Raw genomic sequence first — 144,179 nt, forward strand, 5'->3', positions numbered from 1 at the left:
AGAAGTGCTGACATATTCCGCTTCTCTTTCGGTGTCCCTGCAAACATAAATTGCTAGAGGTTTGCAGCCAGGAAGGAAGCCCAGCTTTCTGCCTTCTGCCTGAGGCGACCTTGAGTTCTGGCAGCCTCTGTCCAGGTAGTCTTTGCTGTGGCCATTGAGGGGATAGGGGTGGGCAGGAGCTCTGGGCTGTGGGGCCTGTGGAGGGAGGACAGTGCCACAAAGAGGCTGGCTGACAAGACACATCCTGCATCCTTGGTATCTCTCTACATCCTCTGTTGATGTCCTTTGTCCCTGGGTCTCCTCTATGTCAGGCAGTACTGTTCCTGGTGATGCTCTGGGGTGTGAAGCAATGGAGCGGCGGCCACCTTGCCCTCAGTGCTGAACAGAGCTTTAGTTTACAGTGCATTTATATATCCATTATCGTCTTTGACTGTTGTAACACCCCAGTGAGGGAAACTGAGTCAGTGGCATGGCTGGGACCCACATCTGAGACCAACTCTCCTCTGTTCCCACCACATGTGGATGCCTCCTGTGGACTCTGGATCGCTCCTGCTGGGTCAGGGCCGGGCCTGCAGCAACTGTCAACAATGGCCTACACTTAAGGTTTCCCACTCCTGGGGCGCCTGGGTGGCTCAGTCAGTTGAGTGTCAGACTTCTGATTTTGGCTCAGGTCATGATGTCATGGTTTGTGGGAACAAGCCCCGCATCAGGCTCTGCACTGACAGCGCGGAGCCTGCTTGGGATCCTCTCTCTTCCTCTCTCTGCCCCTTCCCCAAGCACATGAGCTCTCTGTCTCTCTCAAAATGAATAAATAAACTTAAAAAAAAAAGAAAAAGATTTCCAGTTCCTTTCTCTCATTCCTCCCCTCTCCTCCACCTCTCTCCCCATGCCTTTTTCTTCTGTATCTGTATTCCTCTCTTCATTTTCTCTTTCTTTCTCCTTCTCACCAGCCAAGAGTGCCACAAATGATGTTCAGTTCTCAGGGGCCCCTGCTAGGTTGGAGGGACTAGAACCCCTGAATCAGGATGCCTACAACCACGAACTTGAGTGTGCTCCCGGTGCCTGTGTCCCCAAGTCAATAGGTCCCCGTTGAGTAGCTGAGCCCATCCCTACCAGAAGCAGCAGTAGGGTCAGGATCTTGGAAAGCTCTAGGCCTGAAGCCAGGAGAGGGGTTCACATGACAGATCTGCCAGTCATAACCTCAGATATGTTACTGCCCCACCCTGGACCTCAGTTTCCTCATCAGTAAAGTAGGATAATAATACCTACCTCCCAAGGCAGTTGTGAGGGCTTGAAAAATTGATTTCATGGTGCCGGGAATGTATTCGATATTTAATAAACGTTGGTAGAATGCGTCAGTAGCTGGAGTACAGAAGTCTCCTGAGGGACTTGGAAATATCAATATCTGTGTTGGGGTAATAAGAGCCAGGAAGGACCAACAGAGGTAGAAAGTGATGGAGGGAAGGGTGTCACGAAGCAGAGGCTGTTCATTGCTTTTCCCCCAAGGCATCTCAGGCTCCCGGTACTCTGGATCCAGCCACTGAATGCAATTAATGCTTGTCTCTTTATGATGTTGATGAAATCATCTTGTAACATTCCAGATGCCTAATGAGGGTGTGTGCAGCTACTGGGCAGTGAGTCCTGGAATCTCCCTGCCTTCGGCACGCCCTAGCAGTAATGGTGATTTTTAAAGGCTGGGAAGCCCAGAGTGACTTCTCCCCAAACAGACTTGGTCAGTCCCAATGTCAGTAGAGATTCAGAGCCCAACCTGCAATGGTTCCAGGAAGAGAAGCCAATGATAACAGTGGGGGGTGAGGATGGGAGGGATTATGGGACCCCAAAGTATAGGAGGAACCCAGGACCCAGGACAAGCAAGACCCAGTTTTGCCCAGGGGCAAAGAAGCTCCAGGGCTAGAAATTTATAAACTAGAAATGGATGGGCTTTCAGTTAAATGTGTGAATTTGTCATGCCCAGTTGTCTCCTCTCCCTCCTCTCCCTACTTAGATGGGAGTAAAGGAGTTGAAATGGTATAAACCCACAACATCAGAGAGAATGGGAGAGGAGTATCAGTGGACTGGAGAACTCAGCAAGTTTATTGAACCGAACAGTTGTAGGTGAGGAGGAGGAAGCCACGGCCATCGTGAGCCATTTTCTTTAACAGAGCCCCATGGAGGCCTAAAGACTGACCACACCAGGTACAGTGCAGGACAGGTGAGATGAACTGTGGAAGTAAAAACCAGGAAGTTATTTGAAAGCTAGTATGTGGAACAGTTGCCTCTACTCCCATCCCTATGAAAACAAACAAAAAAGTTATTTAAAGAATAAGGTCCTGGAGAAAACAACCCTCCACAAACATCCCTGCTTGTAGAGATTCCCAGCATAGTACTCAGCTTGCTACCCCAGGGCCCTAAAGTGAAGCTTGCCAGTCAACAACACTTGCCCGCATGTACAAAAGTCTCAAAGTTGGCTACCCCTATTGCCTCACTTTTAAAATATGAACCAACAAACAAGGATTTAAGGGAAGCAAACAACAAACAAGTGCAACAACAAATCCCAGAGAAAACATACAGTTCAGAAAATAAAAGGGAACTTTAAAAACTATAAAATGTAAACTCTAGTATCCTAAGAAAAATCCAAAAGAGACTGCATTCATAAAACAAGAATATGAGTCTATGAAAAGGAACAATTAAAGAATAAGAATCATGGAAATTAAGAATACAATTGCAGAACTTAAAATTTTAATTAAAGTGTTAGAAGATAGAGTTGAGAAGTTTCCAGAAAGTACAAGAGAGATTAAAAAAGGAAGAAATAAGAGAAGAAAAATTAAAAGAGAGGACAAAAAATTATAGATAATATAATTAGTAGATAGAAATATTAGAAAAGAATTTCACAAAACTTAAGGACACCAGTCTCCCGAGAACCTGGATGTTTCCAGCAGTGTGAACGAAATAAAGAGCAACACATGGCACATGATACTGAAACCAGAACATAAAGGACATAGAGAAGATACTAAAGTCTTCTAAAAAGAAACAATGAGTCAACTATAAATAATAACAAATGCTCACCAGCAACCTTGGGGGAAGAAGATAATTTGAATTCAGAATTCTATTTCCAGCTAAACTAGCAATCAAGCATGAATGGAGAATAAAGTTTTACACAAGGACTCAGAAAAGAGGATACTCTCTGTATGCCCTTTCTTAAGAAGTTACAAAATAAGGGAGTAAACTTGAAAGAGGAAGATATGGAATTTAGGAAACAGTGGAAGCAACTGAGGAAAGCCATGAAGAGGAGCTCCAGGAAACAGCTGGGTAGCAGGCCTAAAGCGATTTCTCGAAATTCGAGAAAAACGAAGGAATTGCTAGAAAGGAAGTGTAATTACGATGTACTACCTGACATCGTAGCAAACAATCTTTACAAAGAAGCAATAACATCAATTCTTTTTTATTCATGTTCAAGTTTTTTAACAGTCAGCAAAAATTTAATTACAATAAGAGAATATAAAAGTCATCACTTTTTAAAAAAAATGTTTATTTATTTATTTTGAATTGGGGGTGGAGGGACAGAGAGAGAGGGAGACAGAGAATCCCAAGAAGCCTCCTTGGGGTCAGCTCAGAGCCCCCGCAGAACTTGAAATCATAAACTGTGAGATCATGACTTAAGCCAAAATCAAGAGTTGGACACTTAACCAACTGAGCCACCCAGGCATCCCTAAAAGTCACCACTCTTAACAGCAATTGGCAGGCAGAAGGGAAAAGTTGGCATGGGACAACTTGGAGCACTGATGGCGACTTATGGAAAGAGGTATCAAGAGAGACTGTAGCTGATGGACCAAGACGGGAAAGTTGCAATGTAAGTACAAAAGTAACCTTTGGAACAACTGTACATGGTGCTGGAACTATACAGCTGAATCACACAAAGCTGTGTGTGTGTGGTTTTTTGTTTTTAGGCTAAAATGGTTGAATATCAGAAATTTCATTTGGTTCACACTAATGTATATGAGCATAAATGCATAATGCATCAGAAGATTAAGTTCAATTACAAAAAAAAAAGCATAATACATCAGAAGGTTAAGTTCAATTACACACACACAAAAAAAGCCTTCAGGGTGCCTGGGTGGCTTAGTTGGTTAAGCGTCTGACTTCAGCTCATGATCTTGCGGTTTGTGAGTTCGAGCCCCACATCAGGCTCTGTGCTGACAGCTCGGAACCTGGAGCCTGCTTCAGATTCTGTGTCTTCCTCTCTCTCTGTCCCTCCCCCGCTCGCACTCTGCCTCTCTCTCACTCTCTCAAAAATAAATAAACATTAAAAAAAAATTTTTTAAGCTTTAATCAAGTTTGTAAAGGTCAAACCCAAAGTTAAATTGTGTGTTCACTGGGGAGCAAAGACAGTAAAATCCACGCCATGTTTAGAAAGAGAAAAGAAAGACTGAATACTTTAAAATTTGTTGGAAAATTTTATAATTTATATAATTTAATTTTATAATTTATTATGCATATTAAAATAACCACTAAAAAAAACAGACAGCAAACAAACAAAAGAAAACCCCTAATGTATATGAGAGAGAGAGAGGGAGTAATATAAATTTATCAATCCACCAGAGGGTGTGAAGAGAGGGGGACAATAAAGCAAAGAGAGAAAATGGGAAATAGAAAACACAGAATAACTCCTTAGTAACAATACATCAGTGAGCAGCTAAAATAAATGTAAACAGATGAACTTCAGTTATGGACAGAAAGATACTATCTAAATAAAATTTAGAAAAATCCAACTATATGCTGCCTACAAAATGTACACCTAAAGTAAAAACAAAGAGAAAAGGTAAAAATAAAGAATGAAAAAACATGTGTCATAGAGATGGTAACCAAAATAAACTGCTATGGCTAAAAAACCAAACAAATCCCACATAAAATAGTCTTTAAAAGGAAAATGCTATAGGGATAAAAACTAAACACTACATAATAAAACATTTTTTTTTCAACGTTTATTTATTTTTCAGACAGAGAGAGACAGAGCATGAACGGGGGAGGGGCAGAGAGAGAGGGAGACACAGAATCGGAAACAGGCTCCAGGCTCTGAGCCATCAGCCCAGAGCCCGACGCGGGGCTTGAACTCCTGGACCGCGAGATCGTGACCTGGCTGAAGTCGGACGCTTAACCGACTGCGCCACCCAGGCGCTCCAACATTTTTTAAAACCTAATAACCTTAGAACCTTAAAAAGACAAAACAACATAAATAACCTTACAAAATATTAAGTTAACCAGGAATTTAAAATTTCCATGTGGCTATCTACTGTTAGATGATAGATAGATGATAGACAGATACATGATAGAATTGTAATAGGAACTTAAGAAATTCACAAACCTTTTTCTGTAGGTAAGCAAACTAAAACTTAGTAAGATTATAGAAGTGTCAAACAACACAATTAATAAGCTTTATTTAATGGATGTTTAATAACCTGATCCCTATTTATTTATTTATTTATTTTTTAAGTAATCTCTACACCCAACATGGGGCTTGAAACCAGGACCCCAAGATCAACAGTCACATACTCCACCGACTAAGCCAGCCAGGCACTCCATGAACCTGATTTAAAAGAGAATTTTTTTTTTCTCAAGCACATAGAAACATTTACAAAAACTGCCTATGTACTAGGCCAGAAAATGAGTCTCAAAAACGTTCAAAGAATTGAGATCATAGGGGCGCTGGCTGGCTCAGTAGAGGGAGCGTGTGACCCTTGATCTCAGGTCACGAGTTTGAGTCCCACATTAGACATAGAGATTACTTAACAATAAAACCTCCAAGGACGCCTGGGTGGCTCAGTCGATTAAGCAATTGACTCTTGATTTAGGCTCAGGTGATGATCTGAGGGTAGTAAGATAGAGCCCCACATCGAGCCCTCCTCAGCCTCCATGCTGAGTATAGAGCCTGCTTAAGATTCTCTTTCTCCCTGTCTCTCTGCCCCTTCCCTGCTCATGCATGCATGTGCACGCACTCTCTCTCTCAAATAAATAAATAAATAAGAAAAAATATCTTTAAAAAACAACAACTCGACACAAAGAATTGGCATCATACAGACCACAAGTGAGTTAGAAATCAATACAGGAAAGTTATTTAAATATTGGAATAAAAAGCACACTTCTAAATAACTCCGTTCGAAGAGCAACTCATAATGGAAATGAGAAAATGCAGAAGTGGATGAAAATGGAGGCCAAGTGTTAATAATACCCCAGCCTAAAACAGGAGCTGCTGCTAAAGCAGTACTTGGGGGGGGGGGGGCGGGGGGAGAGCCGAGGAAGAAAGGATGAAAACGAATGGGCTGAGAATCCGACCTACGGAGTCATGAAGAAGAAAAAACTAAACAGACCCAAAGAAAACAGAAGAAGGAGATAATAAAGATGAACAGCGTCAATGAATGTGATAGGAAACAATCAGACCATAGAGCGCTGTCCCGAAGCCCAGTTTGTTCTTAGGAAAAGCTAATAAAATAGAAAAAATATTGCAATTTGGATCAAGAAAGAGGAAGGTGGATATGAACAATAGTAGGCATGAGAAAAAGAAGACAATCGCAGATGCAACAGTTGTTTTTTTTTTTTTAATTTTTTTTTTCAAATTTTATTTATTTTTGGGACAGAGAGAGACAGAGCATGAACGGGGGAGGGGCAGAGAGAGAGGGAGACACAGAATCGGAAACAGGCTCCAGGCTCCGAGCCATCAGCCCAGAGCCCGACGCGGGGCTCGAACTCACGGACCGCGAGATCGTGACCTGGCTGAAGTCGGACGCTTAACCGACTGCGCCACCCAGGCGCCCCAACAGTTTTTTTTTTTTTTAAGTATATTTTTGAGAGAGTGAGCGCACAAATGGGGAGGGGCAGAGAGAGAGAGGGAGAGAGAGGGAGACACAGAATCCGAAGCAGGCTCCAGGCTCTGAGCTGTCAGCACAGAGCTCGACGCAGGGCTTGAACTCACAAACGGCGAGATCATGACTTTAGCCTAAGTTGTGCACTTAACCCACTGAGCCACCTAGGTGCCCTGAAATGTAATCTTATTTTCTACAAACTGTTCCCAGGGAGATTGTCCCCACCCACTTTATGAGGCTGTATAATTTGGATTATACAGTCAAAATCAGTCCAAGATATTATTTTTTAAAATTTTACAAGGGAATCTCATTAATGAACAGATAATAAAAGTCATTAGCAAACTGAATCCAACGTGTATTTTTTAAATGCATGACTTGGCTTGGGTTTACTTTATAGGATTGTAAGGATGAATTTATTTTTCAAAATCTATAAATTTTATTCACCACTTTAACACATTGGTGGAGAAAAACTACATGAGATCTTAATCGATGAAAAAATTAAAATTCAACACGTACGCACAATTAAAAAAAAAACTTCTTAGTAAACTAAAGCTATAAAAGTCACATTTATTGATGAAACATTCAAAGTATTCCAATTGCAGGTGCCTGGGTGGCTCAGTCCGTTAAGCATCCGATTTCAACTCAGGTCATGATCTCACAGCTCGTGAGTTCAAGCCCCGCATTGGGCTCTGTGCTGACAGCTCAGAGCCTGGAACCTGCTTCAGATTCTGTGTCTCCCTCTCTCTCTGCCCCTCCCCCGTTCATGCTCTGTCTCTCTCTGTCTCAAAAATAAATAAACATTAAAAAAAATTTTTAAACAAAACAAGGGGAGAAGAATTAGGAATAAATCTAACAAAATCTGTGCAAGTTTTTTTTTTTTTTTTGAGAGAGAGAGAGAGCAGGGTGGCAGGATAGAGGGAGAGAGACAATCCTAAGCAGACTCCATGCCTGATGTGGGGCTCAATCTCACAACCATGAGATCATGACCTGAGCTGAAATCAACAGTCAGATGCTTAACAGACTGAGCCACGCAGGTGCCCTGTGCAGGATTCTTATGCAAAACATTCTGAAACCTCATTGAAAGATTAGAAAAGACCCAAATAAATAGAAAGACAAACCATGTTTACAGACAGTTGCACTAGACCATGTACAGAATGCAAATTCTGCCCCAGACTGGTTTACAAATTCACTGCTATCCCTATCAGAATTCCAGCAGGTGTCTCAGTGGAGCTTGGCATGCTAATCTTAAAATGTGTTTAGAATTGCAAAGGGTCCAGCATGGATGAGACTTTTTCTAAGGAAGAACAGGGTGGAGTGGTGACCCCGTACCAAGAATTATGAAAGCTATGATGATAAATACAGTGAGTATAAGATGAGATCCATAGGCCAGTGGTTGACCCATGCAAAAGCCAGGGACCAACCCATGCACATCAGGAAACTTGACAAATGACAGAGGTAGCTTTGCAAACCGGCGCGGAAAGGATGGATTATGTGACAAATGGGCTGGGGCAATGGCGTGCACGTTTGGAAAAAATACAGTTCGTTCCCTATGTCACACCATATAAAAAAACACAAATTCCCGGGTGCCTGGCTGGCTTAGTTGCTTAAGCATCAGACTCTTGATACAGGCTCAGGTCATGATCTTACGGTTGTGAGACTGAGCCTCATGGCACGCCCCGCATGGGGATCCTCGCTGAGCAAGGAACTGAGAACCTGCTTGGGATTCTCTCTCTCCCTGTCTCTCTGTCCCTCTCCTGTGCTCTCTCTCTCTCTCTCTCTCTCTCTGTCTCTCAAAATAAATAAGTAAACATTAAAAAAAAATCCATGTGGACTAAAGACCTGAATGTGAAAAGCAAACCTTTACAACTTTTAGAAGAAAATATAGGAGGCTACTTTTATGACTTGAGAGTAGGAAGAATTTCTTAAACAATTTCTTTTAAAAGCACAAACCATAAAGTTATACTGCTAAGTTTGACTAGATTAGAATTAAAACTTCTCTTCCACAAAAGACAACATAACTACTGTGAAATAAGACAAAAACCGCAAAAGGAGAGTTCCAAAGCATACAATTTACAGAGGATTAGTGCCCAGAAAATGTAAAGAATCCTACAAATCAATTAAAAAAAAGAGACAAATTGGTCAATGTATATGCACAGATAATTTTCAGAAGAAGGAATCTAAATATTTAAGTTTAAACATTTAAAAATAAGTTCAACTTCTCGGGCACCAGGGTGGCTCAGTCAGTTAAGCATCTGGCTTCGGCTCAGGTCATGATCTCACAGTTCTTGGGTTCAAGCCCTGTGTCAGGCCCTGCGCTGAGAGCTCAGAGCCTAGAGCCTGCTTCAGATTCTGTGTCTCCCCCTCTCTCTGCCCCTCCCCTGCTTGTGCTCTCTCTCTCTCAAAAATAAATAAATAAACATTAAAAAAAAGTAAGTTAACTTCACCAGTTATCAGGGAAATGTAAGATAAATCAACAATGAGATACCATTCCATGCCTAACAGATTTACAAAAATTCAAAATTATGGTATTATCATGAGGAGGATGTGGAATAATGGGGAATAAAAGAAAAAAGAAAGCACAATGGGAATACATGTCCATCAAAGATAGAAGAAGTAAGTTGTGGAAAATTGATTCAACAGAATATTATGCATTTATTAAGATGAATGAACGAAAGCCAAATGTTTCTTACGGATAAATCTCAGAAATACGTGAGGGGCGCCTGGTTGGCTCAGTCAGAAAAGCATGCGACTGTTGATCTCAGGGTCATGAGTTTGAGCCCCCGGTTGGGTGTAGAGATTAAATAAACAAACTTGCTTAAAAAACTGTGAGCCCAGAGAAAAAAGTTTGAAGAATGCTACATGCCGAGTCGCATCATTTATAGAAAACTTTTTAAAAAGGCAAAGCATTACTTTCCGCTGTTCAAGGTTGTAGACAGGTGTAAAGAGTATAAAAACACCACTGACGGGGAGCCTGGGTGGCGCAGTCGGTTAAGCGTCCGACTTCAGCCAGGTCACGATCTCACGGTCTGTGAGTTCGAGCCCCGCGTCGGGCTCTGGGCTGATGGCTCAGAGCCTGGAGCCTGCTTCCAGTTCTATGTCTCCCTCTCTCTCTGTCCCTCCCCCGTTCATGCTCTGTCTCTCTCTGTCCCAAAAATAAATAAAAACATTGAAAAAAAACCAAAACACCACTGAGAATGTAAAACACCAAATGTATTAAGTAGCTTACCTCTAAGGAGGGTAGAAGAACAAGCACAGAAAAGAGATACAGGCAGGCACTTGCAACTTTGTCATATTTTATTGTGTTAAAAAAAAATATCTGAAGCAAATATAGCAGCTTTTTATAAAGCTGGTTGAGGTATCCAAGGTTGCTCTCCATACTCTTCTGAATGTTTGAAGATAATGGCCAGGAGTTCCAGGGAGATGTTTTCGTTGGAGGGGACACTGAAATGTAAAGCGTGTACTTTGCTCTACGCTCTGCTCTCTCCCTGCACTTAGAAGAGTGCCTGGTGGGGCGCCTGGGTGGCTCAGTCGGTTAAACGTCCGACTTCGGCCCAGGTCACGATCTCGCGGTCCGTGAGTTCGAGCCCCGCGTCGGGCTCTGGGCTGATGGCTCAGAGCCTGGAGCCTGCTTCTGATTCTGTCTCCCTCTCTCTCTGCCCCTCCCCCATTCATGCTCTGCCTCTCTCTGTCTCAAAAATAAATAAACGTTAAAACAAAATTTTTTTTAAAAAAAAGAAGAGTGCCTGGTACAGAGGAGGTACTCCACAAATAGCTGCTGAATGAATGAACATATGCAAAGGCCCTGAGGCATGTTAGAACACTGTGTGTTCTGAAAGAGCTAATCATAAGGATAGCCAACTTTTGTTGAGCTCCATACGCACCAGTCACCGGCTTTACTATTTGGTTAGGTCATTTCATCCTTGCCACAATGGTATGGGCCATTATTATCCTCACTCCCCAGGTGAAGAAACAGAGGCTTTGAGAGCTAGGTAGCTTGCCCAAGAACACAGTGGTTAGGACTAGAGTTCACATTCCATCAAAAAGTCTGGGTTTCATGATTTGGATAAGTTTCAGTTTTTGGAGCAGTCGAAATAAATAAGACAAGGTCGGGCCAAGAAGCCTACAGTGCAGGGGTCACATTAACACACACATGCCCTAGAGGGAAGGGTGAGCCGGGCCGGACAGGGGTGCTAAGGGTGCTTAGTGCATGGTAGTCTGGGAGGAGAGTACACGACACAACAGGGAACACTTGAGTCTGCCTGGGCAGTCATGGAAGGCTTTACCAGTTGAACTTGGTCTTGAAGGAGAAGTCTGCCTACCAACGCCAGGAACGCAGCCCTTCCAGCTCCACAACGGTTGGTGTTCAGAGGACCTACTGCTCGGGACTGTGAGCACAGAGCCCGACTACCCAGGGCCAAGACCAACCAAGGGGAAGACAAAGTGATTGAATGTAATCTCCCATCTGAGAAAGTTTGCTCTCACCTTTAAATGCACAGAGAAGAAACCAGCTCATAGCTTTTCTTCAGCGATCATGACAGCAGTAATAATTGCTTGCTCTTTAATAATAAGAGCTAACATTTATTGAGCATTGACTGTATGCAGGGCACTGGGCGAAGTCAGCACACGCTTTATTGCCCTTAACTCTCACAACAACTCTGTGAGGCAGGCACTATTTATCCCTTGCCAGGCAGGAGGACACCGGAGGCTTAGGGAGTTTAGGTGTCTTGCCCAAAGCCCTGTGCAGTTGGTGGGGGTGGGATTTGACACCACGATTGTCCAGTGTCCGGCCCATGTTTAAACCACTGCTTCTCAAGAGCACAGACATCCAATTAAAGCAATAAGAGCTTTATGGCCCTCAGTTGGAAGACTAATTGAGAACGTGATGCCACCATAATAAACTAGAAACCAAGCTTATCATTAAAATTCATGAACAGCTGTCACATGTTAGGTGTTCCATAAATGCTTGTGAAATGAGGTAGCATTTAGTGCCAGGAAATGGAAACCAACCCAGTGTCACAATGACACGCTTCACCCATGCAGGAAGCAAGGAGAAACAGAGAAGGCAAACAGGCGGGCAGAGCAGTGGTCGCCGGGCAGGCACGGACAGGGACTCCGAGGATCCAGGGCCCCTACTCCCTGGGCACTTAGACCTCTGGGGACCTGCTCCTCCTCGAGCAAGCAGAGGGTTGCAGAGGGTCCCTCTGCTCCAGTCCCCTCCAGTTTCTCCTGCTGCCCCTCACTTAGCCCGCACCACTGACCCTCGTGGCTTCTCTCCCTGGGGGCCGAGCTCCTGGTGGGAAGGCTTTGTGTTGTCTCCCGCCTATCACAGAGGAGGCCTCCAAAAATAAACGCTGAACGAAGGAAACCCAGCGCTCCCCCAAATAGTGCACGGGTCTGAGACACACAACGTGAGAAAAAGACAGGACAAAGGAAAGAACTGCAAGAGTTCTGCTTTTCAAAAGTAGCTTAAGAGAACAATCCATCCTGTAAGGCAGACAAGGATGCCTGCTGAGGGGAGGGACGGAGGAGGGAGACGGGGAGGTGGGATTGAGGAGAAAGGGAGGGAAGAAGGAAGGGAGGAGGGGAGGAGGGGAGGAGGGGAGGAGGTGTGAAGGGAGGGAGAGGGGAGAGGAAGACAGCAGCAGCCCGTCCGGATTCTCCCCCGAGCCACCTCTGACAGTACTCTGGCCACGTTTTAATTAGCGGCGAGGTTGTCCCATTGACTCAAACAAAAGCTCGCTCGCTCGCTCGCTCGCTCGCTCTCTGATTAATTTTCGAAAGAGCCCGCCGAGTTTAATCATAGCAAACACGATGACCCCCGTTATTACGGCCTGAGCAGCCAAAAGCAGGAAGTAAAGACCCCAGAACAGGCTGTGGTCTTGGCGACTGCCGTCGGCCACGAGCTGCGCCGGGGCCCGGGGTTCCGAGCTGTCGGGCACCGAGGCCGTGTGGCCCGGGGCCGCGGGGGCTGCGGCGGAGCGGGGAGGCGGGCCGCGGGCGCCCCGGCACTCGGGGTGGTCGTCCGGCAGGGCCCAGAGCGGCAGGCCGGCGCGGGGTCCGGGGCCGCGGCACCGCGGGGGCTCGGCTCGGCCCACGAGGCCCGGGTGCCGCCGCAGCCACGCCAGGAACGGCCCCAGGTCGCAGTCGCAGCGCCAGGGATTGTGCCCCAGCAGGACCTCCGCCAGCCGGGGCAGATCCGCGAACACGTCTCCGGGCAGGGTCTCCAGCAGGTTGTGCTCGAGCCGGACTCCCTCCAGGCTGCCGAGGTTGCGGAAGAGCGCGCGGGGCAGGGCCCGCAGCCGGTTGTGGCTCAGCGACACGCGGCGCAGCCCGCCGAGGCCGCGCAGCAAGCCGCCGGGGAGCGCGGCCAGGCTGTTGGAGTGCAGGGCGAGTACCTGGAGCTCGCCCAGGCCCCGGAAGGCGTCCTCGGGGAGCGCGCTCAGACGCGGGCTCAGGGTCGCCCCGAACGCCCGCAGGCGGCTCAGGTTGCGGAAGGCGGCGGCCGGCAGGGTGCGCAGCCGCGTGCAGTTCAGCCACAGCTCCTGCAGGCCGGCCAGCTCCCCGAAGAGCACCTCCGGGAGCTCCTCCAGCGGGTTCTCGAACAGGGTCAGGAAAGTCAAATTGTGCGAATAAAGGAAGAGGGCCGGGGGCAGGAACTCCAGGTGGTTTCTGGAAAGCGTCAAGGAGCTCAGGCTCCGGAGCCGGTCGAAGGCCCCCGGTGCGATGGAGCGGATGCGGTTTCTGTCCAGCTGCAGCTCCACCAGGGCACGCAGGCTACTCAACAGCCCCGAATCCAGAGAGACGAGCTGGTTCGAGTGCAGCACGAGTTTCTCCAGCTTAGCCTGTGCGCCAAACAATCCCCGGGGCAGGTGGGTCAAATTATTTCTCGATAAATCCAACACTTTCAGGTTCCCCAGGTTTGTGAAGAGGCGAGAGGGAAGGAAAGCGAGTTGATTTTGGTTCAAAAAGAGCTCCTGCAGGTTAACCAGTTTCTGAAACATGTTTTGGTCAATGTCCTTTAGTTCGTTGCGGTCCAGAAACAACTGTTCCAGGAGCACCGTCTTATCCAACAGCGCACCTGGAAGATGAGTGATCTTGTTGCGCGACAGCCTCAGGGTTTTAAGTTTTATCAGGTCGTCGAAGGTGCCGGGGGCAATGGCGGAAATGTGGCTGTCCGACAGCATCAGGCGCTGCAGGACGGTCATGCCACTGAAGCTGTGATTCTGTAAGGTGCCGCGGCCCATTTGGAAGAGCAGGATGTGCGTGAGGTTGACGGGCAGGCCGAGCTCGGCGATGCGCGCTACGCTGCTCCCGGTGCACTGCGCGGCATCCCGGAACACACACTTGCAGGCGGGGGGGCAGGGGAGAGGCTGGGCGCGCAGGAGCCCCAGCGCCGCGCACAGCAGGGCGCTTCTCAGCATGTCTGCAAGGGCCGCAGCGGGAGGTCTGGAGGCGACACACAAAACGCTCACATTGGATCTTGCAACCCTGCGGAGGCAAGAGCCTTCCACCAGGATTATCACTGGCTTTAAGTGTTACCCAGATACAACTAAGTATCCCTCTTTTCTTAGAAATGCAGATTTTCCTGGGGCGGGGGGGGGGGGGGGGATGGGGGGGAGGGGGTGGTGAAAAGACTTTCATTCTACACTGCGAGGTCTCATCCTTTTGTTCTACCGATTTTCTACTCTCAGTTTAAAGCCTTAAAATTAAAGCGTTTTCAAAGCCAATACTTTAAAATCCTTACATGGAACTGATGAAAATAATTATTCTCACATTCAAGAATGTCTCACATGCATCACTGAGCAGTGCCCAAGGTGAAGAGAGCCCTGATCTTCTCGCCTTTACCCAGAGGTGGCTATAACCAGCAGTCATGAAGGGAACGGCAAAGTCTGTAAAAAACAACAGCAACCACCACCCGATTCCTTTTACCACACTCATGCTGTATGCACGGTACTTATTCTACTAAAACAATAACACCCTCGAATAGCGAACACCTCTATTTAGCCACAGTGAGAAAAACAGGTAATATCTATCACGTTATGCCATACATGGTTCTCAGCACTTGATTTGCATTAATTCATTCACTCCTTACGCTAACCCTATGAGGTAGCTATTATTAACCCCAGCTAAAGGATGATGAAACTAAGACACAGAAAGGGTACGTAACTTACCCAGGGTCATAGAGCTAGAATTGTTGACAGGGAGCTGTCATTCCTAAGATGCTTAACAAAAAATTAATACCAACTCGTGGCATTGAAGTACACGTGAAATATGCACAGTAGTACTAATCTGCCAAAACAATGTTTCCCAAGTGGAATTGTACACAAATCATTTCTTGTACTAAATTTCATATATCTTGTGCACATATAGACTAACCAAGCCCTCCAGTTGCCCATCCCTAATTTTTAAAGTATTTGGCCTTACCTGAAATGGTGCTGCACCCCAAAGCAACTGAAAGGCTTAGGGCTTTGCCTGTGATTCAACACTTTCCAAAGGAAGAGGGAAGTATCCTTGCATCCTGAGGATAAAGACTTTACCAGAATAAAAGTCATGGAAAGGACTTTATCTCAGAGGGCATATTCTGGTTTTTAATGACAGATATCTTCAAACGGAAGAGACCATTTGTAACCTGAGTCTTACTGTCAAAGGAATGATAAGAGCAGGAGAGAAGTTTCTCCATAAAATAGCACATTATGACTCTGTGATGCTAGGAAAGTTTAGTGACATGGTGGGCTTATTGTGGCAGCCATACCCCAAATGGACCACACTTCGAGTCTTCCTTTTCTTGCCATGTTGTCCCAATTCTTTTTTTTTTTTTTTTAATTTTATCATTACTTTTATTTTTGAGAGAGACAGAGTGAGAGCAGAGAGGGTCAGAGAGAGGGAGACACAGAATCTGAAGCAGGCTCCAGGCTCCGAGCTGTCAGCACAGAGCCCGACACGGGCCTTGAACTCACAAACTGTGAGATCATGACCTGAGCCGAAGTCGGACGCTTAACCGACTGAGCCACCCAGGTGCCCCCCAATTCTTTATTCCAGTTCTTCTCTTCCCCATTTAGGAATAATAAAGCAAAGAACATTCTCCAATGCTCCACTCATTTTCTTCTTCTTCTTAGAAATAATAAGACTAAAAACATTCTAGAATATGTTAAAAAATGGCATTACTGAGTTGAAGGGTGTTCACATGTTCAATTTAATTTAGGAATGTCCAACTGCATTTCAAAGTAGTTGTACCAATATATGATGCCTAGTGTGTGGCAGTTCCTGTGCTTCATACCTACCTCTGCCCATACCTGGAATTGATTTTTTAAATTTAATTTTTACCATTCATAGGAAGTAATTTTCTCCAGGTGTTTTTTTTCATTTCCCCCATTTAATGATAAACTTGGGCATCTTTTCATATTTTTTTAAAGTTTATTTACTTTTGAGAGAGAGAGACAGAGACAGAACGGGGGAGGGACAGACAGGGAGAGAGAGGGAATCCCAAGCAGGCTTCCCACTGTCAGCGCAGAGCCTGACACTGGGCTGGATCCCACAAACCATGGGATCATGACCTGAGCAGAGACCGAGAGTCATGCATGTAACCCACTGAGCCACCCAGGTGCCCCATCTTTTCATATTTTTAATGCTCACTTGTGCTTCATCTTCTAAAAAATTTGGGTGCTTTTCTTTTGTCCATTTTCCTATATGCAAATATGTATGTTTATGTCTTTCAGAAAACTGAACTGTAGGCATTCTTTATGTATTCTGGATACTAATCTTTTGTCAGTTATAGATGTCAATTATCTTCAATTAGTTGGTAGTTTGCTTTTTCATCTTCTTCATGATGTCCTTTTATGGATGTTGTCTTTTTTTTTTTTTAATTTGATGTTTATTTTTGAGAGAGAGAGAGCACGCAAGCGCATGAGTGGGGGGGGGAGGGGCAGAGAGGGAGGGAGTCACAGAATCCAAAGCAGGCTCCAGGCTCCGAGCTGTCAGCACAGAGCCTGATGTGGGGCTTGAACTCACAGACCATGAGATCATGACCTGAGCCAAAGTCAGATGCTTAACCAACTGAGCCACCCAGGTGCCCCGGATATTAAGTCTTAATATAGCCAAAGTTATCAATCTTTTATGATTTTTTTTGTATTGAAATAAATCCTCCACTCCTCCTCCCCCCCATCAAATCTCCTATAATGCCTTCGTTTTATAGTTTTGTCTTTTGTTTTTAGATCTTTAACCCATTTAGAATTCATTTTTGTGTATGATGTGTGAGTTGAATCCATTTTTTCCCCCCACTAAGATAATCTGCTGGCCTAGCCCCATTTATATATAATTAAATCAATTCCTTCTGCCATTAGAACAACAATGTTACCACAGTCATGAACCAACCATCTCATGAATGTGTGGGTCTGTTTCTGGGCTATTTAATAACCCCTGTACCAATACCATACTGAAATAACCTTTTTATGTTTAAAAACTGCAAATATCTAGCACTTTATGAAGTGTGAAGAAATACACATTCTCATACTACAGTGGTAGAACTATAAATTGGAGCAAACTTTTGGGGGAAAATTTAGCGGTATCAACCAATTACAAATATACATATACATCCTCTGTCCAGTTCTGCTAAAAATACACCGTGTCTATGCTCATTAAGATTTGTACACAAAATGGGGCACCTATGGGCTTAGTCAGTAGAGTATGCAACTCTTGATCTCAGGGTCATGAGTTCAAGCCCCACATTGGGTGTGGAGCCTACTTAAAAAAAAAAAAACTGTGCACAAAAACACTTCAGGGTTGTTTGTAACAGAAAAAGAAAATTAAATGACCATCAACAGGGAAGTAGTCATCTAAATTATGAAAATACCCATGCAATGGAATGCCATGTGGACTTTGAAAAAATCAGAGCTGCAAGTGTTGATGTCTAACAGAATGATGTATAACAAGGGCAACATAGTATATATACATGATTTGTATAGATTTTAAATCAGCATAAGACTTCGTGTCAAATTCTGGTAGGCTTCTGTGGCCTACTTCCCCAGGAAGCACTCCAATCAGAATGACCTCCAAGTGTTAATTCTTTGAAGAGAGCAGGACATTCGAATGCCCAAGAAGGGTATGGAATTTGCAGACGGTAGAGGAAAATTGTGAGTCCATTCGTTGAAAATCTGGATGGGATATTGAGAAGTATTTTTTTTAATATTTATTTTGGGAGAGCGCAGGCGGGGGAGGGGACAGAGGATCTGAAGCAGGCTCTGCGACGACAGGCTGACAACAGAGATCCCCCAAGGCGTGAGATCATGACCTGAGCTGAAGTCAGACGCTCGACTGAGCCACCCAGATGCCCCGAGAAGTTATTTTGAACAACGAATGAAGTTGGTGGCTCCAGTGTTTTGCGTCCTTCGTATTTTGGATTCACGGAACAGGTTAGAAATCTGCTGTCCTAAGAGGCAACTCCTGTATAAAAGTCACCCTGGCCTGTAAGATTTGGCCTGTCTGCCTGGATGAGATAGGCTTTTCTCCTCGGTGGATGGTGACTCAGAGACCAGGGCACTCTGAACGCTGACAGTCTCATCCAGACTCCTACAACTCCCTCCTTCCCTGCAATACATACTCAAAATATGGCAACTGGAAGCAACACACAGGGAAGACAGAGACATGCAGGACGGTGGTGCCCACACACAGGCTGTGGGGACATGGCATTTGCTACACAAACCATAGTGAATGGAAAGAATGTGGACTCAAACTAAACCTTCACACCATCCATTCAATCCATCACACCACAGCCAGCCACACAGGCCACAGCAGAGGACGCACATCTCCTGTAGGACCCATGACGTCCGGAGAGACCTCCTGGCCCAGCACAAACCCTGCCTTCTCTGGGGTTTCTAGCACCAAGTAATTAATTCCACAGTTACTCTTTCCCTGGAATGCTCTTTTTGCACCCACAGCTGCCATTTTGCTTCAAACTTACCATGTTTTACATGGCATTAGCTCTGGGTTTGATCTTCCCAACTGTTAATAGATTATAAGCCTCCAGTCTTGTATTTCACTATTTCCCTCAGACCTTCTTACGCTGTTAACATTTGATTCTACATTGTATCTGACAGATGGGTTTCCACAGGATGGTCACACACACGATGTGATAAATATGTGGGATGTGGTACTTATTCCCTTCAAAAATCCAAAGTTAAAAAAAAAAGGGGGGGAGGGAATGGAGAAGTATTAAGTAGGAAAGTAGATCCAGAGAGGGCAGTACTTGTATAGCTAAATGGCACACAAATGTAGAAGGACGCAGGAAAAAAAATGTCATTTCAATCATTTAAATTTTTATTTTGAATAGCTTTCAATCCAAAAAAGATTTCATAAGGTTATTTACAGTGCTGAATGTACAATTATGAATGTATGCCTTTTTGACATCAGGGTACCATTCTTGAGCAGCAATACAATTTAAAAAATATAAAGATGCAGTATCATTTCTGATATAAAGTTACTTAAAAAAATCCAAAGTCTTAGGGAATTCACAAATCATAACAGGAAGTAACTATCTTATTAATTTAATGTGCACATAATTACCAAATTTTATTACATTAAAAATATGTGTAAATGCCCACAGACTGTACAAAAATTAACACCCCACATTTTGTCAAAAGTTCCCAACCACCTCCCACCATAAATATACAAAAACCTATTTTCAGATATGTCAAAATTGCATGCGTGAGATCTTATAGAATGTTTTCTAAAGCTTGAATTTTGCTCTTCTCTGGATAGTGGATCTATAGCCAGTTGGGGAACAGAATACATAGACAATGATGTGTTATTTACCATGCCTCTGAAACTGTGCAGTATCTTCACAAACACGGGAGACAAAATAAATAAGAGTCAAGACTGCAACAGTTCTGTTTAAATCCAAGTGCAATTTGGAAAGCTCTCAAATGTAAGAATTATAAAACTAATATAAAAAGTATTTCTTTTGTTGTTGGCTTAGCCACTTTTCTTCAAGCATTATTTGCAGCATTGCTTTACAGCAGTTGGTGCTAGAAGATACAAAACATATAGTTACCACTATTTATATTTGAGGGAGGAAAAAAAAAAAACAAAAAACTTTAAACAACCCTGAGGGAGACACACATTAAAAATCTTGTTATTTATTTAAAAAGTTAAAAAGTTACATATCATTATTTAACAATTACTTTCCTGGACATTTCTGTCCTTTAAGTATGTGCATAAATAAAATTTAAATCGGCAATATTTATTAATCTTTAATACATCAAAATAATATATGTACAGATTTTTAAATTTAGGTCTGTATACACTCAAATAATTTAATGTGAAATTCAGAATCAAAATTACTATGTCATGGTGATCTACAGAGAGAGAACTCAGTCTATCGATGGCACTGAGTAGGACCCACACCTGGATTCACAGACATTCTTCAAATAACATTCTGGAAACCATCAATTACAACTTGAGCAACCCACCTTGTCTATGTTGAAATGTAACTTCCTACAAATGCTTTTCCACCTACCTAAAAACCTCATTCCTTTGAAAACAATATGGACAAATGAGATATAAAACCCTTATAAAATCTAAATGTTAAAAAAAAGGGTGTAAAAAATATAGCTTTTTATGATCATGCTCTTAAAGATGTTAAATACAATCCGATAACTGGATTTTTAAGCTGCTACTTAGCAATTACTTTAATTATATGCTTCAGTATTTAAATCAAATAATAAAATTTACAATTCTGGGAAATCACTTAAGAATAACACTGTTACATATCAGAAATGAATGTGGAAATTAAAAAATGATCGAGATAAGTAACTATAGAAAACAGTGCTAAATCACAGCTCAAGAGGTCTAAGATGCATAGCTTCATAGAATCATTCATGGAACAACTGTTCTTACCTAAGGTGTATTAATATCATACTTTTTGATGGAAAACTTCGATTGTATTTTTATAAGAATCATTCATCAGTGGCAATAAGCAATAACAGTGATCCTGAGTGTAACTTACATTTTCCTATAGTTACCAAACATCATTCAGGTCTCTGCAGCATAAGAAATGAGAACCGTGTGGTTCTATAGTTCCAGCTAACATTTGATAAATTGGTACGTATCTATCAGGAAAATAATGATTAGCTAGAAGTGGAAAGCACAAGCATGCTACCAGTTAAGGAAAAACATAGGATAACGTCCCACAGTTTTAGCAGTTTAGTGTCCATTTTATAGCAATATCAGTTTCCTTGTTTATCGTAACTGTGGGCTTTTGCCAAGCTGCTGGATCTTACCTAGAAAGGCATTTTTAAAGTTACTTTAATTTTGTTTAAAATTTAAACATTAACCAGATAAAACAGGCGAAAAATCTTTTTCACATTTCTTTTGGCTCAATTAATGTCTAGTCTTAACTTTATTCCAATTTCCACCCCCCCAGAAATTTTTACAACCAAAAAATGCTCCTTTGTAAACATCCAATCCAAAATAAGCTCTGACCTCTGGCGCCATCTAATGGCATAAAACAAATTCACCAAGTTCATCCTGCTTTGAAAAAGTAGCAGTCATTCAAAACCACTCATTTTTAAGCCTCATTATTGATAGGAGACTTATATCAACCCTTAAAATTTTTAGGAGGTAAAAGTCTAACTCAAAAAACTAAAAAAAACAAAAAACAAAAAACAAACCAACAACTCACTATTATCTTGTCTTTAAGTAATTAAAAACCTAGAAGAAAAGAAAAATCTTTAAAATGATAAAACCTGAGAGAAAAAAACAGCTATGAAGAGATATTAGAAATACAGATCTATATCTATTGCCAAAGGAAATAATCTTTTTTTCCTAGTGAAAATGGTTCTATGGTTCTACAACATTTAACTGAAGTAAATCGTACTATTGACAGCAGACAGATCACAAGATCCATTCAATAGCTTTGAGGGACATCTGAAGAAGGCAGTGAAGCACCTTGCTAATTAGAAAAATAAAACTCAGGCAGTTTGTACAGAAATTATAAAACCGTAAATGGAAATTACCTGAGTTGTTCTATAAGCAACATCATAAAACTCACCCCTAGGCTATCAAAGGGAACTGGTCCGTGTATATACGGAATTCTTTGGAAGAAATATTGGAATCAAATGAAAACAGGCTTTCTACCTATTTTCACTAGAGGCTAATTAACACCCATTTTATTTATCAATCACAAATTTAGGGGTGGTAAATAAATGAGGGCTTTTTCTGATAAGGGTTTGTGAAAATATATTTAAACGCATTAACCAAGTCTCAGAAGCTGATGTCTAAAAACCTATCAAATATCAACTTTCTTCTGTACCCTATTTAAAGAGCATCACTGAGGGTAACAAGAAAATTCTGGAAATATATGTAATATGTAGTTCCTGAATACAGACATAAGACTTTACAGACTGATTATGAATTTAACTGGCAGGCCCACTGTCTTATTTAAAAAAAAAAAAAAAAAAAAAAAAAAAAAAAAAAAAAACCTCTCAAATCAGCTATACTAGAAGAGACATAAATTGAAATGGTGCCATTCTGACGCACAGGATCGGAAAGTCCGGAAATTACATTCTCCTGCTACCAGCATACCACTGAGAGTGACGCAGTGCTACGTTATGGTGATGATTTGACATGATCCATTCTCCTTAACTAAAGCTTTAGCCTCTGTTGTTGTTTGAGGTTTGGGTGGCCATTCTGGATCAACCAAGAGCTCCTGAGCCAGATACATGTACTTTGCCTTTGGTATCTTCTTTCTACAGCCCAGGGCCCAGGACAAGCAGCATTTTCCCCACCGATCCACTGATGCCTAAGAAAATAAGGGGGGGGGGGGGAACACACTAGTAGATTAAGGGCTGCTTGTTTTTAACACGTTTTTTAAAGCACAGTACATCAACACAGAAAAGTAAGAGGAAATGACTTCTGCATATGACAAATGAAAAAAACTCAAGTAAAAAAGGTCAGCTTTCAATTATTTAGGAACATATTTTTTAAGATTTTTTAAATTATCAATGCAATTTCATTTTATTTAGTTTTATGTACCTATCCTCTTGTGTGCAGATACATTTTTTAAAAAATTTGCAGATCTGGGTTTTATAATTCTATAACACATAAAACATCAAGTGTACGAAGAATAACTTTAAACTATTCAGAAAGAAAACATTTTTCATATTTAATATAGAGACCCTCATATTCTATCTCAAATTATCTCTTAATACCATTCCTCCTGGCAACTTAGCCGCTGATCATTTTTTGGAAGAAAGCATTGTTAAATATTATTGTTACTGTTAGTGAATGTCACCTTTCAAAAAATGAAGCACGATGAAAATATTGTTAGGTCAAAATTAGAATTTATATCATGTTTATTGTCAATCACTTCTTTTAACACACTTTCATTAACATAAAAAAATTTTCATTTTTTAATTATAGTGTCCCCTGGTGTTCCACTATGGGAAAGAAGTACACAGAAAATTACTTCTGAAAAGGTAAACTGAGTACTGTTTCTTAGAATTATTTCGTAATAAAAAGCTCTGCTGGCACTGAAATCCTTCTGGATCAATCCTGATGTTTTTAATGAATGTGATCTTAGATAAACAGTCTCTGAAGAACAAGAAAGCAGTCCCTAGTAATTGTACAAAAATGTAAATTCAATATAGGCCCTCAGAACTGGTCTTAATTGAAATTTGAGATAAATAACTAAACCTGAAATCAGGTAACTAAAATGACTATTCAGAGACCTGTGGTCATATTCACCTCTGAAGATCAACAGTCAATTTCTAATTATTTTGGCTGTTGCTTCTCCAAAGCAAAATCTAAATCCCAGGTTGTTTTGTTTTGCCATCAAACTACGAGTAGGTTTAATCTCAACGGAGGCAATCTCACAAAGTGCAAGTGTAACATAACCGAGGTAGACAACATTCTAACACCCAAATGGCTTCATCATTGAGAGAGGCAAATTTGCTATAACACCGGTTTTGAACCATATGTTTCTAAATTGGCCAGTGGAGAGCAGCAAAAAGACTTTAAAATAAAAACTTTAATGGGGCGCCTGGGTGGCTCAGTCAGTTAAGCGTCCGACTTCGGCTCAGGTCATGATCTCACAGTTCGTGGGTTCGAGCCCCACGTCGGGCTCTGTTCTGACAGCTCAGAGCCTGGAGCCCGTTTCAGATTCTGCGTCTCCTCTCTCTCTCTGCCCCTCCCCTGTTCATGCTCTGTCTCTGTCTCAAAAATAAAAAATAAACAGTAAAAAAAAATTTTTTTAAAACTTTAAAAAAATTTTAAAGGTCTTCTAGTTTTGTCAACAAACATGGTAAGCTGCACTGGTACCAGGAATTCACAGGCACAAACTGTGGTCACAAGTAAGGTGCAGGGGGTTGGGGGGCAGGTAGATGCTGGAGATCATTTATCTAGTAGCGTCTTTACTGTCATAGCTAAAAAGAGTTTATCATCATCATCTTAAAACAAGTCTACAAGAAAATATTTGGCATTAGGATACAGAAGAGACTAGATATAGGATTCTCAAGGTGATCCAAATAACAAATACGGATGACCCTTGAACGACATGGGTTTGAACTGTGTAGGTCCGATTATGCACATTTTGATAAATACAGTACTTCCTTATGATTTCTGTAGTCACAAGTTTTATCTAACTTACTTTATTGTAAAAATACAGTATATGATACATACAACACACAATATATGTGTTAACTTTATTTTATCAGTAAGGCCAACAGTAGGCTATCTATCAGTAGTTAAGTTTTTGAGAAGTCAAAAGTTATACACAGATTCTGGACCGTGCAGTGAGGGGGGTGGTTAGCACCTCTCACACGTGTGTTGTTAAAGGGTCAACTGTAATTCCTTTCCACATACACATGTCATGCAAGCACATATACAATAACCCTTGACATTTAACCTGAGGTGAGGCTCACTACTTGGATCTATCTTTTCCCAAAGGTGTTTAATTCTTCAATGTAATTGTAGGAAAGATCATTGTTCCTAAATCAATCCAAAAGCTGTCACTTTTTATTTTACAGCCTACAGCACTGTTAAAGGACCACAAGACAAGACAAAAAAAAAAAAAAAAAAGAAAAAAAAAAAGGCAAGAAAAGATAGGCCTTGTCTGTCCAGATGAGCCATCCAGGTTAAAGGGCAATGTGGCAAGCATAGCACGCTGAGTTAAGGAAAATCATAGCCCAGGGTCTCCAAATTTAAGAGACACACACACATACACTACACACAAATAGACACATATATACCTATATCCACTGTTTCCTACCTGTAGAAAGTGTGGCAAGCAATAAAATTAAAACAAATTTCATTGCAAACAGAATCACAATTAAATAGAACTCCTTCCACATTAAGGTGAATATTTTTTTAAAAAATCCTATTTCCTTATAAAAACAAGTACACTTGTTATAATTTAGAAAAAATAAATTAAGTCACAAGAAACACTAGGGGATCCCCATTCTGCTTACATTGGAAACATTTTGTTCCTGTACCCTCCCCTCCCCCAAATATCATACACATGAAGTACACGACAGGCAAGCACAGGTTTGTTAGTTGAAACAAACATACCACATGCATCCTCAAATACAACAGAATTCACTGGTAGAGAAAATAACAGGTGCTACAGGCATGCTAGAATGAGAAATGAACCAAGGGAGAGATGATGGTAGCAAGAAGAGAAAGAAGCTCTGTGCACCAAGAAGGCAGATGTGGAGCAGCACAGGGCTCAGAATGAGCACTCGGGTCTCCCCAAACACCTAGGCATAAGTCCCTGAAGCAGGAGAACACAGTAGCCGTAGCAACTGGAAGGAGTGGTTAAACAACCAAGTGTATCCCTCAAAGATGGGAAAGAAGCTGCCACAGTCCAACAGAGAAACCACAAGGAACTTGCAAAAAGATCTACAGCTAAAATTCTCCTGCTTCTTAGACCATTCCAAGCTGTTGGTTCCAGAACCCCAATGCCAGTTTACTTTCAGCAGTGTCTTTTACAAAATGTTTTCATGAGTAGCATGTAAAGGAATAAAGCCATGCTTGTGGGAAAAATGCTGTAATGATACTGTGGTTTTCATAATAGTCTTCTTCCATACCAATCCCAAATATAAAAATAAAGACAACCAGAATTAGCATTCTATCTACGTAAGCTCAAACAATGTTTCAGTGGCATAAGGACTACAACTAATACTTGCTTTCCCCCGCAAAAGGAAAACAATCAGGCACAAATCCTCAGGCGGGATTCAAACTACATGATGATGTAATCCTAGTTCCACATCTACCACTAAGTGGCCTCAGTTTACCAGACATGGGATATGCACCAATGCTTCTTAGCAAGAGAATGTGCTGCACAGATCTTCCCAAACAGGGTAAAGCTCTATAGAAAACTCTTCTTAAAATCAGAAACCCTGGTTTCAACGCCCAACTCTGTCACTCAGTAGATGGCATAACCATGGCAAGTTGACTGAATGTTGCTTCTTTACGTATATAGTGAAGTGAGAAATACCTTAAGATTTTGGGAGGATCCTGGAGGTGTTGCACAGTACCTTACAGATTATCAGGTATTTTAGAAAAGGTTATCAGAGATTTCCAGATGAGGCTCTTGACTTCCCAATCCAACTGTCTAAGACCCGGAGCCTAGTCCAGGGCCTCTTGTTTTGAAACTTTCAACCTATATGGGTCTATATGGTTAGGAAGACAAAAAAGAAATAGGGCTTTTCATCCCCCAGAAATAATATAGACAGTTGGGACTTGCAGTCTGAGAAGATCTCCTGTGATTCTTGGTAGAAAAGAGCACAGAGCAGGCAGACACGAACAACAGTTTGTGGCACAGGAGAATTACGGCAGCCACAGAAGTTCCTGATGCAGCAGGCCACTCTCACCTCTAGTCTCTTTTCACCTTCAACCTTGACACCAGTGACATCTTGGACTAAAAATTCTCTGTTGGGAAGGGTTTGTCCTGCGTACTACCATAGGATGTTCATTTAGCAGCATCCTTGGCCTCTACCCACTACATGCCAGTAGCAACCCCTCTTCCCCTCCAATTGTGATAACCAAAAATGTCTCCAGACACCATCAAATGTCTGGGGACGGGGGGTGGCGAGCAACAGAGTGGTCTCTGATTGAGACCTTATGGTAATGTAACTAGCTGACTGGTTCTTGAAGGGTCACAAATATGAACAGGGAAGCCACATTACACATTCTGAAAGTGTCAGAAGATGAAAGTGTATCATTCTGTGCTAACATATTATAAGAACTCTTTTCTAAAGCCAGTAATTTTAAAAATGCTTTCTTAATCACAATCACAGAAACTGAAGACTAAAATCGTTGTCTGCTCAGTGATTCTCAGAACAAGGTGGCAAACACACAGGGGATGCTAGACCACTTTCTGCCTTCACTCTCTCCTCTGAACACTTCAGAGATAGGAAGCCACATGAGAGACACAGACTTTTAAAATAAGGAGGAGGGGCCCCTGGGTGGCTCAGTCAGTTAAGTATCCGACTTCGGCTCAGGTCATGATCTCACGGTTTGTGAGTTCAAGCCCCACATCGGGCTCTGTGCTGACAGTTCAGAGCCTGGAGCCTGCTTCGGATTCTGTGTCTCCCTCTCTCTCTCTCTGCCCCTCTCCTGCTCACTCTCTCTCTCTCTCTCAAAATAAATAAATATTTTAAAAATTCATTTAAAAAATAAATAAAATAAAATAAGGAGGACAGATACTAACAAATTTCTAGGAAACAGAGACTTAGCAAATAATAGAATTGTCTCTCATTTAATTTTGTTTGAAAAGTGAGGAGAAATGTCCAATTCAAATATTTTAAAGGAGGCTTATGACCCCCCACTTTTGACTAAATAGGGATATATAATGCCTCCTCAGAATCTGCATTTCTTATTTAAAAATTTTATTTATTTTTTTAAAGTAATCTCTACACCCAATGTGGGGCTTGAACTCATGACCCTGAGATCAAGAGTCGCACGCTCCACCAACCGAGCCAGCCAGGCACCCCTGCATTTTCTGGATCAACAGTGAGAGCTGAAAACTCAATGTAAATGTTTTCCTTGGCCTGGGCCTTGCCAATGCAAACATGTCATATGAGGACTGATGATAGGAGCCGAAATCCACCCCTTGAAGTAATGTAGTGAGGTAACCCAAAGGAAAAAAAAACTCAGACACAGAGGAGATTTCACTAATGGACGTGAGCCCTGATACAGTTCTAGCCATATCACTATACTGTTTTGAGAAAAAGGAACTAAAGGTGAAGCCAGACACATGCCATTAGTACCAAACTTTCACTCTTCATCATAAAACATTAAAAAAGGAAATGGCACTCCACAGGACCTCTTAAAAAGAAAGCAATCTGTGATATTACTCTGGGCATCGAGCCTACTAAACTACCAAAATAAAGTTCAGGAAGTTGCTACTTAGGTAAAAGAAGGCTAAAAATAAGTGAGTGACCCAACTCAGAAATGCCAGGGAATCCTCTTGAACTCTGACAGCTTTCCTCTTGGCTGAGGATGAGCAGAAGATTTAGGACTTGGCATATGTAAAAAGCCCATCACGCACCTACAAATAGCAATGGGTCAGATCATGAGGCAAGGAGACACTGTATTGTCAAGTTCTCTACAGCTAAACAAGTGGATCAGAGCTGATTCGATGTTTATCAGTTTAAAAAAAACTAAGACGGACCTTATATGTTTCGTTATGTGTTGTAGAAGTACATACATGTGTATTAGTCATATACTACATGACTAGAGGTTACAGTATATGACTACAGCATCCAAACACTAGGAAATGGGTTTTCTTCATCTCTTTCTCTTCTCTTTTTACCATGGAGCTTGTGTATCTTTCAAATAGTAAGCTGCTTAATGGATCTAAAAACTCCAAAGTCCTAAGCGATGGTTTATATAAAGATCTGCACAGTCTCTCTGAGATTTTTTCTGAATGAAGAGAGACATACGTCTGGAAAAGCCAAAGAGCTGCCCCAAATTAAGGCACAGTAACTGCTGACAAGCAATCAGAAATAATTCCTCAAAATTTTGTTCTCTGGACTCTGATTCATGAACAATTCCCATTTCATAACTTTGTTTACATGAATCTCATTTAGCTTCTAATGGGACTCATGAAAACTGTAAACATGTAAGCCAGAGAGAAATGGAAAAATGAACTCTCACTACTGAGAAAAAGATCTTCAGACACAGAGAAGATAAGGATTGGAATGGAAAAGAGACTTATGAAATTCCTGAAGTCCTGAAAAGCCTGTAACAAATGTTGCCAAGAATTTTCTAGGACTCCTTACAGGAAATGGAATGCCAGGTGCAGGGGAAAGGTGGAGGTAACACACAACAGAACACCACCCTACAGAAGGCACAGTACACAACTAAAGGAGCCTAGATACACGTGAAGAATGGAGAGCAAGTGCTGATTTCCAACCTGTGGCGGCTGTGTGGTGGTGAAGCGGTATTCTCCTTGTTTGTCTCGATTGAACACAACTTTCCAAAGGACCATGTCAAGGAAGAAGTTCTGAGAGATATTCCAGTGAGTTAAGAATTAAAAATGACTAAGTCATTCTTTATTAATGCGCACATTTTTAAAAGGCTCACACAATGCTGCATCATTAGTGAAAAACATGACTTGGTTTTCATACAATTTCAGTTAATATTGAAAAAGGATAAAGTATAATAGAACTTTTTTTGTTTTACACAACAGAACTTTTGTAACAAATATAAATCATCATAAAATTCTTGATAAAATGGGACCTCTAAACTTTCCACAAAATATGGCTTTTATTTGAATCCTCAGGCCTTTCCCATATTAAAATAATGGTTATAATCTGAGTTAACAATGAATTATTTTCACTGAGTTAAACATAATATGTATAAATGTGTATGACTTCATCAGAGTCCAACATAAATAATTCTTGATGGTGAGCAAGAATAATAAATTAAGAGAAATTATGAGAGGATTCCCTTAAAAATTTTTTTAAAATTTTATTTGAAATAACATTTATATGAACGGATGAACTTCTGTAGAAAAAGGAAAGCTTTTAAAATATAGTATCTTGGATGTACTTTCTCGTGTCCATAAAACAGAAAACCATTTTCACTGGGCAATTTAAAAAGATCAGTACCATAATATCCATGCTGCCCACTATGGCCCAAATTTAAATACCAAGTCATCTTTTAGATAACAAATTAAACATAATTTCCAAGTTGAGAACAATTATCACCAAGGCACACACAGTTCCCCACAAATTACCTAATTTTAGTTCAAAAGCCTGCCTCATAAACAAACCCTTAACTTAAAAATCACAACTGCATCTCCTTCTTCCATTTCACCTATTGCTACTAGAGGAGTGAATTAGAATAGTAGTTCTGAGAACAGACACAATCTTATTAAAAAGAGCAAATGAGAACTTACTCGCTCCCTTTATAGAAGCCAAATTAAAGGCAATCCTACTAGGAGAGTAACTATAAAATACACAATGGATCAAAGAGGACTTAAGACCTCTAGAGGAAACTTAGAAGTAACTACCAAGTACGAAGTTCCAGCAATCAGTGCTGGTAAGTTCACAGTGGTCGTTATTTTATACTTTCGATAAACTGTTATTAAAATTCACTACAATTCATGGAGAAAGCCCCTCCCTCCTTTCTTTCCTTCAATGGGAGATTTTACTGTATATCACAGGTCACTGGTGGTACATGCCCACTGTGATTTCATGATCACTGGTTTACTATGAGCACCAATCTTCTCTCCCTTCTAAAGATCACTGCTTTTTGCTATCTCACTGGTTACTTTCTCCTATCTGTATGAGTGCAGCTAAGTTATATCCCTTAACAGGACTATGGAAAAGGTCAAGAAGAAAAAGCTAAATGATTTTAACCAAAATGAAACTGAGATTCTTGGTAGATTTCCATGCTGCCACCTGTCCTCTTCCTCCAGGAGTATTAAATCACCAAGAATCCCAAAACAGCAACATAGTCATTTGATCATCTGAAGTGCTTACCTCCACCATGATAGATACAAGGGCATTGACAAGAACAATCATAAGCATAGTTATACGCCACTGATATGGTACACACACTATCTGTAAGACAAAAATTTTTAAGTTAAAATTGTAGTACGCAATTAACATTACTGCATTATATAATAATTTCTACATTTACCGAATTCCTATTATATACCAAGTACCTTCACATACATTATCTACTCTATCCTTAACAATGCCACAAGGTATATCCACTTTTCCGATGACAAAAGTGTAACTCAAGGTTAAAAGAATACAGTAAAGCGGCTGAGCTTAGAGTCAAATCCTAATCACTAAGACTCAAAAGCCCATACTTTCTACTGGTTCATGAACTTCTAACAAGTCCCTATTTTTAAAGTAAAGTCTTGTCTTTAAACAATGAGGCAGATACCAATCTAATAATGAAGTATCACTCAAAACTCTACATATTGATATAAAGACAAATTCATAAAAGGACTATCCAAATCAATTTAACAAACAGTCTACGTTTTCACTTTAAAATCTATGTTTAATTTCTAAGGTCTAAAAAAGAAAAAGAAAAAAATTCCATTCATGCATTCACCTTTTAGTCGACTAGCAAATATTTACTGAGCACCTAAGATACTATGCTAGGTGCTGTGGAGTTGATACGATCTAAGAGGTTTTAGAAAAACCCCTATGACTCCAGCAAGAAAGATTTCAGGGGTGGAGACTGCTATAGTGATCAAGGCAAGAGATGATGGAAGCTGAAACTAGTGATGGGGCCACAAAATAAGAAAAATATATGTGGTTTCTGTGTAACACAGAGCTTTTAAAACTCTTTTAATTTCCCAAGTGATGTTGGCAATAGAAGCATCTTACCCAGAGCTTCTAAATCTCCTGGAATATCCTGGGTATCATGTTTTTTATTCTAATGAGGCTACTCTTGGTGGGCTCTGGATAGCTTCAGGGTGGGGGTTGGTCATCAGAAAGACTAAGCCATGATTAGAAGCTCAGAACTTTCAGCCCCGCTCTCCCATCCTCCACAGAAGGGAGAGAGACCAGAGATTGAGTTAATAATGGACCATGACTACATAATGAAGCCTCCATTTTAAAAAAATGTTCCTCAACTTCAGGGTTTGGAGAGCTTCTGGTTCGGTCAACACATGCATGTGCTGGGAGGGTGGTGCAGCCCCAACTCCACAGGAACATAAGCTCTTATGCTCAAGACCTTTCTAGACCTCGGCCTATCTGCCTTTTAACCAGGTTGTACATTTGTACCTTTATTATAATCTTTATTATAAACCAATAAACATAAGTGTTTCCCTGAGTTTTACAGCAAATTCTCAAACCTGAGAAGTGGGTTCTGGGAACTCTGGTTCATAGCTAATTAGTCAGAAGTACAGGTGATGACTTGGGACTTGCAATTCGTTGGGGAGCACTCTTGTGGGACACAGCCCTTAACCTGTAGGGTCTGGCTAATTCCAGGTAGTGCCAGAACTGAACTGTAAGATACTGAGTTTGAGTCCAGAGTTGGAGATGAGTGTGGGAACAACCCCCACACAACTAGTGTCAGAAGTTTTGTGAATAGAGGAAACAACGGTTTCTTTTTAGGTGGCAAATGGGATGGATTAAAGCTAAAAGATTCAGAGTAAGAAAATGGAGAGAATCTAGGAAAAGACTGGCTTTGAAAAGAAAAGGAGAAGACAAGGACACATATACACACTTCTGACTTGGATAAATGGTGGTACTAAAAAAACCAAGACAAAGCAGGGTTGAGGAAGAATATGATGATAAGCTTAGTTATAAAAATGCTGAATCAGAGAACTGATGGGTGAACCACGCATATAATATTCGGTATGTCAGTGCATATTCAATCCTAAGGCTCAGTTGTGAGAGCTAGACCAACACAGATGGCACCATGGGTGAAGCTGGCACTATAGAGCAGCTCACCCAAATGTACAGAGTAACACAAGCGAGAAGAACAAGAATGTGTGGAACACTAACATTTAAGGAACAGGAAGAGTCTGAATCCATCACAGAGAATGAGAACTAGTCATAAGAGTAGGAAAAAATCAGAAGGGAGCACAGCATCACAAAATTGTAGAGGGAGTCTCAAGAATAATCACATGGCTAACTTTTCAAATACTGCTGAAGAGTCAAGTAAGGTTGGGAAAAAAATAATTAAAAGGACAAGTCCACTGAACTTAAGAAGACAGATGTGAAGCAGCAGAAAGACACATGTGGTGGGAGAAACATAAGTGGTTTTTGTTTTCTTCTTTTGCTTAAAGTGCTTATCTAAATCCCTCCATGAAGCATGTGGGGAAACAGACACTCATACACTGCTGGTAAGGACTATAAATCGTCAATCTCTTCCAAGTTGAGTAACACAGCTGCTTGTACCTGGGATAAACCACTCCATTCCCACTCTGTGGTATGTCAACACTCACTCCCATACACTGCGGAACCTGTACTGCACGTTCATACCGGCACTGTTAACACAGGAAAAGACTACAAACAACCTAATTATTTACCAATGGAGAATGGAGAAATGCATGAAAATATATCCCTACAATGGAATTCTATATAGTAGTGAAAATGAAATGCATGTATCAACATGGATGCCTCTTAAAAATAATGCTAATGGGAAAAAGCAAGTCACAGAAAAATACAAATAGTAAGATAACATTGTCATATAGGTCAAAAGCAAGCAAAACTTCTATGGCTTCATACAGTATGGTAATTGTATAATGAAAAGCAAGCCAATGAGATAAAAAATTAGAATAGTGGTTCCCTCAGAATGTTTGGAAAAAGGTACATGATAGTGCCTTACTGATGCTGGTAGTGTTATCTTTTTAGGTTGGATGATGAACTCATGGGTGTTCTTTTATTACTATTATGCTTAACAACTTAAATAGGTGTGCATTTTCTTCTATATAAAACAGGTATTTCAGCATTCATAAAGTTTTTAATGAAAAAAAGAACTCAGTGGACAGTGAAGAAGAGGCAGTAGGTATAGACTACTCAAGAAGTGGATCGATAAGAGACAGATCAAATAACAGGGTCAAAGTTTTTTTATTTTTAAAGACCAAGCAACGTTTGTTTGTAGACAGGGAAATGGAACCAGAAGCAAAGACTGAAGGAACAGGAAAGAAACATAAAATAACAGGTAGAGCAATAAAAGTTGATGTTCCAATTATGTTCTTTATTCTTTCTAGGGTATTTTTGGGTCACTTTAACTGCATTTTAGAAAATTCAGAAAGAAGAGGTCCTGGGGGGGAAAGACCTTCAGAGTTGAGTCTCTGTCCCCAGTAACCCGAGAACAAAGGAGGGGGTAGATCATAAGCCCTAGCAAACATCCAGAAGTCCTATTTGGCTGTGTAACTTTCATGAACTATTAGTGTGTCATCTTCTATCACTGCCTTACTAGATAGTATCACCCTCAGACAACCAGTAGTAATTGATGTGCTGAACCCTTACCTGAAGAACCTGGTCAATAGAGGCAACTGGATGCAACATGATGAGTAATATGAAAACATACAAAATAATCACAGACACAACAAAAAAATCTGAAAAAGAAAGTAAAACAATTAAATTAGAAGTTCCTTTAAATAAAAATGCATATAATAACAACTGGTATACTGGCAATCCTAAATTTGGTTTTGGATACATCTATTTAGGTTGATGAAGTACATAAAATGTATGTTTTATGTTATTTCCTAGAGTACGGCACATCATCCAGGTCCAAAGGATTCATTATGTGACATAGAAATAATCAGCATTTATAAAAATAGGAGACATTTTGTAGTTCTCCTAGATAGCTAATTTATAAGATAATCAAGTCAATATATAATTCACAGATAGGAGACTAGATTATGTAGAGCAAAATGAAATTATCATTTAAAACATGTATGTAATAATTATTGTTGAATATAAAAATACTGAATAACATTTATTCCCAGTATTAAGTATGTTATAATCCTAAATGGAGACATTCTAATTTGACTGTAAGTATATTTCTGTTAAGTGTATCCCACTTTCTTAATGACTTCCTCCATGAAATATTTCTACAGAAAATGTACGCTAAAACCCAGAAACTGAATATCTACTATTTTAAATGTGGGTTAATCCATTTGCTGCAGTAGCTAGGAGCGGTAAATTCAGTCTCAGAGTACTTTGCATTACTTTCCTAACTCCAAAATAAAACTCCCTGCTTGTGGTCATTTTGTTAACCGTGTACATACATGCATACACCTGCAAATATACAAACATACTCTCATATAATGAGCCTTAAGGCTCAGAACTTTCCCCATTATATTGCTACCCCCCCCCCCAACTTTTTCCCCTTGTTTCTTTGGTTTGGATATTTACTTACAAGTTCTTATTTGAGGTCATCTTGAAACTCAAATTTTACTAACACCATGTAAAACCAAAATTTTATCACGAAGCCTTCAGATTGGGTAAAGAAGTTAATATCCAATTTTTGGACTTTAAATGAGGAATCTCATACTATTTTTAAATGTGGGAGCCATTTACAAACACTGTTAATATGTCAGTTCAAAACTATAAGCCAATATTTATTGTTTTGTAGAAATAACATTATGTTCTATATATATGTATTTATTGTTTACATGTATTAATATCTAGATTTACTGTTCTAACAACTTGGGCTGGAAGTTTTATTAACATTCATGTCAAAGTGGGGACACTTTTTTTATTATAAGTCACTGACCAACAGGCTGAACGCTAGATTAAAAAAAAATATTTTTTCTAGATCTTTATTTTTAAAACATACTACTAAGCTATAAACAGGAACTATAACATTCTATTCAATAAACGTAGCAACTAAAGTAATATGTAAGTTACACAGTCACTCATACAGTTATTGTGGTCAGTTAAAGTGTTTGGACAGTGCTAATTTCAAGTACAGAAGCACACAAAAGACAAATTCAGAAAAAGGACAAGAAATGGTCAGAATACAAATGCCAGAGAGATATGGAGACAGAAAAGAAAGCTGGTTCAAAATAGTAATAGGCCATATTGAATGTTTTCCAAATTCGAATGCATTTTTACAGCCATAAGCAAAACAGATTTGCAATCTACTTCCTGACATGTTGCCAGAAAAAAACAATTTTTTTTTTTCCTTTACTCAGGCTCACAAATGTCTTACATCTACCTCAACAGTGTTTCTCAAATGTTCCTGTCTTTCTCCTAGAAAGACACACCTTTGATCACACCTCTAAAAATCTGCCAAGATTTTCCATGTGAAGCAGAAAATAAGCAGTTGAACCTCTCCTCTGTTTAGCCAGGGGAGAAAAAGAGGCACTATTCAAAGAAATCTGATGGGGAGGTGCATGGTTGGCAGATGTATATAACCACTGCAATGAAAAGATCAATAGGGAAACCAAGAATGAGAAAATCAGGTATTCGTTTTTGAGAGGTACAGAGTTTCTAGTAAACTGTGCTCTCTGCTCCTGGACTCTGCTGGCATTGCTACTGAAGTACAAGTAATGCTCTTCACCAGAAGACAGCAATCAAAACAAATTCTGTGTTGGTGGTAACTGGAGATCAGGGAACAATGTTCCGTAAGTTAAAAGATTTAGATTCTACCACAAAGCTGTGTGAACAGGGAACAAGTCCTTTGGAGTCAAGGTATTTTAACTAACATGATGAGGATACCATAGGGAAGAGCAGACTTAGTCCTTAAAAGGCAAAGCAATAAGTAAATTAAAGTTATTAAATATGTCCCAGCTTAGGGCATCACAGATTTGTTGTTGATGATACCAGACCATTTTGATGGAATGTGGCAACAAAATCAAGCACCAGAAGGATTTCCTTTATATTCCCCTTGGTATGTGACTCAAAAATAAACCCTTACATAGGATAAATAAGCCTACAAACTTGTTTACGACTCTGATATATACTTCTCTAGCTGTTCCTTCCTCAAAAAATATGAACTGGGATCTTCTGACCCATAACCACAAATTTCAAGTCTTTTTATTCCTAATTCTCCCTCCTCTCCCCCCACCCCCTCGCCCTTCCTTACTCAGTTTCTTATCTTTGAAAGGCCAGCTTATCCTGCAGGGCCTCTAGGTATCTGCTCCAACCAATTCAGGCCTGGCAGATGAACAGGAAAAAATGCATATACCCTGAGGAAGAGAGATCCTGGCAGTTCAGTAGTGATGTCTTCACAGACTGAGAGAGGACTAGGATGTCACAAGCAGGAGTTATAGGGGTCAAGTCAAGAAACTGGAGCAAAAACTGAAGCCAAATCCCAAGAAATCACATCTAGTTAAATGAGAGTGTAAGAATTAAGTCTGTATCATCATGGGCCTCGAAATGATAGCATGGTCAAAGGAGAAAATATAAGTGGGCTAAGCTAAAGTTGAAAATGGGTCACCACAGACTGAAATTTGGTTTTATTTAGAATCCAACCAGTAGAAGAGAACAAAAAAAAAAAAAAAAAAAAAAAAAACCAACTCTGAAGAGACTGCCTTAAATGCCTAAGACAGATATTAATTTTTAAAAACAGTAATCGCAAGATAGGTTTCACACGTTTTACTATTTAGATACAGAGAACAGCAACTAGCAAGTCCTGGCAAAGAACTGTTAACTGTATTCTACAGTAAAAAATGAAAAGCTAATGTCAACTCTAGTAAAGCCTTAACCTTTTCTCCATTTATTTCAACTATATTTATACTTTACATTGTATATTCCTTTATAAAGTTAGACTTTATTTCTGTCACTTCTTATTTTCTACTTTTCTTTCTTTATTCATCAGTAACTCCAAGATTAGGAGACTCCAATGACAGGCAGACAAGATGTGAAAATTAGCAAAATATGTATATGTTGACTTTAGTGTTCCTATTTTATTTTCTAGCAGGCATGTTTTAAGATAGCATGCACTTCTGTTTATCCACTGACAGACATGCACAAACTGCTTATATTAAGGACAAAAGTTTTGTGCCAAACCACAATTTTTAATCATGTTCTAACAAAAATAGGCCAGTGATCAACAATTGGGATTATTTTTTATTCAAGTGAATTTGAAATTAAATTGGAATATAAAATACCTTAATACAAAATTACATGGGAATACAAAGCCTTTAAGTTTTTTGAAGTTTTCTAAATAACACAAAAGATGCGTTTAAAATAGGAAAACAATCTTTTTTTTAATTGGAGAAGCATGGATATGGTAGATTTTCTCAGACCTCTAAAATTAACTTTCCTGACACAGCTGTCTTGCTTACCAAACAGTCTGAACACCAGTTTTCTTAATTAAAAAAAGGGGGGGAGGCATTATTCTCTGACAGATGTTTCAGCTAACCTTGGGCATGCTAAATATTTCCTTGAAATTTAAAAATATGGAACTAAAACTAAAACACATACATCAACTTTCACTAAGTTCACCTCAACTAAAGCTAACTTAGGTACAAAGTCCTCTTAGAAGAAGTGATTGACCTTCTATGGAAGGCTTTTTGTCCCAAAGCATGCTTCCAATATGGTCTCAGTAATATAATATACTTTCTACTTATTAGATAATATCAGTTTTTGTGAAAAAAAAAAAAAGTAAAAACAGATGACAATATTGATAATTGAATCATCTTAACCTGTCCAAATGTATGAAGCAATAAAACTTGACCTACAAACCACATAGGGTAGAAGAATAAAATAATGTGAAAATGCGCTGTAAACTGACGTGACAGGTATAATTTACTGAAATCTGTGACCAGTTTGCCAAGTAGAACACCAGCATTTCTTTACATCTACAACAAAGAATAACTACTATTCATTCTATACTATAATATTGCAAATATCTGAAGTTTTATATGAAAAAAATTAAGTTGTCCCAGACATTAGTATATTCTCAAATTTTAAAAAAAATTGGCAATTGATGTTTTTCCCTATAAGCTCCAATTTTGATTAATCGAAATGCTATCTCCTACTGCCATAGGTAGACAAGTTTGACATCGGCACAAGACTCCCTTCTACTGGCCCTTTCGGCAGTGGATGCAGAGGTGACAGAAAGAAAGAACTGCAGGTGAACGCTGTCTGCACCAGTGTCAAAAATGACAGGAAGACAGTTGGCACTGTGCAGACCGCCCAGCAGCAGAGAGCAATACCCACTGTTCCAACTGAAGATCCTCTGTTCCTGCTTCTAATTCTAACTCTGTCTGCAACGTGCTGTAAAAATAAAAGCTGGAGCCAGAAGCAATAGGATGTGAAAACCAGGAATGTTTAGAACAGGGTGGCTTCAATTTTAAACTTTAGACTGGCAGCTCCCATGAGAACAAAACAAGACAGTAAACATCTAAATCACTAGGTTCATTCTATTCATGAAGACCTATTTCACATTGAAAGAACAGTTTCAACTCTACTCTTCTTACATTATTTTTAAAGAAAGGAAGCAGGATAAAAGAAATCACAACAAATGCCAAACTTACAATTCTTGTAGCAAGGTTGCCTGAAGGGTTTTCCTTTTGAAAAGGCAATTGCCACTATGAGGTACTGAAAACTGGAGATAAAAAACACTGTGGTATTTTCATAATTTTGTATATTATGTGTATCAGGTTTGGTTTCATTGTCCAAGTATGAAGAATTCCAATACAGGCTTCTCGTCGTATTACAAGCACTAGAACACAAAAAATGTTTACATTACTAAACACAATACTCACTTCCCAAAAGTTCACTGTCCTCAATCACTATCATAACATAAATAGAAATAAGGTGGTGCTTATAGGAAGAGATCCAACAACATCAAGGTAAAATATATGGAACAGGCAACACCAGCGTTAAGTGTCTCTTCTCTTTAGTCACATTCCAATCAGTTTAAAAAACTAGAAGAAACGTCATAATAAATAAGCCCCACTCATTGTTTAAATTTAAGGATGATACTAATATAACACTGTATGTGGATTATACTGGGGTAAAATTTTTTAAAAAATCAAATTTTGAGAGTAATTTTAACACAGTAAAGGTTAACAGACCTTAGGTCTGACCTTAGCTCTACCAATTTTTTGGCTTAATCGAGGAAATATTACTTTATTTCTCAGCCCATTTCCTGACCTATAAGTGTGGATACCACCTGTGCCATCACAGGGTTACTGTTAAGGAATGAGGGATGACTCTGTCAATGCCTAGGAAAGCACCTGGCACCTAGACGACCCTCAATATTCTCACCGATGTATGGTGCTCTTTGAGCTCTACTCCCAGGGGGGCAGGACAGTCAAACACAGGTAATACCCATTACTAAAACACTAACTACATAAGCACAGGCAAGTAGTAACAAAATGTTAATCTGCTACAAATGAACTCTGGAAAGATACTCCGGAACAATTCCATCTATTTCTTTTTATGTGCAGTGTCCATATGTACATATAAGCAAACAGTAATGTTAAATTTCTTAAAGTTTCCTGAAACTTTAAAAAAAAAATTTTTTTTTTAACATTTATTTATTATTGAGAGACAGAGACAGACAGAGCATGTGCATGGGAGGAGCAGAGAGTGGGGGAGACAGAGAATCTGAAGCAGGCTCCAGGCTCCGAGATGTCAGCACAGAGCCCGACGTGGGACTTGAACTCACAAACCGCGAGATCATGACCTGAGCCGAAGTTGGACGCTATACCGACTGAGCCACCCAGGCGCCCCAAGTTTCCTGAAACTTTTAAAGACAATCTCCTTTCATTATAAGCAAACTATAAATAAATGTTTGCATCTAAAAATTTAATTCTACAAAATTACCTTAGTGAATGGCTTACATGTTTGATTAATTAAAATAATGTTATCATAATTTGTCACTGACAGAACACTCTACCTATAAGTAAGAGAAGCACTTGGCACTTTTTTTACGAGTTTTTTTTCTATTGTTTGTTTTAAAATGCTATTTCCTAAACTTAGGGTAGAAAAGTTCGACACAAACATTCTGGGTTTAGGAAAGACTCCAGTGATTAATTTCAACTTTCTCACTTTACAGGTAAGGAAAGCAAAGCTCAGTAGCAAATTAAGAAACTGGTCCAATATCCTCATGTTGGTAGTGACCATGAGGACCTTGCCTGACCATCTTTCTACAGATAAAAGGAGTTACCATAATATTTATAATCAAATATAAGCCAAATAATTTAACTATTTAATCAAGCTGCCTGTGAACTGTTATATAAATTTTAAAACTTATTTTTACATGCATACATGTTACACATATCTTACACACATTTTTTAAATGGATTGACCAACTTACTCTGACTGTGGATGCCATACTTCATACCAAGATTGCTGCTTGACCCAAAAAAAACCCAAAGATTGAAATCCAATGCAGATGATGATCTGAGACAAAACGGAGAAGAGAAGGGCCCCAGATATAAGACCTGAGGGTGGTCTTTGTGCCACAAGTTCCTTCCAGGCAGGATTTAAACTCACTATATTGAGAAGAAAAACAGGAGGAGTTTTTATCTAAATTAGTTGCTATAAAACTCAGATTCATTTAGGAACTTAAATTTATTTCTAACAAATCTTTACTATAAAAATTGTCCAAAACCCAATCCAGATGTCATACAGATTTAAGTAATCTGTAAAAGTAAACAATTTAGGCTTTTTCAAAAGTGTACTATTTTTTTCATGAGTACTTTTACATTACCCCACTGAAATTCAGAGAAACACTAGTATAAGTAAAAAGAATACTAAACATAAACTATAACATCAATCACCATCCTTGTATGTTCAACTAAAAATTTATTTATTTCTCAATCTTTAATTGCAAATCTACAGTAATAATACATATTTTCTCCTCTTAAAAAGACATTAACAAAGGTTGGAAGCTATATAAACATAACCGTAACCAAAAAAGGCTTTGATCACTTATTAAGGTGATGCCCCCCAAGTTTCTCCACAACATTCCTCTTTATAATTGATAAGTAATTTGTAAAAAGATATTGAAACTATGTAAAAATCCTGTTCCTCATTAAACTTTCACTCGCCAGTTTTAGTATCCACTAAAGACGATCTAATCCAGTGGTTCTCAACCAACATGCTTTTGACCCCTGAGAACATCTGGCAATGTCTGGAGATATTCTTGGTTGCCACAACCGTAGCTGTGTTACTGGCACGTAGGGGTAGAGGCCAGAGATGCTGGTCTAATGCACAGGATAGAATTAGCTGTTTTAACAGATGAATCAGATCAGGGTCTTTTCATGGTCTAAGCCCATCATTCCTTCTATATTTATTAGTTTGCATTTTACTCTCAGGAAGAGCTTTCCCTTCTCTCCCTATTTATTTCCAATATGAACTTGTGAATATTCATTTGACTAAATGGGTCATATCCCATTACATCATTACTTATTTTTATATAATCACAAAGACCAGAATAAACCAACATCTTGTGTCTCCTCATATGCTGTACTGAGGATACAACATCACTTCTGCCATGTTCCTGCCAAGAATTCATAGCCCAAGTCTAAAGAGACTACATCAGACATCCATATATTTGGTTTCTCTTCTTTCATAAATGTCAACATCAAGATGCCCAAAAAAGGGTTGATGTAATATTCTGGATTAAAAAAAGACTAAAGAGAAAAGATAATGAAATTTGTGAGCCTGGGTTAGATCCTGGTCTAGAGAATTAGGGGAACAAAATAAGTAGAAAAGATATTATTTGGATATATGACAACACTTGATTATGGGCTGTGGGTTAGATAATATTGTATGAGTGTTAAATTTCCTGATCTTTGTAACTATGGTTTGTTTTGTTTTTTAATGTTTAGTTTTTGAGAGAGCACGAGCAGGCGAGGAACAGACAGAGAGGGAGACACAGAATCCAAAGCAGGCTCTAGGCTCCGAGCTGTCAGCACAGAGCCTTGATGCGGGGCTCGAACCCACAAACTGAGATCATGACCTGAGTCGAAATCGGACGTTTAACTGACTGAACCACCCAGGTGCCCCATAACTATGTTTAATTATGTCAGAGAATGGCTTTGTTTTACGGCAATATACACAATATTCAGAGACAAAGGGGCATGATAACACAAACTTATTCTCAAATATTTCAGAAAAACATGGACAGAGAACAATAAAATAGGGCAAATGAAAACAATGAGTAGTAAAAGAACATATTTACAGGGAATCTGAAGAAGTATGCACTGTTATAATTATTGATATAAATTTACCAAAGTTTAATGAGTTACATCAGAATTTCATATGCTTTTAAATCGATAGTAAAGCAAAATACTCACTTGTAAATACCACTACCAAAATGATTGCCAGATCAATGAAGAGAAACTGGAAGTCTCCCAGGTTACTTAAGATCTACAGAAGTGATTTTTAAAACATAATTAGTTTTCAGAAATTATTTTTATACCATTTTCCCTGGCTTTAGATTTTCCTCCCTTGGTTTCAGTTGCCCCCCTCCATGCACTCCCCCTCAACCCCGATAAAGACAACTTTAAAATGACACTTGGACTTGCTTAAAAATTAAAACACATTTGCCTTTGATATTAGTGACATAGAACATACGTTTGCAAACATTCAATTTATTAATATAAAAGGCATCTCCTAAAAATTCATTCAATATAAATCTTAAACCTTTTGGCAAAAAGGAAACACAAGCTTTTACTCACAATATTCAACATTCTTGAAAATTAGTACCTCAAAGCTTCCTTAATATCTAACACCATCCCTCCTGATACTTTCGACAAGGTAGAAGGGATATTTTCACAAAGACTCCCTGGCAGGTCACTAATGTTAATTTTGAGAAAACTCTAAAGTGATCTCACTGCAATTATAAAATCCAGTGGATTACCTATGGACATCACTGTTTACACTTTTTCTCCAAGTGCATAAAGTCCTACAAACTACTGCTGAAACATCTTTTCTCATTCTGACCTTTTCTGAAAATGTATCGCAAGGTTAACTACAATTCTGAAATATGTCACAGCTTGACATTTTGAAGAGTTCTAAGAAAGACGCCCAATCTGAGCTAAAGGCAAAAAAAGAATACAATCATCTTTTATTCACGAGGCTTTAGCCACAGTTGTCAGCCTTAAAGAAAATGCTATTCTAGATCAATGAGATTTTCAATCTGCTACTCAAAATATAACAAACCAAAGGAAAACTTACAGATGCTAGTTATGTAAGTTTCATAATTAGTAGATGCATACATACTCAATTTTTTAGCTTAAATGCCTTAACACTAAGCAGCATCTCTATAAGCAATGTTGGTACTCACAGAATATAGCAGAGTAACACTGAAGTACTGTATAATGCTGTACAAAGCCATAAATTTAAACACACAGAAAGAAGTCATTAAAGCAGCACGGCCTTCCCTATGAAAACAAATGTTGGCATGTGAATAAAAGCATTTTGAATTCCTCTTCCAAATCACAATTATATCTTGACAGATGAATAGCAACATTCAACAGCTACAACAAAGCACTTTTCTATCAAAAGAACTAAACCAAAGCAGAACTGAAAGAAATGTAAAGTAGCAACCAGTTGGTAACTAAGGTATAGAATATACTAATACACCATTACAACAAATTCATACTCATTTCTATAATTTTTTTCTACATTATTAGAGCAAGCCACAAAGAGATAATGGGAAAATTTTCAATTTGTGCTACCTGATAAGGTTTGGCACACAGGAAATACTAGGAGTTTTGGAGGTAAAGGGAGATGCCACTGAAGCCTCAAGCTCTGATAACGAAATGCCTCCATGTGCCCTCTTCAAAGCCTAATGGTTTGAAGAAGAAAAGGAGTTAAGTTTTGTGAATGGGACTTGGGTAGAGAAAGAATTATAAATCACAGAAACCATACTTACACCACAATCATTTGCCCCATCACCGCACATTCCAACAAAGTAACTGAGAAACAAAAATTATGTCGATTAATTTTTTAAAATAAACAACATTTAACTTAATATTTCTTCAGGGGCACCGGGGTGGCTCAGTCAGTTAAGTGTCTGACTTCAGCTCAGGTCATGATCCGCACTTCATGAGTTTGAGCCTTGCATCGTGCCCTGTGCTGACAGCTCAGAGCCTGGAGTCTGCTTCAGATTCTGTGTCTCCCTCTCTCTCTACCCCTCCTATGCTCACACTCTCTTTCTCTCAAAAATAAACAAACATTAAAAATTTTTTCACTAAAAATTTTTTTTAAAAAAGGATTTTCTAATACATTATGAACAGCTAACAGACCAAGACCTCCCCACTGAAACTGACAAATCTTTTTACCACACTGACCACAGGCATTTTGCTTTGTAAACAGCACCAGCTTGCAAGTCAAATGACCTGGGTTATTGTCCCATTTCTGTCACAAGCTGGGCAAATAGTTTATTATTTGGCATCTTAATTTCCTAATCTGTAGAACAAAGGTCTTGGGCCTGTACAGTCTTTAGTAACCTACTTTTAAGGTTATCAGTAAAGATTTCTCCCTTTAAAACTGGAAACATAATTATTTACAGAAACTATAAAGTCACTTCTAGAAGCTGAGTAAATGAACTCTATCTAAAAGATATTACCTGGGAAAGGAATTGTGGATATTTATTTTTGCTAAATAAATGAGTACATGAGCCTCTTGTAAAGAGGCACTTAGAGTTATCACCTATCTTGCAGGTGACAATTCTATACACATGAAATATCAGTTACTTTTCTGGGTTTGAAAATGAAATTACAATTCATAAAAATAAAACACCACCAATACTTACTCTACATTTTGCAATGCTTCTATTAATTGTGTCTTCTGATCAGGTGCCATACGAGCAAAAACAGTGCCATGCAACATCAACTGAAAAAAATATGAATTTCTTTAAAATACTATTCACAATGTATTCTTGTGAACACAAACATACATAAACCCAAGTCACTAACCTTAGGAGCAAGGTCTTGAAAATGTTCCAATATCACTGAAAATGATTTTCCATTCATTGCAAAATGGTAACGAGTCACTTGAAGATTCTCTAAGCTATTATGGACCAATTTAATTGGAATAGCCTATGTACAAGACATTCAAAACAATATTTAGGCAGCCAAACCGAGTAATACAATCCTATTTTTTAATTAAAAAAAAAAAATTTTTTTTTACATTTATTTATTTATTTTTGAGAGACAGAGACAGAGCACAAGAGGGGGATGGGCAGAGGGAGAAGGAAACACAGAATCCAAAGCAGGTTCCAGGCTCCGAGCTGTCAGCACAGAACCCGATGTGGGGCTTGAACTCACAAACTGTGAGATCATGACCTGAGCCGAAGTCAGATGCTCAACCCACTGAGCCACCCAGGCGCCCCAATCCTATTTTAAATATATCTGATCTATGGGGTGCTTGGATGGCTCAGTCAGTTAAGTGTCCGATTTCAGCTCAGGTCATGATCTCACAGTTCGTGAGTTCAAGCCCCATTTCAGGCTCTCTGCTGGAGCCTGGAGCCTGCTTCTGATTCTGTGTCTCCCTCTCTCTCTGCCCCTCCCCAACTCAGGCTCGCTCTGTCTCTCTCAAAAATAAACATATAAATAAATAAATAAATAAATAAATAAATAAATAAATAAACAAATAAATAAGATCCAAAACTAAATTCTTTCATTTGATAGTTTACATAAAACAATCAAAGTTTAACATTTTTTGAAAGTGAAAAGAAACTCAATGTTAAGGTAATCATCCAGTGATGCTTATTTAAAACAAAGGCTAAACATCAGCTTCAGTTTGAAATAATGCATGAATGAAACATTATGGACCACTTGTATCATTTATCGCTACTTTTAAAATAGGATAGATAAATACCTGGGATTCTTATACTTTAAAATGGTGCTTCTCAGCTTTGGCTAAATATCCACAATTTGAGGTACCTGGGTCTTACCTAGTCCTAATGAATCAATCTCTGAGGAGACAGCCCAGGCGTCTGTTTTCATTTATGTTTTGTTGTGTTGTATTTTAATGCACCACTTTTTATTTCTTCAGACTAAATTCAAACAAGCAAGCTTCAAAAGGAAAAAATCATCTTGACATTACCTCCGAGTCAATGGCTGATGAATTACTGCACTGTGTTAGGGTGTCTGCATAATGCCAGTTTATCTTGGCAACTTTCCCATCCTTCGGAGGTAATGCTTCAGCAATAATAACTTTATCCTGAGGTAGTATCATTCCACAGTCTCTGGCCACAGAGACAGCAGTCAACATGTTGTCACCTAATGTTCAAAATATTGACAATATGTTAAAATTAAAATGGAAACATAAATGTACTTGACAACAATACTTATCCAGAATCTCTATTACCCCCGACTATGCTTGGCAAAATGAGGATCCTGTACAGTCTTACCCTTGGAGCTTCAAAATAGCAAAAATCAAAACATACTTTTCAAAGGAAGCCTCAAATAACTCCAGCACACATATGCTAAACAGACCACTCTTACCCACACTTTTTAAAGTCAGATATATTCTGAATCTTTTTGTCATGCACTGGTAGCACCCACCAATGCCTGGCACCGTGTCACACACACAGCAGGTGCTCAAAAACTATTTGTTGAAATAACTCAAGAGTGACCGGTAGTCTGTACAAGAATGCCTAAAATCACAGGGGAAAAAAAAAAAAAAAAAAGAATGGATTACAAAAGCAAAAAGATAAAGAAGGTAACAAGAATGCAATCTTTACAAGATATAAAGAGAACCTCTCCGTTGTGAAAAGGCAAGAACTGAAAAGAAGTCCTGTAAGGACAGGCTCAAGAGAAGAAAATATAAACATATGTGAAAAGCCAGCAAAGGTATGAGAAGTTCACTGCTGCCAGAACGGAAGGGCAATATTACTTCTTCCCCCAATTTCCACACATTATTTCCAAGGGCATCCTCCTATGACCAGAGTGACCCCCCTTGGGAACCAAAGCCACAGTTTGTCACAGCAGAGAAAGAGGAAAGTGCTTTCAAGGAGGAATCATTAGAGGCAAGGACTTGCTGGGATGCTAATAAATGTATCTACTTGAGCTACATAGTAATAAGTATACTATTGGAAGGGTCTCAGAGTCTAAAACAAACAAAAAAAAAATGTACACATGCCCTTTCCATATAAGGCTTAGTGAATATATAAAGCCATAAAGTGACTACCTTAATTATGATTATTTACTAAGAAAAAACACTTAGGAGCTGCCACAGTTTCACAAAGCTAAGGAATGGGAATTACATAATATTTATCAACAGCATAATACCAGGAGAATCACTTAGAATAGTCAAAAATCACAAACAAATCAAACAATGGCTATCTTCACTAGTATGCATTCAAGCAATGATAATGAACATACTCTTATACATAAAAATGTAATTCTAACAAATATCTGTTAATCATTTTTCATGCATCTAGCGCAGTTTTAAAAATTGCAGAAGACCCCAAAATGAACAAAACATTGTCTTCACCCTCTAGAATCGTATATTCTAATAGGGAAAACAAACCTGCAAATAGCACAAGATATAATAACTGCTATAATGTATTATTAAAGAGAGGTAACAAAAAAGGAGCAGTATCTAAATTTTTACAGTATGCCCTTCACCATTTTACTGTTTCTATAAATAGAATTTGCTAGCCCTTAAAAGAGTATTACAAAGTTATAACTCTGAAGAATATTCTGAGCTGAAATGGGGCATGGGAGGATGAAGCCACTATGTGCTTTTATAACTGTCTGGTCATTCCACCACATTATATAACTTGAACTCTAAGAGTCACACTCAATTTTTCCTGTGTCCTTTTATAAAGTCCAACCTGTGACCATGACCGTGCGAATGTTGGCTTTATGCAAATCTTCAAGTACTCCAGGGGTTTCTTGCTTTAATTTGTTCTGCATTATAATTAATCCCATAAAATCCATGTTGTTTTCAATGACATCTCTGCAGAAAAAGAAATTTTAACACATAATGGTTTAGAAATTTTAACACGTAATGAAACAGTATCTGTTCTCTTTATACTGATAAAGCAATGTAAAATACCCATAAATTGTACATCAAACCATTTTGTATGTTGAATAAAGCATAAATGTGTTTGAGTTCAATATCTCAAACTTATATCTGGAAAAACAATTCCCAAGGGATATAAATGAAATTAAATTTCATCTTTGGAAATGTGAGAATAAGGATAATTTGGAAATGTTATCTTTGTAAGATACTAAACACTTGTAGTACTAAGGAATGTTCATCTTATATTCCACCTGCAAAATGAATAAGCATAAATAAATCTATGCTTTACTGTCCCCACCTCCACACAACATACCCTAACTTAAGTGTCCAGAGAAAAGGAAAAAATTTGACTATAAGCACATTCAATAGTTATACTGTATTATGATCAAGTCTTTGAAGAATTTTAGAAAAGTCTTGATCAAATTCTTTCTTTTTTAAGTTTATTTATTTTGAGAGAGAACGAGATAGCACATGCAAGCAGAGAGAGAGAGAGAGAGAGAGAGAGAGAGAGAGAGAGAGAGAGAGACACACACACACAAAGAGAATCCAAAGCAGGCTCCACACTGTGAGCAGAGCCCAACTCAGGGCTCGATTTCATGAACTGTGAGATCATGACCTGAGCCAAAATCAAGAGTCAGATGCTTAACTGATTGAGCCACCCATGTGCCCTTTGATCAAATTCTTGATTCTAGAAGTGTGATATTAAACCTATTAGCAGTCTGACAATGAGATCTATTTGGGCCCCAGAAATGGGTCTCTGAGAATATTTACAAATATTCAATAGCCATCAGGACACAATTCCTTCAAAATTTGAGTATCCACTCTGTACCAAGTAGTACTACCAGTCATTGGAAGGTCAAAGATGAAAAGGTATGTGATCTGTACTCTCGAGGCGTTTTTTTGATTGTGGTGTGTGTGTGTTTGTGTGTGTGTGTGTGTGTGTGTGTGTGTGTATGAAAGAGAGACAGAGAGAGAGAGAGAGAGAGAGAGAGACAGAGAGAGAGAGAGAGAGAGAGAGAGAGAGAGAGAGAGGTTGAGAGAGAGAGAAAACAGACATGCAAGCAAAAAGATGCATGCAAAAATAACATGTGCATTATCATGGAAATGGATGCATTCTTAAGAAATTTCAAACTACCAGAACCGTATCACAGAAATAGGTTTGGTTTTGTTTTGTTTTTTTTCAATGGAGAAAGAAGGCTGAGATTAGGAACCAAAATTTCAGACTGGCAATAACCAACTGGTTTTTCTACACAAAATTCAATAAAGGTGCTTATTAAGCACATAGCTCTAAAACATAAAACACTCTGAAATATAATTTATATTTATGTATGGGTGGTAAAGGTATCAAAGAACAGTTAAGCAATACAAATGACACTGCTGGTGGTGATAGGAAAAATAAGCCTTGAAGCCTGAAAATGCATTTCAAAGAACACAGTTGTACTGATGTGAAAACTCTGGGGTCAAAGCACTACAAGCCGTGTTCCCATGATCTGCTAGGTTCTGGCTGCTACTGGTTTCCTTACTCTCCAACGAATGATACAGGTCATGGCAATATTGTTCTCTAATGAATGAATAATCCAATATTCAACTCAAGATAGAAAGGTTCAAGCTGTGAGAGAAATGTCAAAACCTGCTCTTGTAAGATAAGATGGAAATACAGAGAGGTTCTTGGTTGAAGCACGTGAAAGGAGAGTAGAGAAAGAGAGAAACAGGGACAGGATATCCTGGGCAGAAGGAACAGCCTACTCAAGGGCACGCAATGATGTCTGGATATGACAGGCTTAAGAACTACAGACAAATCAGTAGTTTTAAAGGTCCCAGCAAAAGGTGAAGCTGTAGAGAAAGAGCCCAACGTGCCCTTCACCAGAATTAGAACGTAACATTGTACATGTGTAGCTCCCAACCATGCATATCCATCAGATCTGGCTAATGCTTTTCTTTTTTTTTTGAAACGTTCATGTTTAAACATGCTTCACCCCCAAATATTGTTTCAATAGGCAGAATTCCTAATGCAGTTTTTCCTTTTAGTTATTGGGCTAGCCCCTCCACTCCTTAGTTCTCATTTGGTAAAACAGGATTGCACAACAAATATAAACACCATCCTACTCTTTTCACTTAGCGTGCCTGAGATACAGGGATCTCCCACTTTTTCCAAGTTCACATTAGGCCATTTCACTTTTACGAAAGGCCTACGTTACTCATTTTCACTAACCAAAAGAAACCTGAAGATTTTTTGCTTTCGAGACAAAAAAATAAGAGGCAAATATAGCGTCCAACATGTGTTTTACAGCAAGCCATTTTAGAAGCAGCGCACTTCCACGCAGAGAGAGAGGTGCTCCCCAGTTCCTTCCCTGGGGATTATAATCTGCATCTCAGCATCAAGCCACATAGTTTTGAACTGTGTCTGTGAGCTTCTTACTCTACCTTGATTTATTCTCTGCCTGAATTAGCAAGATGTGTCCTACGCTATAAGAAAAGCTTCAAAGAGATTATTTTTGGCGTCTGGAAGCAAAAATTTTTCCACATACATTAATTGTAACTGTTTCTTCATTTTAGGCCATTTCAGCTTAGGAACGATTTTATAGGAATGCTCTACTTTGACAGCAGGAGGAGTTGTTATTAACAGCAATGTTAACAGCCCATAGTTTAGCCATTGCCCTATGGGTATTATGTTATTTGCACTATTTAAACATGAACCTTATGCACACATAGAAATAGCTCTTTAATCTGGATTCTTAGAACTGCACTTGCTGGGTCAAACTGTATAAGCAAATTCAAATTTTGATAGGTACTACACATGTTTATTATGAATCTACAATAGTGTAGTAGCAGTATGTTGTTAAAATTTTCCCAAACCATCACTAACATTTGGTATGGTCAAAATTTTCAACTTTTCCAACCTTAGAAGTGATGTCTCACTGTGGTTTTATTTTGTAGTTCCTCAAAGAACTAAATAAAGTGTACTACCCTTTTCATGTGTTCATCTGCCATTTGTATGCCTTTTTCTGATTCTTATCTGCTTGTGTAATTCATCCTTTTTTTTTTTTTTTTCAAATTAAGTGTTGCGTGTTTTGTTTTCTTTCTTTCCTGATACATTTTCCTAACAGTAAACTCTTCCAGTAGACGATGGGAAGCCATTTATAAGAATTCCAACTAGAGGAGCACCTGGACAGCTCAGTCAATTAAGTGTCTGACTTCAGCTCAGGATCTCTCGGTTCGTGGGTTTCAGTCCCATGTTGGGCTCTGTGCTGCCAGTTCAGAGCCTGCAGCCCACTTTGGAATCTGTGTCTCCCTCTCTCTCTGCCTCTCCCATGCTTGTGCTCTGTCTCTTTCAAAAATAAAATAATATACGTTAAAAAAAAAAAAAAAAGAATTCCAACTAGAGACCGGTGTGTTAAAAAGCTCTCTGGAGGCACTATGAAACACAAATTAAAGAGTGGAAAAGACTGGAGAGAAGTAAACGTGATGATGGTTATGTCATTCGACCTTTGGAAGCAGGGAGGTGGGGAATGGTGGTAATTAGTTATTAGGACTCATGCTACTCTGGCCAAAATAATACTTGGTTCGAACAATTGGGCAAAACCAAGTATTTTATTTGGGAAAAACAAACTACTATAGAATTATGTTTATGTTTTCAAACATAATTATGTTCCTAGAACATACGTGACACATAGCAGGCACTAAATAAATATTTAACAAACTGAGAAGGGTTTCAAAGATTTGTACTTGTATCTCAATCACCTAAAACAAACACTGCATAAGGTACAGTTCCATACATTCAATAAATATTTAATAGGGTTTTTGGAAAGCAGCATGGAGATCCTCAGCTTGTCTCGTCCCTGAAACACAGCTAGATCAGCACCAAACCATTTTGCACACCCAGGAAATTGATCTGAGGATTAACACAACAATCTGCATAACTTGAGCCAGAGAACTCGGCAGGTACATAGTGTGTACAGGCGAACTGAGAAAGAGAAAAGCCACAGAGGGTAGGGAGCTATTTTTGCAGAGAAAGGAAAAAGAAAGGGGGAGTGTGCGGCACATCAGGAGAGTGCAGGAAAAACACTGCCCTGAAAGTAGCTGGAGAGAAAGAGAAAGAGTGAAAACACTCACAGGAAACTGAACAAGAAATCTGTCCCCCAAAACCACTGACAGGAAGAAAGGAGAGGATTTCAATACCACCAGGATTGAACAGTGGAGCTCAGTGCCTGGTGGTGCTCTGGTGAGGAAGCAGGGCAAATCACCAGGAGTAGGCAGCAGGGTCTGAGGGGTCTGAGGGAACCACGGGGAGAAGTGGTTCCCTTGCTTGGAGAGCATTTAGTAGAGGCCATACAACCTTCACAAAGGCAAAGGTCCCAGAGGACCCCAGAGAGCAGTCACATTTGCTGGTACCGAGACAAGAGACACCAGAGTACAGCAAACTCTGGCTCTGGCTGTGTGTTCTGATCAGCCACAATCTCCAAACCTCTGCCACTGCACTATCACACAAATGTTTTCTGGGGCAAGCAGGCACACAGCCATTGCTCAGTGAGACCCTCCCCCAAAGAGTCAGCGTGGCTCCAGGCCAGCGAAGGGCAGGGGTGGTGGGGGTGGTGGGGGTGGTGGTGGTGGTGGTGGTGGTGGTGGTGTATGAAGTGTGGGCTTTTGAAACACAACCCCATCTGAGATAAAACTCTGGAAGGAGGTGCTGCCTGACAGGCAAATGGCTTGGACACAGGGTAGAGGCAGGGAGTGGATGGAGGCCTGAGACAAAGGAGGGGTGCTTGATAGCAGGTCGGTGAGATCTATATACTGCTTACAAGAGACATATTTTAGACCCAAAGACACATGCAGTTTGAAAATAAGGAGATGAAGAACCAGCTATCATGCTAATGGTCGTCAAAAGAAAGCTAGAGTAGCCATGCTTCTACCAGACAAACTAGATTTTAAAATAAAGACTGTAACAAGAAATGAAGAAGGGCATTATGTCATAATTAAGGGGTCTATCCACCAAGAAGATCTAACAATTGTAAATATTTATGTCCCCAACGTGGAAGCACCCAAATATATAAGTCAATTAATCCCAAACCTTCTAAAGAAACTCATTGATAACGATACCATAATAGTAGGGGGCTTCAACACCCTTCTTACAGCAATGGACAGATCATCTGAGCAGAAAGTCAATAAGGAACAATGGCTTTGAATGACACACTGGACTGAATGGACTTAACAGATATATTCAGAACATTTCATCCTAAAGCAGAATACATTCTTTTTCAGTGCGCGTGGAACATTCTCCAGAATGGATCACATACTGGGACACAAATCAGCCCTCAACAAGTACAAAAAGACAGAGATCACACCTTGCATATTTTCAGACCACAATGCTATGAAACTCGAAATCAACCACAAGAAAAAATTTGGAAAGACTATGAATACTTGGAGACTAAAGAACATCCTACTAAAGAATGAATGGGTTAAACAAGAAATTAAAGAGGAAATTAAAAAGTACATAGAAGCCAGGGTGCCTGGGTGGCTCAGTTGGTTAAGCGTCCAACTTTGGCTCAGGTCATGATCACAAGATCCATGAGTTCAAGCCCTGCATTGGGTTCTGTGCTGACAGCTCAGAGCCTGGAGCTTGCTTCGATTCTGTGTCTCAGTCTCTCTGCCCCTCCCCTGCTTGCTCGCTCTCTCTCTCTCTCCCCACCAACTCTCTCAAAAATAAATAAAGGTTAAAAAATTTTTTTAATTAAAAATAAAAAGTACATGGAAGCCAATGAAAATGAAAACATGACAGCCCAAAATCTCTGGGATGCAGCAAAGGAGATAAGAGGGATGTATACAGCAATCCAGGCCTTCCTAAAGAAGGAAGAAAAGGTCTCAAATACACAATCTACACTTAACACCTAAAGGAGCTGGAAAAAGAACAGCAGACAAAGCCAAAGTGAGCGCAAGAAGGGAAATAATAAAGATTAAAGCAGAAATCAATGATATTGAAAGAAAAAAAAGAAGAAGAATTATAGTAGAACAGAACAATGAAACCAGGAGCTGTTTCTCTAAAAGAAAGAACAAAATTGATAAACCCGTAGCCAGATTTGATTAAAAAGGAAAAGGAAAGGACCCAAATAAATAAAATCATGAATGAAAGAATAGAAATCACAACCAACACCTCAGAAATACAAATAACAAGAGAATATTATGAAAATTATATGCCAACAAACTGGGCAATCTGGAAGAAATGGATAAATTCCTAGAAACATATAAACTACCAAAACTGAAATAGGAAGAAATAGAAAACTGGAACAGACCCATAACCACTAAAGAAACTGAATCAATAATCAAAAATCTCCCACAAACAAGAGTCCGGGGCCAGATGGTCTCCCAGGGGAATTCTACCAAACATTTAAAGGAGAGTTTATACCTATTCTCCTGAAGCTGTTCCAAAAAACAGAAATGGAAGGAAAACTTCCAAACTCATTCTACGAAACCAGCATTACCTTGATCCAAAACCAGACAAAGACTCCACTAAAAAGGAGAATTACAGACCAATTTCCCTATGAACATGGATGCAAAAATTCTCAAGAAGATACTAGCAAATCAAATCCAACAATACATTAAAAAATTCTTCACCATGATCAAGTGGGGTTTATTTCTGGGCTGTAGGGGTGGTTCAATATCTGCAAATCAATCAATGTAATACATCACATTAATAAAAGAAAGGATAAGAACCACATGATTCTCTCAGTAGATGCAGAGAAAGCATTTTGACAAAACATAGCATCCTTTCTTGATAAAAAAAATCTCAAGAACGTAGGGTTAGAAGGATCATACCTCAACATCATAAAGGCCATTTATGAAAGACCACAGCTAATATCATCCTCAATGGGGGAAAAGTGAAAGCTTCCCTCTAAGGTCAGGAACATGACAGGGATGTGCAATCTTACCACTGCTGTTCAACACAGTACTGGAAGTCCTAGCCTCAGCAATCAGACAACAAAAAGAAAAGGCACACACACTGGCAAGGAGGAAGTTAAACTTTCTCATCACAGATGACATGACACTCTATTGGAAAACCCAAAAGACTCCACCAAAAAAACTGCTTGAACTGATCCATGAATTCAGCAAAGTTGCAGGATATATTAATAATGCACAGAAATCAGTTGCATTCCCATACACCAATAATGAAGTAGCAGAAAGAGAAATCAAGGAATTGATACTGTTTACAATTGTACCAAAAACCATAAAATACCTAGGAATAAACCTAACCAAAGATGTGAAAAAGCTATTCACTGAAAACTATAGAAATCTTATGAAAGAAATCAAAGACACAAAAAAATGGAAAAAACATTCCATGCTCACAGACTGGAAGAACAAAAAATATTGTTAAAATATCAATACTACACAAAGCAATCTGCATATTCAATATAATCCCTATCAAAATAACACCCTCATTCTTCACAGAGCTAGAACAAACAATCCTAAAATTTGTATGGAATCAGAAAAGACCCCAAATAGCCAAAGCAATCCTGAAAAAGAAAACCAAAGCTGGAGGCATCACAATCCCAGACTTCAAATGTATTACAAAACTGTAGTCATCAAGACAGTATAACACTGGCACAAAAACACACACACAGATCAATGAAACACAACAGAGAACCCAGAAATGGACCCACAAACGTATGGCCAACTAATCTTCGACAAAGCAGGAAAGAATATCCAGTGGAATAAAGACAGTCTCTTCAGCAAGTGGTGCTGGGAAAACTGGACAGTGACATGCAGAAGAATGAACCCGGACCACTTTCTTACACCATACACAAAAATAAACTCAAAAAGGATGAAAGACTTAAACGTAAGACAGGAAGTCATCAAAATCCTCGAGGAGAAAGCAGGCAAAAACCTCTTTGACTTCAGCCACAGCAACTTCTTACTCAACACATCTCCAGAGGCAAGGGAAACAAAAGCAAAAATGAACTACTGGGACCTCATTAAGATGAAAAGCCTCTGCACAGTAAAGGAAACAATCAGCAAAACTAAAAGGCAACCAACTGAATGGGAGAAGATATTTGCAAATGACATATCAGATAAAGTGTCAGTATCTAAAATCTATAAAGAACTTATCAAACTCAACGCCCAAAAAACAAATAATCCAGTGAAGAAACAGGCAAAAGACACAAATAGACATTTCTCCAAAGAAGACATCCAGATGGCCAACCGACACATGAAAAAAATGCTCAACATCATCAGGGAAATACAAATCCAAACCACAGTGAGATACCAACTCACACCTGTCAGAATGGCTAAAATCAACAACTCAGGCAACAACAGATGTCGGCGAGGATGCGGAGAAAAAGGAACCCTTTGCTGGTGGGAATGCAAACTGGTGCAGCCACTCTGAAAAACAGTATGGAGATTCCTCAAAAAATTAAAAATAGAACTACCCTATGATCCAGCACTTGCACTACTAGGTGTTTATCCGAAGAACACAGGTGTGCTCTTTCGAAGGGGCACATGCACTCCAATGTTTATAGCAGCATTATCGACAATAGCCAAGTATGGAAAGAGCCCAAATGTCCATCAACAGATGAATGGATAAAGATGTAGCATATATATACAATGGAGGATTACTTGGTGATTAAAAAGAATGAAATCATGCCATTTGCAACAATGTGGATAGAACTAGAGTATATTATGCTAAGCGAAATAAGTCAGAGAAAGACAAATATCATGTGACTTCTGCATATGTGGAATTAAAGATACAAAACAGATGAACATAAGGGAAGGGAAGCAAAAATAATATAAAAACAGGGAGACAAATCATACAAAACTCTTAAATATAAAGAACAAACAGAGGTTGCTGGAGGGGTTGTGGGTGGGGGGAGTGGACTAAATGCGCGATGGGCATTAAGAAAGGCACTTGTTGGGATGAGCACTGCGTGTTATATGTTAGTGATGAATCACTAAATTCTATTTATGAAAACACTATTACACTCTATATTAACTAACTTGGATTTAAATAAAAAATCAATATTTAATACATACTCACAACATATAAATTATTGTACATGACATATAAACTATACATTACCGGAAAAGCTGTAGAACGACTGTTCATCCACCTTACCTGCTAATATTCTGTACTTTATGCCAAGTCAGTTTCGATTCCAATTTTCTGTGTGCAAGAGCAATTACACGGAAGCCCTGTTTAGTGTAATCTTCCAGAACTTTTTCAAAATCAGTAGGAACTTTTAAAAAGGAAAAAATAAACGCCATTGTTAAAATTGCAACTACAAGCTTACACAAATAACAATTTCATTCAAAGCCTAGTTGATTCCTTACCTGTTTCAGGTTTACAAAGACTAGCAATGATCTCAGGTGCTCCCTTCATGTAGGCATCCATCTTCTTATCCCCTAGCACCCTTGCAACCACACTCATACGTTGCAAAGCAGAAGAAAACGGAAACTGACGAACAATTCCTATCTCATAAATAGCCTGTATGATTTCAAAAGATGCACAAAGCATTTGTTATTTTTTTGGAATTAAAACACATATCCTTAAGTAACAAGTAAACATTCTTCACTTACTGGAAGTTCAAACAGCTCCTAAAAATAAAACAAAGAGAATAAAGAAATAGTACATATTAGACTACTCATCAACATACTCAAGTTATAAAAAAAAAAAAAAAAACTTTATACATGCACAAAACATCTAAAAAATAGCAAAGAGCTTTGAGTATTTCAAAGTCAGGTTTCAAGATTGCTTCTCTACTATCTCCTTTTTTTTTTAATGTGTGCTTATTTTCAAATACTTTGTTATCCTAAAATACTAACATATTAAGTACTAAAAATAAACTAAGGGGAAACATTTTAAAATTCACCTAAAAATAAAGCCATTCACATATTCTTTCTGCTAAATCATAGGAATTTAAAGGATTAATCACTGTTTAAATCACAAGGCCTAAGTTGTTCAATAAATAGTAAGGAAAAGTAATGGTAATCAGAATTACATCTCAATGTTTTACACACAGAGTGCCTGCGACACACACCAGATGTGTAGTTTTGGATAAATGCAGCTAAAATATTCGTATCTGCCTAAGAATTAAATAAAGGACATGTGATTTCATCTTCTAGCAAGAGTTCAAAATGAGGACTGAACATGAACGTTATAAGTATCATCCAACTTAACGTGATTTCGCACCATTTCTTGGTTTCCCGCATGTGTAGATTCAGGAAGCAGCTGTTTTGGAGGACGAACCACAGTGGGCATAATTCGATTATGAAGTGCCGTTTCCTCTTCAGTTGCTTCTTCCAGAATCTGAAAGGAAAATATTCAACACATTACTTCATAAAATTCAATTCACTGGTTCTACTTTTAAAAGAAACATTACGGCTATCTTCAGTAATAACGACAACAAAGTCAGTACCCAAAGAATAAACGAGTACTACTAGACCACTAATATATTAGCATACATACTTATATTTATGTTAGTATAAGTAAACTTGTATGTATTTTAAACAAAGTTAAAGTCCTGGAAATCCATGGGAGATGGGAAGCAGAGATGAGAAGTGGAATAAAGAAACGAGAAAATCTTTCTCATTTTGCTCCTAAAACTAAGACTTGTCGTAGGATTTAGAGACTATTCCTGCAAAAAAATAGAAGATTCTTGCAGTTCCAAAAATGTTCAGTCTATCATCCAAGGGTTCTTTTCTGCTAACAGGAGAGGATTCAAAAGTATATGGAGCTCAGGGGTGCCTGGGTGGCTCAGTTGGTTGAGCATCCGACTTTGGCTCAGGTCATGATCTCACAGTTTGTGGGTTCGAGCCCCGCATCAGGCTCTGTGCTGACCCCTTGCTCAGAGCCTGGAGCCTGCTTCAGATTCTGTGTCTCCTTCTCTCTCTGCCCCTCCCCTGCTCATGCTTTGTCTCACTCTGTTTCTCAAAAATAGATAAATGTAAAAAAAAAAAAAAAAAATTGTAAAGTATATGGAGCTCAGATACAATTAGGAGAACCACCGGATGAAGCACACATTGAGGTACAAAGACTTGAGTTTAGTGTCTCAGAGTGAACATTTCTGGTTAAGATACTACTAACCCTAAGTGCTTGAAATTTAATTTAAAAACACTTATTTTTGGTGAAATAATTCCAACAAAAACTTGTATGAAGTACACATACACAAGAAAAAATAAATTAATTAGACTTCAAAGTGAAGGAATCGATGGGAAAATGATGGGGAAGGGCACTGTGCCCAATGAGCCAATTTTATACGATTCTAAGGTATGTTTTAACATCTCTGAAATTGGGATGTTCTTATATGGCATCGATCACATCAAATAACAGCAGTGACTGGTTATGTGGAAACATTCCATTGATAGTTTGTGATAAGATCAAGCATCAAGACATCTCAGTGTCAACGAAACATGCTATTAATACAAACTTACTTATTTAACCCATTTTTAAAAGATGCACAAACAGAACACTAAGTCTACTGAAAATCTGTTCATCTAGAGAGAAGTTTTAGAGAACAAAGATGAACCAGTCCTATTTTGCTTTACTCTCATAAATTATCCTCTAAAGGCCTTTTGGGAATTAGATTTGACAAATATTTATTGTGGGCTATCAGAAGATGGACAAACACTAATGCACACATCCATGTGCCTCTTTCAAAACATTAACAAAACAGGAGCACCTGGGTGGCACAATCAGCTGAGTGTACAGCTCTTGATTTTGGCTCAGGTCACGATCTCACAGCTCGTGGGATTGAGCTCCATGTCCCACTGAGAGCGTGGAGCCTGCCTGGGATATTCTCTCTCTCTCAAAATAAATAAACAAACATTAAAAAAAAAATCAACAAAATACAAAAAAAGAAAGAATCCTGTCAAAGTAAATAGGAAATTAAAAAAGAAGGATTTCAAATATGAAGATAAAAGGCAAACTGATTACTGTATTGACGAATGCAGCAGTGCAAGAAACAGTAGCCCAGAATAAACACAAGAGGATATACAAGGGAGGGACATTCTTCACCAGCCCGAATAGCTGAGCTAAGCAGAAATAAAAACAAAACACAAGACCAGGGGTGACTGTCTAGAGACATGAACGACCTACCTGAGAGGAGGGAAGGCTGCTACCATGAGGGTCAGCAGAGGGGGTGAGGAGGGCAACCTACAAGGCCAGCTCTGCAGCTCTGGGCTGAGGATGCCCCCTGATGAGGACTCACCCTCAGCACACAGCGAGCTCCCCCTGGGTCGGCCTTGCCATTCAGAAGAGACACAGCTCAAGTAAACAGACTTACACACATACGGGCAAGGGTAAAAACCTGAGTGCAGCTACCCAGAATTATCGAAGCAAACCTTAATTCTTAAATATAAATGTACCATCAAGATATATCATGAAAACAAAAGGCATGAAGGAAAAAGATTAAGTGTTGGGAGGGAGAAAGAAAACTGACCCAGAGAAAATAATTCAGAAGCCAGAAGGAACTTTAAAAACAATCTTATTATTGCATCTGTAAAAGGACACAATACTGTGAAATGGTAACCAGGAAACACTGCATGCACTCAAAATATTCAATGCCAAAACAAACAAACTGTAAACAAACAAAACTGTGTGTGTGTGTGTGTGTGTGTGTGTGTGTGTGTGTGTGTGTGGACACAGAAAGTAGAACATGGGGACAAAAGAACAATGAAGACACAGGGCTATACTTTTCACCTATGGTCAACAGATTATTGTTGTTGAAGATCATCTTTCTGACTCGGGCCTATTACCCCCAATTGCTAACAGCTGCTTTCTCTTATAAACATAAAGCAGGCACCTGAGAAGATCATCTTCTATTAAGGGTGTTTGAGTGAGTTAATTTAATTAAAACGGACACTTTTTTACACAATTATAAATGTTTCTCCAATGTTACATAGTTCCTTTATGGTACAAGATGAACTGGTCATCAAAACAACTAGCAAAGGGGCGCCTGGGTGGCGCAGTCGGTTAAGCGTCCGACTTCAGCCAGGTCACGATCTCACGGTCTGTGAGTTCGAGCCCCGCGTCGGGCTCTGGGCTGATGGCTCAGAGCCTGGAGCCTGTTTCCGATTCTGTGTCTCCCTCTCTCTCTGCCCCTCCCCCGTTCATGCTCTGTCTCTCTCTGTCCCAAAAATAAGTAAACGTTGAAAAAAAAAAAAAAAAAAAACAACAACTAGCAGAAACCATCTTTCTGCTGCAAGATTATTTTCCTTCAAGTTACTTGTGTTTTAAAATATTGAACTTACCCATCCAATGGCTTCAAACATTTTCAAATCAAGTGGATCACCAGAAAGCACTCCTTCAATCTTTGTGAGTGAGTGACAGGTAGCCATACAAGCAACAAACTGAGACTTTACCAATACCTCATTGCAAACATTTTCTTCTGGCAAAAGAAAACTAAATAGAAAATACACTGAATTAGATTCATAAATCTAAGACTATAAATATTCTAATCATACTCAGGTTTTATAATTTTAAAAAATGGAAAAAAATGTTTGCATTTCTGTGCATATTAATTTTCACTACAGTTTTTAGCATTCAAAAACATTTTCTTCCATGTAAATTACACATTAACTAAAATACCATCTTATCTAAGATTCTGAATACCTATGCCAGACATAACAATATAGAAAATACTAGATACTAAATAATAATTATAATTAAAATTCCTGCTTATAGGCATATAAGAATACATGTGTAAAAACACAAAATGAATGTGTAACACATCATCATTTAAATGCAAAACCAAGCTCGTAAGAATGAAAAGGAATTTTTCAAGTGTCAGAAATGGAAGGAAAGGAAAACCAGAGGAATGTGAACCTGCGTGATGCTGATTGCCTGCGAGAGAAGGAAGAAGGGAGGGGAGTCATCCCAGTATGCTAAGGACCCAGGCTTTAATTCCCATATAGGAATGGAAGACAAAGTCCTGGCCAGATACAAAGTGGGGAGTTCAAACTGAGAGGATCCCTTTCACCCAAGATAGCCAGTGCTCTTGAAGAGCATCTTTGGAAAAACAATAAACTGAAAATAATTTACCTACATATCCAAACTAAGAATAAGCTGATCTCTTTTTCTCTCACCCAAAGCTCAAGAAAATCATTAATATCTGTAAAATATTTACTGTGCACTAGGCACTGTTCTAATAACTTTAAACATATCTGACTCATGTCCTCTTCACCACAGGAAGAGGTTTTATTTATCCTCATTTCATAGAAGAGATACTGAAACAGAGAGTTAGGTAACCTGCCAAGGTTACACAGCACACAAGTGGCAGAGCAAAGATTCAAATGCAGGAGGTCTGGTTTTAGGGCATAAACTCTGAATCACAACACCAGTCAGGATAGGATCTGGGTTTGAATCCATGCTACTGCTGGTCCAGAGATCCTCAAGTTATGAAAGTAATATTAAAGCTCATCTGGCACGACTGATACCACTCTGGCCCAAGCACAGTCTAAAGTTTCCAGAGAGGAGCTCCCACAACACAGCCACAAAGAAATCTCACAGAAAATTCCTGCTAAGCATAAGTCCGTAATTTAAAAATGCACTGGGAAACATTCCCATGACTCAACAGACATAACAAAGACAGAATTAGAATCCCATAAATTTGAGATAATAGAATGGAGATCTGAAAGAATGCAAAAAGGGCACTTTTAAATTAAAGACTTAGAAAAAGAACAAGACACTATGGGGGGAGAGGAGGACAGGCTGACTTGGAAAAAAAACAAGTGCAATTTCCTATGTAACCTATGTCCGGGATTCCCAGATGGACAGAAAACAAAGAATGGGGGAAAGGTCATAATTTAAAAAAAAAAAAAAAAAAAAAAGCTGAAAAATTTCCAGAATTTATGAAAAGCATAAATCTTTGGAATCAAGAAGCAAGTAAGTCCTACACAAATAAAAAGATCATGGTGAAACTGCAGAAATCAAGGATAAAGAAGGATTCTTAAAAAACAGAAAGAAGGGGCGCCTGGGTAGCTCAGTCGGTTGAGCGTCCGACTTCAGCTCAGGTCACGATCTCACGGACCGTGAGTTCGAGCCCCGCGTCGGGCTCTGGGCTGATGGCTCGGAGCCTGGAGCCTGCTTCCAGTTCTGTGTCTCCCTCTCTCTCTGCCCCTCCCCCGTTCATGCTCTGTCTCTGTCTCAAAAATAAATAAACGTTAAAAAAAAAAATTAAAAAACAAAACAAAACAAAACAAAAAAACAGAAAGAAAAAGGAGTCAGGAGGAATGGAATAACACCTTTATTTTTTTTTTTTTAATTTTTTTTAACGTTTATTTATTTTTGAGACAGAGAGAGACAGAGCATGAAGGGGGGAGGGGCAGAGAGAGAGGGAGACACAGAATCGGAAACAGGCTCCAGGCTCTGAGCCATCAGCCCAGAGCCCGACGCGGGGCTCGAACTCACAGACTGCGAGATCGTGACCTGAGCTGAAGTCGGACGCTTAACCGACTGCGCCACCCAGGCGCCCCTGGAATAACACCTTTAAAGCGCTAAGAGAACACAAGTGACAGCCTGGAAATCTAGACAGCTACGCCATTCTTCAAAAGTCGTAGTGAACTGGGTGTTGTATGGAAACCAATTTGACAATAAATTTCATATTAAAAATAAGTAAATAAAAATAAGTTAAAAAAAAAACAAAAAAAAGTCATAGTGAAACAAAAGAATCACTAACAAATGTAGCTGCAGAAGATGGTGATTTATTCCAGAAGAATGGGATATATAAGAAGCAATGGTTAGCAAAGATGTTCATAAACCGAGGCAAATCTTAGCATGCAGATGGCATAAAACTCAGATCCTAATCATAAAATACTATGTAACAAATACATATAAATAAGAGGGGAGGAGAATAATCAAAAAAATATCCTACAGTCCATGGCTTTCTTGCGGGGGGGGGGGGGGGTGGCTAGAAACCCAGTAAAGACACCCATGAACTTGAAACTCTATGACTTAATAATTTAAGGACAAGCAGTAAAAGATGAAAATGTATAAATTCTGAGAAAATGTACAAAAATATGAGAGAAATTTGAGAAAATGTGTGAACTAGGGCGAGAAATGGTAGAAATAATTTCCAATTTACTTGGAATTATAAATGTGAACACAATGGCACAGAAAGATTAAAAAGTAAAGTGATGAAAAAGATACCCTCAGGTAACAGGTGGGATGTAACTACAGAAATACAAGATGGAAGGGAATTTAAGGCAGGATGCATTAAATAAGGTCACAATGTGACAAACTATTTACCAAGAAGATGTAACAACTGTGAAATTATATGAACCAAACAATACTCTCTCCAACTCTATAAACTTCAATCCCACAGACTTCTGAGGGGGAAAAATGACATAAATACAACTACTAAGCCATCAAAAGGCAACAAGGAAGTAAAATGACAAGACAGACTGCTGGAATATTTTTGCAATGCATAGTACTGAAAAAGATTACCTCCCAATAAATACAAAGGACTTCAAATAAATGAGTAAGACTAAGAACACAACAGAAACATTGTCAATATATAAAGTGACAATACAAGAAGAATGCTAAATGACCATCCCTCCAAAAATGTGAAAATAAGCTCAGCTTTATAAGTAATGAGGAAACTGCAAAAAGCCACAATGAAAGACCATTTCATATCTGTCCATGGCAAAAACGAGAAGCCTGACAATACCAAGTCTGGCAAGAACTGGAACAACAGGATCTCATACCCACTGAGGGAGGCAGTGGGAGCACCATCACTTAGAGATCAGTACCTGCTACACCTGTAGCCATGCATGTACTATCTAACCCAGCACCAACATTTTCAAGAAGCTGTTTACTGAATTTCAACTACATGGTCACAAGGAGTTGTGTGTAAGAATTATAATTGCAGCACCATTTGTGAAAGTGGAAGGGGAAAGGGAGAAAAAAGATGAAACTGCCCCTTAGAACAGATATTATGATTTGATCATATCATGGAATACCAAACAATAGTGAAGATTAGTAAGTTAGACCCCATACATACCAACCTGGATAAATCTTGAAAACAGTGTTAAGAGGCACCAAAAAAAAAAAAAAGCAGCAAAAACACATGTACATTGTATCAGTCATATACATTTGTTTACAAATAGGTCCTGTTTAGAGAGAGAGATTTGTCTGTAGACTAAATATATAAACACGCAAAGACAGTTAACAGAACACAACTTCAGAATGATGGTAGGGCTATGGGAAGGGATAGATTTAAGATGTTAGCAATATCTGTAATATTTTAAATCTTTTAAAAGAGATCTGAAGCAAGTATGACAAGATATCAACCGTTTAATCATGGTGGTGGGTACACAGCTGTAATATTACTCAGTATATGTTTGAATATCTCATACATTAAAATATTAGGAAGTAACTAATAAATTATCAACTCTAGCTAATATTTACCGTGTATTTTCCACTCGTTGAATCCCCCACAGATCTAAACCATCTTCAGTAAGAGTTCCAGTCTTAAAAAAATTAATTAATTAATTAATTAAAGTACATATATACAAAGTATAATGCCTCCAAAAAAAAAAAAGAAAAACATGAAAAGCTATGCTACATATACATAATAAAAGTAGTATATAGTTATAAATAAAGAAAACTAGTAAGATCTCTGTATATTGATAAAAAATAACTTTCAGGAAAAACAGTTAAAGTGGGGAAAGGGTACAGAACATTCCTTGTGATATGGTTCCTCTGTGGGGGGGCGGAGGGCATATATGTAGAAGTATATGTTTATGGACTTGTATTATGAAAAAAACAGAACAATGCAACAATTAATCAAGGATCCCTACAAAGGAAGGAGACATTAGGACACAGGGAACCAAAAAAGGAAGAGGAACACGTTAAATGACACCAGGAGGAAGCAATCAGCCAAATCCAAGATGTACATGACCTGGTTTCTTCAATAGATGATTCAGGGTAAGGGGCAAGAAAAACAATTGTTACAGATTAATTGTAACCAATGCAATCATTATTTGGATTCTGACAGAAAAAGCAAACTGTAAAATTTTGAGATACTTTTGAGAAAGGCAGGGAAAGCTGAATATGAACTGGATATTAGATAATACTAAAGAACTGTTAATTTGTTAAGTGGAATAAGATAATGGTACTGCAGTTAATTTTTTTTTAACACCTTCTAGAGATAAAACTGAGGTATATTGGGTGAAAGAATGTCTGATGCTGCCATCTTCAAAGTGAGGGGACAGATGAAGTGAAGAATGACAAAATGCTGATTAACTGACAAAGCTGAGTGATGGGTAAATGAGGACTTTTTATACTTGTATCTTTCCTCTACTTTTGTTATCTGCTTAAAAATTTTAATTGTAAGGTTTCCAAAAAAGACAAGCATAAGTGAAATTTTCCAAACAGATAAATATAAAATGTAGTCATGAGATAGGACCTTTTTTTTTTTTTAAGTAATTCCATGCCTAATGTGGGGCTCAATTCACGACCCCAAGATCAAGAGTCGCACACTCTGCCCAATGAGCCAGCCAGTTGCCCCAGGATATGACTTTTTTTAAAAACAAAAGTTCGTCTCACATTTTTTCCTTTAATAGTGATCATGCACAAAAATCTTATTCCTATCCTATCAGTTACCAACAAGAGCTTGATGGAAGGTTTTTTGGTCAAGATTTAATTCCTAAAACTCTTAGGAAAACTAATTTCAGCAGAGGAAAGGAAAACTCTCTATAGGACAAAGCAAGGAATATTTCATATGTGTACAAAACTGGTCATTTTCACATAAAATTGTGAAATCAGTGACCTTAATAATTTTGAAAGATATTCAATAAAATCATAGAGCAAACTTTAACTGAACATATATACTTAATAGCAATAAAATTCCAGTAAATACATCTGTATGGAGCTTACTCTGTTAAAAACAAGAAAGATCAGACAATCTTTATTACTATTATAAGGCATAATTCTGGATATGAATAAGACAATTGCAGATTTGGGCAATCCCAAAGTATTAAAAATTGAAAAAGCAATGAGAATATACAAAAATGATTCATGTGTCAAATAAGGTGAAAAAGAGGAATATTCGAAGAACATTATACAATGTGTACAAATCTGTTGATAGAGAATACAGAAAACCTTAATCTAAATATTTAAAAGCTACCAAAATAACCTTTGAGAATGATTATAAAACTGAACCAACCTTGTCAAAGCAAACAAGATTCAGCTGTCCACAGATATTTATCCTTTGAGGACTGATACAGAAAATACCAATTTTTTTCAGTCTTCTTTGGGCATACACAATACCGGCTGTCATTGCAGCTGGAAGTGCAGGTGGCACAGTAATGGTAATGATATCCAGAGACTCGATAATTATGACCCCAATTTCTACCTACAATAAACACAAAAATAAATGTCAGACTCGCCAATATCAAATATTTACTAATCTGTGTGTATTTCTTTGGTGAAGAATCTATAAACCATTTTCAATTTTATATATAAGTGTGTATCTATGTATTTACATCCAAAAAGTATTTACAATTTTTTTCCCTTTTGAGTCTGCAAAATAGAAAGCTCAATGAATTGTCAATGGACTATGGAATGTAAGCTACTTTTTTTTATTAAATTTTTTTTAATTTTTTTAAATTTTTTACATTTATTTATTTTTGAGAGACAGAGCACAAATGGGGGAGGGGCAGAAAGAAGGAGACAGAAAATCCAAAGCAGGATCCGGGCTCTGAGCTGTCAGCACAGAGCCCGACGTGGGGCTCGAACTCACAAACCACGAGATCATGACCTGAGCTGAAGTCAGATGCCTAACCGACTGAGCCACCCAGGCGCCCCGAACGTAAGCTACTTTTAAAGGAAATCTTCATTTTAAGAGCTCTACATGCTTCACACACCACACACTTCAACACTTCAAAATCCAACCAATATCTATCAAATACTGACTTGCTACAAGCACTGTACTACGCCCATCTCCAAAAGGGATGGAAAAGAGAAGTTTGACAAGGGCTCACAAATAACTTGAATGCTATATATCCCAAAAGTTACAAAAAAAATAAATAAATAAAGGTTTTGGTAAGTTTGTGGTCACCCTCCCTTTTTTAAGTCACAAGAGAGCAAGAAAAAGATTGCCTAAACCAGAGCTATCCCAAAGAACTTTCTATGATGAAAATGTTCTGTATCTGTACTCTCTAAAGTAACAGCTACTAGTGTCATTAAATTAAATTAAAAGTTAAGTTCTTCATCTCATTTCAAATCCTTAGCAGCCATTAAGAATTGTGGATCATTAAGAATCAAACCCTATTAAGAGTCCCATTTACATACCTTGTTTAAAATGCTATTGATAATAGTGTAGATAAACCCAATGCCAGCCACTGCCACAAGACACAGTAGAAACAAGTAGGCATCTCTGTAGAGTTTAAAATCAGTTGGTTTGGGATATAATATAGAACGAACAAGCTGTCCTTTGGAAGTACTAAATCCTTTAAAAAAAAATTTAAAGAAGAAAATGACTGTATTTTTATAAGAAAATGAGAATTATTTCCCAAAATCTCTTTTTAAACATTCAGTAGGCATCAAATATGCTAAACCATGCAAGAAGAGATGAAATGTTTTCTACCTGTTCTAACTACTACAGCTTTGACAAGTTCTCCAGTGTAGAAACGAGTTTGAATTACAGTAGTCCCACAAAACAAAGTGTGTCGTTTATGTATTTCTGGACTATAGAATTCATCTCCCATTCCTTTTATGTCCACTGAAGGATTTGGCAAATTAGTCTTTGTTACTGGAACACTCTCTCCTTTAAAAAATAAATAAATAAATAAATAAATAAATAAATAAATAAATAAAAGCATAGAAATTACCATCAAACACACAAATCTTGAGTTGTTAAATCAGTTAAATGTTATCATACGACTGTTTCAATAGTTATTAAGAGTTCTCATATGCGTGGCATGCCGGGCTGGCTCAGTCAGTAGAACATGCAACTCTTGATCTCATGGTTGTGAGTTCAAGCCCCATGTAGGGGTGTAAGAATTACTTAAAAAAACAAAATTTAAAAAGAGTTACCTTATGTGGATAACAAAGCTTATTCAATTAGCTTTCTATCTACCAATTTCCTTGTTGAAAAATATCAAGTCCTGTCTCCCACAATAATTCCTCAAAGTCATTTGTGAGTCATAATAATTTGGAAACGATTTTGTGACGTTTCAGATAAGAACACCAGGTAGCTGCCATAGCCCAGCATCTACTCTCTTATCCTTAAAAAATGAATTGGAAAGCACTCTGCAACCTAAAGCACTAAGATGTGAAGGCCTACTCCTAACCTCCACCACACACACACACACACACACACACACACACACACACACACACGGAAGAAAAAAGACCTCTGGGGAAGGGAGAAAAGAAATAAGTAGTATGGTAGTTCTCTCAAACAACAACAAACTGCCAAATTCTTTTTCACATTAAAACTTAATTCTCTGTACCACTCACATAGTTCTTGCTTCAAAGGTGTCAAGTATGTAGGGATATTTGTGCAACTGTGTTTTAAGATAAAACTCTTAACAGTTTGAAAACATATAGGAATCACTTCTTTCCAGGGAAAAAAAAAAGGTAAAGTGATAAAAAGATATAAAGTTCTACCTTCAGATTATGAACTTCCAAAGTGAAGTCATTTCAAGGTCTACTTCCCCTCCCTGACCCCGCCCCCACCAGCTTAAGGAAAATATAAAATCTTCATTCCCACTTATTACACATCAAATAGGGAAGTAAATATGCTGCCATTCTCTGTAGGCAAAGGACTTATTTCCTCTTCCCTTACTGTAAAATATTTCCCCATGTCAAAAGTATGCCAAAAGATGTAGTGAATACCAGCATAATAATTTAGTCTCACAACTGAGTATAATGAAGAATTCAGTCTCCTCCAAATAAAAAAAAAATCTTCATTATCCATCACATTCATGACATGAGTAAAGAAAACAAACAATATTTTACAGTTACAGATACAATAAGACAGTTAAATAGCTTAATCGGTAACTGCTTAATCCTAATATCATTATAAACTGATCTGATTTTTACTCATTTAGTTTACCTGTTAACATGCTTTCATTTACAATGCAAGTACCATTAATTAGAACTGCATCACAAGGCATCACTGTCCCATTCAATGGAATGACCATAACATCTCCTGGCACAAGGTCTGTAGAAAAGATCTCTTCTATTTCTGGATTTAAAGAAAGAAGAAGAAAGAAAAGTCTGAATAGAATATTCTTTAACTTGAGGGGTACCTGGGTGGCTCAGTCAGTAAAGCATCTGACTTCAGCTCAGGTCATGATCTCAGTTTGTGAGATCAAGCCTCACACATGGAGCTCTGTACTGACAGTGTGGAGCCTGCTTGGATCCTCTGTGCCCCTCTCTCTCTGCCCCTCCACTGCTCGTGTGCAGGCGAGCTCTCTCTCCTCAAAAATAAACATTTAAAAAAATGCAAAAAACAAAAAGGAATATCATTGAACTTGAAATTCAAATACAGTAAATAAAAGATCTGTCTGAAGGTCACCTGACCTCAATAAGTTAAAAATATAATGGAGTTAAATAGGCCAATCTCAATAAAAGAAACTAAGACAAATAAGATTATTATTCCTTAGGCTAACAAAGCATGGTGTTTAAGTGTGTCAGGTAGTTTGACCCCTGATAGGATGCCAGCTGCACACATGTGATGCCAAGTCCCCTCTGACAAAACAGGTGGCTAGACTTCAACACTCATAACAACAGCCCTCTTAAAGAACAGATAGTGAGTCAACACATGATATCCCCCGCGACAGGTAAATAAGCTCAAATTTCTATTAATTATCCTTTGGAAATAGTAGAAAGCATTGAAATTTTTAAATGTATTTTCTTTTATTTTTATTATTTTTTTAATATTTATTTTTGAGACACAGACAAAGCATAAGCAAAGGAGGGGCAGAGAGGGAGAGGGAGACACAGAATCTGAAGCAGGCTCCAGGCTCTGAGCTGTCAGCACAGAGCCCAATGCGGGGCTCGAACTCACAAACCTCAAGATCATGACCTGAGCTGAAGTCAATGTTTAACCGACTGGGCCACCCAGGCAACCCAAGTATATTTTCTATTTTAACAGCATTTTTTACACTATTCTTCTTCTCACTGCCACTATTTATTACTCAACATTTCAATGCCTTCTCAATATTCCTGAAGTAGTCCTAACATTTTAGATAGATTTTAAACAAATTTACAAAATAAACATTGTAATACGTTATCTAGTTCATTATTTCTTTAGAAATCTGTACTATTCAAGTTAGCTAAACGCTTTTTTACAAGATCTTCCCAAGTAAAAGGAGGTTTTTCTAGAAGACTGCCTTACATTTAGACTCCCTTTCATTCTTTCCCTCCCTCTGGTTTAACACTAGGCTCAGGAGAGAGTTATGCTAGTTTGTAAACAAAGACGGGTGAAGAGAAACTACTGTTTGTGATGTTGGTCTGTAGGAAGAAAACTCTTTTCCTTTCTAAAGAAAAATGGAGAGTACTTTACTAAGCCATGAGGAAACAACTTTGTAATAATACTAAGCACATACTAGGCATAATAAACCTGACTCTTCCAAAGCTTTAATGCCACTTGAAATTCTACTCCTCTCAGGTATACCAGAAAACAAACTAGCAATGATCTCTTAAGAGTTTACAAAGGGGATAAGGAAGATCCAAGTTGAATGCAATGTCCTAACATCCCAGTGTCTTCAGCAGCAGCAGAGCAGAAAGAGGATGAACACCAATAGAGAAGACAGATACTCCCGACTAAAGCAACAAGTGACCAGGAAGCACAGGGAAGAAAGCACCTGCCAGGCCAAACTGTGTTTATGCTTGGATGTAGTTAGTATACTGAGCCAAGAGAATGGAAACTGATTTGACACTCTCAATCAATCAGAATGAATATTGCCTCCAAGGCCTGTGCTGCTAGGCTGCCACCTCTCCTTTATCTCCTTTACACCTCTTCACATCAGACAAACTAACATGTCCAAACCATTATCCTTCCTTACAATCCTGCTTCTCCTCCAGTGTTCCTTATTTAAGTGGCACCGATGTCCACCCCCTCAAGCTTGACACCACTCTATCGCCTTGTATCCAATGAATCATCAGATCTGTTTCAATGCCCACATTTAAGTATCTTTCAGTCCCATCTCATTTCTATCCATCTCCACAACCCTCACCTTGATCCATTTCGTGTCTTCAATATCACTCCCTTCTGAACCCGTCTGAACACAGCAGCCAAAATGATTTTTTCAAAAATGCAAACATCAGATCACCCCCCTGCTTTTAAGCCCTTCGATGGCTTTCCATTGCCTTTTGGAATAAGGCCAAATTCCTTAACATACCTTAGATCCATCATCTAGTTGCCATCATCTATTTGCTGCCCTGGTCACACTGAATTTCCTTCAGTTATTACAATGACCAAGCTCCCTCTCATTTCCAGAACGTTGGGCACTTAGAACCCTCTTCTCTTCCTCTCTCACTCCCATCATACCACCTTCTCACCTACGTCTTATCTAATTCAACCACTTAAAAATGCTTTTCCCAAGAAGCCGTCCCTGACACCTACAGTAAATGAGCTCTAATATCTAAATTCCCTGACCTCTCCTTATCATAGCATTTATCACACTTTATTGTTACTATTTATCATCTGCCTTTCCAACTAGACTGAAGTTAAATGATGGCAAGGACTATATCCATCTTGGTAACCCCTGCATCTCCGGGGCCTATCACAGTACCTGTTACATTAATAGAGAAAGAAAAATACAATTTTACGTGAATGAATTTGATACAAACTCAGAGATGAGTACAAATCCAAACACTTCTTTTTATTTATAATACATTGTCTCACTCAGTCATTAGTGCTTAATGGGTATCTTTTATTGATTTATGTGTCCAAGTGTTACCTAAAGTACTTACCTCCATTCGCTCTGCAAACTGAAACTCTCACAGTACTGTGAGCTGCCACCATGTCATGCAACATAACATATTGCTAAAATAGAGGGTAAGACGTGAAAATTAGCTAATATAAACCCACTCTTCAAGGTATTTAAAAGCAAAGGTGTTATAAAATAAGTTAATATGGTAAATGTATGTTACTCTGCCACTAAAAATGCCAAGACTAAAAGGTTCAAAGAGTATTCAATTAGCTGTAGACAAAATAAGAAGTATTTTAATGAGACAGTCCTGAGTATCAACCCTCTAGTATTTCAGTCTGTGATAAGCACACATAGATCCCTATGGCCTCTAAACAGTCAGGTGGTAGTCTAACTCTAAAAAGCATCTGCCTTCCTCTACCACAAAAAGAGAGGGAAAGGAGTACATATAACTAAAAGAATAACTATATCGAGTTTTACTTTGTACCAAGTACTACTCTACACGTTACATGTTACTACAAAATACAAACACAGTTGTAAAAGCCATAATAAACTGGACTTACCTTTCTAATGGAATATAGAGAGCTTACAATTGACACTACAGACATAATCACAATGGCTAGAGCATAATAATAGTATTCATCAGTGCTCCACAGTATAACACTGAACAGCTGGAAAATGTAAAATGGGTTGAGAACCTAAAAGATAAGATTTTTAAGTCAAATTGGATGAGGTATTTATAACCATACAGATGTTCCACCTTTGCATTTAAGAAATAACCAACAAGGGACACCTGGATGGCTCAGTTGATTAAGTGTCCGACTTCAGCTCAGGTCATGACCTCACAGTTCCATAGCCTCACAGCTCAGGAGTTTGAGCCCCACATCAGGCTCACTGCTCTCAGCACAAAGCCCACTTTGGATCCTTAGTCTCCCTTTCTCTCTCTCTGCCCCTCCCCCACTAGCACTCTGTCTCAAAAATAAAGAAACATTTTTAAAAAAAGAAAGAACCAACAAGATACTTAGAGGATAAGCTCTGTAATACCCCAGGGCAATATATACAACCCAAAGAGTTAGCATAGTACTTTTTTACCATTAAACTACTGGAGTTTGCCTCAATAAGCTTAATTTAAGTTATTTGCATCCATCTAGACCCATACCAAACCCAAATATAGATTCAGCCAGAAACAGACAAAAATGTGTCTTTAGCTATTCTTCATTCTGCTTCAACAATAAAGTACATTTACTTCCAATAATTACTAGGCAACTAAAGGATATAAAATTTTTAATTAAAAGGAACAAGTGTTTCTTATTATGAACTCCAAATACCAATTTTCTTGTAAGTCAAAGGTTCACTGGAGACTAAAGGGAAGACAAATAGGAAACAGTAACTTATACTATTTTGTATTCTCTAGAGAAATAATTAAGGATTAAAACCTGAATGAAAAGGGGTGCCTGGGTGGCTCAGTCAGTTAAGCATCCGACTCGGATTCAGCTCAGGTCATAATCTCACTGTTTTCATGAATTCAAGACCTGCATCGGGCTCTGCGCTGATGGTGCAGAGCCTGCTTGGGATTCTCTTTCTCTCTCTCTCTCTCTCTCTCTCTCTCTCTCTCTCTCTCTCTCTCTCTCTTTCTCTCCCTCTCCCTCTCTCTGCCCTTTTCCTGCTCACACTGTCTCTGTCTCTCTCAAAGTAGATAAATAAACCTTAAATAAGTAAATAAATAAATAAAACCTGAATGAAAAAAAGAGATAAAGCAGTCCTGGCAATAGCCTTCATTTAGTCAAATATCATAGTATTTTATCAATTTCATTAATAACTTCCCCCAAATGTCTTAAAGTTGATGCTTGTGAACTTTTCAAAGCACTTTCACATATATAGTCCCATTTTACTTCAAAATTACATGAGATAATTTGAAAGGACTTACTCCAATTTTATAGATAAAGGAGAAGAAAGATTTTCTAATGAGCAAAGCTAGTTACTGACAAAACCATATTATAAACCAGGCTTTCTAACTCCTCCAATCACTACACTCTGCTATGTTTTTTTTTTTTAATTTTTTAACATTTATTTATTTTTGAGACAGAGAGACATAGCACGAGTCGGGGAGGGGCAGAGAGAGAGGGAGACACAGAATCCAAAGCAGGCTCCAGGCTCCGGGCTGCCAGCACAGAGCCTGATGTGGTGCTTAAACCCACAGACTGCGAGATCATGACCCGAGCCGAAGTCGGACGCTCAACCAACTGAGCCACCCAGGGGCCCCACTCTGCTATGTTCTAAAGCAAAATACAGTCGCTCTCAGGAACTGAGGGAAAACAATCTGTGTATCTATTAAAAGTATTCACCCAACCCTGATCTTTAGCCAAAAACCAAAAGAAGACTAAAGAGCCTAACTGCCAGGCAAAATCCCATGCTCCCTTCCTTTACGTGTATAACCTTTATTCACCTCTCTTCAATGGCACTTACAACTGGGCAGTCACTACAATAACTACTGACACACTTCCCTCCTGGGATAAAGTACAAGCTCCTCATGGTCAATCAACAGGTCACGTTTTGTATTCCAAAGTTAGTGTACAATGTCTAGTTCCCAAAAATGCACCACAAAATAATCATGTGAAGAATAAACATGATAAATCATCTAAAAATTGGAGAAAAGAGAAAAGACAGGTGTATATAACTATAAAACAGGTCAAGATTTAGATGTGCAACTCACTGAGACTGAAAAAAATTTACAGACAAAAAAAGCAAAACAAGTAATAAAATGGTAATTCATGCCCCCAAATTATTTCTCTAGCAAAGTTACTACCTTTACCCCCCAAGTTAAAAGAAAGAGAGCTAGTGAGAGAGAAATTAAGAAACAGAAAACCAAGAATATCTTATTACTTAAATCATGACTCTTTTCAAATTGACAACTCTACTGATCACAAATGTTATCTTACCTCCTTAATTAGAAGCTTAAAAACAGAAGGCACTTTCACAGTAATTTCATTTACTCCATAAAGCAATTTTCTACAACAGGAAAACATAATAATAGTGTCACATTATACAATAATAGTATAATTTAGGGATAGCATTTCATTAGATAAAGCTCAAACCACAGATTGCTCTTAAATCTGGAACTTCAACATTCATGTTTCCACATACTTGTCTTCCACAATTCAATTCTCTACCTACAGTATTTAAATCGAAATAGTCACTACTGGATAACTACACTGTTGTTTCATTCTGTCTCAGATCTTTTTGTGTGACAAGTATCTTTCCCACTAGTTTATAATAACCATGTCGGCAAATGTTTTTTCATCCTTGAACACAATACACCTCAACAATTTTGAATTGCAATTCATTTTTGCAAGAAACTAAATAAACAAATTTGAGCGGTCCTATACTATTTTTCTAATGAGAATACTGTACTAACAGTGTTTATTTCAAAACACTGTACATCTGACTTTTTAAAAAATGCTTTTAAAAAGTTGCTTAAATCCTTCCACTTAAACTCCTGTTAGTCCTTTCTATGTGATAGAGTAATTCTTGCCTTTAATGAAGTATGGGTCTAAATGAATCAATTTTTCAATATTCTACTGAAAAAAACATGCTACAGAAGTATAAGAAAACTGCTAATTTAATTTGAAAATAGCATTTATCTTTAAATTTGCAATACACTGGTATAATCTTATACTTCAACAAAGAATAACATGATAAAAAAGGTTATGCATCCCAATTTACAAATATTCATTGTGGTAAATTTTGAGCTCATGCTTACAATTCCCAATACATTTCAGAAAATCTAAGCTGCTATCAATTATAAGACATACCCATCATTTTATGTGCTATCAAGATAAAAATGTTGACAACATTTGTCAAGTAAAGGATGACACTCCACCCACTGCATGACACATCCCCCACTTTAGAAATGTTAAAATGTTGAAAATATGTATCTTAGAATGGGTAAAATATGGTATATTTTCAGGGATACCAACTTCAAAATTCCAGTTTCAACATTTTCATAATTCTTAAACTGAGAGACAGTCTTACTCAATTAAATACCAGTAAGTTGTCAACTACTAGGTCTATAATGTTTAAATACCTATTAATATGTACAACTATATGGTAAGAGGGTGGACTATACATACTACTTTATTTAGGAATTTTGATAACAGATCTAACTTTAGTTGGATAAAAATTACCTGTAGGCATGCATCCCCTTTGTCAGTCCTGCACTATGCTTTTCATAAATTGACGTACAAGAAACACCTTCATCCAGTCCCCTAAATAAATCCAAAGTTTTTACTTTAAACAAAGTTTAAAATATCCAAATGTCTTAATGCCCTATTCTTCTATATTCCTGATTTTAAAGTGACTTCCTTACAAATAGAAACCTAACAAAAACTGAAATAATGAATGAGAATTTTAAATCTCAAATTCATAAGATAACCAATAATGAAAGTTCTAAGTCTCAAAAGTGCCAAATTCTAAATTAGCCAATATATCTATCACATGATAAAATGGCTCTAAATACTCACGTTTGTATGACAATATTATTATCCTTTAAGGCTGTACCAAAGCTGTAAGAGCTATTAATTAAACTAATAAAATTATAGGCAAAGTATGACTAACTTGAGAATCCCAAACTAATTTTTTTTTACTTTTTAATAATTAAATTCTAATTATTAAATTATTAAATTATATAGATATAATTTTCCCTCTTCAATTTTTTAAGCTTCATGCTAACAATCCTATTCACTGATTTTTTTTCTACAAAAGCATCAATCCAAATCTGTCCCTGTTCTAATACAAACCTGGGAGAGAAGTACAGAATTTATGAGTCACAGTCAATGTCCAAAATCTGTAACAATTCTAACTGGATTCAACCAACAGACCTAATTTTCCCCCCAAATGTCTTAATTATGCTTATGTTGACTGAGATACTAGTCAAAGAACTCCAAAGAGAACCCTACACATCATTTATCTCCAATCCTTTTCCATTTTTTTCAGATAGAAAAAAATTAAGCTCCCTAATTAACTGCTATCATTGGGATGCTTAAATTCTAGAAGCTTCTACAGCTGGCAAATGCCACCAGGCAAATAGGTTTGACACATTTTTCCCACTGAAGTTGATGACTTCTCCAAAAGCAGCAGGGATCAGCTCCAAGTCTTTTTAAAAAAAAAAAACAAAACAAAATGGCAGCTCACTGGCAGTGTTCTGTAAGGCAATAGTTCTTAACTAGAAATGGTCTTCTGAACTAGGCATGCGGAAATGCCTAAGTCTATTCCAGATTATTCCAATTCTTTAGTGTCTGAGGAAAAAAATCCAGGCATGAATATTTTAAATGTTCATAAGGCGATTCTCTTTGTATTGCTAATATTAAGAATTCCTTTAGCACTCTCAAGTAATGATACTTAATGAGTGTTTATAATAATCACTTTAACAATAGCAATAAAAATAGAATCCTAATTAATTCAGTACTTAACATAACTTCAAGCCTCCACAAAAAATAAATTTTAAGGGATTCCTCCAACTTGTCCTATTCAAGGCTTAACACATTGGACAATGTCTCAATCTTTACCCACACAGTAAAGTTAAATTTCTGTTTGGGAAATGACAATTCAGATATTCTGACAGACTATAAAGTGTACTCTAAAATTCACTTTGAGATGAACCCACAAAAAGAAAAGAACTCAGACTCAGAGTGGATTTGGAGAATCATATTGTTTCAAACTTTTATGTAAATTTTGCCAAGGTACAAGTTCCAAGTAGGATTTATCCTAAAATGGTTAACAAGTATTCAAATAACACCAGGGAGTTAATAAGTGAATAAAAGTTATGCAATAAATACCTCTTCAATTTTTGTAACCCTACAATGAATTCTTTTCCATCTAGAACATTTTCAAGATACTCGTAAAAGAATCCAAACAAAAGAAAAATACTTACTTTAAAAAATCAAAATTGTGAAGGGTATCATTCCAGAAGTATTTTACACTGTGGTGGGTAAAATAACGAACCTGTAGAACACACATAAATGTTACACCAAAAAGCACTATCATCACTTGTTAACCATTAAGTTTACTAACACAAATCTATTATGTATTAAAATTAAAGTGATCACATGCAAATGCAATCTGCTTCTAGTATTACCTAAACTGTGTTATACATAGTAATAAGTATTTTATGTGCATATATATTCATCCCAAACAAAAATAACTGCAAGCACAAAATTATAGGCTGCGATAGAATAAAATGTAGTAATTCTGGTTTTTAAAGAAACTGTAACACTAAGATCACCATACCTGCTGTGGTTGAGTTTGTGAATATTTGCTCATCTCATGCCTATTCTCTGTAGCCAAATTTTCAGTAAAATGAACAGCATGGCCATTTGCAACTTTATTAGTCATAGATTTTGGACTCAAAAATGGGTGAGTTTCCAGAGAAAGAAAGCGGATTTTTGCACAAAACCACATTCTGAATTCATCCTTATAAGACAGAAAGGGATAAAGATAAAAAGTCAATTCCATGTATTACATAACACCTATACCTATAATGCCTATATAGTTTTTTTTTTAATTTTTTTTTTTAATGTTTATTTATTTTTGAGACAGAGAGAGACAGAGCATGAACAGGGGAGGGGCAGAGAGAGAGGGAGACACAGAATTGGAAACAGGCTCCAGGCTCTGAGCTGTCAGCACAAAGCCCAACGCGGGGCTCGAACTCACGGACAGTGAGATCATGACCTGAGCCGAAGTCGGACGCTTAACCGACCAAGCCACCCAGGCGCCCCATAGTTTTCAATATATTTTTAAATTCCCATTCTTTACGTATTATTTACTCATCTCTAATTAAGAAAGCATCACTTCCTACTAAATATTAAACCAGCTCATGAAGATGTATAAACTCCAACATGAAGTGCTTTCCATTGCTCACCATTTTACGATATATTTCACTAATACAATATCCCCTGAAAGATCTTGAGTGATTTTTTAATGAACTCATCAACATACTGAGACTAGAAATTAAAGCCTCTGATGAAATGTTTCCAATCAAACAAAACAAAAACAAAAACAAACAAACAAAACCCTAGATGCAGCAACATCACATAGTAGAAAGGCAGCTGGCCTAGTGAATAACAGATCTGACATAGCCCTTAAACTGGCCGATGACCCTGACAGATAAGCATCTAATCTTAATCTCTCAGTGCATCAAGAACTACAAAAGAAAGGAGTACAAAAGGAAGGGGTTGGCATAATCATCTTTAAGATTCCTTCACATTCTAATCACTGTGGTAAAACTCATCTCTAACACAAATGCTTTTAGGATTAGTATTCCTGATTATATCCTAGCAGTGATGTTCTCCTCATACATTGTTTTGAAGGAAGTACACACAAAAGCGTTTATTTCACTCCTGAAATGATCAGCTACAAGTGAATACGTTGACTTACAGTAGTCCTCAGCAGCACCACTTCACAGTCTTTAATGGCAGCTCTAATACAGGTCGCCTTCACCCGCCATTCAGGCATCCAGTAGAGGAGGAGGAGGAGAAAGCCACCAGTGCAAACCACTCCTAGGGAAACTATGGCAAGCTTCCAGCGACACAAATTATAGCCATATATCTCCTGCAAGGATACAGTGATCACACAATTAAATATCACATGGTGTATGAGAAAAATGCCAAAGTTCTTTGTTTTCCAAATGTATATTCACTATTTTGTCACATAAAAGGTAGGGTTTTGTTTTTTTTTAATGCCTTATCTCTTTTTGAGAGAGAAAGCTTGATGGGGGGACGGGGGGGGGGTGGGGGGGGGGCTGTGGCGCAGAGAATCCAAAGCAGGCTCTGCACTGACAGCAGCAAGCCTGAAGTGGGGCTCAAACTCATGAACCATGAGATCATGACCTGAGCCAAAGTTGGACGCTCAACTGACTGAGCCACCCAGGCACCCTAAAAGGTAGGGTTTCTTTAAATAAACTTTTAATTTTGTAATAATTTTAGATTTGCAGAAGAGTTACAAAAACATTAAAAGTTCCTGTATACCCTCCATCTAGTTTCCCATTAACTTGATACATTTGTCAAAATCAAGAGATTGACACTGACCCATTACAATTAACTAAAACTAGTCTCTAATTAGAATTTCACTAGTTTTTCCACTGTCTTATTTCTGTTCCAGGATATAAGCCATAACACCACACTGCATTTAGATACAGTAGGTTTTAACTTTATGTTTCTCCCAAATAATTAGCTAATTGTCTCAATACTGCTGTGACTGATCAATCTGACCTCCTGACCCAAATTATTTAAATTGTTCTAGTTTACTCCCCTCACCACCATAATTAACAAGGGCTGCCAAATTTAGCAAATGAAAATGCAGAGGGCCTAGTTAAATTTAAATTTCAATAAAAAATTGATGAATTTTTTTGTTTGCCCTACGCAGTATTTGGGACACGCTCATATGAAAAATTTATTCCTTGGTTGATCTGAAATTCACATTTAATAGTGTCTTATTTTACCTGATAACCTAATCCCATCCCCGGCCCGCCCCCCCCCACCCCTCCCCCTCCCCCCCTGCCACACACAAAGAGTTGAAAAGTGCTTTTTATTATTAAGCTGACTTTAAACCTTTTTTTTTTTTAAAGTAGGCTCCATGCCCAATGTGGGGCTCGAACTCAGGACCCTAAGATCAAGAGTCATATGCTATACTAACTAAGCCAGCCAGGCACCCTAAGAGTGCCTTTTTTATAAATCAAAATTAGAAATCTTATATTTGGGATTACATATAAGTATTAGCTAATGTAGCTTCTTAAATTACTAAATAAAAAAAGCATACTTCTCTAGTATTAACAATCCACAAGTGAAACAGGCATTATACTAAAACCAACAAATAGAGATGTTACATAATCCTAAGTCAAAAGCACATTCAGGATGAGGAAAGCAGGTTGATTTAGCATTGTTTTTTTTTCTTCTAACGTACTTTTCTACTTCCCTGGAATAATAAATTACAGAGATAAACTCTTCACACTTTACAAGTAAATTATAAAAATTAGTTACCATTTCATCTTCTTGACCTTGGTTGATAGTCTTCCTTTCTTCTTTGTCCATATCTACGGTGGTTTGAGAGGTCTTGTGCTTCAGAACAATTGAAGATAACTGAAGGAAAGGAAAACCAAATGTTGGGGATTCTGCTGTATCTTAAGCAGACTATATAACTTCATACTGTAAGATTTTTTGTCATGACACGTGTATCAAAGTTTAGCTGATATTTAAGTACTCACTAAAGTACTAGCTGGTTTTAATGACATTTTCAATAGTGTGCTGGTCCTCGTGATACATATTATCACTAAACCTGGCATATTTCATCAATTAACTTATACTAGCAACAGCCATGGCACAAAACAATTAAGTTCTAGAAGAAATCACTACAGAATCTTTCCATTCCCCAGACTCACAGCACTAATCTAGTTTAACCATCTTCAGCTAAAAGTACTTCACACCAACTCAATTTATTGCTTCAAGTATAGTGAAGACGTAAAGCATTAGCAGTGAAACCAACCCCAACACCTCCCCCAAGATTATTAATCATCCAACAAATATTTATTAAGCACCTATTAAATGAATGGTAATCCCTAGCCAAGAGTCAATTCCTCAGGCAGCTGTACCCCTAATGGAGATCACTCCCTCATTCTGAGTCAAGTCCACTAGGCAATATTCTGATGATTTGACTACTTATGATGCCTGTCTAGGAGAAAATTCATTGAGCTAACAAAATTTTTTCCCTGCATGGAGAAAGGATATTAATTTCAAATATCAGACAGTCAGCCACACATTAAGGAGATTTGCAAAATGTAAAACAATGCCAGTTTTCTTGTGATCTTTGTTTCTGGAAAATAAATATTTTTCAGAAAAATGTTACTTAATATGAAATAAGCTTATTACTGTCATGTTTCATTAAGTTATTATTAAAGATATCAGTTTTAGTTAACATGGTATCAGCAGACATAACTCACATAAACAAAAGCTCTTCAGAGTTATTAATTTTCAAGACTGTAAAAATATCTGAGACCAAATAGCCACTGCTTTAGACTAGGCTGAACCCTGGACAGCACAGTGGGAATATTACCTCTATTCTAGATGTCATTTCTCTACTCATCTATTCAATGTGTAAACACAGGCCTGACACATGACAAGCACTCAAAAAATACTTGAATATGATGTAAGGAAGATTTTGTGCTAAGACAGCAACAGCTATTTGATGTTTACATGATATGGATTAAACAGGAGAATTTTAAACAAATCCCATATGTAAAAATAAGAGTAATGAAATCTCTTGATTTATGTCATCAACAAAATGACCAATAAAAAATACTGATGCCTCCTGCACGAGCACTCAGAGTTTCTGTACTTTCTGCTAGCCCAGAAGATGGGGTCAGGGCTAACTAGATTGGGATTTCTACAGAAATATAACACAGAACTTTCGGTTATAATATACCATTATATACACTATATATAATATATACATAATATACTATATATTGTGTATAAATTATGTTACATATATTAATGTTATATGTAACATATATACATGATAATATGTAATATACACAAAAAAGACTCTGCCATCTTGGAAATGAAGTCTTAGAGGTATCTGGCCCAACATCTCCAAAACAAGCCACATTATCATACAAAGCCCTGTGGGCAATTTAGTAACAATTTCTTCTCAGTCTAGGGTAGTGTTACAGCTTTGAAGCATACTACTGGAGTCATTCCACCATGGTAAGACTGATTCATCAATATGACTTGAGGTGGCAGTTATTCTTGAGGGCCATAACCTACTGCTAATAGACTACTGGGAGAATGAGCAAGCCCAACCTCTTTCCCTGCAGAAAAGATCAACTATTGTTACTGAATGCATAAGGCATAGTCCAATACTGCAGGGAACCCGGGGGGAGCCCAAAGTCTCCCTGAGTTGGGGAGGCATCAAAGGCATCCTCTGAGGGTGAGGCAGGTTTGCAGGGCAGATTATCAGTGAAGAGATCTGTACAGAGAACGAACAATGTAAATCTGTAAGACAGTCCTCCTCAAGTCTTAAGCTGAGTACCGATCAGTGTAGGTGTGAGGAAACTACTGGAGGCCAGGGAAAGCACCATCCAAAACGATTAAGAGTAAAAAATCATCAGGGTTCACACAGGGCTGAGAAGAGTGCCTGTTCCTACCAACCACAGTGGAAAACCTCATTACTCACAAGGAATCAGGAAGAGTATTCAGAGGGGTGTTGCTTCAGCAGTGGGATCAAATTAGCCCTAAACTAAAAGCTACTCTGATCTTACCTAACAAAACTCTTAAGACCTAAAGGAATAAAGTGTTTCCAAATAATTTAACAGCTTCACAAAGTTCAAGGGATTTATAAGAATACAAAATACCTAGTCCCAATAAGTTACAATATTCGACATCCAGGTAAAACTTAACAGGTATGCAAAGAAAAAAATATAAACTATAATAAGAAAAATCAATCAGTAGAAAAAGACCAAGAACTGACACAAATAATAGAACTGGAAGACAAGAACAATAAGATGGCTGCTGTAACTCTAGTTCATTATGTTCAAAAAGCAAAATGAAAGATTGAACACATTAAGTAGAGACATGAAAGATATAAAAAAGAACCAAGCTGACTAGTAGAAAGTAAAGTATCGGAGATGAAAAATTTACTAGATGGGATTAACAGATTAAATGCTGCAAAAGAAAAATCAATGAACCTGAAGACAAAGTAATAGAAATATCCAAAATGAAAAATGGACACAAAATAGAGAGAAAAAAGCACAAAACAACATCAGTAAGTTATGAGACAACTTCAAGCCCTAATACACATGTAAGGTAGGAGAGACCAAAAATATGTAATGATATAAGGGCAAAAATTTTTCCAAATTAGATGAAAAATTATAAGCCTACAGATCCAAAAGTCCAACTAATACTATGCAAATAAACACTGAATAATTACAACAAGGCATGTCACTATCAAACTGCTCAAAAGCAGTGATTAAAAAAAATATATTAAAAGGAGCCAGAGGAAAAAGATCTGTTACATACAAAGAAAAATAGATAAGAATGACACAGATTTCTTACTAAAAATAATACAGGTGAGAACAACTAAATAACATCTTGAAGTACTGAGAAAAAGAAACCATTCAGAGAATTCTATACCCAGCAAAAATATCTTCCAAAATCAAAGGTGAAATAAGACTTTTAGACACAAAACCTGAAAAAAGTTAAAGGAAGTCCTCAGGTAGAAAAGTGGAAATGGAAACGTGGATCTCCACGAAGGAATGAAAAGCATCAGACATGAGTTTAATCACTTGAAAGTAAACTAATAAGTTAGAGATGTATACTCTAAACTCTAAAGTAACCATTAAAATAAAAGAGTCATAGGGTGCCTAGGTGGCTCAGTCAGTTGAGTGACTAACTTCGGCTCAGATCATGATCTCACAGTTCATGGGTTTCAGCCCTGAAATGGGCTCTGTGCTGACAGCTCAGAGCCTGGAACCTGCTTTGGATTCTGTGTCTCCCTCTCTCTCTGCCCTTTCCCTGCTCATGCTCTGTGTCTGTCTCTCAAAAATAAATAAACGTTAAAAAAATGTTTTTAATAACTATGGGGCGTCTGGGTGGCTCAGTCAATTAAGCATCCGACTTAGGCTCAGGTCATGATTTCATGGCTCATGAGTTCAAGCCTCATATCAGGCTCTGCACTGACAACTCAGAGCTTGGAGCCTGCTTCGGATTCTGTGCCTCCCTCGCTCTCTGCCCCTCCCCCACTCATACTCTGTCTCTCTCTCCCTCAAGAATAAATAAACGTAAAAAAAAAAATTTTAATAAATGAGTCACAAGTAAAAAAATCAAGAGGTTATTAAGTGGAACCACAAAAAATACTCAACTGATGTAACAGACAAAGAAAAGGAGGAAAATGGAAACAAGAGGAAAGACAAATAGAAAACAAACAGCAAGATGGTTGATTTAAACCTAACTATACTGGGGCGGCTGGGTGGCTCAGTCAGTTAAGTATCCAACTCTTGATTTTGGCTTAAGTCATGATCTCACACAGTTGTGAGATGGAGCCCTACATGGGGCTCTATGCTGGGTGTAGAGCCTACTTGAGATTCTCTCTCTCCCTCTGCCCCTCCCCTGCTTGTGTGTACGTACTCTCTCTCTAAAAGTTAAAAAAAGGGGGGGGCGTGCCTGGGTGGCTGAGTCAGGTAAGCATCCGACTTCAGCTTAGGTCACGGGTTTGAACCCCACACTGAGCTCTGTGCTGACAGCTCAGAGCCTGGAGCCTGCCTGGGATTCTGTTTCTCCTTCTCTCTCTGTTCATCTCTCTCTCTCTCTCAAAAATAAAGGTTAAAAAAATTTTAATAAATAAATTTTAAAAATTGGGGTGCCTGGGTGGCTCAGTTGGTTGAGCACCTGACTCCTGACTTTGGCTCAGGTCATGATCCCAGGGTTACGGGACTGAGCCTCCCATCAGGCTCCACGATGAGCATGGAGCCTGCCTAAGATTCTCTCTCCCTCCCTCTGTCCCTCTCCCAACTCACACATGTTCTCTCTCTAAAATAAAAAAATTAAAAAATTTAAACAATGGCAGGGTACCTGGATGGCTTAGTTGGTTAAGTGTCCAACTCTTGATTTTGGCTCAGGTTATGATCTCACAGTTGATGAGACTGAGCCCCAAGTCGGGCTCTGCGCTAACAGCACGGAGCCTGCTTGAGATTCTCTGTTCCTCTCTTTCTGCCTCTCCCCCATTCATTCTCTCCCCCTCTCTCTCACTCAAAATAAACATTTAAAAAATGATAAACCTAACAATATCAATAGTCACATTAAATATAAATGGTCTAAACAACAATTAAAAGATGGAGATTACGGTTTTATGTTTTAAAAGCAAGGCCATAAGCAAGTATATGTTGCCTAAAAGAAATGCAACCTAAATATAAAGGTATAGTAGACTAAAAGTTAAACTATACCCTGCAAGCACTATTCAAATTAAAGCTGGAATAACTGTATTAATATCAAAGTAGATCTCAAAGCAAGGAATATTACCAAGGATAAAGTCATTTTGTAATGACAAAGGGGTCAACTGATTAACATAAAACAGTAATCCTAAATATGTATACATTTAACAGATCCTCAAAATACACAAAGGACTTAGAAGATCCGAATAACACTATCAATCAAATTGGTCCCAACTGATATTTACAGAACACTCTACTCCACTGCAAAGTATACATTCTTTGAACATGTGCACAGAACATTTACCAAGAAAGACCATATTCCAAGACATAAATTCAAGTCATACAAAATAAATTCTTTATTTTTTTTTTTAATTTTTTTTTTTCAACGTTTATTTATTTTTGGGACAGAGAGAGACAGAGCATGAACGGGGGAGGGGCAGAGAGAGAGGGAGACACAGAATCGGAAACAGGCTCCAGGCTCTGAGCCATCAGCCCAGAGCCCGACGCGGGGCTCGAACTCACGGACCGCAAGATCGTGACCTGGCTGAAGTCGGACGCTTAACCGACTGCGCCACCCAGGCGCCCCCAAAATAAATTCTTTAAAAAAATTATACTAAATTAGAAACCAAAAGAGAAAGATAAGTAGAGAAAAAAAATCCATGAGGCAGAAATCAATAGGGAAAATATGAAATATCCTGAAAATGAAGATATATCAAAATTTGTGGGATGCAGCTAAAAGAGTATTTAGAAATTATTTATAGCACTAAATTTCAAATTCTGAAAAGAAAGCCCTAAAATCATGACCTCAGTGTCTACCTTTAGAAAGCAGACAAAGTACAGGGCGCCTGTGTGGCTCAGTTGGTTGGTTAAGCATCTGACTCAGGTCATGATCTCACAGTTTATGAGTTTGAGCCCCGTGTCAAGCTCTGTGCTGAGAGCTCTCTCTCTCTCTCTCTCTCCCCCCCCCCCCCGTCTCTCGAATATAAATAAACATTAAAAAAGAAGAAGAAGAAGAAAGTAGAAAAAGAACAGCAAATTACACCCACAGTAAGCACTGAAGGGAAATTAATAAAACTGATAGTAGAAATCAATGAAATTGATCATTTTTCTACTTGGACTCAAAGGGGGAAGGAGGAAGACACAAATTACCAATTTTAAGAATAAGGAGCCATCACTATAGATTCTGCAAATATCAGAAAGATAGTCAAGGAACTTAATGAACAACTTTACACCAATATATCAACTTTTCTGCAGGTTTGAACTTACTTCCAAATTTAAAAAAAGTAAAAATTAAAAAACCTATACTTATTCATCAGGGGATCGTATGAGTTAGTAATTGCTACAGCTGAGTTAAAAGCTGCATAACAAGTACATGAGAGTTCATTATTCTAATCTTCCTACTTTTTTAGTGTGTAGAAAAGGTAATAGAAAGTGTTTTTAAATAAATAAAATAAAAGGCACTCATCTGAAGCTTTTAGAAAGAAAAAAAATTTCAGAAGATATTCATTCCTGGAACCAAAGGCCATAAACCTTGAGAACTCTATTTCTATAAATCTCAAATCCACTGACCCGACCAATCAAGTACCAGGCATTATCCATAGTCTCTTACTGCTAAGTTTTGACTCTCACTCTTCTTCATTTTTGTCTTTTATCCATTGCCTAGAAATACAGATGTACTTCCCCACTTTTTGAAATCCTAATTTTTCAATGTAGAATGTATTAGCAGATGAATAAGCATGCTTTTATAATTTTAGAAAAAGAATTATCATTAATATTCAATGTTTTCATTAACTTCATGTACTAACAACTACTTAAAATCTTTTCCCCAAATGGATCTTGACAGACTTCACCTCAGTCTAACTCAGCTACATCATCTCATCTTCATATGTTGCCTGTAACAATCTAGTTTTCATAATCATCTAAAAATACAATTCTTAACCATTGTATCTCATTATTCTTTTTTATAACTGTTATTGTTCTAAAATTTAGCTTACTTTTTAAGGCAAAATTCTTAAGTCTTACCAATTTTACTGCAGTTGATATTAAAAATAATTTAATTTAAATAAAAAGTTAACCATCAATTATTATTCTCTTTAAACATACTATACCCACATAGGAAATTATCAAGACTCCACCAAGACTTTCATATAAACTTTTAATAAAATCCAGTGAGAAAATTGCAGCAGCTTACATTTAAAACATATACATATTATAAATGTATATTTCCATTTTAAAAACAGGTACATAATACAAAGCCTCTAACATTTCTTTGACTCCATGAAAATAAAAATCTATAAATATACTTTAAATTATATTGCTTACAAGGATGAAAATATATATTAAATACTATTCTACCATATATCTAATTAGAACATTTGAAGCATTAATACCAAACTTCTAAAATCCATTTAACTTACAGAATATAACTTTGGTAGTTTGCAAGAGTGCATACATGGTTTTTAATCAGGTCAATTTTTAGATTACAGAAAGCAAATTAAAGAAATTTTTCTTACCAAAAGCACTATATCATTATTCTTCCCAATTGCTGTATCAGCAGCACTTTCAAAATCTGGCTATTAATAATGAAAATAAAATTAAGCATAAAAATCCATTCAGGTGAGAATTTTCTGCCAAATATTGTTTTGATTCTTTCTGAACTGTTTTCAAGATGACTAAGATATTAAAATTTAGGGTTTTTATATTCAGGGACTTTAAATGGACTTTCAGAAGATACACCCTTCTGCCATCTAACTGCCACTGGTAGAGCTCCTCTTGAATGAAGTCATATCTAGCTAGCACACTGAATTCCCAATTCCACAGTGCATGCCTCAGCCTTGATGTTATCTAAATAGCAAGGAGCTTATAGGCTATTGTGCTTAACCAAACCCTTCCTTGCATTTACAATGAACTTGATTTTTTGTAAGTAAAAAGAGCAGCACAGGACAAAGTGAAGCTATCAGGAATAAATCTCACTAAATCAAATGCTAGTTCTTGTAAGTTTACTGATTTTTTTCACATTATATAATTACTAAGAACCATTTGAAGTATAATACTCTAGGATAAGAGTCATATCTCATTTCCTAAAACAAGAGGGGTTGGCCTTAACTGGCATAGAAATCCCCGAACCTCTTAAGCCATCTTTGCTTCAAACCTGAATTTATTAGTTGGAACAAAAGTTTTATAATAGTATGTGTGGAGGGTTTGAAGGATATTCCATAGATGTGCCCAGAATTATAAAGTATATCATCTCACAAAGTGATTTAGAGAGTGACCTGTAACGAGTAAAACTTCAAGTGAAGCAATTTTGAAGAACACATTTTTAAATTTCTACTTCAGTATTTGCCAAGTTCAGAGAGATGGAAGTAAAAAAACTAAAGTTAAAAATGTATTATTACTCAAAATTCACAAAACTGAATTACTCTAAAAGAAATGCTTACATAACATTTTTTTTAAGTTTGTAACATACACTCTGCAGTTTTAAAAATTAAAACGTGCACTAAGACTAAGACTCAAAAGGGTCACCCTGCATTGTTGAAAGAATGAATCATCCTATTGGCTTTGTACTTCTAGGTATTTTTTTTTTCTGAGACTTAAACGTACCTACCCATGTTAAATAAAAATTTGATAAACCCATCTTGAAGGCCCACTCAGCAAAAGGTGTTTTAAAGATCCTGAAGTAAAAACAGTTCAGTCAGCACTCTGAATATTATTTCACTGTCAAATCCGTAGCATCCACGGCAACTAAGATAACCTTCTGAAACTCAAAAGCAGCTCTCCCTTTACATTTGAAATAAAAAGAGACTTAATACATGTAAGCCCTTACTTTACTCCATTTTAATAGCTACACAAATGTTTGTGTAAAAAGAATTTTTTTTTAAACTCAATCTCCGAACTACAGGAACCAAATTGTCACAACTCTCTATGAGGGCAAAACCTAACACTTCAAGTCAGCTCTCAACAATAAGAATGACATAATATAATTTAATGAATAAGTGGAAATTTTACAAGGATACCAGCTACATTTTAACAAAGCTCTGCTGAACACCCGTTTTATCACTTCCCATCTTGAACTTTCTCTTATAATACATGCTTTTGTTTCTGTGTTTAGGCTCAAGAAAGACCATTGTGTCCAGAACACACCAAACCAAGACTGTATTTACATTTGTCAAGTGCAGTCTTTGTATAATTATATTTTTTGTACGTTACAAAACAATGTGATAGCTAAAACAAAATAAGTTATAATTACGAAAAATAAGGTAATTATCTGCCTTCGGGTTAATATTAGGAACATGAAGAGTTACAGCTTAGCCCACACTACAGCATACCTATGTATGTTTTTATCACTTTTATTAAATACATTAAATCAATCCTTTTATTCGTAGAAATTCCATGTGGTAAGAGTCATCATTAGATAAAATAGTGGCTTTGAGTATTGGTCAACTGCAAAACACTTATTTAGTAAAAATGGGGAAAAGTAGCTTTGGACTGACAATTGATATTTATGCTTTAACTTTTGCTTTGTAAAAAATGGCAATGTGTAAAAATTCTTTTACATACAAAATAAAGAGCTTACATTTTTTAAATGTCTACTTATGTCAGAGGTTTTTTTTTTTTTTTTCATTTATTCAAGCTGCTTTGATCTTAAAACTTTCAAACCTCCCTTTAAATCTTCACATATGTGACTTTGCAAAGCTTCACATTCGAGGACTGAGATTTACAAAAGTGTTATAATTGCTAGACTGATTTCAAAATCTTACCATCTATTATGAAAAATGCTGCAGCAGGCAATAGTAAATAATAGACAGGATCACTGCAATAAGACCAGTCCTACAGAGTGAATATTTAAAATAGGCAGAATCAGTAGGCCTAGAAAGAAAACTGGCATCTACCCCTAACCAAATAGATCGATAAATTGGACACAGTGGCCATCAGTGGTGATACTGTATTGCAGGGTGAGCGAGTGGGAGAGACTTTAGCGCTTTTTTAATGCTTTTACCATCTAAATAGTTAAAGAAAGGAAAGAAGGAAGGCTGAGCATATGTACAAAGTTCTAATTCTCCAATGCATGGCCACCCTTGGGTGTGAAACTTGTAGAAACCTGCAAAGCACTTCACGGTGCTCTACCAAACCATTCTCCAGATTTTCTGGATCTCTCTTCATCAGGTTTTTTTACCCCAGGCAAGAAAAGTAGTCATTTTGAAGGCCCCCTTAACAAGTACATTTCTAGGAAGCTAGAGTTGCTTGTATTTATTTTGATGTCCCCTCCACAATTTGGCTCCACTGAGTAGTAGCCAGTGACACAACATAAACAGCAGCAAATCCTAAATTATTTAATCAAATTAGTCCATCTACAAGCATTAAGTAACCATATATGCCATGTTCATTATTATACTAGGAATTGTAGGAGATATACAACTTTACCCCCTCCCCCCAAAAAAGACAATTAATTCAACATGAACTATTTTGCAAGTTCCTTCACCTGTCTTGGTTTCAACTTCTTCTCCACTGAAATGAAGCAGTTGTAATAATCCGAACGATACATTCCAACCATGAAAGCTTTGACCTACACAAGTATTGCCTCCATACGCATCTTGCTGTTGCACTCTTTCACCACTAGGTGATGTTCCGACATTGATAAGGAAAGAGGCTGACAGTTTTCACTAGCCTTAATAGAGAAGCTGCTGGTCAAAAGTGATTATGAAAAGTTGTAAGATTTTTTTTTAGTGCCACTGGAAATACTAATCTGGGAAAGCAGAGTTTTCTATAGATATATAACTTCTGTCTCATGTGTCTCAATGAAAAAATAAGACATAAAACAAATGATAATGGTGGTGAAGGGAAAAGAAGGCAGGTGTATTATTACTGCCTTTACAAAGATGACTCCCGAATTCACAATTGTCTGAAACCAGAATTTAGGGATCTTACAATGTTATGGAGTAAGGGAAGGGACTACAGTAACAATTAAAAAGTACACGAACCTATTAGAGAACAAGGTGAGGTAAAGCATACAATTATGTGGTAAAACACTACTTGCCCATTAAACTGGCTAAATAAATAAAAACAAGGAGCACCCTATGGACTGCTGTTAAGAGTGAATCTGTACTACTGTTTTGGAAAACCAAGAGTACATCAGAATTTAATATTCCCACACTTTGATCCACCAATCTCAATTAGAAATCCATGTCACATGTACAAGTACATATACATACATGTTACCATTAACAGTTTCTTCAAACTCAGGAAATAGAGTATATGAGTTTTGTGCTTTAGGGGTACTTACAAGCAGAAAAACCTAACTGAAACAAGTATTCTAAAACAAGCACTAAAGAACTTGTTTGGTATTTAACACAATAGAAATTGACAAATCTAGAGTTCTTTTTTTTTTTTTTTTAATTTTTTTTTTTCAACGTTTATTTATTTTTGGGACAGAGAGAGACAGAGTATGAACGGGGGAGGGGCAGAGAGAGAGGGAGACACAGAACTGGAAACAGGCTCCAGGCTCCGAGCCATCAGCCCAGAGCCTGACGCGGGGCTCGAACTCACGGACCGCGAGATCGTGACCTGGCTGAAGTCGGACGCTTAACCGACTGCGCCACCCAGGCGCCCCAACAAATCTAGAGTTCTAATTACAGTTTGTACACACTAAGTGAGCCTAACTGCCCAAACTAAAAGTTACATTTTTAAATTCAGAGGTACATTTTTAAATTCAAAGGTCTTTAGTTAAGTAATATATGAATGTTTCTTCCATTTTAATGCAAATTAGTGATTATTTCTTCTAAAATGTAATGCTATTGATCCAAATCCCTAAAAACTTGCATGACATTTCAATCAGCAATTTGAACTTAAAATTTAAACATTCATTCTTTAAAATCTAAACACTCAGGGGCACCTGGCTGACTCAGTCAGTAGAGCATGTGGTTCTCGATCTTGGGGTCATAAGTTCAAGTCCCACACTGGGTGTAGAGCTTACCTTAAAAAATAGTAATAATAAAATAAAATTTAAACATTCCTTAATTCTAAGACTCATATTATCTACATTTTTGCACAGAAGCCAACATGTAGCTTAGATAAAACCTTATAGTTGCTATTGGCAGGTAACCATCATTACGCAGTGGTCACTGCATGTACTACTTGAAGTGGGTCTCAACTTTCCATAGTACTATGTCATTTCAGCTGAGCAAAAGTACATTGTTGGTAGCACAGCACTGAGTTTAAACTGTTGACGAAACCTATTCAAAACGATTACATTGTACCTGCACAATGAAACAAAAAGTAGCAGTGTGCACAGACAGGTACCTAAACAGAGCAGAGTGGAGAGGAAGAACTCGGAGGAAAAGAGGCAAGGGTGGGTAGGGAATAGTCAAAAAGTGAAAAACAGAGAGAAGAAAAAGTTCCAGGAAATTATATTCTAAGTCTGTAAGGAGTATGTTAAGGAGTTACACAGACCCCAGAGATGTTCATTTTTCTTATTAACAGCAAACTCCAAAATAATTTTTCTTTATTAACTCAGCGTTGTTCACTTCAAGATTATTGTATTACGTTGGCAAGAAAGCAAAATTAGTTTTACTCATCATCTGTGCAACACTACAGTTCACATTTCATTTTTCCAGACGTTATGAAGACCTGACCACAAAAGAAGCACAAAATCACTAGGAAACTATTCTGTACAAAAAGTACAATCCTGCTAATTTGCAACTATAATTGGTAAGTACTTGGATCATCTTTTTAAAATAATGTGAATTTGTCTTCTTCCACTTCACTCCTTTTCCCCAACTTGAAACCTACCCATGTTGACTCAGCATTGAAAGGAAGCGCAAAGCCCTTAACATCTGCACTCAACAAGTATTCCAAAAACACTTTAAATTGCTGTTAAAGAGAATAATGGTCTTACTCATGGTACAACCATCATAGAAATCTGAAATTTCTCATTTCCTATGGTCATTTTGTAATCCACTATTCAGGATAAAAAAAAAAAAAAAGACCAATGCATTTGGGCACTATGCCAACCATAACAGTAGTAACTGACATCTGTACAGGGATTTTTAGTTTACAAAACACTTTTACAGGCCTTATCTACTTTACTGACCAGTTTTGTCAATATCGTCCTTTAAAAACAGGAAAAAAATAAACTTCACTTAACCAAAATCAGCATTTTTTATTTTCTCACAAAGTCAAGCATGGGGTGACTTCTGTCAAAGAACCTTACCAACAAATTAAGGAATTAACATGCAGACAGTATCATCTTTCAAGGGTCTGTTTTCCAAAAATTCATTTCAAAGCCCAATGTACCTGAAATATACTCTTTCATAAGGAAAATACTGACCAGGTTCCCAAGATGGCCCACACCTTTTACTTCCCACAATTCTAAATTATACTTCATATTACACTAGCCTGGGTCATGGGGCAGGTAGCCAGGTTACCAAGTTTCTACTTCCTCTGCTCACTTCTTAATTATTAATATTCCCCAAGGCCCCACTTCCTCTACCCACTTCTTAATTAATATTCTCCGGCCTTCTCTCTTTATAATAACCCAAGGACCAAGGGTGGCAACACTGACCCATCTATGGTGAAAACTACCAAGAGCTGCCAATCAGTATTTTCAGCACTAATCTCTCTCAAGCTCCAGATCCACAGATTTAAACATCAACCATATATGTTTACATACAGCTAAAATTCAATAACTTTATTGTATCTTTCTACTCCTTAAATGAATATGATTTGCAGGGCGCCTGGGTGGCTCAGTCGGTTAAGCGTCCGACTTCGGCTCAGGTCACGATCTCGCAGTCCGTGAGTTCGAGCCCCGCATCGGGCTCTGGGCTGATGGCTCAGAGCCTGGAGCCTGCTTCCGATTCTGTGTCTCCCTCTCTCTCTGCCCCTCCCCCCGTTCATGCTCTGTCTCTCTCTGTCTCAAAAATAAATAAACGTTAAAAAAAAATTTAAAGAAAAAAATGAATATGATTTGCATAAAGCTCCATGCCAGGATTTTGGAAGTCATCCTAGACTCCTTCCTATTCCATACCTGTATCCAACTAGGCACTAAGTCTTGCCATTTCTACCTTTCTCACATCCACCTCACCATGCCCTATCTCCATGGACATTGCCTCAACTCAGGTCCTGATGCCCTCTCTGGTCTTCCTCATTCTTAACAGTATACAAACCAGACGTGATTATTTCTTTCTGCTTAAAATTTCAGTAGCTTCCTATGGTCTGCAGAAGCATTTCCCAAACTGGTTAGAGTCCCTCCAAAATAAAATATTTAAAGAGGCATCCCCTGGGAATGCAAACTGGTGCAGCCACTCTGGAAAACAGTATGAAGGTTCCTCAAAACAATAAAAATAGAACTACCCTACAACACAGCAATTGCACTACTAGATATTTATTTATCCAAGGGATACAAGTATGCTGTTTTGAAGGGACACATGCACCCCAAGGTTTATAGCAGCACTATCAACAATAGCCAAAGTATGGAAAGAGCCTAAATGTCCATTGATGGATGAGTGGATAAACAAGATGTGGTGTGTGTATGTGTGTGTGTACACAACACACACACACACACACACACACTGGAGTATTACTCGGCAATCAAAAAGAATGAAATGTTGCCATTTGCAACTACGTGGATGGAACTAGAAGGTATTATGCTAAGTGAAATTAGAGAAAGACAAATATCATATGACTTTACTCATATGAGGACTTTAAGATACAAAACAGATGAACAGAAGAGAAGGGAAGCAAAAATAATATAAAAACAGGGAGGGGGACAAAACATAAGAGACTCTTAAATATAAAGAACGAATAGAGAGGGTTGCTGGAGGGGTTGTGGGAGGGGGGATGGGATAAATGGGTAAGGGGCTTAAGGAATCTACTCCTGAAATCACTATTGCACCATGTGCTAACTTGAATGTAAATTATAAAAAATAAATAAATTATAGAAGAAAAAAAAAAAAGAGGTATCCCCTGTGGTATCTGGGTGGTTTAGCTGGTTTTGCGTTTGACTCTTGATATCATCTCAGGTCTTCATCTCAGGGTCATGAGTTCAAGTCCCACACCGGGCTCTGCCCTGAGCATGGAGCCTACTTTAAAAAAAAAAAAAAAAAAAAAAAGGTATCCTCTGCTTGTATCATTTGAAGAAATGTACTGGATTAAGAAAGTTGAGTAGTCCTCTCACTAGCAAAAAATTGAAAAGTCTCACAATGCACAATACTATGTGTTTCCCCACCATGGGGAAGTAGAGGAGAGAGCCAATTGGGCTCCAAGGACAAGGTCACAACTAAATGGAAAACATGTTAATATCCTTCAGAATCTGGCCCTGCCTAGCCATCAACACCACCTGCCTTTCTTTCACCAAAGGTTATCATTCACCTCTTACAAACCTTACTTTCCATCTATACACATTTTAATCCCTCAAAGGGCCCATTTCCTGCCTCCATTCCTTTACATACATTGTTCCTTCTGCCAAGAATGCCCTTTCCTAACAGTTTGGCTAAAGAACTCCTACAAGTTTTTCCAGACCCTGGTCAAGTATGTTCTCCACAATACTTTGAGTGTCCCTTTACCTTCCAGCAGAGGACATCTCCCATCTTTGTCCCTCTGTATGTGTCAGAACATTTGTCCCACAACATTGGACTTACAGACTAAAAACTTAAAGGTTGAGAATGAGGCCAGCACTAAGCAATATAGGTGAATGAATGGGACAGGGCAAGACAAGGGGTGTGAAGAAAGGGTAAAATTTCACAACCAAGTAAATTTTGTCTTTGGCATGCTCCTATACTCATCCCAATGTCCTTTTCCAACTCTCCCAATAACCTCTCCCAGGCCCCTTACCGACTTCATGTAACCCTATACACCTTCCACCCACAGCACCGTGTTCTTCAGTATCAACAACCTCATCTTCATCAACAGTCATTCTGTTCAGAAGTTAATACGTAAATTAGTTATAGCTTCTCAAAGCTGAAAATCTAAGATAAATCTCTAACAAAACTTAAAAAAAAAAAAAGTAGAAGAGAGAGGGAATGGGCATTGTAGTTCTAGCATTCAGAAGCTGGCCCACGCAAAAGTCTAAGAGTATTCCTGACTGGGCTTCCCACAAGTGTTCTCATTTCGTCACCACATCCACTCCCACACAGTAGCAGCCATGGGTGCTACCGGCAGAAAGAGAGTGCTACTGCAATCCTATGGGTCACCCATTCTTCGATTGAAAAGCTTTGTTTGTGGAATATTACTCAGCAATCAAAAAGAATGAAATCTTGCCAGCTGCAACAGCATGGATGGAACTAGAGTATATTATGCTTAGCGAAATAAGTCAGCCAGAGAAAGAGAAATATAATTTCACTTACATGTGGAATTTAAGATATAAAACAGATGAACATAAGGGAAGAGAAACAAAAATAATATAAAAACAGAGAGGGGCGTCTGGGTGGCGCAGTCAGTTAAGCGTCCGACTTCAGCCAGGTCACGATCTCGCGGTCCGTGAGTTCGAGCCCCGCATCAGGCTCTGGGCTGATGGCTCGGAGCCTGGAGCCTGTTTCCGATTCTGTGTCTCCCTCTCTCTCTGCCCCTCCCCCGTTCATGCTCTGTCTCTCTCTGTCCCAAAAATAAATAAAAAACGTTGAAAAAAAAATTAAAAAAAAAATAAAAACAGAGAGAGACAGAAACCATAAGAGACTCTTAAATACAGAGAACAAACTGAGGGCTGCTGTAGGGGTGCTGGGGGGCGGGATGGGCTAAATGAGCAAGGGACCTTAAGGAGGGCACTTGTTGGGAGGAGCAATGGGTGCTACATGTAAGTGATGAATCATTAAATTCTACTTCTAAAATCATTATTACACTCTATGTTAACTAACTTGGATTTAACTTAAAAATAATAATAAATTTTAAAAAAAGAAAAGCTTTGCTTGTCTTAGAGACCACTTATGGTCAATTTTTCATTATTCTAGACAGAAAGGCTCACCAACATGTTCTCCAATGAACTTAAAACAGTGTCTTTATCCTAGCCAGTAGTATCTTGAAATCTACCCTAGACCATTGCTTGATTTAGGAAAAGGCACATTAATTGAAAAAAATCAACGTTGCCCAAGTATCCTAACATTTCAGGATAAATCTCTAAATATTAAAGTAACATTCCAGCACAAATCATTATGGCTTATCACCACTTCTGATTTCATAAAAAGTCATGTTTTAGGATGTCACTGCCCACATGTGCCAAGTACTGTGCTAAATGCTGGAGATTACAAAGATTAAACTCCTAACCTTAAGGAGCCAAGTCTAGTAAACTAGATGATAAGCAAACACATATCAAACAAAATGGTTATGTGCTGCTATAAAGTAGGTATCGTGGGAGCACAATAGGGAGAGGAGGGCAAAGGACAGAAAAGACTTCAGAGAAGAACTATCCCTTGATATAAGACCTAAAAGGTGTGAAGTTCCTCAAGCAAACAGGCAGTAAAAAGAGGGAAAATAACAGAGGGATGGAATCCAAGCAGAGAAATCACCACATGCAGAAGTACTGAGGTGAGAGGAGGCAGCTCGGGATGGGTTCAACAGGTGATCGCCTGCCATGAGGAGCACTAGGTAGGAGGCGTATGGAAGTGCTGAGTCACTACACTGTACACCCAAAACTAACATAACACTGTATGTTACATAACTGGAATTAAAATAAAAACTTAAAAAAAAAAAAGTACTAAGGTGAGAAATCCTAGAAAATGTCAGGAATACAAGTTACCTAAACTGGGGCACAGGGTGGTCTCTATGATGAAGGGCCTTGTCTGATATGATACAGATATGGATTAACTTGCAGGTGATGGAAATTCTGAACTTTTTTCAACTGAAAGAGACCAAAGGCCATGACACAGGGCCCCGTTCCCAATACAATGTGAATGGTGTCTTCTGGGCTTGTTCAGCACAGCAGCACTGTGTTCACTTGCTAGACTGTTCACCTCTAAGATGGCAGAACTCATTCATCAACATATATCCAGCATCTAGCCCTGTGCTTGGCACACACAGGACTAAAACACACTGAATAATCAGATGTGCCAACACAATCCTAAGAGCATAACCAAAAGGCCCTAACCAAGCTTCCTTCCTTCCTTCCTGCCTATAAAAATCACAACACGTAGGTGCTACAATAATTGGTAATTGCCACAATACTTTTAAGGCAACATGAGGAAGGGTCATTCACTATGGGCTGCATCAGAGATAAGAAAGGATTCAAGAGAAAAACACATTAAGATGCTTTTGAACCTAACTAAGCAGTTTATCCTGTTCTTCTCACCAAAAACTGAACAGAAAACAAGCATGGGTTAGCTCAAAATTATCCATCAATGAACTCTAAGGCAGTAGTAATCACTATAAAAAGCATATTTTCCTATCAAAAGGATCCCTGAAGTAAAAATCGACTTTAACTGAGAACTTGTTAGGTTAGTCTAGTCATTCAAATAATTAAGTGCTCCAGACAAAATTAGGCTACTTGCCTGTAGTACTTTACATTTTATTTAGTAAACTGAAACACATTATTATAATTGGCATGTAAATAAGGATTCTATCTTTTATGCATGGAAAAACAGTAAGGCAAAAAAAAAAATTTTTTTTAAGAGAAACTTTAGGAAATCATGGACAAAATAAATTATAAATGAGCTTAGAAAACTGATGGCTTAAGAAGTTACAGCATAATTAGGGCACCTTGATGGCTCACCTCAACTTGATGGCACCTCTTTGGCTCAGGTTACATATGATCTCACAGTTTGGTTCATGAGTTCGAGACCCTCATCAGGCTCTCTGCAGTCAGCACAGAGCCTGCTTCAGATCCAGTCTCCCTCTTTCTCTGCCCCTCCCCTGCTTCTGCCCTCTCTCAAAATACGTAAACATTAAAAAGAAAAAAAAAAAGTTTAGGCATAATCTAGAGATGAATGAAAAATCTTTGGTCTTTGAAGAACCAGCGACCCACATTTAAAGAAATCAATCCAAAGGCCACAGAAAGAAAATTTCAAACCTTCCTTTTAAAGATGTAGACACATTTCACTAATGAGTATTTCTAAATGAAAATAAATCACATAAAATTCCACTAAATAAGCCTAATTAAACATATTTTTAAATTTTATAACATGGCCAGGGACAGACAATGGGTAACAGTAACACAGAGGATAGGGGGAAATGACTGCAAACACACCCAAAGAGAGAAAGGGAAAGATAAAAATATACATAAAATGTACATCAGCGATACATGAGATTAACAGCTTGAGCTTTTTAGGATGTTGTTCCCAAAGATGCAAAATCATGGTATTTTACTATGAAAATCGTGAATACAAAACTATGTCATTATTGCCTGCTGCTCCAGTTAAAATAATAAAGACAGCAATCCTCAATCCCCCCTCTACGTTCCCTTCTCTTCACTTTTCTCCCTCCCTCCCTCTCTCTCTCTCACACACACACACACACATTTGTTTCGAATATGCTAAATGTTATTAAACCATAACTACATTAAACAAATAATAGTGTGTTACCATTTACTGAGGCTCTTATCCTCACAATTCTCTCCAGTAGCTTTTATTACCTCCACTTGTCAAATGAAGAAACTAAAAAAGGTTAAGTGACTTGAACCCAACCACAGAGCTAATCAGTGATGAGGCTGGAATTTAAAGTCACTTGTACGTGGCTCTGGTGCCCACATTTTAACCCCTATATGTATAACACCCTCTCCCAAGGCATCTTTAGCCATCAGACCAGTATTTTCTTACTGTGCTATCCCAAGAGAAATGTTTAGGTTCAGATACTTTAAATTTCAAGGAAAACATTAACAACTTACATAGTTTGTTTGTTTGTTTATTTTTAAGTTAACTCTGCATCCAACATGGGGCTCAAACTCATAATCCCAAGATCAAGAGTTCCACGCTCTACCAACTGGAGCCAGCCAGGTGCATCTACAGTTCTTTTAAAATAATGCAGATTTTACTAGTAGTTAAGGAAGACATTATCTAACATTGAATATAGCTGAACATCAACCCAGAGTTATACAAAGTACAAATGGTCCCCTAATATTTCCAACGTTATTATTGAGCCTTTTAATTATTCTAGGTTCTTTGTGTGCTATAAAACACCCAATATAACCGTGGAGAGAGAACAGATTTTCAAAAATATCTAATTTCTTTCTCCATTATTCACATTGTGGACTCACATCATATATGCCTTTAATTACACTCATTCAACTATCTGTGCTATAGGAAAAAAAGAAAAACAAGAGAAAAAATAACTTTAAATAATGGTGGCAGGATGCCTGCCTTTACATCCTTGTCCCAGAGTGACCATGCAATGGAGACTATAAATTTGCTGTTTCTCAGCCAATCTAAAGTCCCATTCACCTGTCAAAGGTATCTCACATAGCCAATTATGATCCAGCTCACACAAAAAAAATAACCTAAAAGCTAGAGAAATAACTGGCTGTTGGAAGTGAAAAACGGTATGTCAGTCAACAATCAGTTTTCAAACTGATGCCTTCCTAAAGGATTTTTTCAAGGGTAATTTTGACTATACTGGATTTTTACCTTAAATGAGAATTTAGGCCCAAAGCCCCCACATAAAAGGTGATTTCATTTTACTCAGCTCTTTAGATCAGAAAAAATTGGGAACCAAAACACTGGTCTTTGTGTATCAAAGTAAGTTAATAACTAATGCATTATTCATCCTTTTTCACAAATGGGAAAAAGCAGAGCAACAAGGATGCTATTAGAAGAAGGCACACTAGACATGTAGTAACTACTCCATGACTTATTTTAAAATAAAAATAAAATAAAAGCCTGTCAAGTAATCAAAAGCAATCCTTAACGTTGGTTCTCAATAGAAAAAAGAAAAAATGCACATCGAGTTTTGAGATGGGCCGGTAACTAGAACAAAGGAAAGAGTGGAAAGAATACCCTACCTAAAGAAACCGTCTAACCCCAGATCCTTTACTAGGATGCTATCACTTACTCTCCAGACATGTTTCCTTTTCTATAAAAAGAAGGGACTAGCCTTTGACCTATCTGTGACCATTCAGCATTAATGTTTTCCAATCTCACACTTCATTATTTCATTGTCCAACTCACAAATGCCTTATGAAGAAAACAGAAAAAACTAAATAGAATAGTCAATTAATCTAGCTTGCTATTAGAGGTAGAACTGTCTTTTATACCACCACCCAACAAGAGGTACAATTCTTTTTTTTTTTTTTTAAGATTTTGTTAAGTAATCTGTATACCCAAGGCGAGGCTTGAACTTACAACCCCAAGATCAAGAGTCACATGCTCCACCAACTGGTGCACCCAAATATTTTTATTTAAAATTTCCGAGAATGGGGCACCTGGATGGCTCAGTCAGTCAGGCATCCCACTTTGGCTCAGGTCATGATCTCATGGTTTGAGAGTTTCAGCCCCGCGTCGGGCTCTGTGTTAACAGCTTAGAACATGGAGCCTGCTTCAGATTGTGTCTCCCCTTCTCTCTGTCCCTCCCATGCTCATGCTCTGTCTCTCAATAATAAACTTTAAAAAAAAATTTTTAATAAAAAATAAATTAAAAAAGCTGAGAAAAAGACCACATACATCAGCAAGTTCCACATCATATAATCAGGAAATTCTACTTGGCGTAGTTAACTCACTCTTCCCAGAAATTCAATTTCTTACCTAACTAGAATCTGGGTGTCAACAGATCATACGGAGTAAGTGAAAGAGTCAACAAAAGAGAGAGAAATTTCCATTCAGAGATTGATTACAACTCAGGGGCGCCTGGGTGGCTCAGTCAGTTAAGCGTCCGACTTCAGCTCAGGTCATGATCTCACAGCTCATGAGTTTGAGCCCCGCATCAGGATCTGTGCTCACAGCTCAGAGCCTAGAGGCTGCTTTGGATTCTGTGTCTCCCTCTCTCTCTGCCCCTCCCCTGCTCACACTGTCTGTCTCTCTCTCAAAATAAATAAACATTAAAACAATGTTTTAAAAAAGATTGATTACAACTCACTTAATTCATCGCATCCCACACACACAAATCAACTTTAAACACAGGGTACTTCTTCCTGCATTCTCAGTTCATACCAGTATTAGTGGCCTTTGGTGACAGGAAGAGGTAAAAGATGTACCTTCAAAGAAACCTGCTTCTGTGGAGCTGTTTTCAAGTCTATATGGCCTCTTTCCTGGGAGAGATGCCCCGTGGTACATAACTCCTTTAATTTGGCAGTCTTAAAGTTTGCTACCTGAGTTAATATTTTACCACTCAGACCTAACAAAGGCCCCATTATGAGCCTTTTGGGTCTAAGATGTTAACCAGATCCGGTATTGGGACATTTCTCTCTGGAGAACTGTTCTATGGAAACTCAGCATTCGCACCCTCAAGTTTCCTTGAACAGCTCTCCCTTTCCTTCATTGCATTCTTCTCCCTCCTTACTAATTCCATAACATCTTTTAACTCGTGATTACAAAGTGCTCGTTTTTTATTACCATTTATTCATGACATTTTACATCACCTCTCTCTTTTTAATCTTACTAACACAAATGTTTTTAACTCATAACTTATATAATCATTAGCTACCCTTAAGTTCAGGACATTCTACCCTACAGATACCACCTACTTTTCTCCACATTCAATAAGCCCAGAACCTTTTACTTTTTTAAATAAATCTTAAAAGATGTGTTCTAATTCTGATCTTCTCTTATTTCTCTATTCTTAAAATATGAAGTCAACAAAATTTAAGTAAGACTCTAACAGTTATTTCCTTGTTTCTTGCATGTTTCCTGGACTAGTGAGATGGGTTAATTAGAACATGGTTTTGGTGACTACGGATTTATTCTCTCCATAAGCCAGTTAGCTTCATTTCACACAAACTATGTTCCAAAACCAAAGATCAAATCCCATCAGCTATCTCTTGGATGCAGATTTAATTAGATGAGCTCTACAGTACATTCAGAATGCATCCCATCACTGGAACAAACTTTCTGGTGATGTATCAGGTACATGTCAGGCACTGGATTATCTTCTTCTAACATAACACTGTGAATTGGTTTAAGAGTACGAGTCTTCAACAAGTGATAAGCTGCTAACTGCTATTCAATTTAGGTTCCATTCACAAAGTCTTCCACTTACTACTTATAGTTTAGGTTATCAACTTTACCAGTGAACAGAACCCAGCATGAGATAAAGCATGTAATCAAGAGCCTTTTAATATTGTATTTTTTAGCAACTACAACCATTTTGCTGTCATTCACAAGTATAAAGTTACTTCCACCATCACCCAGACCATTGGGAAAAAATACAGAATAAAGACAGTTTCACAGGATGTCCCCATATCACTGATCGTAGCCCATCTCCTAGGACAACTATTAATCTTGGGAATAAGGTATGCTCACATTTTAAAACGTTATATTCACAAGTGGTTACAAAACCATGTTACAGAAGCATAACCTGATTTAGTATATGAAATGCAAGAGGGAAATGGAGAATACAAGTGCTCAGTTAATCCTCAAAACCTGCTAAGTATGAGTATTCATTTTTAATTAAAAAAAAAAAAAAAGAAGTAGAAGATGATGATGATAATGATGATGATGATGAAGATCAGGAAGTTAAGCAACTTAGAATACAAAGGACTTTGAAGACAGCCAGAACCCTAACTCTGTTACCGTATGTAACAAGCAGTTTCTATTTCTAGGTTCACCATGCTAGCTGTACGTGACTCTAAGCAACTTAACATCTCTGAATCTCAAGTTTCCTCATCTGTAAAACAGGGTTTAAATGCATTAATTCATGTCAAGTGTTAAATTCAAAGTTTACCATACAATGAGCTTACTCAGTAACTATCAGCACTGGTCAAACAACTAGTTATGAAAAGTCAAAAATCAAACTCCAGTATGATTTCCCATGTCCATGCTTTCTCTACAATATGTTGTAGCTGCCAACACACAGTTATTATCCACCTAAGAATCCATATTCGAACTATAACATAGGCAGGAAACTGATACTACCTAAATGAGAGAACTATTAAAGGTTAACTAAACCAACACAAGTATTTTAGCTCTAACATGTAATAAGCAAAACCAGATAGAAACTCATCAGAAGATAATGTTTAGACATTCAGGCTTACAGAGCTTTGTTCTAATTACTATAAAACTATTTTTCCTATCTATGTAGTTTATCCTATTTATCTCAAATCAGCTACAAATTAAAATTTTAATTACCTGGCATACCCCAAATAAAGCATCCTGGTTGACCTAGACAAAGAAATCAGCCCTCCTACTACATAATTTGAACACTGCATCAAATCAAAGCCTGTCAACTGTATTTTCAAAATAAACTGCTACTCAATATTTTCATTTATAACTCTACTACTTATAAATTGAAACAACCAGTGCCATCACTTTTCCTACCCAATGCCTTGTGCAAACACAAGCTTTGCTGTTCTAACTACATTCAAAAATCTCAACTGTCTCACTCTCACCTGATCTAACAGTGGATGATGCAAAGGCAAGGAGAGTAGCAAAAGTAAACTTCCATGACAATTATTAATAATAGGCTTACTACCTGAAACTTCCAGTAACTGATCTGCTTAAAAAAAAAAAAAAAAAAAAAAAGGATTGCTAAACCAGAATGGGATGCCGACATGCATTTATTTTGGCAACTGTAGCCTATAGCCTATTCCGCAAAGTACCAATCCTCCTGAGAAAAGACTGACCCATATATTCCAGTGAAACAAAATTAATATATGTGCCTTGGTAAAGAGGCTGAGTTGTAACCAAAGGTAAAACACTTTTAACTATGAAATCACTCTTTAAAAGACAATGAATCAGAACACGTTCACTTTAGCAACAAAGCCTTTAAAAGACAGTATTCATTTTGCAATAATCTTCAACTTTCCTGCATTTCTTGGATTTTTACAAAAGTCTAACTTCCTGACTCATAGATCTAAAATAGTCATCATGTACACAAATGTTCTACTTATTCAGTTCAGAATCATACGTAGGCAACACAGGATTCTGTTTCTAGGTTTACAACTCCATACCCATTCATTTTGCACTAATATAACCACTAAATATAGCTCTAAGACACTGACGATTAAAAGGAGTTAATTACGTGAGTGATTCATACCTCCTATGTCCAGACACCAAGATCCAAGGATGTTCCTGTCAGATCTATGGGAAGAGGAAATGATAAACACCTGTCACAAAAGCTTTCCCAACTGGGAAGCCCCGCACGGAGCTGTCAATCTTCAATCCATTCCCTCCGCCACAACCCCCTCAAAAGAGGTCATAACATCTACCAAGCCTAACTATGCGAAGGTAATGGGGGAGATGTTAAGGCCGTAGAGAGCGCGGTCGCGCAAGTACTGGACGAGAGGACCCTGGCTTTTTCTGCGGCTCGCTTACAGAGTCAAAGTGAGAAGCCTTGAGCAATTCAGAAGTCACTTTTCCTCTCTGGGCCTCACTGAGTTACCCGTAAAATGCGGTGATTGGCAAGAAGCTCCCACTACTCGGAGGCTAAGGACGAACTCAAGATCCCTTCGGGCAGCACCCGCAGAAACACATGAAGCGCCCGGCCCTTCGACCACACCATCTCCGGGACTTTCGCAAAGGGCTGGACCACCATCCCTCTCCCAAGTCCCAGCACACACTCGCCGGCCCCGCAGGCAGCGTGTCCAACCCAGGCCTTCACACCCACAACGTGGGTGTCTCCTCCTCGCCTCACCTGTCCCAGACACACATTCCGCGGTCTTAGCGCTCCGCTCCCCACCCCACTCACCTCCCCCGGGAAGGGATGCCGGATTCCGGCCCGAGGAGCCGACCAGAAGCCCTCCTTGTACCCGCCACCCCCGACAACCCCCTCCATCTCCTTCAACCCCTCGCCATCACCACCACCCACACCCCTAGCCTGCGTCCCGGGAAAGCCCGACCACTCACCCGCCGCCGCTGCGCCGTCTCCTCGCCGGCCTCCCGGCCGAAGCAGCCGAGGGACCGCGGGGAGCCGGGGCCCGGGCCCGCCGCTGTCGCCGCCGCCGCCTCGCCTCAGCCCAGCCCCATCGCCCTCGGCCGGCGCCGGCGGCCGCGGGTCGCTCGGGCTCGAGGCGCCGCCGCCGCCGCGCGCTGCGGCTCGGGGTGAGGGGAGGGAGGCGCCGCGGGCAGGCCCGGGCCGCGCCGGGCACAGGGGCGTCCGCGCTCCCCTCCTCGGCGCCCGCGGCGGCGGCGTGCAGCCGGGGCAGAGCGAGAACAAGGGAGGGCGGCGGGGAAGGCTGGCAGGGGAGGGGGGCGGTCTGCACTCCGAAACGGCCTCCCGCCGCCAGCGACGTCGCGAACCCCCCCTCCCCTCCGCCGTGGCGCCCGGATCACGCTGCGGGGAGAGCCGGCGGGCAGGCGGGCAGGCGGGCAGGCGGGCGGGGGAGCGCGCGCTGCGAGCTCGGGACTCCCGCGCCGGATGTGAGGTCACGTGATTGCCTCATCCCCGCGCCGAGGGCGGAGGGGCGCAGAGGGGACGTAAGGGGGCGGGGCCAGCGGAGGCGGGCGGGCCGATGGGGCAGTCCCCGCCCACCTCCCCTTCAGCCCCCTAGGCGGGCGAAGAAAAGAAGGGGAGAAGAGGACCCTTCCAAAGAGCTGGGTGTAGGGGAGAGGAGGCTACCCATAGAGGACGGCGTTTTTTTTGGCCTGGAGGAGATGGAGTTTGCCACCCTGGCTGTGCAAAAACAAGATCATAGTCCAAATTCCCATTTAATGAACAGGGAAACTGAGGACCAGTGAGGGGCCTGGAATAGACTTGGCCAGAGTCAAGGTCGAGCAGGAAACTTGTGCTAGAATGCAGAGGAAGCCAGATCCTAGCTCTAATCCAGACCTCTTTCATTCCTTAACAGCAACGCCTCCCCATCGAAAAACAAACAAAATACTGTAATTCGCCTTTGACAACCGGCTCGGCGCACCCGGCTTCGGGCGGAGGACTGGGGAGCGTACCCAAGAGAAAGCTCCCACGCGCCCACCCCACAGCCTCCGGCGTGAAGGAGTTTCTTCCGATGGTGCTGGAAGCGAATTAAATACTTCCCTCCGCAGAAGCTTTATCTCGGCGCAGGGCCCCGGCCGGATATACAAATCGCGCGTTTGGTTTTCGCGGCGTCCCTTCGGCGACGCGCGCCGGGAGCGCGCCCCGCCACCTGCTGCCTGGGGCTCCAGCAGTCTCTCGGCCCCTAGCCTACCTCGCCCGCGCTGGGGAAGCTGGGCCATCACTATTGTTACTACGCCCTGCGGCTAACAGAACTCTTAGTTGCCTAAACGCGAGAAAGGGAAGGGATGGCACGCGCCCTACCCCTGGTCCACCGCACTTTCGGGATACGTCGCAGGAAGCATTCAGCCTCTGGTTCGAAGCACATGGTGACACTTCTCAGGGGCTACTTACTACCCGGCTCCCTCCGCGACATATGGTGACACATCATCTGAGACAGCACACTGCCCCCGAGTTTACGGCGCAGATGTCACCTCCCTAGGAGCCAGGAACACGCTACTCCTGGCCCCCTAAATTGTGTGGGGCTGGACAGGTTCCACGAATTTCCTCACGTGGTGTAGAGCGCCCTGGACCTAGTGAGTCCACATCTCTCTTCACAACCCCTGGCCGCAGTCTCACCGGGGTGTGTGTGTGTGTGTGTTTCAAACCTCACACTATTCAAATGATTACAGGAGATAAAAGGTGTGGAAGTTGGCAAACTGTAAGAAGCTCGCTAGGTGGGATTGAGCCCTTAAAGCCTCCTCCCTCACCTCTCACGGCTCCTTGGCTCCAGGCTGTTTCCCCTCCGCCTTTAAAAAGTTCAGGTCTCTCAAGTCTAAAAACAAAACCGTGGTGCCAGCACTCCGCTCGCTCCAAAGTGCCCTCTCCAGCAGGTAGCTTCTAAGTGCTTCTCTGCCTCTCCTGCTGGCCTCTTAATCAGTGTCGTCGCGGTCCCTCCCCCTGCCCCTCTCCACTTCCTCATTTCTCAACGCGTGGCAGTCTACTTTTTCTCCCCACACACACTCCCTTCCCTAACCCTGCCCAGGCAAGAGTAACCTCTGATCTTCCTTTTCCCAAAGCGGGCAGGTACTCCTCAGGCCTAACTCTCTGGATCTTTCTGCTACATTTGACACCTCAAGATGAGTCTCACCTTCTGGAATCTCAATGCTCCCTCGGGTTCCAAGGGCGTGCGCTCTCCTAATTCTCACATTCGCAGTAAATGAGGCCCCTGCCTCCTCTGATGACATCCTTCAGTGACACCAATTGTGACTCTGCACCTTAAATGAGAGCCTCCCCATAAGCTCCTGTCACTCCACTCTTCTGGGGACTACCTCCATCCTCACCGTTTCAACTACCCAATCAGCCATCTCCAGCCCAGACCTCTTTCACAAAAACTAGACCCAAATATCCAGCTGCCTGCCTGGCAGCCCATCACACAGGCACCCCAAAGTCAGCACAGCGGGGAGTGAGCCCATCCCACTAGCTCCATCTCAGCCCCTCCCTCAGCTGTCCACACCACCACCTACTGCCATCAGAATTAGAAAGTTGGGCATGAGTCATTCTTGATTCAGCCCTTTGCCTTATCCAGTAACCCAGTTATCCAGTAACCTTATCTATTTCACCTCCTTAATAAGCCCGAACCCCTACCTCCTACAGGCTCCAGCCATCCTTTGTAGCAGCCTCCTTCAGACAAACTTGTCCTCCACTCAGCCTCCAGAGTGAACTATCTGAAATGCGCTTTCACTGAAAATGCTGCAGAGGTTCCCCAGGCTTCTGGCTGCAAGTGTACCTCCAAGGCATCCAGCATGAACCTGTCAACGCATTAAGGCTTTTGAAAGACCCCCCAAAGAGCCCCCCCAGACTTCAAGAAGCAGCCAAAATCCCCAGAGCAAGGCCACACACAGCAGGGCAAGGGAAAACTGTAGGAAGAAAAAAAGTAATTGAATATATCAAGAAATTCCTGCTACAGGGAATGCTACTGGGTATGCAAGGAGAGAATTTGGATACTGACTGGAGGAGATGCTGAGTCACTAGGAAAAGCTTGAGTGTGTTTATACGCTGAGGGGAAAGACGGAGCCAGAAAAGGAAGAGAAGCCCAAGAAGAGTCGAAAAAGAGTGGAGCAAGTCCTGAGAAGTTCTGGGAGGCTTGCTGATTTTCCACCCATGATGATTCTGGGCCCAGCAACTGCTCACGAAGGGCCCAGCCCCTCCCTCCTCGATCCTGCTCCTTCTTTAAGCCCCAACCCATGATCACAGCACCAAATAGACAACAATCCTCCCAGTAAGCTCTAACTTTACCTTCCATAAGGACTGTCTGGCTTCTCCTCCACCCTCAAAACCCCTTTCCTGCTTGCCTCTGGCATTCACCATCACCTCCCCACCAAGATCACCAAGAGGGAACATCCACACATTCACTGCACCCGGTGTCTCTCCCTCATTCCAGCTTTTGGAGAGGGGCAGGGCCTGCTCCTGAGAGAGCCCACCCTTTGTAGGTCCCGTCCTGAGCCTCCCAAAGGTCACACACTGTTGCCTACTCCAGCTGATACTTCTCAGACCTTATCTTTCAAGCTGGTTCTTCAGCATTTTTCTCCTACTCTGGAGACAAGTTTCTCCCAGTTTCCATAGCTTGCTTCTGGAACTCCCTTTTGTTTACTCCCTCTCAACTTATGGTGGTGTCTCCTCTATCCTACCTTTCAGTGGTGCTGGGGCCCAGGCTCACGTTCAGGCTCAAGAGTGCATGTGTCTCTCTACACAAATTTTTGTTTGTTTAATTTGTCATCTATCAACTTCACAAGAATTGTGGGTGGGCTTCACGGGTCTACAAATTCCTTAAACTTCAAAGCAAAAACTTTTATTATAAAAGGGAGAAGTGTAGTTTTCATCAGCTTCTCAAAGGTGTTTGGGACACCCAGAAAGGATAAGAGCACTGACCCACATGCAGTCCCCCCGGGGGGCCTCTACACCATGGCTGTAGCTAACATCTGCATACCTGTAACCCCTGTCTCTCTTCAGAGTCCCTGGACCATATGTCCCGATCATCTTCGCATGATGTCTCACTCCTACCTCGTAAACTCACTTATCCAAAACTCAACTCTTGCCCTTCTTCCCCAAACCAGCTCTTTTCCCAGGTTTCTTGACTTTAGCAAAACGCACCCACTGCTCACTCCAGAAACCTGGCAGTCGTTTTTTCCAATCCAATACCAAACCCATTTCACATCCTTCCACATCTCTCCATTTCAACTGCTATTAGAAAAACCCAAGCCACCTCCATCGCTCACCTGGGATGCTGCCTTAGCCTCCAACTAATTCCCCTACTTTCACCCTTAACTCCTTTCCAATCCATTCTCACATAGCAGCCAGGGTGTATTACTGTGTGGGACTTGGAGCACAGCTCTTGATGGAGGCTCCCAGTTCACGGAGAATAAAATTGAGTATCTTTGACGTACAAGGTCCAGTGTTGGAAGTGGCCTGCCTCGCTGGCACTCCTCCACCGTCACTCTCCTTTTACCCCAGCTCTCCTTCCCCACCTCACCTCATTCCAACCATAGTTGCACCTTCTTTCAGTTCCGCAAACACACCAAACTCTTTCCTGCCTCTGAGCCTTTGCAAAACCTGTTCTTTCTGCCTCTTCCCTTTTTTCCTTGCCTGGCTAACTCTTACAAATTCAGCTCTTGGTTTAAATGCGTATGCATCAGTTCCCGAGAAAGGCCTTTCCTAGCCATTCGTTCTTTCCTTTATTTTCTGATGACCTCCATTTGTTTTCTTTATAACCATTATCACAATTACCTGCAAGTTTATGTATGTATGTAACACCTGTCTCTCCCACCAGACCAGATGAGGACCAGCTGCAGCTCCAGAATTTTTCTAGAAGGAGCTTAAAAGTGGCAATCTTTGGGGTGCCTGGGTGGCTCAGTCAGTTAAGCATCTGACCCTTGATATTTCACCTCATAGCATGATCTCACAGTTTGTGGAATTGGACCCCGTGTCGGTCTTTGCACTGACAGCACGGAGCCTGCTTGGGATTCTCTCTCTCTCCCTCTCTGTCTACCTCTCTTTGTCTATAAACAAACAAACAAACAAACAAACAAACAAACTGCGTTAAAAAAAAAAGTGGCAATCTTTTTGGAAGAGGAAATGAAGGTTTGTCCTGAGGCTGTGTTTGCATGGCACTTTATTAAGAGTGAAAAAGTCAGTTGTCAGTTTTTGTAAATGGGGGAAGGACTTTTGGAATTATGGGAAGAGACACATAAAACATCCCCTCAGGCCATCTCTTAGTGCTGCTACTGGCACAGACTGAGTCGATTTGGTTTATTACTACATACCCAGCGCTAGATGAAGCCTGGCATATGGTAGACACTCAAATTTTGTAGTTGGATGAATGAATGAACGAATGAATGAGTGGATGAATTTACAATCTCAAAAATCTTCTCTTTCAAATGCCTTTCCTGAATCCCAGGCTAAGAATCTCTCTTCTGTGCATCTCATTCATTACACTTACAACGTTAACGAAGTATCTGTTTAGTGTCTCTATCTTCTATTTGTTTATGTTGTACTCGTATTTTTGTTTCTATATTTCTAAATATTTTCATGTGTTATTTGATCATCACAACGTTGCCAATACTGAAAGTACCAGTTACTGTTTTCTCTATTTTCTATAGGCGAAGGACCTGGGGAAAATTTACATGTATTATCTCATTTAATCTTGAGAATAATCCTAGGAATTAGGTATTATTATCATCTCTATGGTTACAAACGATATTGAGGAAAGCTTAAAATCTCATCTTACAGAATAGGAAAAGATGTGAAATAACTCATTCAGGTTCCCAGAGCTAGTAAACAACAGCACAGACAGGATTCAACCCAGGAACTTGGCTCCAGAGTCAAACTGTTCCCCAATATGACCAAATGAAGCAACAGTCATTTGTCCTCTAGGATCCAAATTCTTTGGAATATTTGTTTAAGCACCAGATTCTGACTTCCTCATGAGCAAGGACCTAACTAACCCGTCTCTGGGTCCTCAGCGCTTAGCTCTGAGGATAAATCATTATCATTGATTTTCACAACCACTATGTTGGAATAGCAATGGAATGGTTATGATTTCCTTTTTATTTTATTTTATTTTTTTTATTTTTGAGACAGAGAACAGGGAACAGGGGAGGGGCAGAGAGAGGGGGAGGGGCAGAGAGAGGGAGGTGGAGTATCTGAAGCATTTAACAGCACTGAGTTAAATGGAGAGCTGAGATCTTGACCTGAGCTGAAGTCAGATGCTTAACGGACTGAGCCACCCAGGAGTCCCATGATTCCCATTTTGTAGAAATGAAAAATGAGTTTCACAACTTCACAAGAGGAAGCGACTTGTCTAATTGTCCTTTTGACTGACTCTCACTCCCTTTTGTATTTCCTCTGCTGCTTCCTTAAAAGGTTAGAGGACATGTGTTTAGATTAGAAAGACTTTACCTTAAGAAAGACTGGGGGGAAAACACCACAGCACTCACTGCCTTCCATAGAAAGAGCAGCCATTAAAAGTTCTTTGATTATGACGTTTGCCTAACAAGCTTTCCTTCCTTTAGCTCCTCCTAAGCTATTCTGTCCCCATTTAGCTTGAACCATGCAGGGGTGGGTGTGTGTGTGTGTGTGTGTTAGAACAGGAACAGGGAGCAGAGCTGTGAGTCAGATGTCTAGAAATCAGAGTCCAGGAACTACCACGGACCTGTTTCTGTTGCTGAGCAAAGTATGTAATCTTTTTTGCCTCTGACATGAAAGAAAAGCCAGGGGCCCCAAATTCTTCTCAGGCCATGGTGCCCTGGAAGCTAGTGGGTCACATGACACTGAATATTATTCACCAACTCACTGTTTAAGACGTAGGGCCCCTGCTGGAGGAGTGCTCACTGATGGCATAGAGCCAGTCACGTGTTAATAAACCAGTCCTCCAAGAGGAAAACAGCCCAGATTTCTAGCACCTGCCAATTTCCTGGTGTAAATACTCCCACTATGGCCAATTTCAGGCTACCAACAGTTTCAGCTGCTCACAAAATTCCTGAAAATTTAGCAATCTGCTCTAATGAGCCAACACAAACCAGCTCCAACACACCGCTGCTTACAGTAACTCCTCATGTGGATGAGGAGAGAGGAAAAATACAAACAGCCCTTTAAACGATGGTTTTAGGGACAAGACCTACCTCATAGGCTGTTACAGAGAATTTCCCTATATTTAGATATAATGATTTCACCTCTGCTGAATAAAGAGCAATTGTATTGAAGAGAGGAAAACCGGGTTCAAGACTTAGCCTTCTTAGAAGTAACATATTTATTTCTTTGAATTTCAATTTTAATGTAAATAATGTTACCCACTCCACAGGATAGTTAATTATCTAACAAACACTTACATGGCATTTACTATCCGCCGGACACTGTTTGGTACTTTACAAATACACTAATTTAATCTTTAAAATAACAATGTAGGGTAAATACTATGATCAAATTAGAGATAAAAGGACCAAAGCACAGAGAAGTTAACTAAGTTCTGTAAGGTCACACAGCTAGCAAATAGTAGAGGCAGGATTTGAACCTGGCTCCAGAGTCCGTGCTTTTAGCCTCTAGAACCCCAAGTTGTTTTTATAAACAGAGTTTTATTGGAACACAGCCATGCTCGCTTACATATTATCTGTGGCTGCTTTTGTGATTCAACAGGAGAGTTGAATAGTCATGACAGACCCTATATGACCTACAAAGCCCAAAATATTTACTTTCTGGCCCTTTATAAAAAAAAGAAAGTTGCCTGTCCCCTGCTGTATGATATCCTGCCTCTTTGTATGAGGTGAGACTATAGTCCCCAGTCTTGAGCTGGTCTGAAATTGTATTCTGAGCCAATAAGATCATACAGAAATAATGTCAAGATTGTAACTGTATGGGGGCGCCTGGGGGGCTCAGTCAGTTAAGCATCCGACTTCAGCTCAGGTCATGATCTCACACTCGTGGGTTCGAGCCCCACATCGGGCTCTATGCTGACAGCTCAGAGCCTGAAGCCTGTTTTGAATTCTGTGTCTCCCCTTCTCTCTCCCCTTCCCATGCTCATACTCTGTCACTCTCTGTTTCTCAATAGTAAATAAATGTTAAAAAAATTTTTTTAAAAAGATTGTAACTGTACCCCATCATTTGTACTATAACAATTGTATCAGTGAAGTAGCATTAAAATGTAGGCTTCAGAAACAAATGGTCCATGAAAATGTATGTTAATAGAAACATGTATCTCCCTTCATGGGATGCCAACATCTCCAGGTTGGAATTATTTTACAGATTGTTCATCCCAACCCCAACTCTTCACTTGGGGAATGCAGTTTCAGGTTTCTGAACTTAATGCTGGAAATCCCTCATGATCATCCCTGGAGTCCTGCAAGCTGATTCCTCTACACAGACATGGGTTTTTTGCACAGCAGAGTCTCTTTTATGGGACTCAGGCCCCAGGCTCACACCTGTCGTTCTGTCTCTGAGGAGTTCCACCACACGGCTGTTTCAAATGCCAAGCAGAGCAGCTCCTCAAAGCCTATCACACTGGTCTTCTGTGTAGTCATTAAAAACTTCCCCCGACCTTTGCAGCTACTTCTGTGAGTCTCTCAGGGACTAGTCACTTGTGACCTATTTTGAGCTGAAACTTCTGGCTACCAGAGGAAATGAAGACCAAGACTGAGCTACACGTGCTCAACTGTTTCTTTTGCACTCCTGGCACCAAAAAAGACTGGCCCAGTGAAAGGATTGTAGGTCAGATGGGCACCTGGTTGCCCCGCTCAGGTCAGCAGATTTTCATTGCACTCTAAACCATGGGTCAATACCTCAGGATCACTGGAAGACTGTTTGTTATCTTCCATTTGCTGAAGACAGTTGCTTCCTTAGAGTCATGGAGAAAAAGAACCCATGTGCTCTCCTTGTTGAGTGTTTTCCCTCAAGGCGGAGATGCCTCCCCAGAATCGGTAAGGTAAGGAGACACCGGCTGAGCTCCAGTGTGCAAGTCCCACTGCCAAAGAATGTCTTTCATAAACATTTCAAAAGTGAGTTGATCCAAAACACACCTCCCCTGTGAGGTTACCTGTAATCTAATCCAGCCTAGGAATCACAGTCCAAACAGCTCGAGGTGCTGCAAATTCCACACAGCTGCGCAAAATGCAAGAGCGCAAGACTTTAAGGTGAAGAACACCAGAAATGTGTCCACATTTCCACACTGTTCTTTGTCACTACACTCCTTGAATGCATTTAAGTAGCCCTTATTACCAGCAAAGACAACCCAAGTGAAACCTCTTGGGGCTTTCCTAAAAAGCGCCTTCACAATTTTTTTAAGTTTCCGTGATTACTCTAAGGTATCTTCAAGTAAATTTATGAACTTAATCTCAGTTTTAAAATACACATACTTTTAAAGAAGTCACAGGAACCTAATGATCTCAACTATTTAAGAAGTACCTAAAGCTCCTTTAGGTTCCTAAAATACTTGATTTTATCTCTCCATAAGAAATTATGCGTTCCTGAGGGGTGCCTGGCTGGCTCGGTCAGTAGAGCATGTGACTCTTGATCTCAGGGTCATGAGTTCAAGCCTCAAGTTGGGCGTGGAGCCTACTTAAAATAAAAATTAAAAGAAGAAAGAAAAGAAAAGAAGTTATGTGTTCCTAAAAATAAAAATCATGCCCAGTCCATCCTCCTCCATAGCAATCCAGATATTCACAGACTAATTTGCAAGCTCCAAGAGACAAGGTAGGGTCATGTATACACCTTTTTATTGCCCACAACATGTGGTCACAGTAGTAGATGGTCAGTAATTGTTATTGTTGACATATAACCTCCATGAAGATAGGAACTTTCTCTGTTTCTCACTCCTTTAGGCCCAGCGACTAGAACAACAACCAACAGGTGGTACTACTCAAAAAGTATTGAATAAATTAGCCTATATCCTTAAATGCAGGAGAAGGAGGTTTAGAATTCTTACACATTTTTCAATAACTTTGGTCCTTCTTGTAAGAGTCAGGAATCAATCAGAGAAATGGAATCAGTAGAAGATATACATTGATATATACTAAAAGATTTATTGCAAGTATTTGGTTGATATGATTATGGGGGCCGGCTAGGCAAGGCTGAAATTTGCAGGGCTGGTCCTCAGGAAGGGCTGACCGGCACTCTTAGATGGAATTTCTTCCTTAGGCAATCTTCAGCTCTACTTGTAAAGCCTTTCAAATGACTGAATTCTGCTCAACCATATTCTTTTTTTTTTTTAATGTTTATTTATTTTTGAGAGAGAGAGAGAGAGAGGGAGATACAGAATCAGAAGCAGGATCTGAACTGTCTGCACAGAGCCCAACACAGGGCTGGAACCCACGAAGCTGAGATCGTGACCTGAGCTGAAGCAGAAGCTTAACTGACTGAACCACTCAGACGCCCCTCACCCATATTCTTTAGGATATGGTCAATAACATCTACAAAATACCTCCATAGCAACATCTAGATTAGTCTTTAATTGAATAACTGGAGAAATAGCTTAGACAACTTGACACACAAAAAAGACACAGAAAAATCAGTAAATGTAATATACCATGTTAAGAGGATAAAGGACAAAAATCATATGATCATCACAATAGATGCAGAGAAAATATTTGACAAAATGCAATACCCTATCATGATAAAAACATTCATGCCAAAGTTCATAGCAGCATTATTTATATTAACCAGAAAATGAAAAGAATCCAAATGTTCATCAACTGATACATGAAAACACAAAATACAATATATCCACACAATGGAATATTATTTGGCAATAAAAAATGAAATGTGGATACATGTTGCAACATGGACGAACCTTGAAAACATTATGCAAAACAAAAGAAGTCCATCACGAAAGGCTACATATTACATGATTCCTTTTCTATGAATTTTCCAGAACAGGCCAGTCCATAGAGATAAAAAGTAGACAATGTTTGCTAGGACTGGGGTAAGGAGGGAATAAAGAATGAGTGCTAAGCTGTATGGGATTTCCTTTTGAGATTATGAAAATATTCTGAAGTCAGATACTGGTGATGGTTTTATAACTGTGAATATGCTATAAACCACTGACTTGTGCACTTTAAAGGGTAATTTTTATGGTATGCAAGTAATATCCCAATAAAGATGTTATGTCTAAAAAAAAGTATATTTACAAAGGGTTTTAAATAACATAATGAGGGCCATGGCTCAGTAGTGCTTTATTTAAACCTTATATTCCTCCAAGTACCATAATTCAATTCTGTCATTGAATTAGACCATCAGAAGGCTCCAAATGGAATCGTATTTAGTGCCTCACAATCACCCTAACAGCATCACCGGAACGTTTTCCCTATAGTTTTTTTTAACTTTTTTTAAATGTTTATTTATTTTTGAGAGAGAGAGAAAGAGACAGAGCATGAGCAGGGGAGGGGCAGAGAGAGAGGGAGACACAGAATCCGAAGCAGACTCCAGGCTCTGAGCTGTCAGCACAAACCCCAATGTGGAGCTCGAACTCACGAACTATGAGATCATGATCTGAGCTGAAGTCAGACGCTCAACCGACTGAGCCACCCAGGCACCCCTCCCTATAGTGTTTTAAAATCCAAATTGTCATAATAAATAGCTGCGTGGAGCTTACTTCTGCACTTTTTTGCACAAATAATAAGAACATTGCCCATCCCATTACTACATCACTATCGTTCTTTGTATTATTACAGAATACTTCATGAAAATTTCATGTTAAGCTTTATTTTAGGAAATGCAATGTCCCTTAGGAATTATCCTTTCTGATAATCAAAACTATACAACTGATTTTAATTTCTATTTTAGCCGGGGAGGAAGCTCAGTTGAACCATAGCAATTATGTTGATCGAAGTAATTAAAATTTTTGTTTCAGTTTTTTTTTTCTTTCTGTTTTTCTTCTCCTATTCATAACCTGCTACCTTAGTGCATGGAATTTTGGTGCAAGTCACCTCAAATCCCAGTATTTATTTGAAGAATTGGTCCAGGATTGTGGACTAAGGTTCAGTACTTAATTGTGCCTCACATTAAATCAGGTTTTTCTATATTGGCACTTTGAGCTAGATCATTTGGAAGTGGGGGTCTGGTGGGGGGTTGCTCTGTGCATTGTAGGATATTTAGCAGCATCTTTGGCCCTCACCCACTAAATATCAGCAGCAGCTCTCCAGTTGGACAATCAAAATGTATTGAGACATTGCCAAATGTCCTCTTGGAGGGCAAAATTGCTCTCAACTGAAAACCACTGCCATTAAATCATCATGGGAAAAAACTGACCATGACCAACCCCCGCCCAACTCTTCCCAATAACTCTAAGAAGTACTAGAAATTCATCACTGTAGATGGTAGATGATAGATGGACAGACAGACAGATAGATACATAGATTCATACTTTGCTCACTTACTTGAGATGAATCCAGGACACCTCTCCACTTGGTGTCACTCCCTAAAGCAGATCTGTTTCCATATAGATCTTCTCATTTTACAAGGAAAGAATTTTTTTAAGTTTATTCATTTATTTTGAGAGAGAGAGAGTGAGAGAGTGTGCAGGAGGGTCAGAGAGAGAGAAAGACAAAATCCCAAGCAGGATCTGCACTGTCAGCATGGACCTTGATGCAGGGCTCAAACTCACAAATCGTGAGATCATGACCTGGCCTGAAACCAAGAGTCAGACACTGCTTAACCCACTGAGCCACTCAGGCACCCCCAAGGAAAGAATTTCCTTATCTGTTATTTCATGTGAGCCCAACAATCCATTAAAAAGGAAATCATTATTACTCCAATTTTTAGATGAGGAAATTGAAGAGTGAAAATGATCAACTTCAGAGCTAAACTCTAAATTCAGTGCTACTCCCCTCTGTCCATATATCTCCTCTATCCCACCCTCATGGGTAGACATGAGGGATGGAGTGCCATGAGGCTAACGATGGTCTTACAAAGTGCCAACAATCTAAAATAGCGATTAATCCAGTCAATACCAAGAAAACAGATTACCACTTCCCAGATTACATTATACTTTAATTAAAACTCACAAATTTCCATTAGATCTAACTTCCTGTTTACAGAGAATGCAGGGGATAGAAGAATGAGTTAGACACTGGTAGAAAATAACCAAATCCAGAAGTGGGAACATTCTATAGGACAACTAGTCTGAACTCTTTCAAAGTCAGTTCTTGAAAATAAACAATCAAAAAACAAAACCATGCAGGGAATGTTTTAGAATAAAACAGACCAACAAAACATAACAATCAAATGCAATGTGTGAACCTTGATTGGAATACTGGTAATATATAAAAGGAATTCTTAGAATGAAGGGAATTTTGAGTTTGGACTGGATATAAGATTGTGGAATCAATCTTAGTGTTCTTAGATGTGATAACGGTATTGTTCTTAATCTGTTTTGTTTTTTTTTTAAGGGTGATTTTATTAAAACATGGGACAGGACCGGTAGGCAGAAAGAGCGGCCTGATTTTGTTCTTATTCTTTTTTTTTTTTAATTTTTTAAATGTTTATTTAGTTTTTGAGTGAGGGAGAGACAGAGTGTGAGCGAGGAAGGGGCAGAGAGAGAGGGAGACACAGAATCCGAAACAGGCTCCAGGCTCTGAGCTGTCAGCACAGAACCTGTCACGGGGCTCAAACCCACAAACTGAGAGATCATGACCTGAGCCAAAGTCTGATGCTTAACCGACTGAGCCACCCAGGTGCCCCTGTTCTTATTCTTAAGAGATACTTGTGGAAAGTATTTTGGGATAAAGTACCATGATATCTGCAATTTTCAAATGGGTTGACAATAGCAAAACAAGATAGATGCTAGATAAAGTAGATATGGTAAAATATTAACATTTAAAACATTTACATGGAAGAGGGGAAGGAATTTGTTGTACTATTCTTTCCATTTCTCTGAACATATGAAATATTTTCATAATAGAAAGTTTAAAAAAAGGAAGTTGTGGGGTGCCTGGGTGGCTCAGTCAGTTGAGCATCCGACTTCAGCTCAGGTCATGATCTCACCACTCGTGGGTTCAAGCCCCACGTCGGGCTCTGTGCTGACAGCTCAGAGCCTGGAGCCTGCTTCAGATTCTGTATCTGCCTCTCTCTCTGCACCCGCCCCCCCCCCCACTTGCATATGTTCTCTCTCTCACACTGAAAAATAAACAAAACCATTAAAAAAATTTTTTTAAAAAAAGGAAGTTGAAGGGAAATTAACAAGAGACATTTTCTGGCCACTTAAATCACATGTAAATGGCTGCCTAAAGTCACAGGACCTTAGAACCGAAAAGAGCCTTAGAAACGATCGAAGCTCTGAAATAGGCCTTGCCCAAGGTCAGGAATTAACTTCGTGGTAGAAAGAAAAGCAAAGTCCAGGTCTGATTCCCAGGTTTCCACTCTGCTTGTTCAAAGAACCAGCCTTTGTTCAATCACCTGACCTCTTCCAGTTTCTGCGTAGACTAGAAAAGCCATCAAACATACTTACGTAGGCCTTCCTGACCGCTTCCCCCCACCTCCTTATCTGATATCCCCTCCTACTATCCTACCCTGGCTCACTCCTTACCTGCCACATGGTCTCCTTGGGGTTCTGCTGACACAGGCAGCACTTGTGGCCTCAGGACCTTTACTCTGGTTGCTCTTTCTTGCAGCTCTTCCTCCAAATGTTTAATTGCCTAACTGCCTCACATTCTCCACGTATGCTCAGGTCTCTCCATGTGGCAAATCACCTGTTTAATAGTCCAGCCCCCACCCCACCACCCCCAACATCACTTGGCCCTACTGCTTATCTTTTTTCCATAGCACCTGTGTCCTAACACCTATTCAATTTTCTTATTTATTATGCTTTTTTGTTTATGGTCAGTTTTCCCCGTTAGAAAATAAGCTCCACAAGAGCAGAGATCTTTGTTTTATCTACTGATAAATCCCAAGTGCTTACAGCAGTGCCTGGTACACAGAAGCTATTCAATACTGGAAATGTTGGTTGAATGAATGAATGTTCTTTCACTGCAACTCAGGATTTAATTTCAACTTAAAAGGGGCCACAGAAAGGCAAGAAGAAAAAAGGTAGGAAAGATGGAGGAGAGGCATTATACTGAATGTTTTCATTATTTAAAAGATGGGATGTAGGCTTTGGGGCATATGAACAGTAGCCCAGCACTGTCTTGCACAACGTCAGCCAGCACAGCTCTGTACCCAAAAGAGATTAGCAGCGTCTCTTCCGCCGGAGGGCTTACATGTTGCAATTCTCTTGTAATAAGTTCCTAAATATTTAATACTTGAATGACTTCCTAATAGGGTGTTGATTTACTACATCATAGGCATAATTAAGAGGCTTCAATTCAGGTCTGTTGGGATTAAATTTAAAGCCCGAAAGCTTAGCCTTCAGAGCCAAGCAAATCAGAAAACAGCACGTGCATGATGCAGAGGAACATTTACACACAACCTCAAACTTGCAGCTGTGTTTCTAAGATCCCATCTTTGCTTCGGGCCCAATGGGCTTCACTTCCTTCTGAGTCTGTGGGTGAAACCCAGATGAATCCAGAGTGTTACTCCCATAAGGATCTCGGTGGAGGGCCCCACAAACAGTCCCAGCAGTTTTTAAGCCTTGGAAGGAGACCTTGATCTGGTATTTATGTAGACAGGTTCCCTCTCATCTTCAAGTACAGATGGATGTGGGTGTTCATTGCTAAATGAAACTGAGGCTCAACTTCAGAGGAAAAAGTATTTGCTTGTAGCACGTAAATGTTCCATATGTTTCGCTAGTAACTTTTTTTTCAAAAATTTTTGAATGTTTATTTATTTTTGAGAGAGAGACAGAGACAGAGCATGGACGGGGGAGGGGCAGAGAGAGAGGGAGACACAGAATCCAAAGCAGTCTCCAGGCTCTGAGCTGTCAGCACAGAGCCCAACATGGAGCTCAAACTCATGAGCTGTGAAATCGTGACCTGAGCTGAAGTCGGATGCTCAACCGACTGAGCCACCCAGGTGCCCCTTGCTAGTAACTTTTCATTGCAAATATGCATGTCTATCTCACCATGACCTCAAGTCATAAGGGAGCAAGTGGACTGATTGGTAAGGGATATTGGAGAGCTCTGACAAAATGTGGACAAAATTGTTTCCCCATCCTCAGCATATTGTACACCAGGGTCTGTCAGACAGTTTTCCTGAATTACAAAATTCTTCTCTTCCCTGAGGATCCACCTCGTCCCTTTTCCTGATGCAAGCTTACCCGAATAGTTATTGGCCTCTTTTCATAGTGACAAACCATTGCCTCTGCTCACTTATTCCTGGCTTGTGAGACATAGGGAAAAGAGGTTTAGTGAGAATTTTCTTAAAAAAAAAAAAAAAATACCAGGGCACCTGCATGGCTCAGTGGGTTAAGCACCTGACTCTTAACTTCAGTTCAGATCATGGTCTCTCAGTTCGTGAGCTTGAGCCCCGCATTGGTCTCGGTGCTGATCTCACAGAGCCTGCTTGGGATTCTGTCTCTCCCTCTCTCTCTGCATCTCCCCTGCTCGTTCGCTCGCTCTCTCTCAAAATAAATAAACTTAAAAATAATACGTTCTTTTCTGTGGTTGTTGTGGTCACCATTCATTGAAGAAGTATTTTGTAGTGCGCCTGGGTGGCTCAGTTGGTTAAGCGACCAACGTCTGATTTTGGCTCGGATCATGATCCTGGGGTCATGGGATCAAGCCCCAAGTCAGGCTCCACGCTGAGTGTGGAGCCCACTTGGGATTCTCTCTCCCTCTCTCTCTCTCTCTCTCCCTCTGCCCCTTCCCCACTTGCACTCTCACTCTCTCTAAAATAAAATAAAATAAAATAAAATAAAATAAAATAAAATAAAATAAAATAAAATATTATTTCATGAATGACTACTATGCGTTTTAGAATGTGCCAAGCACTGAAGAAACAGTAGCACAGAACACCGCTCCCGTTCCTAGGTATTTACAGTTTAAGGTAGTAAAACCGAGAAATAAAAGAAACCAGGAAGTTGAGACACAGAAAGAGAGATGCAGCAAAGAAGGTGAGTACAGATGGTTGTGGAAACTTCCTAGGTACTAAAGAAGACTTTCAGTAAGAAGCAGCATAGCACAAATCTGTGAAATAGGAAGCGAGAACAAAGACAAACATCCATGATGGCACTGCCCAGGCGAGGCACTGTGAGAGCCATACACATATCCTTTCCGGCACTTTTGAGTCATTTTAATATGGTGGCATTTATCCTAAAGGTAGAATCTGTCACCTGACCTTCTTCCACTTAAAATAAGAATATAAACATTTCCCCGATTTATTAAAAATTGGTCGTAAGCGTTATTTTAGTCGTATCAATATGCCATAGTCTCCTTATCCAGTCCCACATGGCTTATCATTTTCGTTGCATGTTGTTTCCATTCATATTCATTCATTCATTCTGCGTCTGTTGAACTCTTGCCTTTCAAGAATGGGGCAATGCGCTGGGTTTGATGATACAAAAATGAGCAAGTCTGGGCCTCCAGGAACTCCAAAGGCAGAAGCAAAGTGACTTGGAAACAGACATCAACAATCAATATATAAGATGAGACAAGGACGCACAAGGGGTTTCAGTACCCTAAAGGGGAAAGAACTTACAAAGCAGCACAGACTGAGTGGCTCAACGAACAAAGATGTATTTTCTCATTCTTCCAGGGTCTGGAAGATGCAGGTCTGGTTTCTTCTGAGGTCTCTCTCCCTGACTCACAGGTGGTCTGTAACCTCTGACGGTCCTTCCTCTCTGGGCTTGCATCCCCGGTGTCTGTGTGTACAAATTTCTTCTTACAAGGACACCACCCCAGACTGGATTAGGGCCCACCATAACTGTCTCATCTTAACTCCTCTTAAATCACTATTTAAAGGCCCGATCTCCAAACACAGTGACATTCCAAGGCATTGGGGTCAGGGCCTCAACACGTAGATTCAATTCAGCCCAAAACATTTAGTGAGAGAAAAATGCTTCTTGAAGGAGGTGACACTTAGCTGATTCTAGAAGGATAGTGAAGAATGGAAAATGAAATGCACATACGTATAAAGGCCTAGAGACAAGAGAGAGGATGCAGCGCTTTTAGGGGAACCACAAGTATTTCAGCGTGATGAGGGCAAGGGGGAGAGAGACAAGGGGAGAACAGAGGCGTTATAAATCATTCTCAAGTGTAAACCTTTGTCCATACTTCTGATTATGTCACTGAGATCAGCCTCAGTGGAACGACTGGGCCAAAGCAGGGTTCTCCCCACACTCCCCTTGCTCTTTCCCTATGTGCTCCGTGTTGACGCTTAGTCAATCATGGAAGTCCTTGCAGGTGCTGGTTAAAAGTGGACTCCCAGGCCTCTTCCTAGAGATCTGATACTTGTGTCAGGTCTCAGTCACTATCACTCTTCAGCAGCACTCTCTCTCCAGGGACCCAGGATTTGCTTCCATATCTAGTCACTTCTCTGCCTGCCTTCCTTTCAGGTTGCTCTCCTGTCTCCCCAGCCTTGCTCAGAAGACTTGGGTTCCCAGTTTGCCCGTTCACCTTCAGAGGAACAAGGCTGCACAATTCAAATGAAGTACAAACGAGGAATTAAACACTAGGGGTTGAATTTCTCCATGTCTTCTCTCTTGAGCTGGATTATCAATTATTTGCGTGTCTCGTCTCCTTGACTCACGAGAGCCTGGTGCTATCACTTAAAATAGAGAAAGATGATTGGTAATTCTTTTTGCTTCCTAGGCCTCTGTTTCCCTCTCTGTAAGACAGGGACCATTTTTTAGAGTCTGTGAATCCAACAAACACGCTAACATCTTTGCACAGTGCTTTCAAGTGTATAAAAGGGGCTTCCAACTCTTCAACTCATCTCAGGTCATGATCTCACAGTTCGTGAGTTTGAGTCCCACGTTGGGCTATGGGCTGACAGTGCAGAGCCTGCTTGGAGTTCTCTCTCCCCCACTGTCAGCCCTCCCCCACTCATGCGCGCATGCACCCTCGCACCCTCTCTCTCAAAATAAATAAACTTTTAAAAATTAAAAAAATAAAGTGTATAAAATACTTTTGACAAACAAGATGTATTTAAAATACAGAAATACCCAGTAAATATTTACTGACACAAATAGCAGTAATGATTCTGCATGATGTGAAAAAAACCTACTTATTGTTAAAGTTCCCTCTAGTCATTAAGTTTGAGTCACTTCTTTTTGAGTTAGGTTTCTTTCTTTTTTTTTTTTCTATGTTTATTTATTTATTTTGAGAGAGAAAGAGAGCATGAGCTGGGACATGTGCAGAGAGAAAGAGAGATAGAATCCCAAGTAGGCTCCAGGCTCAGTGCAGAGCCCAATGTGAGGCTCGATCTGACGACCCTGAGATTGTGACTTGAACCGAAATCAAGAGTCAGACGCTCAACCGAGTCACCCAGGCACCCTAAGGTTTCTTAAATGACTATCAATCACTATGTGTTAGAATTAATTGTACCTCCTGAGTTTAATTCCTAATATTGTCACAACCTGAGGAAAAAGTTCTAGGCACAGTTGCTAGTTTAAAAAAAAAAAGAAAAAGGAGGAAGGGGCGTCTATGTTGAGTTAAGCGATACTTTACTGGGGGAAGAATATCTCCCCAGGTGTTTGTTTCTACCTAAGTTGATCGGCATACATTCAACATTTTCATTACCCAGCCCTGTTTTTGTCCTTTTATTTTATTTTATGTGAAACTCCTATTTCAAAATGCAGCTTTTCTCAGAAGAGTGCTGCCCATTCTCCTGTAGCCATCCTGAACGGAAGTCACTCGCAGGCACCTGCCGGAGGCCATCTGCAGGCGCACACTTGGGCATACAGTGCTCTGACCCCTCAGGTGCGCCCTCTTGTAAATACAAGCTCTCCTGGTCTGCTGCCACTACAAGGGTTCAGTTTCACTGTTGCTGTGAGTCTGACGCCAGTGCTAAGGACAGTGAACTTTTAAAAACAACCTCCTCTTTCTTCTCTAATCTGGGAGAAAAACAAAGCCCAAGTCAGGAACCAATCAAGTGAAAGAGAGTGTGACTAAATCAAATAAACATTGAACTTCACTTTCTCTGACACCAGTACCTAAAATCTCTTGAGGGGTGCAAGGATCTACGGGACAGGCTGTTTTGGAGAGCCTGGAGGAGGGCGCTATCACAGGGCACGAGGTATAACACCTAAGGGGGTGTGAAAAAATAAGGGGGGGGGGTGGTCCTCTTCTTATATTACTGCCTTCCTGCTGTCACCTAGGCCTGAACCTCATAAAGCCTAAGAGCCAGGCCATCAGCATTTATTCTCCCGTTAGAGCACTCCCAGGTGAGACTGGAAAATATCTGAGTTGTGAGAGATTTTTGAGATCTCAAGGGTAAAAGTTTCATTTTGCTGATGGGAAAACTGAGGCCTGGAGGAGGAAGGAGGCCTTTGCCAAGGTGATAGGCCACTGTAGAACCCAAGGTCCTCCTGACATCACTCCCATGGTTCCCAAATTGTCTTGCCCTCGAAGCACTAGTCCCTCTCCTAGTTTTTCTGTTGCTATCAGAAGTCCTTTTTCTCCCAGTTAGTGAGAGTGGAAACCTGAAAGTCCTTATTAACTATTCTTCTTTATCCCACATGCCCAGTGAATGACTTCCACTGGATCTTACTTTATTTTTTTTTTTTACATTTATTCATTTTTGAGAGACAGAGACAGAGTGTGAGTGAGGGAGAGGCAGAGAGAGAGAGAGGTAGACACAGAATCCGAAGCAGGCTCCAGGCTCTGAGGTGTCAGCACAGAGCCCAACATGGGGCTCGAACCCATGAACCGTGAGATCATGACCTGAGCCGAAGTCAGGTGCTTAACCAACAGCCACCCAGGTGCCCCTGGATCTTACTTTAAAATATCTTGCTCTCTCTCTTTCTCTCTCTCTTTTTTTTTTTTTTTTTGGTAAGCTCCATGCCAATGTGGGTCTTGAACTCACAACCCTGAGATTGAGAGTCACATGCTTTACCGACTGAGCCAGCCAGGCACCCCTAAAATACCTTGCTCTCTATTCCAGTTGCCATCAACCTTCTGCTTGCCTCCCTTGCCTCTGACCTCTCTAGTCCATCCAGTGGACAGATAACACATTGATAATAGCTGACACTTGTCATACACATACGTGCCATCATTGTTCTAAGGGCTCCGCATTTCCCTATCTCATTTATTCCTCATAAAATCCTAACAGCTGGATGCTTTTATTACCCCCATTTTATAGATGAGGAGATTGAAGTACAGTGCAGTCAAATAATATGCCTAAGATTAGGCTAGGGGGCACCTGGGTGACTCAGTCGGTTAAGTGACTCTTGATTTCAACTCACATCATGATCTCCCAGTTTGTGAGTTCGAGCCCCTCCTGGGGCTCTGCCCTGACAGTGTGGGCTGTGCTTGGGATTCACTTTTTCTCCCTCTCTCTGTCCCTGCCCCCCCCCACACACAAAAAAAAACTTTTTTAAGTGTTTTAAGATTACACAGCTAGCAACTGGCAGAACTGGGATTTTTAAAACACCAGATTGGTGTCAAAGTCCAAATTCCTAACTGCTGTGCCTTATTGCTTTTTTCAGAAGCACTTATATTACCATGTTACTCTTCTGCTCAAGAACCTTCAGGGGCTCCCCTGTGCCACTGCGGAAAGTCAGAGTCCTAATTTAGCATTGAAAGCACTAAATGGTTTGGCTCTCACTAGCCTTCAGGTAAATTAATTAACTTCTCTGGGTCTCAATTACCTGTTCTATAGGTTGAGGATGATCATAATAGTAACTGCATCACTGGGCTGTCCCTGAGGATTGAGCAAGGTTACCAAGGTACAGCTCTTACCTCAGTACCTAGCACAAAGTGACTCTTGATCAATGTTAGCTATCACTGAGTTACCTTTGGACCCTATTTCTCACAACTTCCTTATAGGCCCCGCTGACCAGGATGTTGCTGCAGATAAATTGTGCTTGTTGCTGAGCTGAGTGCTGGCGCAGCGTTTCCCCGGCTAGAAATTTTCCCCATTCCCATAAGCCCATCCTAGTCACCCTTCTTCAGCAGCCCCTCCCCCCATGCTAATCGGAGTTTCTGGAACACTTACTCCTACCATCCCCTTTTTCTCCACATCATTTATTTAATCACCGGTTAAACATTTATCGAGTACCTATCTAATAATAACAATAATTTCACTTGACATTAGCCTTTACAAAGGGCTTCTAGTCCCAACTCTGTCCTGTGAATCTCTACTGAAAGCCTCGGACTGACGCCAGTTCCCACTTCCGAGCGGCTTTGTTCTAGTGTCAGTCCCAGGGACTGTGGGCAGCAGCGTGCAGATGCAGATCGGAACCCCATGTTCAGGAAGCTCACAGCCCCGTCCTCTCCGCACGTGGTGGCGATCCCGGGCAGCCGGTGGCAAGGCCCAGCAGAGCGCATGCTCGGCTTCAGGCTGGGCAGATGTACTCGTCACCAGTCGGTGCCTGCCCTGCAGCAGAGGCTCACACACCATCGCAGAGGGGAGGCTGTCAGAAACAAAAGCAGCTCGCTCTCCAGCTGTCAGGACCTCTGCAGGAGATCCTTGATGTCAGCAGAGGCTGAAAGAGCAACGCTGAGAGAAACGTGGGCTGCTGTCTTCCCAGAGATGGGAGGTGACCAGCCCTGGCCCGGACTGTCTTCTTCAAAGCACAGCTGTAGGCCACCTGGCCCCGTCTTCTGGTCCCCACTTAGTCTTCTGAGAGAGCTGACTGCACTCTGATAACAAATTGCTACATTTGCTTGAACTTTTCAGTTTAATGAGGCCGATTTTGCTTTAACATGCCCTCTGCCTGCCTGCCACGGAGCAGCCGAAGCCTTGGGCCAGGAAGGTGGGGTGGCGGGGTGGCGGGATGGTGTCTCCTCTCCGGCCAGGATTTGGGAAGTGCCCCAGGTGCGGCAGCACGGGGCAAACTGTCGGTCAAGGTGCGCCCCTGCTGCAGAGAGGGTGGGATCGCCGCTGGGTCTCCTCCCTGCCACAGTCCTGTCGCTGTATTGTCACGGCTATAATTCGCTACAGATGGAAATCAGTTTCCTGGGCAAGCTGGCAATAGCTAACAATTTCACATAGCCATTTACTCTGGCCCGGAAATATCACTCCTAGGAAACCATCCTAAAGATGCACAGAAATTCAAACATTAAAGTATGTATCATATATTTTATTTGGCAGATTTCTCTTGGATGTTCACGAATATATTAGAATACCACAAAATGAAATTTAGATTTGCCAACTTTGACAAAACAAAACAAGTGAACTTGTGCTATCGGGCTGGTGGCATAGATAAACAGTGAGGAGCTGTGTCAATGACGTCGAAACTCAGGAAAAGTATTCTCCCTTCTGAACTGCCAGCACCAAGGACAGGCTACTTTCAGTAACCGTGTGACAAATCCACTCAACTTGGTGGTTTAGTTTCCATTGAGAGGTGTCTTTCTATTGGGCTTGGGGAGTGCCTCCCTGCACCCTGGGGTCTGATGGCTGATCTGGCAATAGCAAGGAAAGTAAATTCATTCTGCAGGACGCAGGGACGCACTTCCCAGCGGCTGCCCCTACTGAGAAGCTTAGTCTTTTGTTCTTACCCATTTATTCACTGCACAAGCTTTTTTTTAGTTTTTTTTTTTAATTTTAATTCCAGCATAGTTAACAATGTTATATTAGTTTCAGGTGTACATATTGTGATTCAACAATTCTGTACATTACTCAGCAATCATCACGATGAGTTACTCTTTAATCCCCACCATCTGTTTCACTCATCCTCCACCCTCCCACCCCCTCCCCCTACTCCCCCTACCCTGCCTCTGGTAACCATCAGTTTGTTCTCTGTAGCTACAAGTCTGCTTTTTGGTTTCTCTCTCTTTTTCTTTACTCATTTGTTTCTTAAATTCCACATATAAGCAGGCTCATATGGTATTTGTCTTTTTCTGACTTATTTTGCTTAGCATTATACTCTTTAGCTCCATCCATATGGTTGCAAGGGCAAGATTTCATTCTTTTTGTGGTTAAATAATATTCCATTGTGTCTGTGTGTCTGTGTGTGTGTGTGTGTGTGTGTGTGTATATATATATATATATATATATATATAAGATGTGGTATATATATACACCATTTATCTATTGATGGACACTTGGGCTGCTTCCATAATTTGGCTATTGTAAATAATGCTGCAATAAACACAGGGGTGCATGTATCCCTTTGAATTAGTGTTCTTGTATTTTTTGGGTAAATACCCAGTTCCCTGCACAAGTATTGAATGTTGGCTATGTGTGTGTCTTTTAAGTGTACCACATGACTTCATAAAGACTTAACGCAGGCCCAAAGTAGCCATATGGCATAGAGGAAAGGAAGTAGATTTTGAAGCTAGAAAGGACTCAGCTTCAGTCCTGGCTTAGCCACTTTCTAGCTGTGAACCCGGTTTCCTCAGTTAAGATAGAGTCAATGCCATCACCATTTTGTTGTTACGAGAATTAGAAATGACAGCTGGAAGCCTCTTGGCAGAGTCCCTGGCACAGATTAGCCACTTCTACTCATTACTGAAGAGAAGGTTGTATGCATGCACTTTGACCTTTCCTCCTTTGGGAACAGCTGGTATGGAGTCCAGGTGATGAGACTGGTGGAGGCGGGAAGGGGGACCCAGCAATTCCCTCTTCCTGTGGCTAACGGGGGAAGACAAGAAAAGTGTCTGCACACCCTTCGCATTCTTCAGGGCCCCTTGCAAGTCCCACCTCCCGGCACAATTAATGCCGCCTCCCTTCTCCACATCTTTCCTGCAGGTCTGTTTTAATACATTGTTCATGTCATGTATTACTGCTATTTTTTTTTAAGTAGGCTTCACGCCCAGTGTGGAGCCCAGTGTGGCGCTTGAACTCATGACTCTGAGATTAAAACCTGAGCTGAGATCGAGAGTTGGATGCTTAATTGACTGAGCCACCCAGGTGCCCCAGTGTGATTTTTTTTTAATTTTGTTTAATGTTTATTCATTTTTGAGAGCATGAGCAGGGGAGGAGGAGAGAGAGAGGGAGACACAGAATCTGAGGCAGGCTCCAGGTTCTGAGCTGTCAGCACAGAGCCCAATGTGGGGCTGGAACTCATGAACTGTGAGATCATGACCTGAGCCCAAGTCAGACACTTAACGACTGAGCCACCCAGGCGCCCTGTGATTTTTTTTTTTTTTAATATACATCTGTTTTTCTCCCATCCTCCTCTTTTTAAGCTATAAACTTCCAACAAGGCAGTCTTTTTTTTATCTTGCTTTCCCCACCCCAGGTGCCCAGCTCGGTGTCGAGCACATTGTAGGCCCTTCAAAAACCACTTATTGCCTTGAAAGCATGTCCAGCAAGAGCCAGTGACACAGCGGGTTCAGGGCTGGTGGTGAGGAGGACCAAAGTTTCCTACAAAAAAAGTGAAATGATGGGTCACACTTTCTTCCCTCTGGCCTCGCATTTCATCTTTATTTCTGCCAACCTTGTTCCAAACTTTGACATAAGCACTAACCTAAATCGTCTCCCTGATTTGGCTCTCTCTTTTATTCCAGATTAATCACCAAACAGATCACCTTAATCAAGTGCTCCACACTGAAAAGGACAGGATGGTCCTTCTTTGCCCATAGAGATTTAAATTCAAATTCCTTACTCTTGCATGTGGGGCTCTTCACGATTTGATGATATGCACCCGTTCTAAGGTTCTTTCATATTCCCCGAACATACCTACCCTTTGGCCAAGGGCTTAGTTGGTCTTGTCCAAACATGTCTGATAGATCTATTTATTCATGCTTCGGCTGTCCTATCCAGAAGGCTGTCTCCCTGTCTCCTTCCCAAGTGGTCCATCAAAGCCCCATTCCTTTCCCCACTCCGATTATCCCTGACTCTCCAGCCAATTGTCTTTCCCTCCCATAAACTCCAACATTGCATAAGTATTCCTTGTTATATGTGGCCTTTTATCATCAATTAGTTTTCTTATATTCACTCAGGTTTTATTTCTTCAGCTATTCTGTGAGCTCCTTAGAGGCTGTGCACATCACTGTATCTCCCCAGGCCCCTACCACAGGGCCTGCCTGGAGTAGATACTTGATCATTTCTTTTCTATTGATTTTGTAATCACCATGAGGTGTGAACTCCTTAATGTGGCCTACAGGTCCTATACCAGTTATCCTTCTTTGGGCTCATTTGTGGCTCCTCTCCCTCCATACTTCATAGCTAACCACCCCCAGTATCAGTCAGTTCCTTAAACACTCCAGCCTAGACATCTCATGCCACTTCCTCTACACAAACACTCAGTTCCTCCTTTGTGTCTGGGTGACACTTACCCAACCTTTGAGTCTGAACCCAGGCATTGCTTCCTAGGCTCTGTTAGAAACTGCATGTTAGTCAGGTGGAGGCAGCCAAATGCTGTGTGTGTGTGCGTGTTTGGCAAGAGGAAATGAGAAACATCTACATCCATCATCTGTGATCTCTCTCCAGCTTCTTCTTTTCCCCTAGTCCTTTCTGGGTGCCAGCCATCTGAAATTACTCACAGGACCTCTGAATAGTCCTCACTTTCTTCTGCCTCAGTGCCTTTGTACACACTTTTCATTCTGCCTGGATCCCATTTAATCCACCACTACCTTTCTTCACCTAGTTAACTCCTATTCATCCTACAATGCCCAGCCTAGGAGTCTGTGAAATGGGACCAGTAGTAACAGTTTCTACTTCAGAGGGCTGTTGTGATGATTACATAAGTATATATAGTTCTTAGACTACTTGGTATATAGTAAGTGCTTGATAATCACCACAGTTCATGTGATCAAGCCCCACATCAGGCTCTGCACTGATAACACAGAATCTGCTTGAGATTCTCTCTCTCCCTGCCCCTCCCCTGCTCACAGTCACTCTCTCTCAAAATAAATAAATAAACTTTTTTTTTTTTAAAAAAAGGATGTTTGTTCTTGTCTTTACCCATTTTCTAATTGGATTTGTTTTTTTTTATGTTTTGAGAGTTATTTATATATTCTAGAAACTAGTTCTTTGTCAGATATGTGGCTTGTAAATATTGTCTCCCACTTTTAGGTTGTGTTTTCATCCTCTTAACAGGGTCTTTTACAGAACAAATTATTTTAATTTTGAGGAGGTCTAATTATCCATTTTTTCCTTTTATAGCTTATGTACAGATTTAAAAGAATTTTTTTAATGTTTACTATTTTTGAGAGACAGAACAAGCGGGGGAGGGGCAGAGAGAGAGGGAGACACAGAATCTGAAGCAGGCTCCAGGCTCTGAGCTGTCAGCACAGAGCCTGATGCAGGGCTCAAACCCATGAACCATGAGATCATGACCCGAGCTGAAGTCGGACACTTAACCGACTGAGCCACCCAGGTGCCCCCGGATTTTTTTAAATGTGAACATATGTTTTCATTTATCTTGGATAAAAACCTAGAAGTAATACTGCTGGGTCATATGGTAAATGTATATTTAACACTATTTTTTAAAACTCTTGAACTGCTTTCCAAAGTGACTGTACCATTTCCCATTCCTACCAGCAAAGTATACCATATGTATATCCTCCTTAGGATGTCTGTTCATGGAGTGCCTGGGTGGCTCAGTTGGTTAAGCATCCAACTCTTGATTTTGGCTCAGGTCACGATCTCACAGGCTCGTTAGATTGAGCCCGCATTGGGCTGTGTGCTGACAGCGCAGAGCTGCTTGGGATTTTCTCTCCCTCTTTCTCTCCCCCTCCCCTGCTCATGCTTTCTCTCTTGCAACATAAATAAACATTAAAACAAACAAACAAACAAACAATATAGTTCATATACAAAAGCTTAGGCTACATATGCCTGGGTCTATTTCTGGACTCTAGTCTGTTCCATGATCTACTAGATGGAACTATAGAAACCTTTCTTTTCTATGGAACATATTTTTGTAGTGGTTAAATTTTTAAAAATTTTTTTAGTATTTTATTTATTTTTGAGAGAGAGAGGGAGGGAGGGGAAGGGACAGAGAGAGAGGGGGACAGAGGATCTGAAGCAGGCTCTCTAACTAGTAGCACAGAGACTGATGCAAGGCTCAAACTCACAGACCTGAGCCACAGTATGATGCTTAACTGACTGAGCCACCCAGGAGCCCCTGTAATAGTTAATTTTTAAATAATGTGCATCGAATACTTTTATTGTCAGTAAAAAAAAACACAAGGAGTTTGAAAGGAATGTTATCTGCCTAAGTGTAAATACAAAACTAACATAATGGTTTGAATAATATATTGGGGAAATTTTCCAGCAAACAGCGCAAAAAGACCAAAAGGAAGAAAATAGGAGAGTAAAGGTTAAAATTAGAGTATGAGTTTGGAAGGTCTTGCATCCAAATTGCAGTGTTTCCAGAAAGAAAGAAAGGAAAAAAGGAGGAAAGCATCAGAAGCAATCAATGGTATAATTAAAAAACAGAATGAAGGAAGGCCAGATTGAAGGATTGTAAGTGGCCAGTACCATTTTAGAGACCAAGAGATTTCACTGTTTCCAGGGAGGATAAAAAGTGGGTTACACACAAAGTTTAGGAACCAGAATGGCTTCTAATTTCTCACTAGAGACCCAAATACAATGAAGTCTTTAAAATTCTGAAGGATGTCATTTCCAATCTAGAATTCTACGCCCAGCCACACTACCAATCAAGCATGAGAGTAGAAAACAATGTTTTCAAGTAGGCAAAGTCCAATTTCTCCTATTGTGCACGCTTTCTCAAAAACCACTAAAAAATAAAGCAAATCAAGGAGAAAGATCTAAAACATGAGAGAGACAAAGAGGTTTCCCAGGAGGATGGTGAAGGGAAATCCCATAATAGCTGTGTACCAGATGTAGAGAGCAACCACTTCCATTTGGAGAAGTGCGACTCCAGAAACAAATACTATGAGAACTATTACCACCAAAATTCCGCTGACATATACCCTCACTTAGATGTGAGGACAGGTTTATCTGTGTTGTCATGCCTTCAACATGTATTAAGAAAATTCCTGCCTGGGTGGCGCAGTCGGTTAAGCGTCCGACTTCAGCCAGGTCACGATCTCGCGGTCCGTGAGTTCGAGCCCCCGCGTCGGGCTCTGGGCTGATGATGGCCCAGAGCCTGGAGCCTGCTTCCGATTCTGTGTCTCCCTCTCTCTTTGCCCCTCCCCCGTTCATGCTCTGTCTCTCTCTGTCCCAAAAATAAATAAACGTTGAAAAAAAAAATTAAAAAAAAAAAAAAAGAAAATTCCTGCTCATCTCTCTCTCTGCCTTGCTGTTAGAATTAGCTGAGAACATTAATTTCCCCAAAAAAATCCCAATTCTCAGGTGTTCTGCTTTGACCTACTCTTGAGAGCTGGACATAGGCCATGTAAGCTTGGAAGCAGAAAATACAAAGCAACCCTCTCCCTCTGCCCCTATCTCTATAGGGTGTTCAGCACCTGGCCCATACTGTAGATCTCCCAGATGCTTAGACACAGGTGAGCCCTCATCGCTAGAGACTTACTTATAAACTTAAGCTCCTTACTCATATGGGCCCCACCCAATGCCCTGTACCCAACTCAGTATTTCTAATTTTGAACTCATAATCATGTTTTTTTCCTTTATTTTAAGCAGGCTCCACTTGCAATGTGGGGCTTGACCTCACAACCCTGAGATCAAGAGTCCCACGCCCTACCAAGTGAGCCAGCCAGGTGCCCCTAAACTCATATCTTCTTAAAGAGTTTTCCAAATTACATAATCTTTAGACCCCCACAAATCCTGAATCTTTCTCTACTCATCACTTTGCCTTCCAACTTCTCCAGAAAAGTCTTGTTTTTTTTTTTAACTTTTTTTTACATTTTTATTTATTTTTGAGAGAGAAAGAGAGAGAGGAGAGCGAGCAGTGGAGGGCAGACAGAGAAGGAGACACAGAATCTGAGCTTTGGGCACAGAGCCTGACGTGGGGCCTCAACTCATAGCCTGTGAGACCAGGACCTGAGTCTAAGTGGGCGCTTAACCAACTGAGCTACCCAGGCGACCCCCTCCCCCCAGAAAAGGGTTTTGAAAACTCAGGAAAGGAATTCTTAGCCCAGTGACTCTATTTAGCTTGTTTTTCTGGAAAATCTCATCAAATACTGGCAAGAGTGCTCGTTTCTTCCACAGCTGGCTTTGTGTTATTCAAATTCGAGTGATAGATTGTTTAGGGCTGTGTAACTTGGGGAGAACTGTAAAGAAAAGTGGATGAGATTAACATAAATGTCAGTCCAATGCTTACCCGAGGAGGATGGGGGTAGTCAGAAGAGGCAGAGATTGGAGATAGGCCCACATCTGGGCTTCAGATACTAGTGGGTAACAGGTGTTTTGTTTTATTATTATGTTGTAAACTGTGCATATACTTCAATAAATGTGATGCACTTTCATAATTTAAAAGGAGGCAGAGGTGCTTAAAGGACATTGTTTCCTTCCTTAAGGGTGGGAGCTGGAGACAGCAAGTGAATATGGGCAGAGTCGCTGTCAATAGCAAGTTAAGTACAAAAGGTAACAATTATTTTCTAACATTCTTATAAATCTGTGACTGGTTAGAGAGGAAAGTGGTTACTGCAATAAAGTCCACTGACTAAGCAGAGAAGGGGCAAATCCAGCTGGCTTCCAGCCCTTCCTGCCACAACAGCACCTTTCTGGTGTTGAGGGTCTTGCGATAGGGAAACTGAAGGGACCCCATGAAAGACTGCATATTTTTTTTAAGTTTACTTATTATCTTGAGAGACAGAAAGAGGGAGGGCATGAGTGGGGGTGGGGGGGGCAGAGAGACAGGGAGGCGAGAGAATCCAAGCAGGCTCTGCACTGCCCCCAAATCTTGAACGGGACTTGAACCCACAAACCACAAGATCATGACCTGAGCAGAAGTCAAGAGTCAGACGCTCACCAAACTGAGCCACCCAGGTGCCCCAGGAACTGCATTTTTGCTGCCTCTACTTTTGCTAGGACACGCAGAGCTCTATCTTACACATGTCTTAATGTATGTCCCTCCTTGTAAAGGTGAAGGAGTTAATGATCTCTTGGAGGACTTGCAGCCAATAGATAACATCTAAGGAGTGACTGGGGCGGGCGGGTTGTCATGTGCATTTTCCAACCTCTGACTTCCCAAGACTCCTGGCTCCAGGGCCTAAGTGACTTATGGGAGGACACTCTAAACACTAGTCTTTGTTTAACAGTTACTGGATGCTTGAGAAGACACAACATGGGACCGCAATCCCTCAATAAAAACCCTGACACCAAGCAAAGATGAGACTCACTCTCTTCTCCTTCCTTTCGAGTCTCCTGGACACTCTGTATCTGCTCTGTCTGCTTGTCTTCATTAACTCTGTTTCTCACTTCCTCCCTGTTCACATTTGATTCTATCTGTGCAAAGCCAAGGCTCTCTTGGCTGGTCCTGCAGGACCCCCTCTGGGTCCTCGGATCCAGCCAGCTGCATCAGACTGATCCTCAGTTTTGCATGTCTTGGAACATGTTTTGGATGCTACCCTGCAGCTTTCTTGGCATGGATGAGAACGCTTCTCAATGACCCAGCACTCGTGAAACTCCCTGAGGACAGAGATCATCTTTTATCCATCTCCAAATTCTCAGTGCCTAGCAAAGTCCTACCTGCAACAACAGTTAACAGACTTTCCTGGCAACCTGGATACTCATGTGTCCAAATAAAACATCCATTCCCTGCTCTGAGGAGAAGAGTCCTTTCTGAGGACCTGGTGGCCTGTGAGAAATAAGTCCACTGACCCCATCAAAGAGGGACGCACGAGACTCGGAGCACAGTGAAGTGAGGCTTTAATCAACGTTCTTGCGAGAGCAGGTGTCGATGGACGGAACATCAGGGCGGTACAGCAGGCAATTTACCTCTTAGCTTGCAAATCCCTCCCCTGATCTCATGGCTGAGTACGACAGAGGTTTACAGCCTTACCCAAAGCTGGCCAAATGAAGAGGGGAAGAGAAATCAGGTAGTGATAAGGATGGATAGGGCTCACTGGCAGGGGTGGGGGGAGTGTTGTACATATTTCCAGTAAGTTGTAAACCTACTGTTGACTAGACAGCACAGCTTTTCTTTGGTATTCCTGAAAATGAATCATCTTGCTTCTCACATGGCCTGCCCTCTGCTGAGGACAGAAATCACCCACCATACTACAAGTCCTCATGCTCTTGTTCCCCCTGCGTGAGCCTGAACACTCAACCCTGGGGCAGTATCTTGCTCATAGTAAGGACTTGGGGTTCCAGAAACAGAGAGCAGAAACAGAGTAGCTCAGGCCAACAGGCACACTTTCCCTACCCCTCACCCCCGGTCAGGTCACTTTGTGGTCTTTACCTTATCTGCACATATATAATCCTCTAGTCAGAGCCTGCAGAGAAGTTCAAACCAGAAGTTTCCTAGAAAAAAGTCTTAGAGTGTCAGTCCTGCTCAGCTGTTAAAATGTGATGGGGAGCATTCGATTCCACTAAGCTAAATACACTTGTCAGTGTACCCCTGCATGAGAGCGCTCCAGTCAGAGCTTCAGCTACCGGAACAAATCACGAGAACCAGACTCAGCCCTCGCAAGTTCAGTGCTTTGACCATCAGGACCCTGCTCCTCACGGCACTGATAATGCTGACTGCCCTGGGGACAAGCAACTGGTTGCTGGACTGAAGGGACGCCGAGCTGTGTAAGGCTTGCCCCACAGCCAGAAATAGTTTAGATTCCCAAAATTGCTTTGCCGTTGTCCAAGCAGCCTAGAACGCTTCCTTTTATCTATTAGTCCATCAGAAACAGACTCAGAAGAGTTTAGAAGTGGAGTAACAAGACCAAGCCTAGAACAGAGTTCTCCCTAATAGCCACATGTTCATTGTTCTCACCATCACCACTGTGCATCTTTGATCCCATGATCTGAGTATCCCACAGTCAAGGGCCTGCCACCCACCAGGGCAAGGTTATGGGTCTTCTGTTGGCATTTATATAGAGTTACATCTTTGTAACTGCGAAAACCATATTAGCTCAGCTAGCCTGTGAGTGGATAAACAGTGATCACTCCTTCCTGATTCTATCTTTATAATATGGCATGTTTACAGGATGGGAATTCTAATTTGCAATCTATTTCGCATTCATATATGTAAATGAGTTCCCCCAGCCCCTGAGGAAAATACCATGAATTAATTAATGGAGCCTGTAATAGCCAAATCCAGTTATGTGGAACATTAGTGATGAGATTTTGGGGTGTTGGTGGGGGGTTCAGAGCTGATGACCAGTTACGAATTCTTTGGTGCAAAAAGGTGATTTGTTAAAGCATGGGGACCAGGACCGTGGGCAGGAGAGCTGCACTGGGGTTGTGCAGAATGATTGCTTATTATTGTGGAGTTGGGGGAGGTAAAGTCAAGAGGGAGTTTCTTAAGTGATTTCATATGCTAAAGAGGACTTACAGTTACTGGAGGCCTAACTGTTGTGACGTTAAGGTTGTTTGTTCCCTCTAGCAAGCATTTTCATTAAGATAGTAGAGAGTTCTGGAAATTAGCTATTGATGAGATATGTGTAAACTGATGGAGACTCTCAGTTTAACCCATTTGTGTTCTGTCCTTGCTTTGTTCTTAGGCAGCCAGGAGTGCCTGAGGAATGTCACACATATCCCACCTGTAGGGGGTGGGGGGGCGTTGTCTAAGCTCATGCTTGGCCCTCAGCTTGCCCTTATGGTCCCTCATCCTAGGACATCTACAATAAATGAAGGGAGGGCTTGTTACTTTTAGCGACCTAGACTGACACACACTAGAGGCATGAATTCCTTTTCCAGAACCAGGTGGGGTATATATGAATAAATGTTATCCATGTCCCGACTTAGGGAAAGAGGTATTATAGGAATCGATGTCTGTTACTATAAATGCCAAAGAGACTGCTCGCCCTATTTCTGCTCTACCCTTGGCTTATTCTGAAATACGGGTGTAGGGTTAAGTGGAGAATCACATAAAAGGTGGACTTCCCTTTAAGGGAGAGTGAGACAGAAGAAGAGTGGGCCTGATTGTTCATCTCGACTGAGAAAATATTGCTTGAATCTCTTCTATATTTTTTGTGAGGTTTTGTGTGAGGAGGTGATGGAACATCTAATTAAGATCCAGGAGCCCATCCTTGGAAAAGAGCCTGATATGACTATTCAGCATGAAGAGCAGACACCTGGGAAAATGTCTGCTGCCATGTGATGGAAGTGACCTCATCTGGAAGCCCAGACACCTGCTGCCAGCCAAAGCTTTGCCATTCACTTTGGGCAAATCACTTCCCCTCTCTGGGTCTCAGTATCCTTGGCTATGGAACTAGAGGTGGGGAAGAATCACAGGTGGCAAAGAAGGACCCTCCCACACGGATAAGGACCTGAAAGTCCCTCTGGAGTTTTTAGTCTACGGCTGTCCTGCTCTCCATAGAGACCCATTTCAAAACTTCTCCACTTTGCTTGGGGTCTCCAAATCCCTTCCGATTCTCCTCAGTCTTAGCAAATGACCTGGCTTCCCTAGCGCACAAAGAAAAGACAAAAATAAAACATAATTTTTATTGATGTGCAATATATCCTCACACATATTTTATCCCAATTTTTTCAGCCTATCCTTTCCAGTGGGCATGTAATTTCGCTCCTATTTCCCCCTTGTTTTAATTTCTATCAGCATACACACTTACTCCTCAGGAGAATTCCTAGCAAATAACTGTTGGGTCAAAGATGTAGAGGGGTGCTCACCTTTCTCAGCCTGTGTTCAGGTAGCTGCCTTGATCAAGTTTCCGGCCACAACCTTCTTGGAACCATAGTTTGGAAAGTATTTGATGTGCCCAAGTCCCAGACTATGGCCAAGTTTTCTTTGTTTTTGAAGATGTCAAGTTTCATCTTTTCCTGGAATCCTCATACAGGAAATTAGCAGAAAGTACAATGGAGCTGCCAGCCTGGTGCCATTTTGAAATAGCAAAGTCTTCTTTCTTTTGACTCTGTAAAGGGCCTGAGCCCCTGCCATGTGACTGTCACCAGTGCTAATTTGCTCTCAAAGGGCTCAACCTCCTGTGTGCAGGGGCATGAAGTGGTGGGGAGGCGGACATTGGGATAGGAACCCACACAGTTAGTGAGTGCCATGTAGACTGTGGGGAGTCATATTATAAAGTGCTCTGACAGCCCAGAGAGGAGAACAGGGGTAATTTAGGGTTTAGGAAGGTGGATTTGAGAGCCAAAGGACAGGGGAAAGACTTGGACACAGGCCCAGAGATGTGGGAAGACATTGGGGTAAAGAACCTTGTGGCCGTCGTGGATAGAATGTTAGAATGTGTGTGTGTGCGTGTGTGTGTGTGTGTGGTGTGTGTGTGTGTGCATGCCTGCACAGGAAATGATGAAACGGATATGATTTACTATTGTGAAGGGTCTAAATGGTGTGAGGCTTTGAATGAGAAGCCACCAAGGTTAGTCCCTGTACTACAGGCACCTGGAAACTAAGGAAGGACTTTTAAAAATAATGCTTAGTCTGATCAGGGTGGTAAAGCCAGAAACAAAACCAGACTTTCTGTGAGTTATACACTGGCCCCAGTGTTGTTCCCCTCCCTTCTTCTCCCTCCACCCTGGTGGTTAGGAGAAGGAAGCTGCCTGCTCTTCCCTCAACCTGACAAGTATGTTTTCAAAAGGCTGAAAAATATTCAACACATCTCCCCTTTTGATTCTGACAATATTTAACTA

The 144,179-nt window shown here is 39.9% G+C and overlaps 2 protein-coding genes across 11 annotated transcripts; both read right to left on the bottom strand.

Moving 5' to 3' along the window:
* Nucleotides 1–11,401: 11,401 nt before the first annotated feature.
* GP5 (glycoprotein V platelet) lies at nucleotides 11,402–15,366 on the bottom strand. 6 transcript variants are annotated; one of them, XM_030329891.1, is made up of 3 exons: nucleotides 15,282–15,366; nucleotides 14,697–14,746; nucleotides 11,402–14,303 (listed from the first exon to the last, which is right to left on the bottom strand). In XM_030329891.1, exon 3 carries the CDS (start codon nucleotides 14,276–14,278, stop codon nucleotides 12,557–12,559), a length of 1,722 nt encoding a protein of 573 aa, XP_030185751.1. In that variant the 5' UTR covers nucleotides 14,279–14,303; nucleotides 14,697–14,746; nucleotides 15,282–15,366; the 3' UTR covers nucleotides 11,402–12,556. The 6 variants fall into 6 exon arrangements, with proteins under 6 accessions (XP_030185751.1, XP_030185752.1, XP_030185749.1 ...); XM_030329892.1 differs by having other exon boundaries at nucleotides 14,648–14,746; XM_030329889.1 differs by having other exon boundaries at nucleotides 14,631–14,746.
* A 3,782-nt stretch (nucleotides 15,367–19,148) lies between these two features.
* On the bottom strand, nucleotides 19,149–108,536 carry ATP13A3 (ATPase 13A3). 5 transcript variants are annotated; one of them, XM_030329077.1, is made up of 35 exons: nucleotides 108,470–108,536; nucleotides 107,661–107,704; nucleotides 90,080–90,139; nucleotides 82,624–82,722; nucleotides 81,023–81,196; nucleotides 79,877–80,059; nucleotides 79,521–79,591; nucleotides 77,776–77,856; nucleotides 76,531–76,600; nucleotides 74,155–74,289; nucleotides 73,635–73,707; nucleotides 70,768–70,899; nucleotides 69,295–69,474; nucleotides 69,000–69,157; nucleotides 67,873–68,061; nucleotides 66,114–66,175; nucleotides 61,958–62,108; nucleotides 58,899–59,015; nucleotides 58,286–58,303; nucleotides 58,040–58,193; nucleotides 57,825–57,945; nucleotides 48,534–48,658; nucleotides 46,799–46,974; nucleotides 45,667–45,789; nucleotides 45,504–45,583; nucleotides 44,622–44,664; nucleotides 44,425–44,534; nucleotides 44,031–44,127; nucleotides 43,039–43,111; nucleotides 41,052–41,229; nucleotides 39,262–39,449; nucleotides 34,298–34,386; nucleotides 30,839–30,919; nucleotides 29,266–29,355; nucleotides 19,149–22,650 (listed from the first exon to the last, which is right to left on the bottom strand). In XM_030329077.1, the coding sequence occupies exons 4-35, from the start codon at nucleotides 82,672–82,674 to the stop codon at nucleotides 22,453–22,455; spliced, it is 3,771 nt and encodes a 1,256-aa protein (XP_030184937.1). In that variant the 5' UTR covers nucleotides 82,675–82,722; nucleotides 90,080–90,139; nucleotides 107,661–107,704; nucleotides 108,470–108,536; the 3' UTR covers nucleotides 19,149–22,452. The 5 variants fall into 5 exon arrangements, with proteins under 5 accessions (XP_030184937.1, XP_030184936.1, XP_030184938.1 ...); XM_030329076.1 differs by lacking the exon at nucleotides 90,080–90,139; XM_030329078.1 differs by lacking the exons at nucleotides 77,776–77,856; nucleotides 90,080–90,139.
* Between the last annotated feature and the right edge of the window lie 35,643 nt (nucleotides 108,537–144,179).

This window comes from Lynx canadensis, chromosome C2, assembly GCF_007474595.2.
Source record: "Lynx canadensis isolate LIC74 chromosome C2, mLynCan4.pri.v2, whole genome shotgun sequence".
In the NCBI taxonomy this organism is placed as follows: domain Eukaryota; kingdom Metazoa; phylum Chordata; class Mammalia; order Carnivora; family Felidae; genus Lynx; species Lynx canadensis.

Bases quoted from the DNA above. Each gene is read 5' to 3' on its own strand.
- GP5 (XM_030329891.1), bottom strand. From the start codon at position 14,278: ATGCTGAGAAGCGCCCTGCTGTGCGCGGCGCTGGGGCTCCTGCGCGCC.
- ATP13A3 (XM_030329076.1), bottom strand. From the start codon at position 82,674: ATGGACAAAGAAGAAAGGAAGACTATCAACCAAGGTCAAGAAGATGAA. The intron at 77,857-79,520 runs GTAAGTATTTTT...GGATTTATTTAG, and splicing joins CACAATTTTGATTTTTTAAA to GGGACTGGATGAAGGTGTTT. The intron at 62,109-66,113 runs GTAAATATTAGC...TTTTCTATTTAG, and splicing joins CAACGAGTGGAAAATACACG to TTTTCTTTTGCCAGAAGAAA.